This window comes from Rhipicephalus microplus, chromosome 6 (assembly GCF_043290135.1).
Source record: "Rhipicephalus microplus isolate Deutch F79 chromosome 6, USDA_Rmic, whole genome shotgun sequence".
NCBI classification, from domain to species: domain Eukaryota; kingdom Metazoa; phylum Arthropoda; class Arachnida; order Ixodida; family Ixodidae; genus Rhipicephalus; species Rhipicephalus microplus.
This window is the reverse complement of record NC_134705.1, coordinates 145,987,206-146,099,025: the sequence shown is the minus strand read 5'-3', so window position 1 is coordinate 146,099,025 and position 111,820 is coordinate 145,987,206. Positions and strand designations below refer to the sequence as shown.

General features: G+C 46.3%; 2 protein-coding genes across 2 annotated transcripts; both read left to right on the top strand.

Moving 5' to 3' along the window:
* Positions 1–26,682: 26,682 nt before the first annotated feature.
* LOC119168401 (transient receptor potential cation channel subfamily M member-like 2) lies at positions 26,683–77,350 on the top strand. The gene is made up of 27 exons (XM_075867864.1): positions 26,683–26,748; positions 29,600–29,692; positions 32,147–32,326; positions 33,708–33,929; positions 35,385–35,559; positions 36,069–36,225; positions 37,116–37,272; positions 38,809–38,905; positions 38,975–39,096; positions 39,856–40,047; positions 41,342–41,470; positions 42,535–42,737; positions 47,003–47,275; positions 50,372–50,501; positions 51,856–51,999; positions 53,369–53,599; positions 55,599–55,773; positions 59,205–59,267; positions 66,648–66,756; positions 68,481–68,664; positions 69,467–69,615; positions 71,728–71,870; positions 72,783–73,002; positions 74,099–74,254; positions 75,451–75,537; positions 76,691–76,784; positions 77,225–77,350. Exons 1-27 carry the CDS (start codon positions 26,683–26,685, stop codon positions 77,348–77,350), a joined length of 4,077 nt encoding a protein of 1,358 aa, XP_075723979.1.
* Positions 77,351–78,129: 779 nt separating this feature from the next.
* Positions 78,130–87,536, top strand: LOC142766045 (uncharacterized). Its single transcript, XM_075867863.1, has 5 exons — positions 78,130–78,138; positions 79,662–79,760; positions 81,646–81,825; positions 82,538–82,661; positions 87,463–87,536. Exons 1-4 carry the CDS (start codon positions 78,130–78,132, stop codon positions 82,646–82,648), a joined length of 399 nt encoding a protein of 132 aa, XP_075723978.1. The 3' UTR covers positions 82,649–82,661; positions 87,463–87,536.
* The last annotated feature ends 24,284 nt before the right edge of the window (positions 87,537–111,820 follow it).

Here is a 111,820-nt window from a genome sequence, read left to right as displayed (position 1 = left end):
TGCGGACAACGTGGACGACCTTCGCATGGTTTTGCCGTTTTGAGCGCTCTTGTCCGTCAGGGATTACTTCATAAGTTAGGTCACTTAGCTGGCGAAGGACCTTGTATGAACCAAAGTACCGTTGAAGGAGCTTTTCTGACAAGCCGCGGCGTCGTATTGGTGTCCAGATCCATACTCGATCACCTGGCTGGTACTTGACTCCCCTGCGGCGCAGGTTGTAGTAGTCCGCATCCTTGAACTGTTGTTGAGGTATTCGGTGCCTTGCCAACTGGCGTGCTTCTTCAGCTTTCTGCAGAAATTCGTCAATGTCTGATGGCTCGTAGTGGTCATTGTCGACTGGGAGCATGGCGCCGAGAGTTGAATTGACTATGCGACCATAGACAAGCTGAAATGGGGTGACGCGGGTGGTCTCTTGGAGGGTCGTATTATAGGCGAACGTTGCGTAAGGCAGGATTTCATCCCACGTTTTATGCTCCAAGTCCACGTACACCGACAGCATGTCAGCGATCGTGCGATTTAGGCGTTCCGTTAGCCCATTCGTTTGGAGATTGTACGCAGTGCTTTTCCTATGGCTGGTGTTCGTCATTATCATCAAACATTGCATCAACTCTCACGTGAAAGCTGCCCCTTGGTCGGTGATTACTACCTTTGGGGCGCCATGTCGAAGAACTATGCTGTGCGCGAAAAACTTGGCTACTTCAGCTGCCGTTCCTCGCTCAAGGCAGCCGGTTTCAGCATACCGCGTTAAATAGTCGGTGGCGACTACGATCCACCTCTTGCCCGATGATGACATTGGGAAGAGTCCAAGAAGATCCATTCCAACTTGTTCAAATGGTGTAGCAGGCGGTTCTATGGGATGGAGCAGGACGGCCATCTTCAGTGGTGGTCTTTTGCGCCTTTTACATTCGCGACATGTCTTCACATATTGCTTCACGGACGCCAGCAGCTGGGGCCAATAATACTTCTGACGAATTCCGGCAAATGTCCGGCTGACGCCCAAGTGACCAGACGATGGTTCATCGTGACAAGCTCCTAGGATTTTGGGTCTCATTGCTAACGGAACGACGAGTAAGAACTTCTCTTTGTTATGCCTTAAATTCCTTTTGTATAGCACATTTTCACGGAGACAGAATGAAGATAATGTTCTCTTAAATACACGTGGGACCTGGCCGGAACGCCCTTCGAGGTGTTCGATCAACGGGAGCAGTTCTGCGTCAGCTCGTTGATGCTCCGCAATAACTGAGGCTTCCATCACACAGAGAAGTGTCGAGCCGTCTTCTTTGGAAGGAGTAGAGTCAAGTGGCGAGCGTGAATAGGAATCGGCATCATTGTGTTTTCGCCCAAACCAGTATACAACATTAATGTCGTATTCTTGCAGTCGGAGGCTCCATCTGGCAAGACGTCCCGACGGGTCTTTTAAGTTCGCCAGCCAGAAAAGTGAGTGGTGGTCGCTGACGGCACGGAATGGCCTTCCGTAGAGGTATGGTCTGAACTTGCTGATAGCCCATACCACTGCCAAACACTCTTTTTCTGTCACGGAATAGTTTTTTTCGGCTTTTGAGAGGGTTCGGCTGGCGTAAGCTATCACTTTTTCTTCTCCATTTTGCCATTTAACGAGTACTGCGCCGAGACCAATATTGCTTGCGTCTGTATGGAGTTCCGTGTCAGCGGTCTCGTCGAAGTGGGCAAGGACCGGCGGGCTTCGCAAACGTTGCTTTAATTCGTTGAAAGCTGTTTCTTGTTCTGCACCCCAAGCGAATGATTCTTCGTCTTTTGTGAGTTTGTTTAGAGGTTCGGCGATTCTCGAGAATTTTTCTACAAATCGTCTGTAGTAAGCGCATAAGCCCAAAAATCGACGCACCTCTTTCTTGTCTCTGGGCTTTCGGAATCCTGCGACCGCCGCAGTCTTGTCAGGATCAGGGCCAACACCTTCCGCGCTGATTACGTGTCCCATAAAACGAAGCTTGTCGCCGAACTGGCACTTTTCTGGTTTGATTGTCAAGCCGGCCGACTGGATAGCCTGAAGCACTGACCGCAGTCTCTCTACGTGTCGGTCAAACGTCGCAGAAAACACCACAACATCGTCTAAGTAGTCTAGGCATGACTGCCACTTCAGCCCCGTGAGGACACTGTCCATCATGCGCTGGCTAACTATTAGCCGTTACGCAGACAGCAATGAGAGGTCTCCCACGGCTACCGTCGCCCTAGCGTCTGAAAGACGGGCACCAAATGTCGCTGGCGCACAACAGAGGCTGAAAGGTAGTGCTTTAAACTCGTACAAGCCATCCGGGGTTACGAAAGCGGTCTTTTCACGGTGTCGTTTGTTAGGTTCGTCACATGGCAAGGCGTGGGACGCGAGGAAGATGGAGACAGCGAGGGAAACGAACGGGAGTTATATTGGACGAACAAAAAAAAACGATTGCACATACAGTACTATACGTCGTACACACGCGCGGTTCACACACAAAAGAAAAGAATAACCAGTCTCACAGTCTGTGCCGTAGCCCGGTGCCTCAAAGTGGGACCCGTTGCGTGCTCGGATGCAGTCGTCGCTTGGGTGCTAGGTCAGCATACCACTGTAAAGGGCATCACCAGGTCTAGGCGTAGCCGCACACTGTCAGCGACGTCGGCTCGGTAGACGTGGTCAGCAGCTCCGGTCTTTCGAGGGCGCTCGCCGTACCGGAGATGTCCACAGGACCACTCACCGAGAACTCGTGCTTGGCCACGCCGACACGCCGTGCCCCGAGGACGTCAATGGCTCGAGGACTGGAACCCGGACTTTCGAACCTCGCGCGTAATTGCGGGTTCACCCTAGGCTCCCTTGCGTCGTCTTACCGGCGTCCGAACGGCTTCGTTCTCCGCGAGCGTCTCCTCTTCTTTTTTCAATGGGCGCGCTGCAGTGCCTCTTCATTCTTCTCATCTTCCAAGTGATGTGGCGCTGTCGTCTGCTATGCTCGCATTTTTTAAGCTACTACATCATATCACCCCCCACTTGAGAAAGTTCTTCCGGTAGAAGAACTTGAGGGCACTGGGGACACGTTGGTTCGCTGTCGGAAACACACACGTAAGCACCACTGCACACTATAGCAGTTCCGATCCCCGCACACTCGGCACATTCGGTCACAGAAGTACACACCAGAAAAAAAAGTAGAAACAAGTCACAGAACTAAAGCGTCATGGTACTTGTATCGCGCTGTAAGGTTTACATCTTAAGCAATTAATACCACTGAGCATCGATTCTTTATGCAGACGTTGCTCACAGAGTTGGCAAACGGCCCATGTAATCTACGCACTTCCATAAAGATGAGGCTCCACCGTAACACGTAGCTGTTCACATGCTTGGCTGACGTGATGTACACAAGCGGTTTGTGGTCACTCTGTAGAATGAATGTGCGTCCGAATAAGACGATATGAAGTTTCCGGACCGACCACGTAAAAGGCAGGGCCGCTCGCTCCACTGTAGAGTAAGCAGCTTCGCATGGTTGCAGTATACGGCTTGCGTATGACAATGGGTGCAGTAGTCCTTTCGTTGGAATGGAACGCATGGTAGATCGTCGCTTTCGGTGTCATCCGCCCGGCAAACAGCTGATGCTTCATGCGGTGGTGCAGGCAGCGGTTCCTCATACTTTTTCAATAGGTTGATATGGAATAGCGTGCTTCTGGTACCGAGGTCAATTAAATAGTCGACATCGTTTCTCTTCTCAATGACATTAAAGGGTCCCTTCCACGTCAGAACCAATTTGTTGGTATCCGATGGAAGCAGAAGCAGAACCTTGTCTCCAGGGGATAATTGACGTGGTCTGGCCTTTTGGTCATAATGCTTCTTTTGTACTATCTTCGCTTTCTGAAGCTCCTCCTTTGCTAGACGGCAGGTGTCTTCAAGACGATTCCGCAGTTCGACTACGTACCCGTAGGATGTTTTTACATCATCATCAAGATGATCGGCGGCCCATATTTCTTTCAATATTGCCAGGGGACCTCTGACGTAACGGCCGTAGAGCAAGTCGAACGGGGAGAAGCCTAAGCTCGACTGGGGAACTTCGCGATAAGCGAACAGTAAGGGCGCCAGGTACCGGTCCCATTTCTTCGGACACTCCTGACACATTCTTCTTATCATTTGTTTCAGGGTACCGTTGAACCTCTCTACAAGGCCATTAGCCATGGGATGATATGGGGTTGTTGGCTATTGTTTGAAGGAGAGAAGTCGGCTTAGCTCCTTCATTAGGCGTGACGAGAATGACGTGCCTCTGTCACTGATTATCTCCCGTGGGACGCCTACACGAGAGAACATCTCCAGAAGTGCCTCAGCGACTTTCTCCGTCTCGATGATCGGCAGTGCTGCAGCATCGGGATAACGCGTTGCCATGTCCACCACTGACAGTACGTACTTGTTTCCGCCCTCTGACATCGGTGATAATGGACCCACTATATCGATGGCTACTCTCTTGAAAGGGGTGTCAAGTATAGGAGTGTTGCCGAGAGGTACAAGACCCACCAAGTGCTTGGGAATAGTTCTTTGACATATATCACACGATTTAACAAATCGTGTGATGTCTGACTGAACCCCTGGCCAGTAGAACTCTTCGAGTACCCGGTCTGTAGTTCGTTTAATTCCCTGATGGCCCGAAAGGATGCCTTCGTGGGCCATTTTCATAACAAATTGTCGGAGGCACCTTGGTACCACAAGCTGATTCACCTGCCTCTTAGAGTGAAGGGTGAACTTGCGATAGAGGATTCCGTCCTTCGTGAAGAACAATATTTTAGCAAACCTTGTCTTGACCTCTTTGTTAACGGCTTCGAAGCATTTCCGCAGGCTGCTGTCTTCCTCCTGTTTGGCTTTAAAGTCCTGTGGGCTGATGTCTAAGAGGTTAATAACTGGAGCCGGAAGTAGATGTGGATTTCCTGCCTGTCGGTTTACTGCAGCAACTTTTGTCTTGACACGTGTTTTCCTTGCAGCCGATGTTGAAGTCTTTGCATACAAGGGTCCGTGTGCAGCACCGGATTTTTCTGCGCCAGAATACTCTTCTGCAGTGTTCTGGGTGCAAAGACGGCTCTTCCAATCGTTATCAGGATTTTGAGCATCTCGAACGCCTTCCACATTTCCCAAGACAACATCATATAAAGGAGTATCCATACAAAGGGCTCGAGTTTTGCCAGTGAAGAAAGGTGAAAAAATTTCCACGTGTGCTTCAGGCAGCTTCAACAACCGTCCATCCTAGAGGTAAATTGAGGACTTTCCAGTCAGCTTGCTATCCGCCACAAGAGACCTTTTGACAATGATTGAATCGCATCCGGTATCTCGCAGTACTGTTGCGAGATATCCTTCGAGTACACCTTCGTCCGTGGGTATCAATTTTTCCTTCAGCTTGGCTGGGTGCGTTTCTGTGCACTCCGGACTATCAGGAACACAAAACGAAGCCTGCGACTCTAAATTAATTATCTTGGCTCCATCTCTTTGTTAAAAAGAGCATAAGGCCTTCTCAACGCTGTTGGCCCTTTTGGAGCAGTCACCTGCTTTATGCCCAGTGCGGCGGCATTTTCCACAAAAGGGTGGCTTTGTACCTGGACCCTTTGTGTTGGTCCAGCAATCAGCAGCTCTGTGACCCTTTTTGTTGCAAAGGAAACACTGCGGTCTCTCTTTGTCATCTTGCCGCTCAGACGTTCGAGTTTGACCTGGAGGCTTGCTCAGGATATCACCTTTACATTTGCCAAGGTTAATCAACCCCTGGGCCTCCAAGTAGTGGTCTGTAGCCTCCGCAAGTTTTTCAAGGCTTTCACAGTTTCTTTCGTAAAGAAACACAGCGAGTTTCTCATGGCATTGTGCGAGAAACTGCTCCGAGACAATTTTGTCTCGCAGACCATCGTAGGTCCGGTCTGTCTTGGCCATTTCTTGCCAATGGTCAAAATAACCTAATAGACGCCCGGCAAACTGCGTGCCCGTTTCAAAATTATCTGGTTTTGCTGATCGAAATTTTGTCCGATAGCCTTCTTCTGTGAACCTAAAGTGTTGTAGTAGCGTTTTCTTCAACGTTACGTAGTCTGTGGCATGTTCTGGTGCCATCCTACGAACTACACTCAAGGCCTCTCCGGTCAAGCAAAGGCTTAGTGATAGGGCCCATTTGTCTTGCGGCCAGTCTTGACTAGTAGCGACACGCTCAAATCGCTGTATATATGCGTCCAGCTCATCGCGTTCCTCGTTAAAGGCTGAGATGAGTTTATGTGGACTTTGGTAGCTCTGCGTGGTGCCTACGGGCGCACCCTCGGTAAGCTGCCCAGTAGTTGTGCTACCTGCTGTCGCACCTAACTGATGCAACTTTAACTTGAGCTCAAGAACTTCTTTCTCTGCTTGTAATCTAGCGACTGCCTCTGCCTCGGCTTCTTTCGCGGCATTTCGTTCAGCCAGACGAGCGTCACGTGCCTCTTTTTCGCGTGCGCGTTCTTGGTCTATCCATTCTTTTAGTGCTGAGCCGCTTAACCCCAATTCCTTTCCGATCGCCGTCAGCTTACCTGCCTCCATCATCGACCGTCACACACACATATACGATGTGATGCTCTTCTTAGATGTAACAAGAGTAGTCCTGTCTCGCGGACGCCAGATATGTCATGTGTTAGGTTCGTCACATAGCAAGGCGTGTGACGCGAGGAAGATGGAGACAGTGAGGAAAACAAACGGGAGTTATATTGGACGAACAAAAAAAACTATTGCACATACGGTACTATACGTCGTACACACGCGCGGTTCACACACAAAAGAAAAGAGTAACCAGTCTCACAGTCTGTGCCGTAGCCCGGTGCCTCGAAGTGGGACCCGTTGTGTGCTCGGATGCAGTCGTCGCTTGGGTGTTTGGTCAGCATACCACTGTAAAGGGCATCACCAGGTCTAGGCGTAGCCGCACACTGTTAGCGACGTCGGCTCGGTAGACGTGGTCAGCAGCTCCGGTCTTTCGAGGGCGCTCGCCGTACCGGAGATGTCTACAGGACCACTCAGCGAGAACTCGTGCTTGGCCACGCCGACACGCCGTGCCCCGAGGACGTCAATGGCTCGAGGACTGGAATCCGGCCTTTCGAACCTCGCGCGTAGTTGCGGGTTCGCCCTAAGCTCCCTTGCGTCGTCTTACCGGCGTCCGAACGGCTTCGTTCTCCGCGAGCGTCTCCTCTTCTTTTTTCAATGGGCGCGCTGCAATGCCTCTTCATTCTTCTCATCTTCCAAGTGATGTGGCGCTGTCGTCTGCTATGCTCGCATTTTTTAAGCTACTACATCACACACGGTCTCTTTCATCCACTTCGATTTGCCAATATCCGCTTTTTAAGTCGAGCGAAGAGAAATATCTGGCGTGCCGTAGCCGATCCAATGTGTCATCAATACGCGGTAAGGGGTATACATACCGCTTGGCAATATTTGTTGGTTAATGCTGCTTGATTCTCGCTTTAAACCTAGGGCTAAACTTAAAAAACACGCTTGATTGTAGGACTATCGTAGAAGTTAGACTTAACAGAGATTCCACGCTCTGGGTGTTTCTATTTACATCCTGGTGTTTAAATGATAGATATGTGGCTCATTCAACATGATTCGCTTCTACATTAGACCAGGAAGTGCAACCCTCGAGGCGCTTTGGGAAACAAATGTGCTCTGCAAAACATAAGATTCGACGCAATATTCTGCAGCGAATGAACATACCCTTTATTCTATTTTCAAGTATGTCTTTTCAATTTTACGCTTGTGTTTGTATACGGTCTGAAATATGTTTGAATAATATGGCCTTGATTGCCCACATTAAAATGGTCAATAAACTGAAGTGGCCTTTCCCACAGCGCAGCCGTCATTACCTGCCTGACCTTAGTCTTGCAAAAATGTAACACATTACCTGTCTCGCAATTGACAAACGTAGTAGTCTCTCTACATCCACCTCTTATGTAACAACCCCTTGAAGGGTATTTAACGTAATAGAAATGAAATGGAATTGAAATGTTTAGTGAAAGGTTAATGTTACATCCATTAACTTTTGGAAAAGTTATACCGTGCTTCAGTGCTATAGTAAGGTCCTAATATGCTACTAGCAAAAAAGTTTAACATTGCTTCACATGGGTACACACCCACGTTTTTCAGTACACCTAGTTGAGATCTGGTTAACACATTGAGGAATCTTTATATAATATAATTTCGCTGTTTTATCTACCATCAATGACTCTAGCCAACGAATTAAATGCCACTTTAATAAAAGGCCTTCATATTAGATTCACTGTACTTATGTGTTTCATAGATATGTTCCAGCACAACATTTGGTTCCGGTTAAAGATCTCAAATTACTTGTACTGACGCCTTTAGGTGCCCTCGCGCCAATACAATTTTGTGTCACAAAAAGAATAATGTGGAGCTCAGCTAGTTGGTACGTATTCGTTCTAAATATATACGTTTCGCGCAAACATGTACTGAAGAAAGTCGGGACACCACGAACTCCTACTCGCTACTCAGGATGCGCACAGTGAGAAGAAGATAGGAAAGCCTATCTGCGCGTGCCGGTTCATTACGTGAACTCAAATGTCTGGCAAACGGTGAGGTTTACGTGAAAGATAAATCCTAAAGTATTTCATCTTTATGCAACCTACCACTATTAACGGTATGCCATGCCGTAATCATCAGACGCGGTTCTGCATACCTCTACCGGTACAAATTGTACGCGTTCGTCGAACATTGGCGTGCTGCTTTCTCCTCGGCAATGCAAAAAAAAAAGAGACTAGAAGGTGAGCCTTCCAGTTAACGATCTCTTGTGTTCCAATAATCTCTGGTTAATGCGACGCTCCGTCTGTCCAAGAAAGAAGCTGCCGCAGCTGATAGGGTTAAGTTACTCTAAAATCTATAATACTTTATAAGACCACTCAATTATTGGCCGATCCCCCACAGTGAGTACGAGCCACAAGTGAATGTTAACAAGAACAAGAACAAGGGTTCGTTGGTGTGTCTTACGATACCAATATCGGACCGCTGCTTGTCCTTTGCTCGCTCAATTTAAATTCGAAGCAATTTTTCTTGCATACTGCAGACAATTTTTCGCTCCTATCTACGTATCTATCTAGGTGTTATCGGATAGCTGCTCTCGTGAAAACCCCATTAACGTGTGGTAAAACAAAATTGGTGTGGAAGGATATGATGGTGGGACGAATATACTGGCGGCTTATGACATGAATAATGTGACATTTCTGTTGCAACAGGTCGTCAAACTCTTTCTGCCAGACACGTGTAACAACCGTAAACCACGGGCGAGTATGTGCCACAGGTATGTGTGTGTGCGCCACAGAAGTTTGACGGTTTATAACTTCCAAGGAATGCCGAGAACATACATTGGTAATTTGAATAGGGAGCCGACGAGAACGTTGTGATGGCGTGCTGTGTACTTTACAAATATCTCTGCGACAACGCCATTAACAGGTCGAAGTGCCATGACCACTGTACAAGAGGTTGACAATCGTGACTTCAAGTGAATGACATGATGGCGCTTGCAGCCCCCTGTAGGACACCAGTAGTCAAGATCTGCAGCAGACTTGCGAGATTTTTAGTGTGACAATACTGTTAGCCGGCAGGTTGTTATTCCCTAGCAGCAAAAGTGTACCGGCGAGCGAACAAAGAAAATTATTGCTTGTCCAAAAACATACTCATTTTCGTAGTTCACGAAAGAGTGGCTAAGTTTTGAGAACCCACCATTCCCATGCATGCTTAAAACTAACCTATCACTTGACTGTTGACGAGGTATTCGCGCTGCTGTCATAGCTATGTAGTTTCACTTCCACGATTACTAGTCGTTCCTCCTCACTGTGCATGTCAAGTCACTCAGAGGATTTTATTACCAGTGGGTCTTACTCGCTCTAAGGTGTGGAATTTTGTGCTCCTCGATGGAAGCGCAAAATTGCGTGGCTGTATATGTACAGCTACGTAAGGTTATCATGGAATATACGAACAGCGCAACCTAAAATTAGTTACACTGTAACTACTTTGCAGTTTCGCTCTTCGTATAATCAGTAATGTCCCACCAACTTGCCCAAGTTTCCACGCTTCACAAGGATATCACAGTGGACAACCTCTAGACACCATTGTAAAACACTGACCATTGTAACTCGTTTATCAGTTTTCATGGCGTTTTTTGGTCAAACGTGGCTATTGTGCCATTAATACCAACATATCGGTATCACCAGTCACAGCTGAAGCTCCTAAAATGGTTCAGGTGGAATGCTAATAAGCCTTATCAAATACGGAAACGAACCGCTGGCGCGCGTCAAAACGAGCGATACAAAAATAATCATTCTTTGAGAACGTCCGCATGATGCCATACATAGCGATAACTTGTGACGGCATCAGGACGCCATTATAACGCTATGTGACTTAACATCGAGGTGCCATCATGTGATATTATCACATGTCCAAATGCGGGCCCCTCGCGGACGCAACGCAAAGCCAGGGTAGGTGCAGAAATCTTGCAGTACATCAGTCTGGAGGCTGTACAGAACCAAGTTGGCTGCCAAACGCTTTAGTTGGTGCCAGAGCAGGACCAGTTAATCCTATAAAAAGACAATTATAACCTTCTAGTCGTTTAGCCCTACGCATAAGGGACCTTGTGAACTTCGCGGGTTCCAATTTGCTGTTGATTAAAATTAAATGACCGCAACCTTAGCTGCGTGTCTGATTTTGGCACGACTACGCGGTCGCATTTCCATGAAGGCTAAATACTACTGGTCTGTGTTCTGTGCTTTGTCAGTGCATTTAAAGGGGCCCTTCAACACTCTTTGAGCGTGGCCAGCAGACACTGGCTCTTAGTAGTACAGGCTCCCAAGAATAGCCGAGCGAAATATTGTAGCTCAGTACGTGGCCTGGAATTCACAATGAGTTATCAAAATCATCAAAACATTGCTTTCTTACCTCTCGACAAATGACGGAGGACCCTCAAAAATTGATTTGATTGATATGTGGGGTTTAACGTCCCAAAACCACCATTTGATTATGAGAGACGCCGTAGTGAAGGGCTCCGGAAATTTTGACCACCTGGGGTTCTTTAACGTGCACCCAAATCTGAGTACACGGGCCTACAACATTCCCGCCTCCATCGGAAATGCAGCCGCCACAGCCGGGATACCCTCAAAAATTACACGTAGAAGGTCTTTTATCAATCATTGGCTGATTTGAACTTGGACCGCTCGGTCGTTACAGGCATCGCCGCGGGAGGCCGTGGCTTCTCGACGCATGCGCACGCAATCACACTGGAAAAGCCGCGTATTCTAAGAAAGAAAAAGCGATAAAAAGGTTCTCAACGTCACGAGGCGCGCTTCACGCATTTTCTTTGCCCGTGCCATCCCACCCTGCTCAGCCTTCGGCACTTTCGTCAAGCCGAGAGAAGAAAGAATGCGATTGCAGCGCGCGACAATCTTAGGAACTCCGCCTGTACTAGACGTATTTTTGAATCTTTTGCGGTGTTTAATTCACGAGGCGATAAGCTCTTTTAGTCAATTCATTCCATGCTTACTTGAAAAAGTCTTTCAGGGCGCCTTTAAAAAAGAAACAGTTGGTTGAAATTACCGGAGCGTCCATTTCAAGGCACCGGGTAATTATATAGTGGTTTTGGCACGTGAAACCACAAAGATCAATACAGACAATCTCTAGGCGGCCCATTAACTGAGTATTTTAAGTTGATGAGTATGTAACAGCTATCTTTTGGGGAAAATTGGCAGTTTATTTTGATGTTACGGCAACAATAATAAAGATTAACAGAATAGCCCCACATAAAACTTCGATCGCAGTATCGCACAATTGAATATTTGCCCTGAGAAGGAAAATATCGTTGGGGCGAAATCTTCGTGGTTTTTCTTTGACATATGCTTACAGAAGGCTGACCTGGTCATATCAGCCCTCTGTACTTTCTGCGAATAAAGAAAAAATCGAACACTAATGTTTGTTATCCTGTCACTATTTGTTACCGTTAGAAAAAGACGTACTGTTGTTCAGCTTACCTAGACCAGTACAAGCTAAACAGCAGAAATTGTGCCAAACACCGATGCTTCCGTTTGCGTATAAATGCGAGCCCTTGTAGTAGCTGGTAATTTACTGAAGCTATTGATTGTACACTATTTTAATCTCTCCTTCACCAAATATTCGTAACTTCAAAGATTTTTTTAGCATCCAACAGCTAGTTGTTTGATTGGTTGAACCCTATTAAGCTGGCGAGCCCACCAGGGGGATTGGCAATCAAACAGGTGGTGTCTTGGTATATGAATGAATTTGTTTATGATCCTGAATCATTTAGCAATCTTTTTTGAAATAACAGGTCTTCGCTCTAATTCTAAACAGCTTAAGACAGCTGTCTCTTCTACGTACGCAACCCCACAGTGAGTGAAGTATTTAATAACATACTATATTCGTGTTTTAATTAATATGTATTCAAGGTATTGTCTGAATGTTACGATGAATTCTCGGCGGATCCGCCAGGGTGGGTATGTGCCAATGTTGAGGAACCATACCGAGCTACCATCATACACTTGTACAAGAAGAGAGCATCATCATTGCGAAATAATTTGAAACAGTTGTGAGGATGAAGAATAAGAAGAAAAATTGTGTCATGTGGCCGACTTTCACTGGAGGCTCTGGGCTACAGTCACAGAATTGTTTACAACGCCATAGAGGAATTTATCAGTCAGACTAAAAGAATATCGAGCTAAATTCTTCATCCTTTTAAACATTTAAATATTAATACTCTGTAAATATTTGTTGTGTTACCTATCCCTAGCATATGCAAGTAGTAATGCGAAGAAACACAAAAAAATCACCTAACACTCGGTCAATCCCCTGCATTGGGTAAGAAGAGCCTTGAGAGGAGAAGAAGAAGAAGAAGAAGGAGACCCACGTCGCCATGTCGTTGAAGAGCTCGGCGTCCAGTCCTCCGTCATGGACGTCATCACGGGAAAGTACTGTAAGTCATTAGCCATTGGTTTATAAGATTCACTCATTGCGCCACAGCTAACAGCCCTTTTAACAGGCTCGCGTCAACGGACAAAATGCTTAGTACGTCAATGTGATACTTGATTTTCGAGGGGCTACTTAGCACCCACATTTATTACGAAAGTATGCGAATAAGCAGGTAGCAATGCAGCACTCGCGGCATCGCTGTTATGTCCTGCCTAAGCGCATGTGGATCGTTTACCAAGCACGTCTGCGCCTGGGAGTAATATCAGTGTATGCGCGCTGCTTTCATTGTAGCCTGCGGTTCTTACACATGTTGAAAGAGTACATTTGCAAATGTTCGTTTTCTTAGAGTCATTTCACCACCGAGGCACAGCATGGGCCGCCTTTTGTCACTACCACGCTATTTATGCGGCTGCTACAAGGTTTGAATGCCGCCTAGGATAGTGTTTATTCCTTGTCTGATATTTGGTAGAGGCCGGAAAACGACAACTAGTGCACGCTGTCAGAAAGCGCATCACGGAGACAGGCATGATATTGTTAGCTTTCCTAGAGGTAGTAGATATAGGCGGTGCGAAGTGCTTTCTTCATTAGGAAAGGGAGTAGATGGACACGTATCGCCACGTCCCTTGCACCGCCATTGGTGAGTACACCCTCCCCCCCCCCCTAAAAAAAAGAAAGCGAGATTGACGATGGATGCAAAAGTGACACTTCCTGAACTTTCATTCTGGCCAACTATCCCAGACAAAAGCTGCTAAGGTGGGGTTTCTTTGAACAGCACGTCGAGGTTTCTGAGCCACCATTCAATGTCAGAATGGTGCATCGTTAGGACTCTGCAAAATGACAAAACAGGTCTAACTATGAAAGTGCATGAACATCTTTCAGGCAATCAGCACCTCTCAGCCCCCCCTCCTCCCTGTGCACTCGCTTACGGGTGTAAAAATGGCTATTTTAAGGACATCTTATTGTAACTGTAGGGGGGAATTCGCAAGGCAATGATAGTGGGACCATCGCTGAGTGCGAAGCGCGAGCACGAGCTGTAGACACTGGACTGCCCGAGCATTTCTTTCTGTACCGGCTGTCTGCCTATTATCTGGCGTCGCTAATAAACCCCCTTGCAAAGTGGTGGAAGTGTGCTGGGTACGCAAACCTGGAACTTCGAAGCCGGAAGCTGCCCACTACATCTGCAATGCCTGATCAGACGACCGAGCAAGGCACCACCCAGCAAAGCACGGCCCAATCTCAACTGGTCATCGTGCCTACCACCCTGCGCCAACGAGATCCGCCCTTCTTCAGTGGCACCGAGGACCAAGATGTGGAGGACTGGTTGCAGCTGTTCGAGAAGGTGAGCGCCGCCAACAAGTGGGACGACCCCTCGAAATTAGAGTATGTCCCATTTTATCTCAAAGACGTCGCCAGCCTGTGGTTCACAAACCACCGCCCTGAATTTATCACTTGGGCCGGTTTCAAGACCACCCTCGCAGCTGTGTTCGATCGCCCCACAGTGCGCAAGCTGCGTGCTGAGCAGCGCCTACGCGGACGTGCACAAAGGCAGGGCGAAAACTTCACAAGCTATATTGAAGATGAAATCGATTTATGCCGGCGCTTCAACCCTGAGATGACCGAACATGACAAGATCAGGCATATCTTGAAAGGCATAGACGATGATGCCTATCAAATGTTGCTGGCAAAGAGCCCAAGTACCGTATCCGAACTTGTGACCTTGTGCCAGAGCTTGGAAGAGATTCGGAAACAACGTGCAGCAGTTCGGAGGTCGACGACTGCAGACGACTCTCTCGCTGCCCTGGCCGTCGGTGGTGACAGCTCCCTGCTGGAGCAGATAAAAGAATATGTACGCGAAGAGGTCGCACGACAACTTTCATGTCTCTCGTATCTGCCGACCACCGAAGCACCAACGAACCGCCTAACGCCGACAATAAGACAGGCTATTCAGGAGCAGGTCTCCGAGGCGTTGCCATTACCTACGCCTGCCTCTCAACCAACGCCTGTTGCCGCGCCACTGACTTATGCGGCCGTCGCGGCAATGCCTCCTGCATCTCGTCTGCCAATGTATACGCCACAACCTGTGCGACCGTCCACCGCGCCGTTTCCACAGCAGCACGCCGGAAATCCTTGGCGCACCGCTGACAACCGGCCTATATGTTACTTTTGCGGAATTCCAGGTCACGTTGCACGTCTATGTCGTCGGCGCTTCACAGTTAACGCACCAAGATATCCTGACTATTCGTTTCGACCTCCATACCACGCGCCTCACGTACCACCTGAAGTTCACGAACGCGATGCGCAAACTGCTTCCGGCGCCCGAACATTCGCTTCTAGACGTTCTACTTCCCGCTCGCCTTCACCTTCACCAAGTCGTCGTTCCGTGTCGCCTATGCGTCGACGACCCACCTCCATTGAGACGGAAAACTAACTGCCGCAGCTCCGGAGGCACGAGCTGCGTCATCGTCTAATCGTTCAAGTCCTCGCCTGTCTCCCGCCAATCTTATCGATGTAATCGTCGAAGGTGTACGAACACTCGCACTCATCGATACCGGTGCCGCGATATCTGTGATTAGTGAGAGACTCTGCCGCTCTCTTCGTAAAGTGACGATGCTTTCTCCCGTGGTTTCTCTTAGTACTGCGAGCGCCCAACAAATTGAGCCCGTCGCGTCATGTACAGCAAAAGTTGTGATTCGAGACGTGTTGTACACCATTGAATTTCACGTGTTGGCTTCATGTTCCCACGATGTCATCCTAGGATGGGATTTTTTATCACGTCATCACGCCGTCGTGGACTGCGCTCGGGCCGAAGTGGAGCTGTTACCGTTTGGTGATGCGCCTTCTGTTGATGCGGCCGTATCTAGTGTGGCTAACCTTGTCGTCGCAACGGACATAGACCTTCCTCCTTTCAGCGCCCAGTTTGTCCCTGCCTGCTGTGCTTCACTTTTTGACGCTACCGTCCTATTCACGCCATCTGACATCTTCGGTAGCCGCCACCACACATCGCTGCCATTCGCCTTCCTTGAGCTTTGTCAAGACACTACCGGGATATTTATTTCCAATCCCAACTCGTGCCCCCTCAGTTTGCGCCGCAACGAGACGCTCGGCCACATTCAGCTCATCGATGAAGGTACTATCGTGCCTGCCAATTTTTTCGACACCAAGCCGAATATGGAGCTGAACGCGTTGGTTCCTCACTTTGCCTTGAACAGCGTGTCTACCGATGCATTTCACCATTCTATTGACAGCCATCTCGCCCCGGCTCAACGAGAGCAGCTTGTTACCCTGCTGCACGAATTCAAGCGTTCGTTTGACTTTCCCCAAGCGGTGCTAGGAAGAACGAACACCGTTGTGCACACAATTGACACAGGAAAGAGTACTCCTTTGCGCCAGCGCCCTTATCGTGTGTCACCAGCGGAGCGTCGGGTAATTGCAGGACAAGTAGACGACATGCTACAGCGCGGAGTCATCAAGCCTTCTTGTAGTCCTTGGTCTTCCCCAGTTGTACTCGTCAAAAAAAAGGATGGTTCAGTCCGGTTCTGCGTAGACTACAGGCGCCTAAACAACATTACGAGGAAAGATGTTTACCCTCTTCCCCGCATAGACGACGCTCTCGATTGTCTCCAAGGTGCAGAATTCTTTTCCTCGCTTGACCTTCGCTCGGGTTATTGGCAGGTCCCAATGGCTGAGTCTGATCGTCCAAAAACGGCGTTTGTCACACCGGATGGCCTCTATGAATTTACCGTGATGCCATTCGGACTCTGCAATGCGCCTGCCACATTCGAGCGAATGATGGACAGCATTTTACGTGGTCTCAAATGGAACATTTGCTTGTGCTATCTTGATGACGTTGTGGTTTTTTCCCCCGATTTCACTTCGCATCTCACTCGTCTGCGCAAGATTCTACAGTGCCTTACAAACGCCAGGCTTCAGCTTAACCTGAAGAAGTGTCACTTCGGGGCTAAACAACTCACCATACTTGGTCATGTCGTCTCGAAAGCCGGCATTCTTCCCGACCCTGACAAGCTTCGTGCTGTTGCCGAATTTCCTAAGCCGACTACTGTTAAAGAACTACGGAGCTTTGTGGGCCTGTGCTCCTATTTTCGTCGCTTTGTCCGGAACTTTGCCTCCATCATCGCTCCACTCACCAAACTCCTTGCTGGCCCTGCAGATCTTTCGAATTGGACAGCAGCCTGTGACGAATCCTTCGCAACACTGCGCCGACTCCTTATCTCACCACCCGTACTGCGCCATTACGACCCTACTGCGCCAACCGAAGTACACACGGATGCAAGTGGCGTTGGCCTTGGTGCAGTACTCGCGCAACGCAAGCCAGGTTTTACGGAGTATGTGGTCGCCTATGCCAGCCGCGCCCTCACTAAGGCAGAAGCCAACTATTCTGTTACGGAAAAAGAGTGCCTCGCGATTGTGTGGGCGTTAAACAAGTTTCGCCCCTATTTGTACGGCCAAACTTTTGATGTGGTAACTGACCATCACGCACTCTGTTGGTTGGCTTCGCTAAAAGATCCTTCCGGCCGCCTCGGACGTTGGGCACTACGCCTCCAGGAATTCGATATACGCGTCGTCTACCGATCGGGGCGAAAGCACTCTGACGCAGATGCGCTTTCACCATCACCCGTGAAATCCGATGATACGGATATATCAGCCCTGGACCTTCCCCTCTCTGCCGTCAGCGTCACAGACATGCCATCCGAACAGCGCAAGGACCCTTGGATCGCCTCGCTATTGAATATGCTTTCTGACGCGTCAACTTCCGGTTACCCACGTGCTCTTCGCCGCCAAGCAACGCATTTCGCCATACGGGATGGCCTGTTATACCGTCGCAACTATCAAGTGACGGGTCGTAAATGGCTGCTAGTCATACCCAGCCATATGCGGTCTGATATCTGCAAATATTTTCATGCTGAACCGCAACACGCACACGCCGGTGCGCTAAAGACGTATGAGCGGATCCGCCAACGTTACTACTGGCGGGGTATGTACACGTTTGTACGCAAACACATTCGCTCATGTTCCCAGTGTCAGCAGCGCAAGACATTCCCTCATTCACCCGGTCAACTGCAGCCTTTGCCATGTCCTGCACGCCCATTCGACCGTGTTGGGATTGACCTATACGGCCCGCTACCGTGCTCTGTTGGTGGCAATCGATGGGTGATTGTGGCTGCCGACCATCTGACAAGGTACGCCGAAACGGCAGCGCTGCCTTCGGCTGGTGCTCGTGACGTTGCAACCTTCATCTTGCACCGGTTTGTTCTTCGTCATGGTGCACCACGGGAGCTCCTGAGTGACAGAGGACGCGTATTTTTGTCCGACGTTCTGCAGCAGCTCCTACATTCATGCCGTACGGTACACCGCACATCAACAGCCTATCACCCTCAGACAAACGGCCTAACGGAACGTTTCAACAGAACCCTCGGAGACATGCTCGCTATGTATATTGATTCCGACCACTCCAACTGGGACGTTGTTCTTCCTTTCGTGACGTACGCCTACAATACGGCGATTCAATCAACAACAGGCTTTTCTCCATTTTTTCTTTTATATGGTCGTGACCCATGCAACACACTCGACACAATTTTGCCATACAATCCTGATGCCTCAGAGTTCAGCCCAGTTTCTGAAATGGCTGAACATGCCGAAGAGTGTCGTCAACTTGCACGGTCCTTCACAGCCGATAACCAAGCCCTCCAAAAAGATCGCCACGACCATGATCTTGTTCAGAATACCTTCCCCGTCGGTTCTCTCGTGTGGCTTCGACTGCCTTTCCACTCTCCTGGACTGACTCCCAAGTTTGCACCGAAGTATACGGGCCCTTACCGCGTCATACAACACCCTTCTTCTGTCACCTATGTGATTGAACCACTCAAGCCGTCCACGGACAAGCGCCGCCTTGGTCGTGAGACGGTCCACGTCAGTCGCCTCAAGCCCTGTTACGACCCTCCTGTTCTCTCGTCACCTTGAGTCGCCAGGATGGCTCGTCTTCGTCGCCGGGGCATTGTAGGGGGGAATTCGCAAGGCAATGATAGTGGGACCATCGCTGAGTGCGAAGCGCGAGCACGAGCTGTAGACACTGGACTGCCCGAGCATTTCTTTCTGTACCGGCTGTCTGCCTATTATCTGGCGTCGCTAATAAACCCCCTTGCATAACATGTACCGAGTTTGTTCGCGCTTGTGAAACCATGTGCCAACTATTATTAATCTGTGCAGGACACAACCGCCGAAGTACCGGCGACAGTGATTAGTCCGTCGTGCGCCTGGAACACCACTTACGCCACGTGCTTCCTCATGGTCACCGTGAGTGGCTCGTGTGCAGCCTATTACTTTGGTGTGGACGTCTTCAAGTGGCTGTCTCCGACGCGGGTCTGCGTGTCACCCGGTTGCGTGCAGCTGACTGACCAACTAGCCGCGTCCATCGACGCTGCAGTGAACCCCTGCGACGACTTCTACCGCTTTGCGTGCGGCGGCATAGCCGGCACGTTGGCCAATTCCACTTTGTCGGCGTCACAATCGGCGCCCACTCCCACCGGCGTTCATACGGATGCGGTCCTCTCCAGGGTTCGCACTATCCTTGCCAACTGGGCTGTCGAAGACAAGATCCAGACTCCACTGCAGACGTCCGCGTCTTTGTATCAAGGATGCAATGCCGTGGTCGGTCGAAGAAATAAGGGTGTGAGGCGACTTGTGAGCTTTCTGCAGAAGTGCCGCCTTAACTTCGCCAAGGACGAGGATCTAGACACCGACCCATTGGACTCTGCGCTGAGCCTCGACGTGCGCTACAATGTCAAGACGCTGTTTGATGTTGCGGCCGAAGGTGTGCGGCTCCTCGTACGGCCCAGGCGTGCCCTGGAAACTTGGTCGTCGCAGCGCCAGGCGTACATTAGGAAGCATACCTATAGTGATTACCTCGAGAACACGTTCACGCTTCTTGGCTTTCCGACACGCATGAGGGTCACGTTCATGGCTGCGTCTGTGTGGGAGACCGAGGACACGGTGCTCCGTCTTTTTTCCAGGGTCAAGCCGGACGACAAGACACTTGTGAAGTTTGACTACGTAGAGCCTGGCACCGTCATGGAGCACCCCAATTGGAAGCGCCACTTTGGCCGCTTCTGGGATCGCGCTGCTGTAAAGGGCACCTCTATGGCGTTCTTCTTGAAGCATGTTTTCGCTGAACAGACGCCGCTGGCTGTGACGCGGTATATCTTTTGGGAAGTGGTCCGACAACTGGGACCCTTGGCTGACTACCGCCTATCGGCTCCGGACGAGAACACCCAGCTGGCCGCAGATCGCTGCTTCCGTATCGTGTACGATGTTGCTGGTCTTGCGCCCTTGGCATTCGTATTGGCGCAGGAGGTCAGCACCGAGACGGTCTTTTTGGCCACGTCCTTTATTTCGGGGCTGCTCCGAAACGTGGGTGCTGCCAACGTAAGCATGCGCGTGGTCGACCCAAGACAGCTGCTACAGGACAGGGCCTTTTCTGCGCCTTCGCACGGTCGTCGTGGGGGTGACGCCATAGCACCCAAAGATTCCTTAGCGAACGCTCGTGAGAATGACGAGAGCGGCACGTTCTTCGACTCCTTTCTGCGCGTCATGTTGGCAATGCGGGAGCGAGAGCTCAATTCTCTCGATGCTGTCGTGCCGATGCCAACCGCGGAAGACCTGCTCGCATCTCATGTCACCGTCGAAGCAAGAAAGAACCGCGTCACGGTGCCGACTTTGATGCTTGTCTACCCGTGGTTCTCTCCAGACGTTCCGCGCAGTTTCAACTACGCCGGCCTAGGGTTCGCGGTCGTGAGAGAACTGATGCGCGCAGGCATTCGCCTGAAGGCACACTTTCCTACAAAGTCCGCCATGGCAGGCAGCACCTGCAACCACACAACCCGCGGTACCGATGAACGTGCCTTGGAGATGGTGCTGCGAGTCCTGGATCGATCAGTTCACGAAAGGAACAAGCTCAGGCTCCCAGGCTTGTTGGATTCGATGAGCGAGGAGCAACTCTTCTTCCTCGCCTACTGCACCGGCGGTTGCCGCAGCATCGCAAGCGCGTATACAGCCGGCAGCGAGTGTAACAATGTGCTTCGCAGCATGGCGCGCTTCGGCAGTTCGTTCCAGTGCATTCGCGGAATGCCCATGAATCCGACGAACGTCGACCGATGCAGCACTGTGCAGCCTTCAGTGAAAAGCCGCTTGAGGTTAATGTTTAACCGCCTTTTCTGGAACAACGTGACGCGGAAAGTCGCGAATATGTGGCCACATAACTGGACTATTCGCAACAGACGGCCTTAATTATGTTTTGTTGGCTTCCTTTGTCTTTCTCTATTCTTTGTTAGTATGGTTGGACGTTTTTTGTGTTTTACATTCGCGTCGTTCAGATAGTAAATGTTACGTCGCCACACGAGTATGTTTATATTCGATATAATTTACTTCATCACAGTGCCATCATATGCCATGTGATTTGAAAACCATGTGAACACGAAGCAAGCTTAGTTCTGTGTTTTATTTCAAGACATCAGTTTTGGAGGTTCAAACTCTACGCCTCTCGTGAAGTGGCGTAGATAATAATATTCGTATTACTTTCCCTACTATTGTTCTTAATAAAGTTTTGTTTGGGCAAGCTTAAAAAATGGGTCTCAAGGATGCTTTTTTGTAAGGCACCCCGTGGTCTCTAGAAGTTGAAACATCGCCGTAAACAGGAAAACTGTTCTTCTGAGTCTGCTTCCAGATTGTAGTCACCATGGAGGGCAGTGTCCATATGTTCTTGGAAACCGGGCATCAAATCCCCGTCATAAATTACTATTGTGCAAGACATCGAAGGTATTCTCTTTCAAATGACAGCGTCAGAGGACATCTTGTACAATTACTTCCAAACATAGACACCAATCCACTTCGTACCGCATAGTTACAAGCAAGAAGTCCACTATAGGCTGTTTTCATGGCCCAGCAATCATTTTTCGCAATGTGCAGTGCCTGCCGTAATTACTGTTCCTATCTTGCGGCAACCCGTAAGTACATACAACATGCACTGCAAACAGTGGGAGGCAATCGTGACGACGGTTGTTGACACGCTTCGGTTTGCAGGGCATGCGCGCACTCGGATGTCGATGTACGACAGAGGGCTGGAAAGACAACGCCGTTTCCCCGCGTCAACTCCAGTTTTAACCTCGTAAGCAGCACAGAATGGAGCAGGTATGGATAATAATCTACATGCTCAAATTTTTATAAACCGATAATAATGTAGCAAGGAAGAGAAAGACGACTACAATTATAATAAAAAACATTTCGACATTATGAACGAACTCTTTCATAAAGCAAAGCACGTCTTGTTTCAATGATGATGCTACGTGGCTGGTTGCTCTTCGTTAAAAGCATCAGTCAATCAATCAATCAGTCATTCAATCAATCAGTCAATATACTGCGATTCTCGGCACTAATTAGGTATGCATAAAATTTGGTGCGCTTAGCTCACGAAGAAAGTCATGGTGCATCAGCTACGTGCAGGAAACGAATCTTATAACTTGTAAGTGCGATTCAAAATATAGTAAAACTGCAATCACGGAAATTAGGCTTGAATGTGTGGAAACAATTTCTGCCATTTTTACTTTCCTTGGTTGGATCTCATTGTACGTTCTGGCCATGCGCCACATTCTCTATTACAAGTGCCCCAAACTTTACCGTATATATCGGAGACTTCCTTTAGCAACATCATGCAGGTCTCTTTGATGTTCATGGAGGCCACAGTGATACGCACTAATGGTCATTGCAACCGCAATGCATACTCGTGATAAGTAGGACTATGATAGGGCCCATGTTTTCAGTATTTAGATTAGTACTCTATTACTATGGACAAAGAAAGGCAAGTGGGCTATGCTTAATGACTACGCTGATCAGTACCTCTTGTAGTAGCGATGTAGCGATTTTATAACAAAAATACTTGTGTACATAAAAATACAGGTTGCTTAGAACTTCGAAATTGAAAACCAATGAGCATACGCATCTTAATATTGAACCTTATACCATAGTCGTTGCGGTCTGAAAAGAAAAATTTGCGGAACCCTTTGGCTTCACCTTTAAGAGTGGAACTTGACAGCGATATCCTGTTCCTGGTGTGTACTTCAAGCACTTACTTCATGAAATCTTTTCGAACTTGCTATGCACCCCACTATGTGGCCTTAAGGGAATAGGCGCAGTAAAGTGTGTGCGTTTTGTAGTGAGGTACCTGATTTAAACAATGAATGGCAATCGCATGTTCTGACGCCCTATGGCAATGTACGCGTGTACCACGCACTCCCGCGATAGCTTTAAAGAGCTTATTTTGCAGAAATTGCGGTGTCGGCTTCGTTGGTTGTGAGCGCGAAATCTTGCGCGTGACTGAAAATTGATAAAGATAGAATTTATATAAAAAAATTGATGGCAGATCCACGAGGTGAATGATGATGAGATCGGGCGAAGCTCCTAGAAGTAATACCGTGAAATTTTCTTCCGTTAATTCACCCGATAAAGAACACCTGGCGTCTTTCATTAAGCAGCTGGCGTCTTCTTTTTGTTTTGCTTTAGAAACATCTGGCGTCTTTTCGTTTTGCGTTTAGAAAACATCTGGCATCTTTGGTTAGTTTATTTCAACAATCAACGGCGTTTTGAACAAAAAATTTTTTTATTGTTTAATCACGAACAGGAGATATCTCACCAGGCACTACCTTGGAGGTGAACAATCGCTGCTACTGGAAATGAGAGAAAGCAGATGTTGGCTTTTAACAATTCTACTTCTACTAACGTTTCCTACTGGAACATGCCAATGGCTGCTGATGGGGAATGAGAGACAGGAGCGTTGGGCTTTTAGTTAATGCGCACGCCGCGAACTTTTTATTGTTCAACAAAGCACAGGAGAAATCTCCCACCGGCACCACTTTGCAGGTCAAAATGTAACACTTGTTACACACTACGACTACGACTACGAGGGACGAACGGTTGTCGCTTTAAGGAGCTTCGCCCCTAACAATGAAAACGTTCTGGATCTGAGTGAGGGTCGAATCTGGGTCGTCTGCATGGTAAGCGGGTGTTGTACGTCTAAGCCACGCGTCTGCTTTGAAATGCAGTAAAAGTAACTCTCATGCCTCACAAACACACGCGTCCTCCATACATTCTTCACAATGCAACCCGTAATATCGCAGTAATGCTGCGTGGTACAAGCGTACATTTCGATCGGGCGTCAGAACCAAGAAGGTTGTATAGACATGGCATAGAACCTCCTTGGTCACAACAAGGGATTATTGTGACTTCATGGCTTAAAGCGCGCCACCCGCTACGAAAGGCACACACGTTACTGCACCTTTCTCACTTTAGGCAACGTAGTAGGCGCATCGTAAGCTCGAAAAAAATTCACGCGCACTACACTGCCTACACTGCAACGCGCACGATTCCCCGTGGTTACAAGCGTGCTACCTATTACACAGAATGCAGCCGTATGCGAAAGCTCTACTGACACAAGCCATTTTTAATTCGGTATGCATTAGGGACAGGGTATCGCTATCGCGTTCAGCTCTTAAAGGTGAAGCTTAAGAGTCACGTTCGATGGAGGTCAAAATGCTGTAAGGCCATGTGCTACGATTTAGGTGCATGTTAAGGAAACCTAGGGGGTCACGATTTCCGCAGCCCTCCAATACAGCGTCTGTCATAATCATATGGTGGTTTTGGGACGTTAAACCCCACATATCAATCAATGAAGCTTAAGACTCCTCCAAATTTTACTACAATATTTGATGCTGTACTGTGACGCATGCATACATGTCGTGTGTATTTGTATAAAGAATGAAAGTTACTTTCACTGCATTGCCAATCATATGAAGTTATTTTCCCTTTGTTTACAAGCAGGCGCGTGACTGTCTGATAGAACACTCACTTGCCACGCAAACACAGATTTTTTTTTTAGTCATGCGCAATTTTTTAGTCACGCATAAGATGATAATTTTTTGCTCAGAACCAACAACGCTGACGCCGGAATTTCTGCCATACGAGTCATTTAACCCTATCACCTTAAAACTGAAGAGATACAGAGTAAAAAAAGGAAGAAATAAAGGATACAAAAAATAGCAAAGCTCACCCGCACTAATTCGAAGATTAGCATGACCCCATTGCCCCACTGTCAGCAGTGTACCTAAATTATTCCAAATTATGCGGTGTTCGTTGTAATCACTTAGGGTGATTGTTTGATTGATAGCTGGGGTTTAACAGCCCAAACCGCCATATGATTATGAGAGACCCTGTTGTTGAGGGTGCGGAAATTTCGACCACCTGGGTTTCTTCAACGTGCGCCTTAAATTTGAGCACACGGGCCTACAGCATTTTCGCCTTCATCGAAAATGCAGCCGCCGCCGCAGGGATTCGATCCCGCGATATATGGGTCAGAAGCTAAGTACCTCAGCCACTAATCCGCCGTGGTGGGGCAATCACTCAAAGTGCAACAATCTTCAGAAGTCAATGAAACGGAACACACTTTTTTAAAGCTGTCTGTTTTGATAAAAACACCTTTGTGTTTAGTGTCTACGAAAACCTTTTTTTTGTCTTACTATACCGCTTGCCGAACTCTGATTATACAGGAGTAAACACCCCAGTCAGGCCCATGCTCAGTCCTTTAGCCCGGACCACTTCAATCACGCTTTCAAATGGACAGATGGAGGATGTATGAACTTTATAATATAAGGTCCTCCAGAATGTGCTTTAGCACAACCCGGGCAGCTCCCACGTCGGAACAAAAAAATCAAGTCTCTTTGCTGCGTCGCGGACTCGTTGGACTGTCCATAACTGTGGTTCGCGTCCAGAGGTGGTAATAGCACCCTCTCATATGGACGGCGTGATGGCTTCACCAAAGCGTAACGCGGGGCACCGCCACAGCATGTGTTTTAAATTATCTATGTCATTAGGGAATGCGTATTAGTTTGCTATAAAATCTGTGAATGAAAGCGGATGAAGGTTCACCGCGTGACAGACATCTTTAAAGGCTTGCCTATGGCACAAGAGTGCACCCCAAGTATTTACAATGCCCTCACTTTCATTATTAGGCTTCCTTCCTTCCACGTACAAGTAATCATACTATCAAAAATGCTGCAAGACGCGAATACAGTATCGCAGAGTATAATTAAATAATTATTTAATTATATAAATAATTGGTTTATTGGTTGATTGATTGATTTATTGACTGATTGATTGATTGATTGATTGATATGTGAGGTTAAACGTCCCGAAACCGTCATGTGGTTAAGAGAGACGCCATAATGCAGGGCTCCGGAAATTTTGACCACCTGGGGTTCTTTAATGTGCACCCAAATCTGACCACACGGGCCTACAGAGTTTGCGCCTCCATTGAAAATGCAGCCGCCGCAGCCGCGATTCGATCCCACGACTTGCGGGTCAGCAGCTGAGTACCATAGACCACCGCGGCGGGGAAATCACAGAGATAGGTTTAAATGTTTCCGTTACGTGAATTTTTTTACTGTGTTGGTGAACTGTAGGCTTCTCGAACAGTGCACACGTATACAGAAACAGCACAGAGCAGGGCGGCGCTAGTGACTATATAATTTAAAGCTGAAGCAAAATTCACGAGTCCAGGAAGGCATGCGCTTCATAACGGAGAAGAGAATGAAGAAACGTGGCGTAGAGAAGCGTGCGCACGTGGGGGGACTGCGTCAGAAGAAGCGGAGAAGCACGGTCGAGCAGTTGTCGCTATGATGGCTGCCAAGTCCGAGTCTTCGTCCACGGTGCCCAACCACAAAGGCTCTGTCGCCGAGCACACGGTGAGCACTTAGACCAACACCTACCCTCAATGGTGCATGTGGCGAGCTCGATAGTATCGACTCTGCAGCTGCAGAATAGAACATGGTGCTTACGTGAGAGTTTAGGTAGTCTTTGTATTGCCGGCAGGCGGTAGAGTATGTCTACCAACCGGGGACTGGCAGTTTTTTTTTATGGGAGGGTTTCAAGCGACGTTCTCTAGAGAGTGTCTCGAGGCTGGTCTGGTGCTACCGAACGGCGAGGAGCTGCCAAGGCTAGAGAAATATTGCGACCTAGGCGCGATATTGACCACCTCAGAGATGCTCTTCGCACGACAGTAAGCACACTTGAAACATACGGCACTGCGAGGTAGCTGCATACTGCCTGGACAATGCCTGTTGGGCGCGTTAGGTTAGGTTACGTTAAGTTAGCTTAAGTTAGGGAAGCTCAGGTCTTTTACTATACTTGACAATATTGATCAGTGTTGCGAAATGTCGGAGAGAAAAAAAACAGCTAAATGATGACTGAAAGCTAAAAATACAGCAAGCCGGCAAGACAGGCTCACCAGAAATGTGCCGGCAGATAAGTTACATGGTTCTGGGCTGCCAATAAGGGAAAACTGCCGGCAACTCAATTTCCGGGATAATATGACAGTCTTCAAGAGAAAAAAGTTGAAGAAACCGTAAAACGTCTTTTCAACTTTCGCTAGCGCTCCGGCACTACGCTGTGTAGGCATTCAGATTACTCCGCGCCAGGCTTCACGCCGGGAAATGTTTCACGTATACTGGAATTCCCATAGCGGGCAACGACGAACCGAGCGAAACAACGTATCTGAGGCGTCCCCTGCAGAATGCGTCCGGAATTTCTTTAGCTATCACCCGGGTTCGCTATTAATCAACGCTGATCGTTTTCATAACGTAACTACATGGAAGTAGCCTGCTTTATTTCGAATACGGTACTGCAGGACTGGTTGAGGCTGTCGCCAGTACTGCTTCCTTATACTTTTTTATATCTGCTGCGTCACTTGAACGTTCAGCCGCGAGAGTTGTTCTTCTCGCTAGAGCTGGAATCGAGCTGTGCCCAGTGGAGAAGCGCACGTCGTTAGCACCAGAATCGCAGCTGGAAATGCATATTTCTGCAGTACCAACCGCCATAGAGTCTAAAATTAACTAGAGGGCACTCTGGCGCTGCGATCGTTCAGCGACCGTGGGAATGATGGGTAGCACACACATTTGCCTAGTCTTCGTACTTGCGGGTGGCAAATCGTACTTGCGGCTTCGTTTATTGCTGTGTTTCGGTTTTCTTTTGAAAGAAAGATTGAACCCTTTTGAACTTCGTGAGCCGATTTGGAAAGTAAGTCTAAAACAATAAAATGGTGAAGCGCAACCACTGAACATTTGCTAATACTTGTTTCATAAGAAAACAGCTCCAAGCCACACGAATACACACGGAGCCAAAAGCAGGCCAAAAGTACGAATATTAGACAAATGAGTGTACTACCCATCATTCCCATGCTCGCTGAAGTGCCGCGCGTTGCAGCTCCCATAGACACTAGCGCCAGAGTTCCCTCTAGTGTATATTGGGAAACTCTATGCCCACCTACACAGACTGGTTATCATAAGTGCAACAAATAGCCATGCAGCAGAATGTAACATGCCTTTGTTAATAATAAATTATATACCTGACATCGCTGCAGTGAATCGGCTTGTGTGTCTGAGGAATTCGTATAGTTTACATCGTGTTCAAATAACGTGGAGGTGAAGTCTGGCAAGAATAATTGCGCAGCTTCGGCCGCAATTCTTTCCATTCCCATAGACTAATAAGTTCTATGCGGCACAATGCACTCGTGATTGTTTCACTGACACAAGAATACCTATCAACTTACGTAACGGTTCCTATAGCAGGGCCTATTATATGCTGTCGTTTCCGCTTTATTCAAAGGCCACTTCAGGGTGAAAGGAACGCTCTCAGCGATAATTCCACACTGCCTTTGGGGCAATGAGTGGAACAAAACAGCGAGCTTTCTTCACGAGACATCATCTCTCAGCAGGTGGCAGGGCAGAAGATAATTCTCTACTCGGTGAAGATTTGCTAAATGCTTGCCTAGAGTTGAATTACTTATTAGAGAGGCAGCAAATAACAAAAAAACTGTTTTTATTTTATTTAGTAAATTGCGCTTTCACAGTACCCAAAACCCTGCAGGTGCTTCGTAAGCGACAAAGCGTGCAAAAAGATATTCTGGGTGGTGACGCTATTTTTAGGTTCCCGCAACATGCCCCGTGATGCCACCTACTGAAGGCGGCTACTGAGGCCAACGTAGTTACCAATATGCAAAAACAAAGTCCTCCGAAAGAGCAAGTTAGAGGAAATTCTGTGGAGCAAATCATGCCAAAATAAGGTATATATATTGTGTAACCCATGACATCCCGCGTGAAAGTTTCAGCGCCAAATTTATGAATGGGACTTTGAACTTTCGTTTATGCTCTATTACTAAAGCTATAACAATGAAATTAACTGCGATAGAGTTATCAGAGGATGATTTATAAACCTAAACCAATTCACGCCTTCTCCTTATTTTCCCTTCAAGCCCCGAGAAAATTGTGAGCCACAAGGATATCGTGAGCCCCAAGCATATTGGCTCCGACAACATTGTTGGTTTAGTTACAGCTGTGAGATGGCGCCTATTGTTCTCAGTTAAAAGCACCAGTGACTACTATGGAGTTCCCGTATTCTGCCACAATGCACGCATACCTTGCACGAGTTCTGTCAGGTGAATGTGGAGGCATGCCATAACAATATCTTGATTATTTTAAGGATGCTATCGCAGCACGAAATTCATGCCTACAATGGCGTTTCTTCTCTTTGCACTCGCAGATACAGTCAGCCACTATCGACGAACCTTCGTCGCGGTACTTCTGCGGCAAAGGGGAGATCCACTTCTGGAAGAACTTCATGTTCGAGCCAGATGTGAGTGCATCAGTCGGATGGGAACAAACTGCGTTCAGCGTGCCAATATTGTGTGTTTCCGCGTGCGCTTTGGAATTAGGCCAGTTATTCTGAAAACGAATCTGTGAAGTCAAAGGTAGACGTGTACGAGTCGATTTTTCTAGTTCACAAATGTGCTTGCCTAAAATGTCCTTACTCCCAATGGTAGCTTTCATGATTAAAACGAGGACAATGCGGTAACTTCACATGCTGTTCACATGCTGGTGTTCTACTGGAAGTACTTGCTTCTTCTAGGAGTACTGCCAGTCGAGCACTCGCTTCTGGTTTTTTTTTGGAATATTAGGAGACAGTCTAGTAAAAGATGACTGTTACGAAACACAGGTTTCTTGTTTAGGTTAGTGCTATAATGTGTTACGTATATCAGACTTTAACGTTATCTAAAATAAGGGCAAATTAGTTAATAAAAAATGAATGAGGCCGTTGAAAGCGGAGAGTTTCCTTATAATCAGCAACGATTCTCTGGAGACGAGGCGGAGCAGATCTCGATCCCACGCTTATTTCTGCGTGGACTTCGAGATACGCTTCAGCAGTTCATAAAGCCCCGGGAACACCGACGTACGTATGCCACTTTATGTATTCGGGTCGCCTCAAATTTTTGGTTGCGTAATGTCAAGGGGGCGAAGTCTTCTTATGCTACGTCCACAGATATGGTGGTTTTGGGACGTTAAACCCCACATATCAACAGACTTGAGCAGGGCCTTCCTTCAGAGGAGGGGGGGGGGGAGGGGCAAAGGTTTGTCATGGCGCCACCTCTCTAATATGTAAATGTATATGATTGACATTGGTGGCCCCTGTGCTCCTCCCACTCCTCCAATGCACATGCCTATGGCTACGTCATAACGCACTTAAACTGCGCATCACCAGCAAAAGCCAGCTTTAAAATTTTTTTTGTAGATGAGAAATATTCCTGCGCGCATGAAGATAATCAACCTTAATATAGAAATTAAAAAATGTTCCCTCTCAATTCTGTGTGTCTAGCTTTAGATCGTTATACTCAAGGCCGTGCTTTGACCCTTATAGATTAGAAAAGCTAAGCCTCCATTTTTTCACGCCATTTGAACATTGAAGGTGCAGCCCCGCCAGGGTGGCCCAATGGCTAAGTTACTCGGCTGCTGACCGGCAGGTCGCGGGATCGTATCCCGGCTGCGGCGGATGCATTTCCGATGGAGGCGGAAATGTTGTAGGCCCGTGTGCTCAGATTTGGGTGCACGTTAAAGAACCCCAGGTGGTCAAAATTTCCGGAGCCTTCCACTAAGGCGTTTCTCCTAATGATACGGTAGTTTTGGGACGTTAAATCCCACATGTCAATCATCATTACATTGAAGGTGCAGACTCAGCTGCGGTGAGAAAAACGTGGGAGATAACGAGGCCAGTCTCGCTACGGTGGCCTAGCGCCTAAAACACACGGATGCCAACCCGCAAAAGCGGGATCGAATGCCTGCGACGGTGGCTGCATTTTCAATGGAGTTATTTTACAGCCTAGAGCATTTTCGCCTCCATGGGAAATACTGTAGGCCCGTGTACTCAGATTTGGGTGCACCTTACTGAAAACCCAGGTAGTCGAAATTTCCGGAGTTTACCACAGCGGCGTGTCTCATATTCATATGGTGGTTTTGGGACGTCAAACCCCCTATATCAATCAATCAGATAAAGAGGTCCAGCGCGTGAAGCGTGTGCAATGCCTTCTTTATTAGATCAGTGGTATAAAATGTCCAGCAGAAGTGGCTTCTGCATTATTGCTGTCCATGGACTCGTAGCTATCCTCTGCGCAGTAAACTCATCAAGCGATGTGTCTATTATATACAAAGGTCCCGACTAGGGTGGGCTTTGTAACAATATTGTAGTTAGAACGTTGTCGCTGCTAATACGTTTGATTGCTAAATAAGTTAGGTTGGTGATTCATGCTGACAACGAACAGGGCGCAATAGCACAGCTACGAAAGCACAAGTAGGAAACGAGAGCTGACTCCAAAATGGTTATTTATATTGAAAAGAATCTACTACGTTCATGTGTGCGTGCGCAGTCGGAGTAACGCAGAACCATTTTCACTAATATACATAGCTACAGATTGAGTTTAAGAATTATAGTGACTGTGACATAAACTTACACGCCTTGAGTAACATGGTTGCTCTATTGGATAGGGTGACCGACGGTTTTCTGTAGCAGTTGCATTCATCTGCAATCGAATTTAATCTAGTGTGGATGTCCTACGCTTTCAACGTGCCGAGGTAACTTTTAAGGCCAAATACATGGAAGCATACGTAATCAGTGACAAAGGCCAGATGGCTTGGAGTAGATGCGGCCACGTGAGTAGACCTTTGGTTGCTGAACGAATCTGCAAGGTTTATTCGAGGTAAGATGGAGAAAGTTGAAACCTGGGAGAGCGAGACAGCGTTCTGTTTTCTGTCATCGCAGGGTCGCCCATATATCCGGGTGACCCACGACATCAGCATCGACGAGGTGCTGACCATCCTCACCCGCGACTGGAAGTTCACACTGCCTCGCATCGTTCTCGTAGTCGTCTCGAGTCTGGCCACTTGGCAGGAGTGGAGCGCCCCGAGGCAGCTGGAGAACTTCAAGGAGGGCCTCATTAAGGTGTGTTGAACTTCCCTGGCGGGTACTTCTATCGGCTGCGAAGAGTTACTGGACTTCGTCTTTTCGGAGCTTTCTCGTAGATAAATTATCGAAACTTGCTGAACTGAACCGTTGAAAAGGACCCTACTCCTAGTGGTGATAGTTGCCTACATGGCAGGAGTGGAGCGCCACGAGGCAGCTTGAGAACTTCAAGGAGAGCCTCATTAAGGTTAGTTGGGCTTCGCCGGCGGGTAGTTCTATCGGCAGCGAAGAGTTACTGGACTTCGTCTTTTCGGAGCTTCCTTGTAGATAAATTATTGAAACTTGTTGAACTGAACCATTGAAGAGGACCTTATACTCCTAGTGGTAATAGATGCCTACCATTTTATATCACCTCCAGCTAACTCTAGAAATAATTGGCTGACTACTCGAAACTCTAATTAGGTTACGTTCACAGGCGGAGATGACTTCTTATGGATTCCACATAGCCGACCAGTGACTTGGCATAAGCGATCACTAATGTTGAAGATGTGACAGCCTCACAATTTAGGGCCGTTCAGAGAAGAGAAATGCCAAGACAGCTAATTACAGCGCGTGTTCGTTTTCAATTCATTCCTAATCACCCACAAATAAAAAAAAGGTGTTGTGGCACAGCTTCCCATGCAGCGTTCTTCCTTTTGATGGAGTCAAAACGCTAGAGAACCAAGAACCAATATTTATGTGGATGTTTATTAACACAAGTGGTCAAACTTCAAGAGGAATTCACTATGGCTTCTATGATAATGATATTGTGGTGTTCGGGCGTCAAACATCAACATTTGTTATCGCCCTGTATCATTTTTGAGTATTCTATCTGGCAGTGGTGCAATACGTTACGCGCAGAGCTGCCGAACGATGCCTGCGAGACCGTCGTGATAACGTTGGCTGTCATATTTCCACTGGATATCAGCTGTAGGGCAAGAGAAACCTCCTGAGCAGCGGTACCACTGCTTTGGTATTCAAGCGATGCTTCACAATAGCCGTGACAACATCGCTGAGTGATGCGGCAGCAACCTAACGAAACGTGTCCTCTCCGGCAGTTGAATGTGAATCTGCACGTCTACCCGTCCGTTCGTGCGTGCGTCCGTACATGTTGCCTTGTTTTATGCTAGTCGGCGACTTACATATGGACCTTGAAACCTAGCTTCGGCCACTTCTCATCATAGACTTCGTGAAATGCCCAAGTTTTTTTTGTGTCGCTTTTTGCATTTACTCGGCAATGTGTCTACATGAACAGTACGTGGCTCGCGCACCGCCCTTCACAACTCTATCTCTCTTTCTCGCTGTACTCATTCTGAGCGTTCTTGCGATGCCTCGCAGCCAGGTTTTCCTCGCACGAGACAGCTTTTGCACTTTGTTGTAGGCAGCCAACACGACTGCCATGTGGATCCTGACGAACGGCGTCAATACGGGCATTGCCAAGGAGATCGGCTCATGGGTGAACGAGGAGTTGGTGCAGCGACTCATCCTGCGCTGTCACCCCCACCCGCACACGACGGATTTCGAGAAGCGGCCACCCCTGTGCCTGGTGGGCGTCGTACGCGAGGACCTCCTTACGTGCGCCGACAAGTTTGAGACAACGAAGGTGCGCACTGTCTACGACATAACAGTGCTTAGCGCCCCTCGTGAATTCCCCATGGAATGCCTTCAAAAGTTACGAGGTGTTGCGCATCTTTTCTGCGATCCACGTAATCTTGAAGACCATGGTTAATCCTACCATCGTTTGTAAGACATGGTGAACGTTAAGCTAGCTCTTAAAATAGGGGTCTCGAACACGTGGCATATGGTTGCACGTGGCCCGCAGACCTTCTATAGCGGTCAAGCCCGGACATTTTTGTTTTCTTCCCGTTGGTTTTTTTTTACTAGTTTATTAGTAATTTTAATCTTGCCATGTGGTGAGCTTCTCCAGGATCTCGGCGCTGTGGGCCAAAATGTGCAAACTTAGTAACGGGCGTCCAGATTTCAGTCACGTGAGAAATCACTATGAATATGTTTCTCTGATCGAGAGGTCCAATTACCTTCAAAAGCGATCCGTACATGAAATATAGGAAATGCCTTTCAGATCGCAACTTCAGCCGACCTTCCGTTGAAGTCCCCCCCCCCCCCCCTCATCCAGCTCCCGTTGATTCGTCCTCGGTGTTTCGGCCATTGTGGTATAAATTACCGCAACTTTAGTCAACCAGCTGAGGCGAGTTTGAGAGCAATGTCGTAAAACATTGTTCAGTTTATATGGACCTGTACGAATGGTACCGCGACGTGGTCGTCAAATGCCCTTAGTTTTCTTGAGTCTCCTTGTTCACTCTAACGGGGCTTCCTTGTATGACCTTGGTTGAATTCCGCCGGGGCAATCTTAACAGTCTTAGACAATGTGCCCGTTCGACCCCGTGAAAGTGGCACATTGCACAAATTTGCGGAGCCCTTCACTTTAGCGTCTATCATAATCACATGGTGGTTTTGAGACATTCAACCCCACATATCAAATAGTTTAAAAAGTATTTCCCAGTATTTCCCAAAGAAGATTACCACTTCACCCATCGATGCTCGTAGGCTGGGAACCGCTTTTTAACAATGAATCATTGTTTGCTTTTCATTTCATACACCCCGGCTATCCGCAGCACGACCGCTAAAAAGACGTTGTTGTTGCGGTAAATAGTTTAGAGAAAGAACCTTTATCCTTGCTTTTAGGCCTCAAATGCCTTGAGTAGGCACTTAAGTGCTGTTCCACCCCTCACTTGTACATATCATGGTCACTTGTAGTTAATTACACACCCATATTTCACATAGCCTATCGATGGTGTAATTTTATAGCTTATGCACACGCTTTCCGTGATTTAAGGCCCATTTACAGCCATATTACACCGTGTCATCGTAAACATTGGTCATAGCCACCACCATATATAGGACATGGAGCTTCTTGGCCACTCATGGTTCTTGAGTCACAAAACCCTACTAATCAAAGTCATTCAGACTTCCCCCTTTAATTCAAACGTGAAGTTTCATATATGAGCAATGTAGCATCCTTTTTGTTTGGTGTCTGCAGGACGGGACCGTATACATCGAAAACGCAGGAAGCCGGCCCGAAGACAACAGGTTCGACCTGAATCCGGACCACACGCACTTCATAATTGTCAGAGACGATACAGTGAACAAGAGTGGCCTGAATTATTTCATTCTCAAGCTGGAACAGCACTTGTCAATGACTCCAGATGAAGACAGTGGTGAGGGTTGCGTTTAGTTTTACAAAACAATGACTTCTTCATCGTCCTTCTGGAGCATGCTAAACAAGCGTTCTTTTAATCTGTCGAAGGATGCTGCCTCTGGTATTTAAAAGCGGAATACTTTGGAAATACCACATTTCGAAAGACGAAGCTGCACGTAGATCCAGAAAAGTTTTAACTGTGGACATACAAGGACGCAGTGAAATAGATTATACAGGATTATACGTACTGTTTATTATGGTATATTGACTGTTCATCTTCACGACCGGTCAACTTGTCCCTTCGTTAACATCATGTAGCTGCATTTACACGAGTATTTTTTTATAATATCGCATTAACGAATGATGGCGCGCTAAATCTGAGAATGGGGTAACGGCAAATAATGTATGTTATATGCCTCGTGCGTCTCAAGTTTTCTTCAGCGTGCAGAAATTGCGCCTGTTTTCATGTTACAACTTCAGTGATTCCTCCAACCATGGGTCCTCCCCCGTCAACGCTGTACTCAGCCGAGATCCCCGTCGTAGCGCTCGTGTGCCAGGGAGGAACCGGTTGCAACAAGATGGTCCTCGAGCACCTCAAGAAACAACTGCCCGTCTTGGTCATACAGGGAAGCGGAGGCGTGGCCGATTTGCTGTCGCTTGCCTTCAATGAGATCGACAGGCGGTGAGAATGAAAGGGTTAAACCCTTGCACAATGACCGTGGCTTTCTGAATCGGGAGTGGGACGCATGTCTGAAATGACGTGATGGACTTGAAGGCGAATAAGCTCAACTCTTATCGAGGCATATTCCTTCGGGACAAGAAATTCCCACTGAACCCAATTGACGTTCGGCCTCGGAACATAACATATTGTTTTGGGGAAACATAGCCGAAGTCTTGTACTCGTAATGTTGTTCATTATAGTGGAATGATCGGCCATTAAAGGACGGAACCTCATATCTCCTATATAATGTGTATTCTAGTCACCTTTGTCGTTGCTAGTACGCAAAAGTTGTTGGCTGTATCGGAGTGTTTTCTGAGAGGGGGGGTTGGTGACTCGTTTGTTCCAAATAAAGCTCTAAGGAATGTTTGCCCAAAATAAATTCTCCTTAGTCATTCTAAGACACCACAACAGCTGAGACCACTGGAAAGCTATATCACTGTTAATACTGCCAACAAAATACCGTGAAATTTACTCCAATATTGTCCAGGTTTTGAACCTTATGAATACCAAGGAATGAATTATTTTCAACATTTTGCTTTCTTCACCGCGATTCATGTTTATTGTTGTTGTCAGGGCGTCGTAATATGTTTAGTAAGCAAAAAATTAGGTATAGGATGGCCTCACGAATACCAGTAGCTGTTTTGGGGCAAGTGTTTCACATGTTGATCATTAAAGGAAATTAAGAAAGAAACACTGGTATGTCTAAAGAAATCGTACATGGTGTACAGCAGAGAATCGCAGTTAACACAAGTTTACCTTGAAATCGTACATGGTGTACAGCAGAGAATTGCAGTTAACACAAGTTTACCTTGCTGGTGCAAGATGAAGCTTCTATTTTGCTGTCTTCGCAGTGGTGCTACCCTTTGGGATCCAGAGTTTGTCGAGAGCGTATTGAAACCCGAAATTAGCACGCAGATTTGCCAGATGTTCCCCAAGTTCAGAGACAACGCATTGTCTAGGAACGTCTTCAAGGACAGGATCATCGAGTGTCTTCGACTAGCATGCCAGGTAATTCAACGAGGCTCTCAGACTATTTTCTTCATGCCTAAGAGAGAAGGTCTACAGATGTTTAGTTATACTTTCCGTCAAAATTCACACCATCTTCACAAGGGGAACCCTGATGCGATGCGAAGCAGCAGCGTTGCACATGGGTGGCACCACGGTTTCAACGGCGCTAACGCGGGTGCTGCGGGGAGTACTGGAAGATTCGTTTAAAGCGATGTCTTGTCGTTTCTTCAGAGTGGACATGGGTGCAGGACCCGAGCTGGCACACGTTCCGCCTTGACCACCACGGTCTTGTGATCGGTGAAGCGTACGCGGAGAGGTTCCTGCACACACTCGACGTCGAAGTTGGCAAAGACCAGCTTAATGCACGTTCCCCTTATCGTGGTGGGCAGTTTCCGTTCCGCCAACACGCACTTCATCGAGTGCACGTTACGCATGTAATCATGTAATCGACGAGCCATTCTGCTCCTCCTGTGCTGATGTCAACGCTAAAGTTCCTACGACTGTAAGAGGTGCGCGTCGACACGCCTCGCCACAATCAGTCAGCGTCTCCTCCAGACAGCGCCGAACCTGTTCCTTCGGCAGGTCGGGGGCGAAGTAAAGCGCGAGGATTGTAACGCCGCCTACACACACGGTAGCGCTCTCGAAGCAGGAACACGAGGTTCCGAATCGTTCTTTTAGTACCAACGAGTCGGCGGTGTATATATATAGCGAGTGGTGATCGTGGTAGCGGAGCGAGCGGCAGTTGTTGCGGGCGAAGAACGAGGCGGCAGGTGTGGGCGCTGCGGCGAGCGCGTGGCAGGCGGGGAACAGAGTGACGTCAGCGCGCACTGCGAGGCGAGCCTCACGTCAACGCGCACCTGCGACGTGACCTAGTTGGCACGGCTCCAACACCTGCGGCGAGAAGAGCACGTTATGGCGCATTTGTACGAACGCACGAAGAGACAGTGTTACAAGGCTAGTCAAGGAGCTGTCTGGCATCTAAAATTCAAGCGTTCAAGCTGTTTTGACGAAAAGGAAAATAAAATTCAACCTGAATTAGGTGGGTATAGTACGTTTGAAAGCGTCAGCCTTGTGTTTCATGGATTGTTTACTGGTCATCCATCTTCGCAAAATATGATATCTCCTCAGCGTTTAATTCAGCTAATAAGTGCCACTATTTGTTAAAATTTCCTAAGTAATGGAGGCAGTTGATGTTTACAAGGCGTTTTACAACGTATGCACATGGTGTGTTACGTTGCGCGTATGTGGCGCCGTCAAAGAGCTTTTATGAACGAATAGGTCAGTGCATCTTAAAGGCTTTAGAAAATTAGTATAGAAGCAACGTGGGGATTAACAATAGCAGGTAAGTGTAATGTGGCTTTACAGGACCCTTGATCCATGTGCCCAAGAACTGCGTTACACGAGCGTACAGCATTATTACAAAAATCACACTAGCCACCGGCCTATTCTTCAGTAAATGCGCCGTTGAAGCCCTCGGCACACGCGGGATGTTTGTCGCTACTCACATGCTCTCTCTCTCTCTCTTTTTCTTTACAGACCCAGGAACAAATGTACTTCACGGTGATCAATATACACCACCACCGCAACAACCTAAAGCACCTCGATGACATTCTGCTCAAAGTGGTGTTCAAGTGTAAGTTACACCAGAACCGCGTGGCGTGCGGTGACAAAGTGAAGTAACGTTTTGCGTGTCGGTGTGCAGCCCAAGTACGACACCATCACGCTCACCAAATGAAGAAAGACCTGCTTCTGACGTTGGACTGGAATTGCCCGCACGTTGCCATGTCTAAGGTCTTCTCGAAAGACTTCGCTCAGCAGTATCAGGTGACTTATCGAGCATGTCAGTTTAGCATGATTGTAGGCGATGCTCGTGGTCACAGGATTCCAACTCTAGCACAAGTGCCAGTATCTGTAGTAAAAATAAATTCTGCTGATAGTATTCAAGTGATGCCTAGTGACACAATGTCATTCGAAGTTTTCACTGGGCTGCGGGACACACAGAAATAAAGCTCAGCTCATCACTGCAGTCGCTGTGCAACAAAAGTATAAGGTCGATGATGTCACAGTTAACAAACCCTTTATAACAGATGAAGAAAATTTATTAGACCGTGAACAAACAGTTCAAACACTCGAGGTGGTGTGTGTACTGCCGCATTTTTTTTTGTGGGGCTTCATTTCTGCGGCTTCTTGTACACGATCTACGCCACAGAAAAAAACTGTGGAATAAGAAATAATTTGGCCACTTCTGTTGGAAATAACACGAACTTCATTGTTGTTAATATATCAATATATAATTTAATAACATCAACGTCGGTTGGTTATCACAATAATATAAGGCAGTGCAGTTACACGAAAGCAAGCGGTTTGAAATGTTTTCTCATCGGTGATAAACACAACAAATTAAGCTTCATTACTGCCATAGTACACTAGAAAGTACTATAGTTAAGCTATTGATAAGGGTAGCTTTAGCGATGACGTAGAACCCAAACCATTACTGCTGTATACATATAAATTACTGCACTACTTCAGAGGTGTAGTATCACTAAAATAAAATGTCGTCACGCCGATGCCTTCTTCATTTAGATCGACAGGGAAGAATTCGAGTACGCTCTGCTGCGACCCAAGCGAGAGGAATTTCTGCACATCTTCCTAAACCGCGGTTTCCAAGTCCACAAGTACCTGTCGCCCAAGAGGCTCCGGCAGCTCTTCTCGAAAATTCAACACGAAGAGTTCTTTCGTTCTGTCTGCTGGGAAGGGGCCCTTGGACATAGCATGGTACGGCTTTTAGGTACAAACGCGTCTGCACAAAGAGGACTTCTGTGAATTAAGATAGTGCGACAACCTGTGCGCACGCATGTATATCGTATAAATGCTCACGTGCTTACTTCAAGTTGCTGTGGATAGAGTGAACTGGTAAACGACGTTTAGCCTAGCATAAAAGACAGTCAAGCTGTTAAACGCACAAGTAATCCTTCGGTCATAATAATGCACGCTTCGTCATGAACACACACCTAGTTCTTTATGTTGCACAATCTTATGACCCAGGCATGCCTGTTCCTTGTGTGTTCTACCGTGCAGCAATATTATTGCTGTGATAATTCACACACTCTGGCTGCTAATTTAACGAGACCCAAAAAGAGAAAAAACAGCGTACTATTTTATCCGAGAAAAATAGTGGTACTTATATGTTGTGTACCTTATATTCCACCTTTGACTACAGCACCGTTACATGTCCTTGAAGTTAATCATCCGGATAAGTGTGATAGTGGGCGTAATCTGATTATATTCAGATAATCACTTCGTTGCTCGTGATGTGGTTGCTACGGAAGTGAAAACTCTCATATGCGCTGCAGTGGCCAGTCTTAAAATAGCGTGAACTACTTGTAGGGTCACGTAGCCTACGCTGAACTGGAGTGTAATTCGAGTTTTATTGCGTAACAATTCCGTGTCTTCTACACGCACCTCTCTCCGTCGGAAACGCACATACTAGCGCCTTGCAATAAGTGCGCCGATCTTCTAGGTAATGCAGAGCGACGAGCGATGGCTGGTGTGCTGGCCTACCGTTCTTACGCGTTCATCGCTCATCAACGCAAAAAGGTCTCAGTATCAGGCTATACGTGCACAGCCTTTCAACACAGTGCTTATGAAGTAGCACATAAAAATTAGCATAGCAGCTGCTACAAGAAGCAAATAACGATGACGAATAATATAAAGGCCTGCCCAGAGTGATAAATGATGTTGTCGAGGAAATCAAACTTTTCACCAGTCCCACTTCTGTTGGACCTTGTTGGTACATAGCATTGGTACACAGCATTTAGGAATAGAAGAGAGAAACACTGGCGCGGGAGCACCAACGCTTGTCTCTTCTATTTTTTGAGGTCCGTCCTTGTTTTTGCTGGAATTTTCCCAAGAGATGTTTGATCAGTGCAGAGATGTAAGCTGTTGATGAGCACTACTCTTACACTTGTCTGTTTCTTCAGAAAAGCGCCGAGACCGATGCTACAGTGCTAAACAGATACTCTAAAAGACGACAAATCAACAGGTAATAATGATTTGCGCGTGTTCGCAGCTGTACAAGATTAGCAAGAACTTCATCGAGGGTGACCTCAACTGGTTGATAGAGACGACAAGTGGCATGCGCAACTTCATTGACCCGGATGAGCTGTTGATGAACACAGCGCAGGGAATTTACATTCAGGTAAATATGCATGGTGCGTGGTTAGGGCTTAGCTGTAGTGTCACTGTGTCTTCGCAAGAGGCATGAAGTTTCATAACAATCCTCGAGCGTAACGAAATAACTGTCTCTATGCGACTGTATTGGCTTAATCATGTTTTTTAACGCACCTTTTGATGCCTAAGCAATAGGTGGCTCATAAGCGAAACGCGCGAGGAAAATTGTGCTCGGGATATCACGAAAACGCAGTATAAATGAAATAACTATCAACGAGCGAGCAACAGTAACCGACTATACGTGTGGAAATCTGGAGGAACCCGCTTTCAACAGTATTGAGCACACGACCAGAAACACTGAAGACGGTTAATGCAAACATTTGGCAAGTACACGTGCACACATGGAATGAGTACGCTGAAGAATTTTACTCGCATAAGGCATACGTAACCACCGCTTAAAACGAAGCAGGTATAAGATTTGCGCAGCTTGCTACAGTGGTAGGTATTATTGTGTGACATATAGGGCGGTATTCATTTGATTTCTGGGCAGCTTCACTTCTTCTGTGATGAAATCTCGCTGGACACCATGCATACTGCTTTCACGAGCGAGTTTCGAATAGTGATTATTTTGGTATAGCCCTCGCGCGTGTGTACATTTACGAAGCTTCAAACAATGAATTTCAGGATTATCCTGGAGGTTATTCGGGCACTTTCCTGAAATGCTTAGCGGTATGCTTACAGGTCGCGGTGGCGGGTTACTCTTTCAAATGCTTCGGCCACTTTCCGCAAACACTGAGTGGTCTAGGTGGTGGGCTATTCCTCAGAAGATTAGGTCACGTTCAGCAATTATTGAATGGTTTAGGTGGCCAGTTATCCCCCAAGTGATTTGGCCACTTTTCACCAATACCGAATGAAGTGGTCGAGCTAGTGGTGTTTCTGGATATAGCGAATGGTCCAAGTAGCTGTTCAACCCTCTAGATTGTGAACTATTGACCGTTTGTTGAAGGCTGACTAGACGGGAATGACATTTTATCAATTGTCGCGGGGTAATAGACCTACTCGCTTTGCGCACGCGCTGTTTTCTCCGTGCAGGACGCTGCCTCTGCGGAGCGCAAGGCCCTGGTCATCCTCTCTCTCTGGGCAGTCTTCTCCAACCGACGCAAGACGGCCGAGGTTCTGTGGAAAAACTGCGACCAGCCCATCCACCTGGCCCTGCTCGTGTCCATGACGTACGAGAAGCTGACCATGTACGTTAACGAGGGCACCATCAAGCACGAGCTCCTTGACACCAGCAAGTGAGTGGGCGTTTCTTACATGTTGCTTATAGAACTTGACGGAGTACTCGTACACTTTTGAAGGGCCTATGTTATTTATCGGTAGAATAGACTAAAGGTGGGCGATAATTTCGTTATGAGGCTAAGCACCAATAGCAATAGATTTATTTTTTTGTTGCAAAAATAGGTCGTTACATCGCCGTCGACCACACCAACGCGTAGGGGCACTTGTCAGAACTATTGGGGGCGAAAATGACGGCTAAGAGCACATGCCATTGATTGGATAAGTCTAACGCTAGGCGTGACCACAGGATTGAAATAAAACCCATTCTATGACTTTTTTATGCGTGGCATTTACTTCCAAATGAACGCCGTCGCAATGAAGACTACAGCCAAAGGTGCGATAGAGGCGCTAGATGCTATTTTTCTTATGGCTTTGTGCTTTCTAAGGTCGGATTGCCAGACGGACGAATGGTTTCTTGCGGTTCTCTGTTCTTGCTCGTTTGTGTCTGCGAGCTACCTTTTTTGCACGTGTGGTACACCCTTCACTGTTGTTGAAGCTGTGCGAGTGGCCACCTTCAAGTTCCAGGAGTGTGTTTTGTACGTTCCTGTCTGGATGCTATTGCCAACACTGAGAGTTTTATGAACAAAAAAGAAAAAATAACGTGGCATATATCTCTATCATGGGATTCAGTATAAGACCAAAGCGAAACTGTCTTGTCTTGTCATGAAGGTAGCTGAACGTTTATTGGGCATTGTTATAGCAACAGCAGCAAATTGCAAGGTCACGTTGAGAATGGCAAGCAGCTGAAAACTTGCAGCGCACACGTAAAGCAGTAAGCACGCACGAAATCACATACATAGGACGAGCGTGGACTAACAACTGTCACAACTCGACACTCAAGTGCGCTGTTCAAACAGAAATACGCAATAAACGAGCGCCCAAGGACAAGCGCGAGCTGTCAGAGTTTTCACTTCTTCGTGGTTCAGCAGCGCGCTCCTTTCGTAAACGTGGCCGCACAAGCAAGATAAATGACATTCCCCAATGGTACAAAAGAGCTCGGCGCAACGCTGGCCCAAGGTCGTTGGCCAACCTGGCCGACGCTGAGCATAGGTCGGCTGCTGAGGTCTGCCCACGTTTGGGGATTGACACTGGCATCACGTTGGCCGATGTGATGGTAACCGACGTAGGGCCGACTACACTGGCCGACCTGGTTGAGCACCAGCCTCCGTATGGCCACGTTCGGCCCGGGCAAAATTAGCCCATGGCCAGCTGATGACCACTAGGGCGTAGCCTGGGAAGGCGGGGGTTAACTTCTTGATTTTCTTTAATTTACTACGTGTACTGTATTGTATACATATGCATGCAAGCCTACAAACACACGCACAAACATACATAAAGTATGATTGCACCCCACCAGCGTCCACAAATAAAATTTCAGGTCACGCCAGTAGCAGCCACTGTAGTTCAAAGATACTATGAACTATAGGAGCCTCAATGAAGCTCACGTCACTGGTACATGGGCCTAAATATTGTTTACACAAGTTATTCACGCGAACACTTATGGTGAATTGTGGATACTCTCTCCATGACTCCTGCACGATCGGTCACCTTCCTTGTCCTGGGTTTCGACCAACCATTCTTGACAATATTGCAGACGTCGTGTATTGATGCACCAACATTATTTACCATCAGAGGACCCACAAATACAAGAAAATCAATAAATACAAGACCCGATGACATCAGCCAAGAAGGCTTTAAAGCACCACTCCAAGCATTCATGGAAAAAAACTTGACATGCTTCTAAGATACAGGTATGACAGAAGGTGAATAATAATTTGGGGGCTCATTTCTGTCCTTAAACCACTTAAACCAACAGACAATCCAACCAAGTAAATTAGCGAAACCATTTACTTTATTTTAAACAGTAGTGTACACTATGACCTATGCTAAAAGGAGCTAAATTGGTTGAAAAAAAAATGAGCGCTTTCCGTCAGTGTGCTCTACAAGCTGTAAGCAACGAAACTCTCAATTCAGTGACACAGCACAGCAATATCTTCAACCTAAAATGATGAAAGCAGTTTTCTAGCATGCAAAAAAGGCAAAGAGATCACTCATCAAAAGGTAGTGTTCAAATTCAGCTTCGCGTGCAGTTGTGAAAGTTTGGCAAACCATGGCATGTTATTGCTATAGCTGGAATAGTGTAGCATTGTACTGAGATACTGCGACACAAATACTGTGCTTCTCTTTAGAGCACCCTATGAGGTTGGTGTCAGGGTGTAGGTAATCAAACTGCGGATCAATCAAATGTGGTTTTGTATTCGGTCAGAGCGTTATAGGTCCAAACTTGCACCTCACATTAACAGCAGAAAAATTCAAAACATGGCCGGCATATTTTAATAAGATGGAAAAGTGGGCTCGTTGGTAATTCATGGCGGTTCAGCGAACTGGGAGCGCGGGGGTAAACACAGACACAAAGCAAAGAAGAGGCACACAGCATGCTGTGTGCCTCTTCTTTGCGTTGTGTCTGTGTTTACCCCCGCGCTCCCAGTTCGTTGTGCCTCTTCTTTGCGTTGTGTCTGTGTTTACCCCCGCGCTCCCAGTTCGTTGAACCAGCATATTGTACCCTTTCTTGTTAACAAAGGTTTTGCTACATTCTACTCTTTAGGCCTTACACTAAGCCCCACACAATTGCTGCACGGGAGGCGAGAGGGCTTCCTTAGGGTAGTCGTGGATGTATACTACCGTTCAAAGGACACGACATTGCACTTTCTCTGTCATCATAAGGCTGATTTCACGAAGAATTGGGGCGTATATACTCACTGAACTTGGAACCACGCTGTTCGCACGTTGACAGTTGTCTCCTGTCAAATGAGCTGTCCAAGTGGTTGCAGCCGCCATTACTATTCCTCAGATGCGTATCTTCATCTAGGCCGTAGTAGCGTATGTTAAAATGTGAAAAAAATTGAATTTATTGTTGTGGAACAATTATGTTACCTTTTCTTGGTACACTTCCTTGAAACTTATGTGTAAGAATGCATATTTCAGGTAGAAAATTGCGCCATAGACGGCCTTATTGTGACACGTACACTGCAAATATGCCAAAATTAAAGTACTGTCAGTGCCCATAGTTAAAAAAAAGAAAACGCATTGCAGAGGCATATTTCTCCTTACACGATGGGAAAACTGTCAAGCGTGATCACCCGCGCTTGCATTTGTCACCGATCTAAAAAAAGAGGCCGGCACAAGGTAAACCTGCGACGTCGGGCCAAGCGCAATGGCCGACCTACTGCCAACCTGAACAAATGGCGTTGGCTGATGGTAAATAAACGACGTTGGGCCAAGCCCGGTGGCCGGCTTACTCCCGACCTGGCCAAGTGACGTTGGAAAATGGTAAACTTACGACGTCGGGTCAAGCACATTGGCCGACCTACTGCCGACCAGGTCAATGGCCACTCAGGAGCCAACCAATTTTTTTGGTTTTCTTGCCGATAAAACTGGCCACCGAATAGTTGTCGAATCTTAACCGATTATCGGCCACTGGCCTTGTCCCCTTGGGTGCCCTCTCCCGAATTACGAGTCTCATAATCGCGCGCGCAGGAGAGACCACGCTCCGTGGAAGCGAGGATCTTTAGAGCATGCCCGACGCGAGCTAGTCGTGCCATGTGGCTGCTCATAACGAAAACGCGCTTAAGTTTTGACACCCTGAGGACCGCCAAATGGTGTATGGTGTATACAAATGGCTTGCAATTAGCACACTCGACAACGTACGCGTTGTGGCGGCGTAGTGGTTGGCACCACGTGCTGCGAGTTGCTGCTTGGACGGCACGCAAAGGAACGTTTTCTTTGCGTTTTTTTTTTTTGCAATCTGTTACTATAGATTCACTACGTCATATCCATGACGTAAATACGTCACGGAGCCGCAGTGGACCCGGGCATGAAATATTTTTGTCTTAAAAATGTGTGACGTAAGAACACGGCGGGAGAACGTCTGCTTGTAAACTTGTCTCCCGGCCGCGGCTGTACAAACTCAACAATTGTGGATTGCATCACGCCTCGAGAGTCATAATTTTACTGGTTGAACCTGACTGAGCATAGGAAACCACGTTGAAAGTACGCACTGCCTTTACCGTGAGCTTATAAATATTATAGCTATGACTATTTCAAACAAAGCATTTAAGCCGGGGCGAGATAGAAACGCAGACATGGCACTCACTTCGAGATATGCACCAAACAGAGCCCGTCGAATACGTAGCTCTATTGTACCGGTGATGCATTCTCGCAGGTACTTCGCGGGGTTGGCAACCGGCGTGCTCGACATGTGTTACCTGGACTCCACGTGTCGCGCCTACGACATACTGAGCGTACAGAGCATGGACTGGAAGTACAAGACGGCCGTCGACATCGCAGCAGAGGCCAAGAACCGCAAGTTCCTGGCTCACCCATGCTGCCAGAAGTGGCTGACCAACCAGTTTCTGGGTCGTATTAGCATCCGCGACATCACCTGGGGATTCTTCAGCGTTCCTCTGTGGCTGAAGGTGACACTTGGGCGGATTAGGCTTGTCCTACTTACCTAAACGCGCGAAGGAAGGAGATGCACAGCTACCACTGATCTTTCCCAAGTGGAAAGTGCTTAAAAGAAACGAAGCCTGAGTAGTGAAAGGAAGCCGGCGACAAAAAGAAAACAAGTTCTTTAGCCCTGTCATGAAATGGCGACGCGCTAACCTTGCTATACCTGTGCCATGCGTAATACATTTTTTGTATCGCATTACGCTATGTCTTTCCCGGTTCCTTTCGTGCGGGTGACATAACCTTCTTGCATGTGTTTAGCAGTGCAACACCACATTTTCTACAAGCAAGAAGGATGGCGACGTGTCCATATTTTGGCAACAATGAATTTCGGCAACGTCAAATGTCAGGTCACCCAAATATGAATGCAGATTGCCGTTTCACAAAGAGCAAATTCTTTACAGGTCCCTCACCAGCACGTACAAAAACAGAGTATACAGATTCACGTTTGTAAGGTGCACCTCCGAAGGGCCTATTTTTGATTGATTGATTGATTGATATGTGGGGTTTAACGTCCCAAAACCACTATATGATTATGAGAGACGCCGTAGTGGAGGGCTCCGGAAATTTAGACCACCTGGGGTTCTTTAACGTGCACCCAAATCTGAGCACACGGCCCTACAACATTTCCGCCTCCATCGGAAATGCAGCCGCCGCAGCCGGGATTCGTACCGCGCCCTGCGGGTCAGCAGCCGAGTACCTTAGCCACTAGACCACCGCGGCGGGGCGAAGGGCCTATTTTTGCACACCAACATTGCTGCACCGTCGCAGACACTGTTGTTTTCGGACATATGACACAATTTTGGAGGCATAAAAAATTTCCTGTAAAGAATGAAACATACTGTAATTCACACATCTATGGTCCCGTCATTGCCGATCCATGCAATTCATTTGTTACTTATCCACGAAATGGGATACACACATTCCTAACCACTTTCATTTTACCAGGCATACAATGTTTCACACTCGCAGTCATGGCTACTAGGGGCGCTGATCAACACTCCCAGTTTTGAGTACACATATCTGCCCCATAAAGTGGTCGCAGGGATGACTACTGCTTTAGAGCAGTTGTAAGAGCATCGGACGCATCAGTATGTCGCACGCTCCGACAAAGCCGGCGGGCAGTAATCTTTTCGTCCACTATCATTTCTTTACATTTATATAACAATTACTCTACTGGTAGTATTCTTAATAGTTTTTTGGCGTCATTGTCTCTTCTCAGTAACATTGCGTCTAACGAAGAAAAAAACATTTATATTTCAACTTCCTTTCTTCACTGCAATGTTTGTAACTTCTAATTGTTTTAAAAAGCTCCTATATTCCGGCTGCATCAGCAGATAAGACGTTTATATAAGTTTGGTTTGTTGAAAAATAATAATGGTACGATTACCAGAATAGCTAGGTTAGAGGAACGTTTTCCTGTTTATACAGCACGTCAACCTTAAGCGTGGTACATGTCAAAACGTAGAGCGCAATTGTTTCAAAGAGCTCCATCATTCCTGCTGCGTCAGTATAGAACACGTTTGTATAAGTTCGGTTTGTTGAAAAATAATGGTGCGATTGTACTATTAGCTAGTTTAGAAGAACGTTTTTCTGCTTATACTGTACCTCAACCGTAAGTGTGGTACATGTCAAAACGTAGAACGCAATGCGGAAGTCAAGTCTTAGTAGCTTTAACTGCCTACACTTCAAAACCGCCTTGGGTGCACATCTGTGCTACGCTGCGTAATATGAGTCAGAGCAACTCAATCTATTCTCACAGCTTTACCTGTCGTCCTCGTCACGTGTTCTTGTAGCGTATAAAAGTTCTATTAAAATTTCTCTCGTGATGCGTTTTCAGTGCATTTCAGCACTTAGTATGTGTGTGCCTTTGTCATTATTGTAGCCATATTTAAAACTATGTCTAGAGTATCAGCAAGCAAGCCTAATTTCCTGTTAAAGTAACGCTAAAATGTCGAAAGAGCCTGTGTCTCAAAATTCTGGTGTCGGCCGAAAAACATTTCGAAGAAAAAGACCACTGCAAATGTACCAACTCCACAGGTTTCGCAAAGGCTATGTGCAAGATGTGCAATGTTTATCTCTGCTTCTCTCCGAGAAAATATTGGCTGCATAAGTGTCGAAGTGGCCCGTAGGAGTCATGCGTCAAAACTAATTTAGAACTCATGCCTACTGTTGCTCATGGCAAAGAAGTGTGTATCTCAGCAACCACATGTACGAATTTCCCTTTTTAACAAAGCGTACTTTGTAAGGCTACAATAAATACAAGTTTATCTGAAATGAACGTTTTTAAACTCTGATACTGTCTCCTCATTATAGTTTAATTACACACGGCTGCCCTGAGAGTTCAATCCGCAAAGCCGCTTTCCATACTGATAATCATTGTTTAAGTGAAAGGAACGTTTAAAAAGCTATACTTTTTGTTTTTTGTTGTTTTTATTCCAGGTAATTCTGTGTGCATTCACGGTTTTGCCAATGTACATATGGGTGCGCATAAAGAGTGACCCACATCAGATGGACTATGGCGAGGGTAACAGTTTATCCTACTTTCAACAAGCGGCCATCAAAAATCTGCCTATGTATTGTATTAATTGTATTGTATTTCTTCTTTCTGGTTGTAGAGGACGAGTGCGATAAAGACTTCAGCTCCAAGAATATTACGGAAGCTGTGTAAGTTCAAGGTGTTTTAGAAATGAGCATATTTAAATTTAAAACTAGTAAATGGTTTAATATTGTCACGTTGCATTCAATCATGTTTGTGAAAAACATTTGGACGCTAATACGTTGGCTTCGTACGTCTTGGCATTATATTTTTGCGGTTCACACCCACCGCAAAAGTGAGGTAACGTGTTCGCTGATCAGCTCCAGGATGCGGTTTCTATGCTTTGGGGCCCGCGCATTTCGTCGATGAAAGCCTCATTGTCTGCGAAAGCGCAAATTGGTGCTTTTGTTATCGTAAAGTGGTATTTTATACATAGAATTATCAATTTTTTTATTGCGTGCCTAAACGTTGGCCGATAGTGTATACTACCGTTAGTACATCAAATTCAAATGAAAGATATCGACTTCTGTCTTGAAACACCTGCAGGAAATATGATCGGTGCGACACGGGTGGCACGGTGGGCCAGGAGGGAATACTGATACGCCAAAACCCTCCAATCTACCGAATGGTTTACGTCATGTGGAATGCCCCCATCACGAAATTTTGGGTTTATCAGGTAGCGTAAAGCAAGCTTTTCGCTTAAATGTTTGCTGACGTAGCTGCTTATGCATGCCCCGTATCACTTTATATGCTTTGTCTTTGCGTTGTCTCTTCAATCTGTGTTTATAGAAAGTTATGCTGCTGAATCACGAGCTATGTTTCACATCCTGGCTCACTGAACGTATTCATCACTAAAGAAGCTACGTTTGTCGCAAATGAACATTTCTTTGAGTGGAATTTTCTCGACATTCATATCGATGCATGAAACATGGCTTCACATGTTTTTTTTTTTGTTTTATGTGGTACCTACTGCACATGTAAGAAGGCTGTTTTGAGCGTTAAAGGTTTTGTTGCAATTTGGTTTGCAGATTGCTGTTCAAAGACAAAGTGGAAACACCGAAAGCTTCCTAATCGAATTAATTGTCATAAATGCATCTCGTGTGTTCATCTCATCAATTGGTGATATAAAATTCAGCACTTGAATACATGGGCACAGTTTTATGACTTTCCTGGCGTGATGATAACCTCGACAACCCGACCCGAGTAGTACAGAACAGAGGTGAATGGGGCAAAACCGACATCACAATTTATGAGGAAGGCACCAAAATGACCTACGCATTTTTCATCAAAGTTTGTAAATCTACTTCAGCAAGGGGCTAGATGTCTATACCATAATGAGTGGGCATAAGAAGTGAAGATGAGCAGCGATGTGATGAGGACATAAATGGTGGACAGCTGAGGAAGCGTGAGCGGGAGTAATGTGAGGGCGAGTAGGAACTTGTTAAACTCAAGTTGGAAGCGCAGCAGATATAGCAAGAGAAGTGAGGCGTAGGATTGAAATGAGGGTATGAAGGTGAGAAAGTATGTGGAGAGAATAAAGCATGTTATATAGCTTTTTGCCCTTATCCTTGCGTTTTCTTTCTGCAACTCTGTGTGAAGAAAATGCTCAATAAAACTGAAAACTGAAAAATATCAATGTTATAGTGCTGTATATACAGAAATGAGTTGGTAGAGAAGGGAGAACAATGGAAAGGTGAAGAGCAGGTTGACGATGAAGGAGGTGGTTAAAACGTAACATAGCCATGTAGAGTATTGTACAGCAATCTTTTAGAAAAAGGAAGTGAGAGTGAAAACGAGTGATGGAGGGGAGAAAGGGTGAAGCAGCCTTGTATGTTCTAGTATAGCAGATGGTGGGAAGAGCTGCGGAGGACGGAAAGCTGGAAGAAAAAGCCACTAGCACCATGGTCTCCTCACCTCAGCCTTTGCACCGCGAATGTGAAGCTGTGAAATTTTCCTCGCCCCAACCCCGTACCTGATGCAAAACATGGGCGAGAATCTTACCCACGGTACGAATATTTTGTATTTTGCAGATATTTTACATTCTTTTTCTCGGGACATTGAGCGTCGCTGTTCTGTGGCCTTCATGTGGGGACCCTACGCTGGACACCGTCTGCGTGGTGTGGACATTCCTCATCGCTGTGGAGACGATTGACCGAACTTATCGCCTGCATCTCGTGAGTGTGGTTAATTTCACGCAGTCATGGAAGTTTAACGCGGCAGACACTTCAGGAGGTTTGCATGTACGAGGCTAATTCATACATCGAAAACGGTTAAAATGCACATGTAATTCCTTACATCCTGGAGGTGCTTTACAGGCCTAGACCTTCAAACACATAAGACCTTCAAACGCGGAGGAGAGGGAGGGAGGTCGTATAAATATGATGACGATATGGGGGGTTTAACGTCCCAAAACCACCGTATGATTATGAGAGACGCCGTAGTGGAGGGCTTCGGAAATTTCGACCACCTGGGGTTCTTTAACGAGCACCCAAATCTGAGCACACGGGCGTACAACATTTTCGCCTCCACCGAAAATGCAGCCGCCACAGCCGGGATTCGATATGGGTCAACAGCCGAGTACCTTAGCCACTAGACCACCGCGTCTGGGCGAGGTCGTATGAATAGCCCCACCTCTAAATCTTTGCTGCTGTTCAGTTTGACATACTTCTCTGCATAATTGAAGAACTGGAAAATAATATATTTAGAGCAACAAACAAAAGTCATTCAAGGAACTCGTTGTTTTGTTAAACACGAACATATTAATCTAACACATAATTAAGCCAATGAGAGCAATGGGGACAATAATTGCTGTCTTTAACTAAAGTGCAGGGTAATTTAAGTTTTGATACATGACCCCACCAGTGAAAAGTGATATTTCGTCTCCTCCACTTCACTTCGTTCGCGTAAATACTACACTAAGTCTGGGAAACTCATTCGGCCTTGGTGCACCTTGTCCAAGCTAAATAAACCTGAGGTAAATGAGAATATGAAAACATTATATCTCATGCGTTTTTGGAGTTGGCGTCATGAAATTCAGTTTGTTCATCAGGTTGATTCTGTGACATGGTTATTGATATTGTCGACATCCTGTGGCCGCGCACGCAATCAATGCGTTCTTCAGAAAGATATGGCACAAATCGAGTGCACTTCGTGTTCACTTATACCACTAGACGTTACGTCAGAATTTACGTTGGGTCGTGATGTGAAGGATGCGCGTGAATAAATTTTTCGTATATCCTGCCCGAGTATTGTAGCACTGAAATAGCCGCTTCTAGAGGTTTTTTTTTTTTTGTCATATAGGCATCGCCAAGTTCTACCATGTTTTCGCCACGGCGAACATTCCATAAGAGCGAAGCATTAATTTGATAGCCAAAAGTGGAATTTTACATAAAGTAAGGCTAGCCGCTGACTACAGAGCATCAGATCACGCGTAACTCTAATAGCACTAACGGAAGAAAATACAGCTAAAAGTAGCGAAGCAGTTTTTGTATTATATTTTATTTATTTTGGTCTTTGTATTTCTTTTTGTTTTATTTGATTTAGACAAATGCCAACGTCCCCTTGCTGTCGAAGTGCATCGAGGTTTTCCTCATCATGTTTTTCTGCGTCACGTACCTGTGCTCGAGGCTATTGAGGATCGGGCTTTTTGAAGACCCCTACAACGGGAAAGTGCTCACCTGCGTGGGACTCCTATACTTCTACTACCGGCAGACGCTCATATACTTGCCCATATCACCGCAACTTGGTCCGCTCCTACACATCGTGAAACTCATGGTAAGGTGTTTTTTCCAACGCGCGATTGCGCTGACAGCACAAACGCTTTGCCCGAACAGTAAGAGATCGCGAGGAATGTGTCCCTTGCTTGTGATGAAGATGGTGGGCGTCCCAACGCAGACACAAGATAATAAACGTGGAGACGACACAGTCAGGACCTCAATGTTTTCGTACCTATCGTCTTTTATTGGGATTTCTGTACTATCTAGCTCGGCTGTCTATCAGTATAGTCTGATCACTACCAACTGGTGGATGCACCAGATCATGTCTGTGTTGTACATACTTCCTTCTGTCGCAATGCTAATAATTGTGAGGTAATGGACGTGACAAAAGCATGATATATATAAGAGGCATGCTGCAGTGTAGTGATCTGGGAACTTGGACCATACGGCGTTCGTTAACACCCACTTGCATCTAACAGTACATAGGCTTCTACCATATCGCCTTCATGGACATGCGTGATCAGCATTGAAAACAGGTGTAAACACGTGTAAACAGGTAATCTGACGCGAAACCTAAATCCTAGGAAAGGAGCAGGGGGACAACCGAGAGCGACGTTCAATCTTTTACCCCAAGAAAGAACACTCTATAATCTCCCTATTTTGTAACGGTATCACGCGAGCGCAGACTATACAGCCGGTTTCAAGCGGCGCTCTGCGACGGAGTCAGCAGGAGTACGCGCCTGCGCTCAAAGTTCTTGTTGTAGCGCAAGTTTTATGTTGTTGGCTCTTTGTGTTGGCCTCACGCCACAGTTCAAGTTTAACATAGTGTAAGGCTTCTTCGCTAATCGTGGCTATAGCAAGGACGCGTATGTCGTAAGCCTTTAAAACACTATGTACACAATTGTGTACAGCACTTGTTTTGGCTATTTGTATTGACAAGAAGCTGAGAAAAAGCAATATAAATTCAGCTGTCGATCTATCGAAGCCCAATGCCGACTGCACGGTTTGCCTCTGCACCAAATGCAGCGAGAAGCTCAATTGAAAAAGATGTGGTAATCTACACAAAAGGTGCACCTGACCGCTTCAGTGACGTATTTGTGTACACCGCTTGTTTTGGGTTCTTCAGCGAGTTCTATAATAAAAGAAGTGGTTAAGGCTTATTCTCTTTTCCCAAAAAAAGTACAAAAAAGTATACTGTGGTAACTGCGGTTAGGGAGTGCCCTAGCTATAAGACGAAAAATATGACAAACTGAGGGCGAGTAGCACGTGGCCTAATATAGTGAAATCTGTGACAGAGCAGATTATGTAATCTTGGGGGTGCTTTCTTGGTTTTCAAAATATTCGTGGTAAAATACCGGCATTTTGGAAGTTCCTCTTATTCAACTAAGCATCATGCACAGGGAAACGACGTAACGATGTTGCGGAGTTACGAAGGCGAAGTACGTAGAACGCAAGATGGTACGGATGAAAACTTTATATAGGGCTAAATTATACCAACTGAAACACAAGTTAAACTTGCTGTACAATGACAGCGATTAGCACGAACACCACACATAGGCTAATATAATCGTTGACGGACGTTTCGTTTGTTATGCATGAATTATACAAATTTCAACCGTCATTACTCAGGCTCTCACTTCAGAATAAAGTCTACTTCTCATCGTGCGCACACTCATGTCAGTTTCCAGCATAGCCAAGCGTCCTTTACGAATCAGTGGTAACAGTTTGCATGCGGGAAGAAGCCTAATTGTGTAATAAAAAACAAATAAACGCGTGCGGAAAAACTGGCCACTAATCTATGCAACAGTAGACGATAGAAAAATTGTGGACCAATAAAAGTTCGCATTGGCGTTCTTTTCTTTTTTTTTTTTTGGCGATGAAGGTGAAAATTCAAGGTGAAAATGGGCCTTTAATATAAGTGCTATAGACATAACTAGCCCATTTGTTTTTGTATTGCCATTTCATAACGCAATCACAACTGTATCTCTTTACTCTTAGCCAGTATTATGTACGTGCATTTCACTCGTTATGCGTAACACGATCGTTCGGAATTACAGGTGTGTCGAGATTTCGCAAACTTCATGCGCATGGCGCTTCTGGTGATCATATGCGGAGGCATTGTAGTTCACGTCATGCTGTACCCGGACTACCCGATCACGGTGGAGCTCTTCCGCAGGATATTCCACATGGCCTGGTTCTCCCTCTGGCTAACGCCGATCGATGACCTCGAAGGTGGGTGTGCTCTGTGTGACCTCACCATTACAGAGTTCGCTTTGCAACCATAGACTTCACTCTTAAAAAAAAATCGAGAATCGGAGGGTTGTTTCTGCTACACAACAATAATCGTCATCTGACTTGCTCACGTTTTCTTTCTTGAAAACGTGGCGCTGGTCACTTTCCTCTCGAGAATGCACTGTTACCCTGATAATGCGCACGCTGTTTGCGACCGTGAGCTACGGGAACCATGGTGATAACGCGAGCTAAGAAGTTGGAGTACACGACGACTATTGTTTTACAGCGAAAACACTTCTCAAATACTCGATTATTTTTACATTCAATCGTGCACTGGAGGGGATGACTGCCCTTTTTCTTAGTTATCTAAGGCTGAATCCTAGCCCACCGCGCATATTTTCTCAATCGGACTTGACCTGTCGTCATTTACAAAGACACAAAAGAACAACAATATGTTTACAGTAGTACAATACTGTCGCGTCTCGCGATATCAAAGCACCATGCTTGCTGCTTGAAGAATCTTTGTAAGCGAAAAAACAAAAAAAAAAGGAAATGAAAGCGCTTAAAGAAAATGCGTATGGCGACGCCACCTTAAAACTCGCAGTGACTTCATCGATTTTCCGCAGGTCGCGGGATTGAATCCCGGCTGCGGCGGCTGCATTTTCGATGGAGGCGGAAATGTTGTAGGCCCGTGTGCTCAGATTTGTGTGCGCGTTACAGAACCTCAGGTGGTCAAAATTTCTGGAAGCCTCCGCTATGGTGTCTCATCATCATGAAACTTAGTTTCCTCAATTAGGTGAGCCGACTAGAGGTTGCTGGGTTCCCTCGATCGGTCATTACGGCCGTTGCTGAATCACTTCTGCAGAAATTCAAACGTGGAACACGGGAAGCGATGACTGCTACCCAGCCCTGAAGGATTAGGCCACTAGTTGTGCCATATATCCATAAGGTATCGCACAACCTCAGGAAAGTCGCGGCCAGGCACAGCGTACCGATGGTGTTTTCCGCACCAGAAAAAATTGGAAGACTGTGCCAATGTGTGTGTGATAGGAAGAAGTGCGGCTGCCAGAAGAAACATGAGAGGGCCTTTGTTAAGTGTTCATGGTTGTGTACTCCATACCCTTATCCTGTCAAAAAAACGAACATTGGCCAAACCGAACGATGTATTAATGACCAATTAAGGGAACACGCCCAAAAATTAACAAAAAGATATGACAAGTATGAGCACCTGGTTGCGCATGTCATCTCGTGTGGTTGGGACGCACGATTTTCTGAGACGAAGATTCTAGGCAGAAGCGCAAGTAAAACTTCACGTGAAGTGTTAGAGGCCTTTTTCATTGAAAAAATAAAGATCAATGTGTAAGCGCCCTTTCAATTTTGTTGTTACCAAGCGAACTCCAGTTTATCGCTCTGAGGCCATGACATTGATTAACTGTACGTTTCATAATGTATATATATATGCTGTTGGCCTTCTATGGTGTGTGTGCGCACAATGTGTCCTGTATATATTCAAGCCTTCGAGCTATGAATAAATCAGTTGGATGTGGGCGCTGTGTGTGTTTGATGCATGGGTGTGTGCGTGTGTGAGTGATCGTGTCAAGTTTTCGCGCTTGAATTAACTTTTCGAAGTACATTCTTCTCTTGAAATGCCGTACACTTATCACATGAAGTTTCAGGAAGTTTACCTGAGATTGTGTGGGTGGTGGTGAAAATACGGGCACTGAAAATTTCTTTGCAGAAAATCAGTCTAAATTAGTTCGTCTTACTGCTGAGTACCGTCGACTATTTGGGGATTTCGCCACGCGGGTCTTTGGAATAATGGTGGCCGATGACCGCTGACGTTGCATCCCAAACAGCTCGTTGCTTCCCAAATAAACGCTCGTAAATACAGGGAACAAAGACTTGCCGCTGTGCGAAATATGTCATATAATTTCTTTTTCTTTCTTGTATGCACAGCGAAGTTTGTTTCCTTTGAATCCCATAGAACCGTGTGCTCAGATTTGGGTGCACGTTAAAGAACCCCAGGTGGTCGAAATTTCCGGAGCCCTCCACTACGGCGTCTCTCATAATCATATAGTGGTTTTGGGACCTTAAACCCCACATATCAATTGAATCCCATAGAAGGGGGGAGGAGGTTGGTATCAATGTGATAAAACTTGACCCACCCAACCCCCTGAGGAGAATTGTAGAGCTAGGGCGTAATTGTAAATTCACCTCGTGGCTTCCTTGTCAGTTTTGATCGACATGGTGGCAAGAGAGCGTGCTATTTCAACTGTGATGTCATGGTTGCAGGAAGAAACTGCATCAAATAGAAACTAGTCTCCAACGGTTTTCACAACTATATCAATAGCGGAAATCATTATTGGTTTCAAAAATGGTTCTTGGTGGTTTCTATGTATCGTACGCAAGAAAAAATGGTACGTAACTTCCGATGGCTGACAAAAACGTTTGTACGCAACCTCCGATTACTTCTGAATGGCGTTAGCGATTGAGTTGGGCAGTAGTATTGCGTACTGAATCTACGTGTATGGGCAAGCCCAGGGGTTCTACATTAGGAGGGGGGATGGCGGAGGGGGCAAGCTTTATTGTAGCACATATCCCCTCCTCCCTCCGTCCAGAAGCACAGCTTCGTACTTTAATAAAAAAAAAAGCAATGTGGAGCAATTACGTGCTTCACAAAACCAGGTCTCTTAGGTCTCCAGTTTTTTCGAGGCCGAATGCTAGGAGTAAATCTGAAAAGTGTGCGAGAGGGAGTGAATTTGTGCAGTCAGTACTTTACTTGCATTTAACCGTTCACCTAATTAAATTTATGTTGCATCAATACCTAGCTTACATGTTTACTGTTACTTGGACACATTGCAGCATTCTTGGAAAGCCGACCATAAGTGTTGCTGGAGCAGCTAGCCTGCCAGCATTACTGCAGAAGTGTAGTGTATTCCCGGAATATAGTCAAACGCGTAGACTGGACAAATTTTCTTACGTCTATCCAACTATAATGCACCGTTCCAAATTTTCACAACGTGTAAGTTTCTAGGCCTTGATAGGTTGCGTCACTGCGTTTCTTATAATTACAATTGTGCAAAGAGAAGTTTTCCCTAAGAATTTTTAAAAAAATGTTAAGGGGCTACATATGCTAACTTCAAATGAATTTATGTTTGGAAGAACACTGTCAGTTAGCCTTCCTCTTCGTGGTGGTGACGAATGTTGAACAAATTTAACGGATTACTAAACGGTACGGTGATTGTCACCATACTGCCAGCAAGTGATACATCCTGATAATCATAATTCCCTGTGGCCTGCCTATCTTCTCGCTTTTTCTTTCCAGATTCTGTGTGAATTTTAAACCATTCGCTCAGGCTTGAACGCGTTGTTCGACTATTTACACAGCGAATCTAGAAATGCAACAAAACACGGCCATACTGTTTTTGCAGGAGAGACCAGGTGTGCCCAGGTACCTCCGCCAGACCAAAACAAGGGATGTTTCGTCAGCCAATGTAAGTACGACCGCAGCATTTCTGTATGGGGTGAGCGTACTTCAGCTGGCAAGCGCACAGAACTTACTGACTATGACGACCGCATATTACGTGAGTGAAGAAACTGGGGCGGTGTTCGCAAACTCAGAGTTCCGCACTACCAAAAACTAATGGTGATTACGAAACAATTTCTTCAGCAAAGTATTTTAACAGGTAAGAATGAAACTGTTCAGAAATAAACCGCACTGCACTCCAAAGAAGTATTAGGAAGATTGATAGGTAATATCGGTGATGATAGAATGGTTTAAGGATAACCCTTGAAAGGATTCATAGAAATGGGGGGGGGGGGGGGGGATGGCGGCAAAAGCGCATTTTCTCCGTGATTGAAATTTTCGAGTAAAACATATACTGTGCGCTATTTCCATTGTATATTCGAAATACTTTCACCAACCAATGTAAAATTTGAAGTACATGACACTTTAATGGCCTTACCAATTATACGGACACTCCGGGCTGAATTTCGCCGCCAGCGTAAATGTCCACTGTAATTCACCGTATATATATATATATATATATATATATATATATATATATATATATATATATATATATATATATATATATATATATATATATATATATATATGAGATCTGTACATGATGATACGTGTATGAAACTGTCACGCCGACACAGCTGAATTGGCACCCAAATGAAGAAGACGACAACGTGGTTGTAGTGGGTTGGACTCTCGAGCTTCTCCCGTTGGCCTGCATGACTGTGCGCTCTTTTAGCCGTTCAGCGAACTGGGAGCGCAGAGAAAAACACAAAGGACGAAGCGAGGAACCACACAACACGAGCGCTCAGCGATCCTTTTGCAATGATCCTCTTTTAGCCGTTAGCAAGACCAGCTCTCGGTGAATAAATCTTCCCCGTAACATCTTTTGGTGGAAGGTGCGGGTTCTTCACACAACCCGGCTCTAGAACTCCGCAGTGGACGCCAGCTTTCTCCAGCCGCGATGCCTGAAACTGGTACTCAGGCCTCCCCATCCGCGCCGGCTCCATCACCTGTGATTCCCCCCCATCTTCTCGACCCTGGCACGTTTTCCGGCACGGACAGCACGGACGTCGAAGAATGGCTCGCATTATTCGAGCGCGTCAGCAAGCACTACAGGTGGGACGAAACGCTTATGCTGGCAAATATTCTGTTCTACCTAAGGGGTACAGCACGCGCCTGGTATGAGACGCATGAAGAAGAATTAACCAGCTGGGACACATGCAAGCAAAAGCTTCGCGATTTGTTCGGTCGGTCAGTTGCTCGTCAGATGGCAGCCAGGCAGGACCTCGCGTCGCGTGTTCAATCATCGACGGAGTCGTACGTCACGTACATCCAAGACGTACTGGCACTGTGCCGGAAGACGGACAAAAACATGTCCGAGGCGGACAAGATCAGCAACGTGTTGAAAGGCATTGCTGATGATGCTTTCAACATACTAATGTGCAAGAACTGCACCACTGTCGACTCCATCATATCCGAATGCCGACGATTTGAACAAGCAAAAAGCAGGCGAATCACCCACCACATCGCGAGACTACCGAACACTGCTGCGACTTCATCTTGCGAGGATTCTGCAGCGCCCCGTTCACTTGCGCCTCCTGCCAATATCGCAAGGATTGTTCGCCAGGAGCTGGAAGCCATGGCACCCGCTTCCCATCAGCCCCCTGCGCAAGACCACTGGGCAACAGTCTCGCTCATTCAAGCCGTCGTACGCCAGGAGTTTGCTAACCTGGGCGTTCAGGTTCCCCAGCCGCAGCCCATGAGCACTCCTGTCCACAACGCTGACCACCACTCTGCCCCACTTGTCGCTGCGGCAGCTTCGACTCCTCGGTTTCCACCACGCTACCGAAATCCATCTGAGTGGCGTACTCACGATGATAGACCCATCTGTTTTTCTTGCTCTCGAGTTGGGCACATCTCCCGCCATTGTCGCAACAGGGGATATTTCCGGCCAAGCTTTCGTAATGTCGACCGCCGTCAGGACCGTGGACACTATTCGCAACCCGGTTTTTCGGATGACCATATTCAGGACTCTTCAGCTCGCCGTTCATCTCCACGCTCCGAACCGTCCTACGCTGACGTCGTCGCCCAAAGAAACTGGTCAAGCCGCTCGCCGTCACCTCAGGGTCGGCCGTCACGCTCCCCTCAACGCCGCCGCTCTCCGTCACCGGCTTATTCTGGCCAATCCCCGGGAAACTGACGAGTGCAGCTCCTGGAGGTGGCGCTGCGTTGACGACTCGGAACGAAAACCCTCAACCGGCTACAATTTCAAGACGCAATTTACTTCGGGTGTTCGTTGATGGCCACGCCGTTACTGCTCTAATTGACACTGGTGCCCAAGTATCTGTTATGAGTTCTACACTTCGATCTCGCCTGAAAAAAGTTCTCACACCAGCTATGTTCTCTACTGTTCGAGTTGCTAACGGAAGTCGAACATCGGTACTTGGTATGTGCACTGCCCGCGTTACTGTTGCTGGTCACAACACTTCCGTTCTCTTCGCAGTCCTCGATGCTTGCCCACACGACGTCATCCTTGGAATTGACTTTTTAACCACCCACTCCGCCCTCATCGATTGTTCTACCGGTATCTTACGGCTCGAATTGCCTTTGCGCTCCGATTTCACTCCTCCAAGTCGCACTCGGCTACGATCCGTGGAGTCTCTACGGCTACCGCCCCAGGCTGCTATGTACGTTCCTCTGTCGCCCTTCCCGTCCGTTCCTGATGGAGACTATCTGGTAGCTCCCCTCATTGATTTGACCCTTACGCACCACATCGCACTACCACATACTATAGTGATTGTTGCTAACAACACGGTGCTACTTCCAGTTCTGAACTTCTCTACGTCGACCCAAGTTCTTCCCCAAGGCATCACTTTAGCCGATCTTTCTACCCTTGATGAATGTTCGATTTGTTCTTTTACACCTGACACTAAGACCATGGCGAAACCTGTCATCACGTCGCAAAATAAGGCGTTCTTCGACAAAATGATATCCAGCGACCTCTTACCTTCCCAAATTGCGGCGCTCCGGGGTGTTCTGTTTTCTTACCTGGATATCTTTGACGTCGACGAGCGTCTCCTGGGCCGCACAAGTGCCGTAACCCACCGCATCGACACCGGCGACGCCAGTCCACTCCACAAACGCCCTTATCGCGTGTCACATGCTGAGCGCCAAGTTATACAGACGGAGGTCGAGAAAATGTTGAGTAAAGACGTCATTGAGCCTTCATCGAGTCCTTGGGCCTCCCCTGTGGTCTTAGTTAAAAAGAAGGACAACACCTGGCGCTTTTGCGTCGACTATCGCCACCTGAATCGGGTCACCAAGAAGGACGTTTATCCTTTACCCCGAATCGATGATGCGCTCGACTGCCTCCACGGCGCCAACTATTTCTCGACCCTTGACCTTCGATCCGGATACTGGCAAATTTCGGTCGACGACCGCGACCGCGAGAAGACAGCATTCATCACACCCGACGGCCTTTACCAATTCAAGGTCATGCCTTTTGGGTTGTGCAATGCCCCGGCTACGTTTGAACGTATGATGGACTCTCTTCTTCGCGGTTTCAAATGGTCGACCTGCCTTTGCTATCTGGATGATGTAATAGTTTTCTCGCCCTCCTTCGAAAGCCACCTGTCTCGTCTCTCGGCAATTCTTGACGTTTTTCGTTGCGCTGGTCTCCAACTGAATTCGTCGAAATGTTCATTTGGACGTCGGCAGATTAAACTACTCGGCCACCTTGTTGACGCCACTGGTGTTCAACCCGACCCTGACAAAGTCCGTGCAGTCCGAGAATTCCCGGTTCCGCGTTCCACACAAGAAGTTCGCAGTTTTATTGGGCTCTGCTCATACTTCCGCCGCTTTGTCTTCAACTTCGCGAATATGGCTAGGCCCCTCACGGATCTCCTCAAAAAGAATGTGGCCTTCTCTTGGGGAAGGGACCAAGAACATTCCTTCGCGTCGCTAATTACCGCCCTCACCTCACCACCTGTGTTGGCTCATTTTGATCCAACGGCTCGAACAGAGCTTCGCACCGATGCAAGCGGCCATGGCATTGGTGCTATACTCGCTCAGATACAGAATGGCACCAACCGTGTGATAGCCTACGCTAGCCGCCTTTTGTCGCAAGCGGAACAAAATTATTCTATAACTGAGTGGGAATGCTTAGCCCTCGTTTGGGCTATCGCGAAATTCCGTCCGTACTTATACGGACGTCCTTTCGCAGTCATCACGGACCATCATGCGCTTTGCTGGCTGTCGACGCTTAAGGACCCTACAGGAAGACTCGGCCGATGGGCTCTTCGATTACAGGAGTACACGTTCTCGGTTGTTTATAAATCTGGAAAGCTGCACAGCGATGCTGACTGCTTATCCCGGCACCCCGTTGATCCACCTAGCTCCACTGATTTGGAATCCGATGCCTGCGTTTTAGCCATCACTGACTTTTTGAACGTGGCTGACGAACAGCGCCGAGATCCATCGTTGCTCACCATCATTGACCGCCTTCAATCGCGTTATGCTGACCCTTCTCTTAGCAGATACCTGCTTCAAGACAACATTTTGTACCGCCGCAACTTACACCCCGACGGCGCGGAACTTTTACTCGTCGTACCCCATCACCTGCGAAAGGATGTTCTGCGACAATTCCATGACGCTCCAACTTCTGGACATCTAGGAGTCTCCAGAACTTACGACCGCATTCGACGACGAGTATTCTGGAAGGGTCTGTACCGCTCTGTTCGCCGTTACGTCACATCTTGTGACCTCTGCCAGCGCCGAAAGAAGCCTACGACTCCCCCTGCCGGTCTTCTTCAACCTATTGAAGTTCCAGCCGAGCCATTTTATCGAGTGGGGTTGGACTTGCTAGGTCCCTTTCCTACTTCTACAACTGGAAATAAATGGATTGCAGTGGCCACAGACTATGCCACTCGGTATGCAATCACTCGAGCGCTACCAACTAGCTGCGCAACTGACGTTGCCGACTTCCTACTGTACGACATTATTCTCCAGCATGGCGCTCCGACTCACCTGCTCACAGACCGTGGTCGCTACTTTCTATCTCGTGTGGTTGATGACCTACTCCGATCTTGTGCTACCCGTCACAACTTCACCACATCTTACCACCCTCAGACTAACGGCCTTACGGAGCGCCTAAACCGCACATTGACGGACATGCTTTCCATGTACGTATCTACCGACCATACTGATTGGGACATAGCCCTTCCGTTCGTAACCTTCGCCTATAACTCGTCGCGTCATGAAACAGCGGGCTACTCCCCTTTTTATCTACTCTTCGGACGTCATCCCTTACTGCCCTTCGACACACTGCTTTCATCAGACCACCCATCCTCCACTTCGTACGCTCAGGATGCGATCACCCGGGCCCTCACGGCACGCGCGGTAGCGCGCGCTCGGTTATCGTCGTCGCAGACAGCACAGAAGTCCCTTTACGACCGTCGACATAGAGATGCCGTTTTTTCTGCAGGATCTCTTGTTCTCTTGTGGCTCCCATCTCGACGTGTTGGCCTCTGCGAGAAATTACTATCGCGATATGCCGGGCCCTACCGAGTCATTCGTCAGGTCACACCTGTGACCTACGAGATTTCCGCTACCACAAACTCATCAGCTGCTGCTCCCAGAACGGAAGTGGTCCACGTTTCTCGTCTCAAGCCCTACAACGCCGACTCGCTCATTTAACAGGCACCGAGACGGTGCCTTACGGGCCGGGGTGATGATACGTGTATGAAACTGTCACGCCGACACAGCTGAATTGGCACCCAAATGAAGAAGACGACAACGTGGTTGTAGTGGGTTGGACTCTCGAGCTTCTCCCGTTGGCCTGCATGACTGTGCGCTCTTTTAGCCGTTAGCAAGACCAGCTCTCGGTGAATAAATCTTCCCCGTAACAATATATATAATGAAAAGAAGTGTATACCTAAGGGCTCGTTTTTCCGTGTTTTGACACAATATTAATGAGATCTAACTGACAGTAATGCCAAGGAGCGTACAGGGGAAGTTATTAGAAGCAATGGAATGTTCGTGCTCATGGCTGGTTATTTTTTCATCCTCTTTTCTTTCTTCTTATTTTACATTCCATCGGTTCTAATAACTTCCCGTATATATATATATATATATATATATATATATATATATATATATATATATATATATATATATATATATATAAACACGAGAGAGAAAAAACTAATCCAGGAAAAGATTATGGCGCGCGCTGCCAAATGTCCGACTTTTCGTGCGTGAGCGCGTGGCGTTATCCACTGAGCCGCGAAAGAGCACCTCCTTCAATGTCGAAACGGCAAGCTTTTTATATCTACCACTTCGCGCTGGCGGCACCTATCTCGGGGGAAATAGCCAGTTTTCAGCATTACTAGTGAGATGGCGCGACATATGCGCTCAGCTTGAAGCTCGGTACCTAGCAGGCCCTACGCGTGCTTTGCTCCATGGAGGGAAGGCGCGTTATCAGCGCACTTATCCTGTGGTGGGGAAGAACCACGCCCCTTCGGCGCCCACCGGACCGATTGCGTTCACTTGCTGGGCGCACACAGATCACTTCGCTCACTGGACAGGCCCCGTTTGCAAAGAAAACGCTCTTTTCGAACGCAGCTAACAGCTGGGACACTTGTTAGTTGGCACTCAGATCTGTACCTCTGATTACGTTTCGTGCATCGTTTTTGTTTAAACGGCTCGTCAAGTGTCGATCTGTAAATGTTGTTGGCTAGCTCTTGTCCTGTGCCTGTCATTCTCGTGCATCATTTGTGAATGAGCAGCACGCTGCACGTTTCGTTCTGCTCATCGTTCTCAGCGTCACATTCCAAGCTGTTGCTATCTCATTCATTGCCTCGCCCTTGCGGCGAAACTTGACTTTTTTCTCGTTACGGCAGTAGGACGCGATGCTCATGTATGCCTAATATAAATCCTGAAACGTCCCCGAAATTGCATACTTTTTGTCTGTCTTATTTTGCAGTCATTTGGAATTGCCCCACCGCAAAAGAAAAATTGTCTTTGCTTTATAGTTTGGAAAGTGCTACTTCGATGGTTGCGTTATAGTACAAACATCATTATTGATTAGAAAATTGTAGTTTTGGCTCGCTTCAAATTTATAACATGAACGCATAATGTGTCACAGATGGGATCAACCTGATAATTTTCATCTTTCAAACGTCCACTAGTAGAGGCCAGTTTTCGGCAATTCCTAGTTAGGAATGTTCCTTGTTAAAGACTGGGTGCGTTTTTTTGCACGTTTCAACGTTATATACAGAAGTTCAATATTTGTCTTTCGTGGTTGTTAACGAAAAAATAAGTCCATGCATCTATTTCATGACTGCAGATTCGGACGAGAGTTGCCCGAATGCGGGACTGTGGCCCTACGTGTTCGCGGTGATCTACTTCGCGCACCTGAAGCTCATCCTTCTCACCGTCCTCGTGGCCCTGTTCTAGTATGGGAACAAGTATTTATTGCTTATTTGTTGAATTTAGGGACAACAGCTGCAATTACTGTGGCAATGAGTCAACCGCCTGAAAGTTTCGAGGCTTACAATAACAAAAATCTCAGCTAGTTGGTGAGTTTTCATTGTATATGATAGGGCATACTAAAAAGGATTACGCAGTGTGAGTCAAGACACGACAAACGCAGACTTACAACTGAAAAGGGTGCACAGCAGCGGAAAATAATGCAGGTCCGAAGACCTGCGGATGCCCTGGCAAGAGGCGATGACCGTCGATCCGACACTCATGGTGGTCGGCATGGACGATAACTTGTCAAGAATTTGATTTTTTCTTCAAGCAAGCTAGGAGGCTGATACGCGTGTGTCCACCGTTAGGTATATGCCAGGTCTGAGCCAGAAGACCGGTCGCGCGTCACAATTATTTTCGAAGGGTCGCGCGTAAGATTAACAGTTCGACTTAAGAAGCATACCGCTTGACTTACCTGCACTTTGACAGCTTTGGAAGACCTAAGCTTTAGCGATTCTTAGCAGACTGCTAAAGAAGCTTAACAGATTTAGACATTTAAAGCGTACTTTCTGTATTGCGCACATAAAATTAACAGTATTGTGATGAATGTTTCAGCAATCTGCTGGGACGATCAAAGGACAGGTGGCGACGTCGCCTTCCAGTTACGCTGCCGTATTATTACGGAGTCAGAAATTCCGAAACAGTATGCATACATTGAGAATTAAACCTGCCAAATTAAAAGATGCTCAAACATTTCAGTCTAAGCATGATAATCGAGGTGCTTTCTTGCATTTTTGCACTGTTCGTCTAAATAAAAATATACATAATGTTGATTTACGCGTCTTACTTTTGCAGCAATGTTTAATTAGACTGCGGTTTAACAGCCATTTAATACATTGTTCTCATTTATTTCTAAAGAGCTCATCGTTATTTTCAAGTGATAAACTTCCTAAAGAAAATAAAACGTAACAATAATTATTGCTGGGCGAGGTGGTTCTCGATATTCAAGGGATGGAAATACGAAGCTACTATAGAGAAGAAGCGGACACCACACACAAGCGTAATCCGGAAGCTAGCAATATTTTTCGTTGCACATCAGTATAGACGTACCACTGAACGAGGGCAAGAAATAATCGTATTGTCGACGGACCAATTTACTCCACAGCCCGTTCGAAAAATTCGATATGAGCAACAAATGTGCCATTCTCGCGAGCAATCCTTCGTACAGAAATAGGAACACCGTCCATGAGCTCTCAAGCAATTCTATCTTTGCTTCTCCGAATGATGTTAATATTCTGAAAATCAGAAGGTGACGAAGTGGGCTCTGATTTTTCGAGAGATCCAAGTCTTGGGTGGAAGGAAGAGGTCGTGTTTGTTGAAATGTGTGTGCCTAGTTGGTCCTCCCTTCTTGAGGATGGCAGTTGGTCATTGAGAAAGTGACGTATTCGAATGTTATGTCCGCCGGTATCCGTCAGTAAAAACAGCGAAATTACTTTTAATCTTTAGTGAATGGAATTTCTTTTTTTGCATAGACAGTGACACATACATACAACTGCTCTCCTAAAATACTTTCACTTATCTTTTTTTTTTGAAAATCTTGCACTTCATTCTGCAAAAAATTAGTCTGCATGCTCTTTACAGATTCCCTGTTGTTCCAACACCCGTAATTCCCAGTAACGACGAAAGACCAATCATTCTTTCCCCGCAGCAACACGGTGGCCGAAGTGACACCACAAGCCGACGCCGTGTGGAAGTTCCAGCGGTACGAGCTCGTCATGGACTTCGCCATGCGGCGCTGCTTACCACCTCCCCTCAATGCCATTGCTTACGTCTGGTGCGTCTTGTTCGCCGTCTTCAAGGTGTGCAGGCGAGCCATCAGGAGGAAGAAGCGAGTACGCTCACATTTAATTGATACCACTGCGATAACTATTGCTCGAAAGCACGCCAATTTTCTACAGCAGCATCTGACTCTCTGCATTCTTGAAAATCACTCCTGCGAAATCACGCAAGGCGTTGGAAATGCAAACGAAGTAAAAATATCTTTATGGTTTTTTTTGTAGCATCGTAGTAAGAAAGGATTGTTTGTCTATATCACTTTCTAAATATATGTACTGTTTACACAGATATCTGTACAGACGTGTCTGGAAATTGAGGATAACAAAAATGTGAGGCATCATTTTTTTCTGACACTTTTTTTCTTATGCAGGTAGCTTTTTTTTATACCGACATACCGATGTTAACATTTTCTCGAATGTCTCTTAATAAAATTTACTAAAGTTCTGCAATCGGTTACTGATTTCAACAAAAAGTTACCCTGACCAGAAAACAAGAAAGTTCACTTAGCTGATTTGATTCTCATAATTCCTCGACATCACAGAAGTTTATGCCAAAACAGTGGTTGATAGCGTCAACTATTTCGAGAGCACAGTGAAACTTCGGAACACGACCCATTTCAAATGCCACGCGGATCAATAAAAAATCGCGTCTCAGGAAGTTTTAGTTCCTGTAAAGTTAGAGAAGTTTCAGCGTGCTGCTCCAGTAAAAGAGATGTCTGTGACGAAACTTGGTACAGTTTTTGTCCATTTCGCCAAAGTTGTTCATTTCGTGAGACCCTTGATGATGATCGGTAGTGATTCAATGGACTTGAATCTCTGTTATGAATACAGACCACTCTTGTAATCCTTTCTGACCCAGCACCTGCCAGTGTACCCGTTGGCGAAAGACGTGAGCAAAGGGCAAAAGTTGTCAGAGTTGGACTACCACTACTGGAAACAAAAAGCACTGGAGTACAGCAATATCCTTGCCTCTGCCGACCAGAACAAAGGCCAGATGATGGGTGACAAGTACGTCGCTTTTGAAGTACTCTTCCCGGTGCATGGTTGAAGAGTCATATGCATGACATGCCAGACAGAGCTCACAAAAAAAAAAATCAAATCAGACTTTTTTTTTAGTGTGTGCGCAAAGCCTACGCGCGGTATCGCCTAGCCATACATGCAACCTAGATTATTGTGAAATGCAGCATTGACGGGAGTGCTCATTAATAAAATTGAGACACACCACTAGGGCTGTGGAGCCGTAGACTGGAAATCTGGCTTATACCGACCATCCGGTACTTACCTACAGAGCAGAAACGTGGAGGCTTACAAAGGGCGTTCAGCTTAAATTGAGGACGACGCAGGGAGCGATGAAAGGTGAAATGATGGGTGTAACTTTAAGAGAAAAGAAGAGAGCAGAGTGGATCAGGGAACAAACCAGGATTGAGGATAATATAGTTGAAATCAAGAAGAGTAAATGGACATAGGCCGGGCATATGGCACGTAGTCAGGATCATCGCTGGTGATTAAGGATAACTGACTAGGTTCCCAGAGAATGCAAGTGGGTTAGGGGCAGGCAGAAAGTTAGGTGGGCAGATGAGATGAGCAAGTTTGCGGGTATAAAATGGCAGCGACAAGCACAGGATCGAGTTGACTAACGGATCATGTGTCAGGCCCTTTTCCTGCAGTGGACGTAGTCAGGCTGATGATGATGATGATGACCATGTGGAGTCAGTTATTCCACATGGTCATCATCATCATGAGCCTGACTACGGCCACTGCAGGACAAAGGCCTGACACATGATCCGTCAGTCAAATCGATCCTGTGCTTGTTGCTGCCATTTTATACCCGCAAACTTCTTGATCATGATTGTAGCGCATAACAACCTTAGCCACATAGCAACCATAACAACCTTAGCCGCTAGACGGTGCTTTAGGTAAAACATGAACCTTTACACGAACCAAAAGTCTAATTGAGAAAGCAAAACAACTTTACACCTCCTTTTTTTTTTTTGCAAACTCACACCAAGTAAAAGGCTGTTTTTCTTGCTTGGAAATGCTCTAGGGTTCAAAGGGTTCAAAGTGGTTTGCAGAGTCATTGATTTAAGTTACGTGTTTACTCACTGAATCCTTAGAATTCCCCCACAGGTATCTCAATACCAGCAGCAGTATAGAGTCAGTGGCCTTCGATTTTTATTACCGGGTGAAATTTATCAGGAATTTTTACGTGACATCTCTGGTAGCAAAATCAGCAGTCCACTTGTGCGTGCTCATGCAAGTTGAAAATCTGCCACACAACAATTGCGGTGAATGCAGAGCTAACACCTTTTTCACTATATTCCTTCGCTCTCTTGCTACTTCAAGGTTACCGTAAACTATATTACAATGGCAGTCAATGCCGTGAGAAATGTGACTACAGCATTCCAGGTCGAATATTTATATGGGAAATGAGACATTAACATAATAAGACATGTTGCGAATGAGCGGAACACGGAGATAATCAGCCATCTCACGAAGTTGAGTTCATTGCGAAGTAGAAAGGCAATGTTCATGCAAGTCTTGACGAATAATAAAGCAAGAGCAGTGGTCCCATATACACCGTAGTAGTGTCGCCGCACCTCGCTGAAAAACTTCTTGCTATGAGATTGCCTGCGTTATAACCATAACAAGTCAAAATGCACAACGACGCTGATTTAGCTCGTAACGCTTCGCACGGCATAGACTCCCGGACTGGCTAGTGTCTGCCCAATTTTTTTTTTCAGTCTCGGCTACTACGACTGCGATATGTTGGAGACAAAGCACAGGCACAAGCCTGTACCTAAATTTTCTGCGAAGTTCAAAAGAACCGCAGGTCTGTCGAGATCAGCTGGGGGAGGTACAATGGCATACCCTGTAGCGATGTGGTGTTTGAATGCAAAGCGACATAAATTATTGCATTATATTGAGCTCATAAGTTCCACCGAAAATTGTTTATAACTAAATCATCTCAGAGCATCTTCGTGAACTATATCCAGTTGGTGACGTATCCCTGTTCTGGGCAGACAGATCCGTTGGCACGTGTGCGCTCTATTGCGTGTGTCCCATATCGGGAACGAAAATCGCCCGTGCCGGTGATGTACATGAGGACATTTGCTTCCGCAGCTTGACATTGATGTTGGAGGATGTGGACTACCAGCGCACTAAGCTGGACCAACTCAAAGGGCAAGTGGAGGAGGTCCAGCGGAAGATGTCTCTGTCACTCATCTACCTGGAGACCCTCAAGCAGTCTTGTTCTTCGAAGGGAGGTGAGGCTTTAGCTTTACGTTGGTTACCGCTCATTTGTGTCATTCGCGATCAAACGTTGTCTCTCATCGGAGGAAGTGTACAAAGTATGAGTAACAATTCGCAGCGAGCTGATGGCTAAGACACCTTCTGGCAGGACATAAATTCGCACGGCTGTTCGTTTCCCCAGCATCAGCGGCGCTGATTACTTTACGCGAATGTGCTCGAAACTTTAGTTCAGAAGTAGTTCAATGTTACGAAGGAAAGTAAAAATGAGGCTGAACGCATCTATATGGTGCCCCTTCTAAGCCTCTGTGAAAGTTTGAGACGTTACTTCACCGCTGCCTTCGGAAGAATAGCTACACGCCTAAACACAAAAATATGGCTGTGATGTTTGTTTAAAAATGCAATGAGAAACAATTTCTTGACGCTAAGCAATGCTTAAAGAAAGGTGACTAGCTGTCATAGGCGAAAGCCTGTGGTTTTGATACGGGGTTTAAAGTTCTATGGCCTCTTCATATAAAGGAGGGGAAGGGGTGGCGAACATCTTGGCTTTTTTGTAAGAATATCGCCATTCAGGAATATGAATGGCAGGGCCAGGTTGTATGAGTCAGTGTACACGAGCAAACACTGCTGCGAAACGCTATAGCTTTAACGTTAAAGAAGAGTCTAGTGAGTAGTTCACGTCAGCTGCTTCATGTGCTTGCTTAGCAGCTAAGTTTTTGTGCTGCCAAGCTCAAGGAGGCCGCTGTGATTCTCTGCACTGATATCCTATGTGTCATTCCAAGAATTTAGGGTGCTTCCATACGGTGTTCACGTTTTCTTCATACGTTTTCCGCTGGCCAAAAGCTGTCGTATGCCTGTTTTTTGGCGCCTAAAACCCGGTTTTTATTGCCTATAAATATGGCCTCTGAAGATGACAACGCTTCTCGCAGATCCCGTGTCCGTGGTAGCGACCATCCAGCAGCAGACGACGCTGCATTACATATCTCGCCAGTCTCCATATCCGGGCACGAAGATACAGCGGTTCCCGGTGCCCGACAAGTTCGTGCCCTGGGAGGTGATGTGGCTGGACTATGACCCGGTGGCTTACACCAGGCCCCGGGCACAGTTTCCGGCGCCGCTGCAGGTCTACGTGGACGAGGACATCGTCGTGTGAGCGCAGAATACGACGTGTGGCAAGCACATCTGCTGTATAGTTCACAAGCCATGATTGATAGCAAAAGCGTACGACGCTGCTGCAGCCCAAGGGCGTTCCGCTCAACACTTTGTCGTCGTCATTCTAAGATATTTCCTCAGCGGGCGATAACACCACATGGTGACGTCACCGTATGACATAACATAACGGTGCATCACATGATGGTGTCGCCTCGCGACATCGTCGCTTGATGTCGAAGGTAGGTCAGTCCTCAAGGACTGGCCGACTACGCGTGGGGCAGAAAAATACCAGTGTCTCTGATCCCGGAGTTAATGCAAAGCCACGTAAGGTGCAGATGGTGTTTGGTGGAAGTGGGGAAAAAATGCAATCGGCCAAGAGCATGAAGATGGCTTTATCCTCTCAATCACCTTTTTAAGTACATCAGGAAAAGATGCGGGACATTATTTAGTTGTTTATTACACAAAGTATAGAGGTAGCTCCATTCTTGCCGAGCGCAAGGCAATAAATGCGGACATCAATATTTACACAATGGTTGTTCGCATTTGTAATATAAAATATAGCAATGCTGTGATTGGGAGAAGTAGTTTATTTTCTCATTTTGCAATCACATTTGCGAAAAAGCTTCGACCAAAGGCGAAAAAGTATTTTTTTTTTCATCTCCCGTGTTGCTCCTGCGACTTTTCCCCAAAGGCGAATGCATATTAATAAGTCTAAATGTTGAATATTGCAATAAGCATTGGTCCCAGATGATGGAGGCGACACCTTGAATGTTTGATCTTAATGAGACTACGTGCGAAACTGGCTTAGAACAATTCATCCCTCATTATAGTGTTCAAGTAAGACGTTAAGCGGCAAATCTATACAGGGGCTCACCATGTTCGTCGAAGTTGCATAGTTCTCACGCAGAGCGCACAGGTGGAAACAACCCCGCACAAGTTCCCCGCTAGATGACGGGGCCTCCCGCCATGGTGAAAGTGAGACACGGCAGAAAGAGTAAAGGGGTGCGTCCAGGCGGGAATCGCGAGAAAGAAGCTCGCTCGAAGGTGCAGAAGGTGAGGAGTTTCAACCTCGGCACCCTTTTTTCCAATGCAGCGTCCCCAAAACCGACAATGCTCAAAGCCTGCCGCCGCTGCAGTGGAACTGTCTGTCGACGACTCCCGGCGGCGTCAACATAGACCGACGCTCGTGGATCGAGGACGCTGACAGCACGAACATTATCTACATTCTCGAAAACGAGGGAGTTCCGAGGTGAGCAGCCACATTGTTTTTTATAAAATATAAAGGCTTAGATGGTTGATCAACCGCCAAAAGTTCGAGTCTCTGTCATCACGGGTGGTGCGAAAATTCATGTTACAACGTCACCGTGTGACATGCGTCTGCAAGTCGTCGAACTGAGAAAGGTCGTCATGACGTCACTGCGGCGTCGCGGTATATATGCGAGATCATCACGCCATCACCTGGCATTGTCATCTGGTGAAAGGTGGGCAGCTGCCGGAGGCACCGCCAAGCCGCGTGAAATACAAGAATCTTTTAATGTTTGTGGTTACAGAGGTAGTGCTCAACCGCGTTGAATGCGGAGTTTACGAGTGGTGAGCGACAAAAGATGGACCACTAGGATCGACAGAGGTGAAGACGAAGATCGGTTACAACTCCGAGTCGTCCGATACAAACGCAGCAGGGACTTTAGCACTATTACTCTATACGTAAACCACTGTAAACAGCAAATTTAATCTAATAGAATGCTTAAACCGTCTAGAATACAAAAAAGTGTAGAGGCACGTTTTGTATTGCATTTCATCAAACTTTAATTTACACCTAAGCACGTGTTCATTGCTCATAAAAACGTGCAGTGACCACTGTGTTTGTGCTCGCGTAGTGTGGAAAATAATTGATCACAAAGCATTTTGCTTAAATTTTCAAGTGGACGAGAACTGGTATTTGTCCTAAGCGGGAAAAGAAAAACTGAAAGCCGAAGCTTTCTTTACTCCTCTTCCAATTCCCAAGTTGGGAGGGAGTATGCAAAGCCTGCAGTCGTCAGCAAGCTTAACATGAACCGTCCTACGCATGACCTGGACTATTTTTACTGATGCCAGCCGTGGAGTAGTGAGGGTTGTTGCAAAAATTATACGTCGGTGTGCTTGAATAGTATGTAAGTATGCATAGCTAACGTCTCGGCAACAGAACCCAAAGCTACGCTGAGCTAGCGTAAATCAAACTGCTGGATGACACGCTGCGCAGCGTTCGCGCTAACCTTTCTGACGATTGTACATTCCATGGTAGCTGCAAAGGAAGGCGGTCGGCATCCTCAAGTCCACTTAGGAAGGGGCTAGTTGCTCTTGATTTCCATTTATAGTGGATAGACATAATGGCGTTCTCGCGTGTTTGCAGTTCTGTATACGTGAACGCAAAATTGATCTGTTTTTTCTTTCTGTTTTTTTTTTCAGGAATCCGGCTGGGAGAACTGGTCTAAAAGGAAGGGGCGCGCTTCCGCGGTGGGGACCGAACCATTACGTCCTATTCATTATCAGCAGGTAATGACTCATTTATGTTTATATTACTGAGTTCAGTTCGCAGTCAGCTTAATGCATTGCGCAAATCAGTAAGCCATTATATCATTGCCAACTCGCAGTGGTGGCTTATTACTTGAAGCGCCACCCGGCTGTGCTCTAGGGCAGGGGTTCCAGCCCCGGCCGCGACGGCCACATTTCGGTGTTGGCGAAATGGAAAGAACATCCGATTGCTTAGGTTTCGGCACAATTGAACCCCCGTTGATTAAAATTCATCCGCCGTCCGCATTTACAGAGTGCCTTCTAATCATATTACGACTTTATCGCGAGAAGTCTTTGGTATAATTAATATTACGTCGGAGATATTGTAGATAAAAATTATCATCATGAACCAGCAAGTGCTCTATCAGCACTCAAACATTCTGAACACATGCTTAACAAAATGGGCTGTAACTTGAGGCCCGTAATTGGTGTTTACAAACTGCAAGGCACTAATGATAATACATTGTTTATTATATGACACACTAAGCCGTGATATTTAGATTGTGCCACCATTACCTATTTCCAGTGCTAATCTAGAAGTGAATCTACACGTAATTTTTCTATTGCAGACAGATGGATGCCATTTTTCTTCTTGGTAACCCAAACTCCAGCTTGAGGGATTCGTAACCATACCTTCACCTTGCGGGCAGAAATGATCTGCTACATTCACTTTCAACGTGCTTTGAGTTTCAGATTACGTGACACCTACGCCATCTATTACAAGCCTTGGTAGATGCACTGACACAGGATTGCGGTGGTTCATTGTTCGATTACCTGGACCATTACAATTTTTTTTCGTTTCCCGTTTTCCTTTCGGGGGAGCTCGTCTGGATTTCCTCGTCGTTTCCTGCTGCAAACGTGTGGATTGACTTTCGTCCCTTTAGAAGCACTGTTCGCATCCGTCATGGCAAAATACAGAGCTTCGTCACATTTCCTTGCCAATCTCTAGAGCAGTAATTCAGATTTTGTTCTAACTAATAGTGACAATTGCGCGTACCGATATTACAAAGCATCAACGGGCGCTGACTGAACGCTGTTGCTTGCAATTTAAAACATTTGTGAAAAGTAGTAAGTCACGATGCTTCGAATTGAAATTTCGCTCAAGAATTCTGTATATCACCCATTTTATTTGCAGGTACCAGAAGTCACGTTCAGCCCTATCAACAGGAAGAGGGCTGGAAATCGCGCTCATGAGGATATTTAGGACCGACCAGTTTGTGCTGCCAGGGGCAAGTATAAATGTGCATCCCGATGCCTTCAGGCGTGGACGCATTGTTTGTGCCCTCAAGTGTCATGATATGGGTCTTTTAGCTAGTCTTGGTAAGATTTCAGCTCGTCTTGGCGTATCCACGAAGTGAATGATGGGGAGTTGGCGGAGCTCCGGGGAATTATTAACCCCGTACATTGGCCGCTCAATCATGGAAAGACGTGACTACACGTGTGTATAGTATGTGCAAAGGCTCTTCATCAATCGCAATGCGGATATGGTGTCGAGATGTGGGCGGCGTTTTCCTTTCATTATGACCGCCTTATGATCGGTGAAGTTTAAAGCTAAGGGCTCTTGGGTGGGATCCTACCTGAAATCTGAGAAGACGACGTTCCCATGTCGCTTCCGCTTTGCAAGCCCTCAGCTTCGGTACGGCTTGCCGACTCTGCCATTTCACTGCAGCTTCGCGAGCCCATCAAGTCTGATCTGCTTGTCTGCACTGCCGTGCTGCAGCCACTCTGCGAGTCCAAAGCTCTGGACTGCTTTGCCTTGCAGCCGCGCTGCGAGTCGTTGTGTTTTCATTCATAACCAAGTGCACTCCATGACCCTTCGAGAGAGAGACAGCCGGGAGCGAGCGCGTTTTATAGCTGTTGTGGCGCCGCAATGAAAGAAAAAGCATGCCACGAGCGCACCCGCGATAACTGTTCTCCTCTTCTACCTATGATCGGCGCGCTCGCGGCCAGCGCTCTCAGTGCGTGGAAGCCAGGACAAGAGACATCGGAGGGAGAAGGCTTCACTACAAGGTTATTCGCGCCTAAAAAAAATATGGCGAGGCCGTTTAGAATAAATCGTCGTAGCTGTTTCGATATTGTCTTCGAATTGTCGCATGTTTTCGGGGGGGGGGGGGGGGGTCTTTTTGAGTGGTTATAAGACAGGCTCAAAGACAGCATTGTCAAGCAGTACAAAGTTCTAATTAGACGGTCAGTGTGTTGATGTTTTAACGTGTCTACGTTTGCACGTAATTATCAAGACTTAACTTCTGCTTATGATTCAATGTCCCCCTTATTTACCTACTCAATACTAGCAAAACTTCCATACTTTTGATTATTGATGCCTGCATATTGTCAATTTGGTGTCTCTCTTAATGATATTGCGGTTTTGGGACGTTAAACCCCACAAATCAATAATGCATATTGTAAATTTGTTTATCCCTTTGTGTTGTGTCGTAGATTATGTTTTATGGCAACTGCATTTGCGTCGATAGTTGCGAACTGCACAACAACTCTGATGATTGTGTTATTCTCACATAGGCACGGCGAACAAAGGTTATCAGAGTTCGATTGAGATTTAGTGCTTCTGTGGTGAACATGCCGTTGGTACTTTTTGGATTTTGCGAGTGATAATGTGGCAATGAAGTAGTGGAGGTTGTTCACAACTACATCCGAATATGGCAACTCTAATTTGGCGCCATCCCTGGAAGATACAATCTCAGTGAAAATTTGGAAAAAAAAAAGTGACATGGCCGTTATGCCACCTTGTCCATTTCAGCGCCAGTATATTTATCCGGGAGCAGCAGGATGTTCAGCAGCAGCTAACTAGATATAAAAACGTTGTGGGCATGCAAGAAACGTTTATCGACTCTCTCTCTCTCTCTCTCTCTCTCACACACACACACGCACGCGCACATACACGCACACACACACACGCACACACACACACACACACACACACACACACACACACACACACACGCACGCACGCACACGCACACACACACACAATTAGCTACAATTCGGCTCCTTATCTTCTATAGTATTGCCTTAAAATATGCTCGCTTGAAGTAAATTTATAACATTTCATGTTAGAGCCCCATGTGCTCCTCAATAACAAGTAGCGTCCTCCAATAACTAGTATCAGTGCGGTTGTGCACTGATACGGTGGTATGCATCTTAGACACAATCAAGCGAATCCAGCACACGTTTTGAAGAACAGTAATTAATTATTTTATAATACTTACGACTGCACTTATCGATTACAATGATTCGTTTGGTGGAAAGTCTATCCTTGCTGGCAGAAAATAAATTCGATCATAAAATGCACTGGGCTTAAATATTTGTTATTTAAGGCTTTGGGTAGTTTTGGGACCGACATCCGCTATTTACGCGATCGTGCAACACATTCAATTTTGCCTTGGTGGACTTTTACGCAGCTTTCTTTTCACAAAATTACTGATGTGAGATTAAGAATTCTGAAAGTAAGAGCCGGATGACCTGTGTAAGAACGCCGCCACAGCTTTTTTTTTCTGGAAACAGCTTTGTATTTTGGCTGTGTCTACTAAAATTAATAAGCAGCATCGCAATACTCAAAAGCTCAAACCGTGCAGACAGGGGCGGCGCCAGGATGTTTTTACTGGGGGGGCAACCACGAAAAGTGAGTTCCTCCGGGGGGGGGGGGGGGCAAGCAAGCTCTGCTCCTACTAGGTTTTCAATATATGCTTCCGGGCACTTGGGTGGGCATAGGGGGGGGGGGGGGGGGCAGGCGAGAATTTTGGGGAGGCTCCAGCCCACCCTTGCCCCCCCCCCCCCCCTGGCGCCGCCCCTGCGTGAAGGGCAAGTGACGCCCGCTGACAAATTATTTCCACGATTCTGGTTCGCGCTATCCCACAAGTCGAGAGGAAATTGCGCTTGCTATCCAAAACATGCACGCCCACTGTCTGCCCACCAAGCGAAAATTTATGAGTGAGAGCTGTGCGAAAACAGTTGAAATAAACATCATTAAACCTGCTCACATGAGTTTCGGTCGTAATGCAAACGGTGATTTCCTAGTCTGTGCATGTGCACATTTTGTCAAGACGCGCGAACTTCGACAAGTGTCGCTGAATATGTGCACTCTCTCTTAGGACTTTGTTCCCGGTGAGCTGAAGTACGACGGAGTCATGCGGGTGTGCTTCAAGGTTCCCGAGGGCACGCCAATGTCGACTGCGGAACACGTGAAAGACGTGAGTGATCGAATGTCTGAACCACTGGGTCCGTTGTGTTGAAGCAGGATCGTTCAATTAGTGGGAGATTATTTCAGTCCTCACGCAATTTTGATGCACACTACAAAAATTACACACTTCCTTCGTTCACTGCGTCTGTGTATCCTTAGCAACACGATAACGCTGTGACACTCGCCAAACACTTCCGGTGAAGCACTTTCAGTTTACGAAATATTATTCATAAAAAAGGATATTCCTAAAGAAGAAAGTTGAAGTTACAGGAGCACTGGAAGGAACTTTAGTACCTTCGGTTGGTCGCTCTACATCAAAATACGACTGTTGGTAACTCTAAAAAGTGTCGTATTGTTTGGTACTACATTAAATATATTTGTATTACCCTTATACTAGAAGAGGAAATTTCTGTTTTGGAATTGCGGGGCAGGACGGGCAGTAACGTGTCGAAACAAGTCTTTCAAGTCAAAGTAAAGGCTTTCTACAGGTATAGTGACATTTCGCCTTTCCGTGGTGTGCGTTATCAACACGCTCCACACACGGAAGCCTGAAAACACGCATAAAGTATTTCACTTACACTAAGGTTTTGGTCGCCCAGTATCTGCAAGCCAGCTCCCTTCCCCCTCACCCCCCGATTTCTCTGCGATGGGTGCTTTCACGATAAAAGTCAGACGCACTTGTCTGGGTTTGTGCATCAAACTCCTCGCGCTGTGTGAAATCGTGAAGCAAAAATTGTGTTAGTACTCCTTGACATACAATTGATACGCGTTATATCGGGCAGCAACAATACTTCGCCTCAAATAAAGTCGAATGAATTGGCAGAGTATTTAAAAGTTGATTAAATGTGTTCAGTATAGTATGAGAAGTTATGATAGTAGCGGCACCTGGTGGAGCAGATCTAAATCACACACTTCATTCGACCTGGCCTCTGCGTACTGCTTCGTCAGTACCCGAAAGTTAGATGTGTGCGCCGCTGCCGGGCGCTGCAGATATATCTGAGTCCTGTATTGAAAATACCGTTGCTAACGTTTTAAAGACAATTCGAATTACTTGAACCAGTCATAGGAAAGAAATGTCCCAATAAATTTCCACCCCTAAGGCAGCTGTTTCTTTCGGCACTTATCTATACAGAAAGGGTGATTTGTATATGTTTGAAAATAGCGTACTCCCGTAGTGCGCACCCAGCTTAATCTGAACTTAATAGGTCAGGTGGAAGCAAGGCCAGCTATAGCATCCACGTGATCCTTGTAGCACGTATTTGCCTGACATCAGGTTTGACACAACGAAACACATGGTCGCTGTGTTAGCAGGCCACTAAGGCACATATTTAGGATATGAAAGATGTACGCTTGTTATATACAGAGTTTACCCATAAAATAACGCGTATTTAAATAAAGGATTATTTTAATGTACAGGATGAACTTTTGGCGTTATACCACACTCGCCAGCAGCCACACACCAAAAAGAAAGCTTCACTCATTTATATCAATTTAGTCTCGAACAACGCGTGTCTACACATGAGTAAAATGTCGTCGAAAGCGCAGCCCAGGTGGTTTTAAGCTGAAGTGTGTGCAGAGCACTCTAGGGACCTCGCCATATAACGTTCAAAAAACATTAGGAAGCATAGACTTCCTGTAAAACGCGCACCCATGCGTTTTAGTGCGCACACCCATGTATTTCATATTTAGGCGTGCACGAGTTACATGTACGATGGCACAGAAATAGTGAGCGTAAGGTGATATTGGAATATGCGATTACTTGCAACTACTGTGTTACCCAGCCGCGATACGGTAACAGTATAACCTAAGTTCGATTTCTCTATATGTAGAGCATGGTTCCTTGCATTAAAAAAGTGTGCCGTCGTTGCTCACAGAAGCTTATTACTACGTTCCAGTTCTTCTCGGGGTGCCTCGAAGAGCAACCCGACGCCACTGACCCCAGCCAGGTGGTGGACTGCTCGATGGCTCGCCGGGGTTACATGGACGATCCGATGAACACCGACAACTGCTGGCGAGAAGTCGAGCTTTGGAAGGTTCACTACGGCGGAAAGGAGACGCTGGGAGAAAAGTTTCAGGTACACATGCGATCCTCTCAGGAAACGCATCTGGTTGCTTTGTGACAGTGCCGTAATGGCTGCTTGTTATACTGGGTGTTTCTCGTAGCTACCTGTGGAAGCAAATGTTTAAATTCTGCTCGATTTCCAACTAATTTAACCCACTGCATATGGCTTGCGGTTGTTAGTCACTCAATTAAAATCGATTAAGATTTTTCTGTAATTGAATTGACGTTATAGCCAAGTGCGCTTCGTAACGTTGTAGCATGCATCTCAAAACGACCATTTCTTTTTCTTACGTCGACGTACATCCTGCCTGTCAACTTTATCTGGCCCCAAGCAATATAAAATAAAATCACGGTACACTACTACCATGCATGCGCTGCTCTACTGCAGCGCTCTCAAAGTTTCTCTCACTGAAACAGCTATATATAGCTCGCCGACAATGGTGAAATGAGCAGCCACAGCTTTGCGAACGCCGGCTTCCAAATGCGTCACTGTTCTCAACGCAATACGCTTATGGTTCACGTGCCAGTTGTACTTATGCCGATGTTGGTTCTTTTTGTATTTGCTGATTTGCAAAATTTGTGTGCCGTATTTCGACCTTCCCGACTACGCAGAATACTGTGAGACTACAACAAAGCAGCGCGACGGGCCATAGACGTGGCACATTTTGAGCGGCTGATAAAAGACGGAAACCGCCTAATAAAGCCTTCATTTCTTTACCTTGCAGCCCAATGTGGTGTGGAGGCTAGTTACTGACGACCTGTTTCTCAAGTTGCCTTCTGGACACAGCAACCTGTTCAATGAAGTGTGGAACTTTCAAGGCACGCTGACGTTGTAACGTCGTTTCACATGTAAGGCAACCTTCGATAAATGCATTTCTGTGCTCGACAAAAATTCCCAAGAGGTTGCATGATGTATAGTCTTGCACGCATGCTTTGCACAGCCTTAGCTGTGGGTGTCAGCTTGACGGCTTGTCACAAGTGCTCGCCGAGCTCTGACGCGCAATACTTGTAGGCTTGCAGCTTTCTACAGCTTCATCCGGTGCAAATGCGATCCCTTCAGAGTGCTATAGAGACGCGTCAAGTCCACCGCATTCTGCATAGATATGAAAGTTTAGGAAAATGTGTCAATCAATTTTTTTTCTTTCTCGGACACCTTGAATGCCTGGTTGTAAACTGATTCTGGCGCTCTCTCGTTTGCTGTGCTAGTGTTTGTGTCATTTTAGAGTGACTTGTTTGTCATCATAGACAGTTTTAGTCTTGTGATAGTGTATGATGTAATAACGGTAAGTTAAGGCGTGCGCGTTCCCTTACGAAAACATTACATGAAAACACTCTCGTATAAAGGCTCCTGCAAAACTTTTTTGTGAGAACAAAATAGCGATATTTAGTTGAGTATCAAAGCTCTGGAAGCAGCCAGTAATTCGTAACTACGTTTAAATAACAACTATAAATCCCCCGCCAATCTTTCGCATGAAATCATACAGCGGATGATTGATCGGATCGTCGCAAGAAAATGCCCAAGGTCACGACGCTCCTCGTGTAGCCCCTTTGCCACTCTTTTCGTAGCTTTCAGAGCGATTGCCGGAACGAAAGATTGAGGGTTCTTGAAGTGTGCCATGATACCCTTTAGCTCTAGAAGGACTTGACAGACACTGCACGTTTTATAGACCAGAACACGGCGAGCTCAGTGCCTCCTGCCATATTGAAAATCGCGTCGCGCCATCTGTTGCAACCGTGGTGAAGCAACGCCCTGCACTGCCACGCGAACAGACGCTCTACAAATCAAACGCGAAACTGCACAGCCCGAGTCGGCTGTAAGCATGTTTCGCGCTCTTCCCCGCCTGCAATTTTGTGCTCATTTCATGTGAAATGCCGAGGAGACCTGGCTCGATAGTTCGGAATGTATACAGCACGTGCATTGCAGACTGCGGAAGCAACTTTACCATGTACATACTATTGCAAATGAAAGAAACGCGAAGAGCGGAAGGTATTGCTATCGACTCGGTCGCACTGCGGCGTGCCTTGGCTGTGGCAAGGCAGAATTTGTGCTGTAAGTCGGCGTCAACGTAGCACTAGAATCTCGCTCCAACTTGCGCTCATCCACTGCATGTGTTTATCGTTTGCCACATATGCCGGGCACTGCCAAACAGAACAAGATTTTAAAATGCCACGGTGACGCCGACCGAAAGCGCAGATTCACTTAGTGAGTCAACACATGCCTCAGTTTGGCTGAGTCGAAAGCTATGCTCTTCTTTCCGTTCACGTCTCTTCGCATCGCTATAGTACACCATTACAATTGTATACGAGAGCGGTGCTTGCATTCAAGCGTGAGTTGTAATATATCCTATTACTGACATGCAGCCTGCGTAAAATTACGGCAAAGATTTGGTGCCGCATATACACCGATACTGCACGCAAAACGCTGTTGTAAAGCGGAAAAGCTGGCATCGTGCTTGAGTAAACGCAATAATTATATTTACTCGTACACCTTTACTGGAGTCGTAGTTTTTCCTGCCGATTGCGATTGTATCCACTGGCGGGAGAGCTCGGCGTTTTTTTTTTTTTTTTTGCGGATGGAAATCCGTGCAATCAAGATACACCACACCGGCACAATTGCCCCATCGTGTTGGGATCTTCACAGACACTGCTCAATAATATCTTAATCTTGCTCTGGTTGTTTTTCCATCCGAAGACGGCACAGTGGTACCTTAGATGACTTCTTATAGGCTAGCGCAGCGTGAACAGGCGCTTTTTTTTACATTTTAAAGTCCCAGAGCCACTGCTTGCCATGCTAGCGTGGCACGCCTTGGTAGTTCCAAACAAATTATGCCGTCTCTGGGAGTGAGATGTACGCGTGCTCTCGTCTATAGAGGCGAGACTCTGCGCGGGTGGCGCTGCAAAAAACGACATCACCAGCTCTCTCATCGACGCGCTGGCAGTAACTGGGCAGCGCAGAGAGAGCCGTCTGCAAGTGAATGTGCATAGGCCCTTCTCTTTTGTCGGTGTCGAGGTGCGGTTTTTTGAAAATGAACGACCTGGCAAACTTCTAACATCAATCCAAACTCGCTTCACCAAAGTAGGAAGCTCATTAAAGTGAACCACGGGTACAATGCAAAATATGTTTCATTTATTTCGGCAATCTGCAACTCGCAATTTAAGTGCACGCGAGCATCGCGTGCCATCGAGTTCGAGGCAACCAATCCCACGTGCATTCTGCGACATTTAAATGCGTTAAATTTTGGCGTACAAATTATGCGCAAGCGATGAAGTACACGTGCGAGCAACGTATATCACGATCAGTGGTGCGAAACTCGCTCTATCAGATGGCGCCGGCAATTTTCGCCTTTGCAGTTGCATTATCTATCCATCTCTCACTTCCTGTGCGTTGAACAGACGCAGTATTTCCTAGTTAAGCCATGTATAACCCCCGTTTTCTAGAGCGTCCCTTCACTCAACGCTTCACCTTCACTTGGGAAAACTGATGGGAGCGTCGTCTCCAGGCAGGGCAAGTCACTGCATATCAGGGATAATCTGCTGCAATTCTTGAGTAGCGCAACGTCATTTTGAGCCGAGCTGTGGCGCAGTGCTCAACTCTGTCAAGTGTAAGGTGAAAGTCGAGTCGAGGAGCGTTTGTGAATACGGTGGTTAGAATCTTCAATGCCTACGTGCGCGATGCTGTGTGGTAGAGACCACTTCAGATTATTGGTGGTCGCGGCGGGTGCGATGTTCAACGTGCACGTCAGCAGTCAGAATTTAACACAGTGCGCACCCTGGCCGGGAACTCTGTTGAGCTTTATAATCAAAGTTAATATGGTTCTCTATCAAGACTACTCAAAACCCAATAAAAGGAGACCTACATCATTGTTCATGTGAGCGGCTGTGAAAAACGTGAGTAATCCGCTTACCCAACATGTTCGCAACGACTCCTATCCAGAGCTCTTGCCATCCTGCTTCGGGACAGCTGTGGGAATCGATAAATAAAATTGAACTCCTTTAGGTCCGTGGCAATTCACAACGCAACTGTAGTGTCGACTGAGGTCTTTCTTCGTAGAGCGCGGAGCTTTTGCGTCTCCTCTCGTTTTCGCCCTCGTTCTGTCGAGTGAACCAGCAAGCACCTCATCGCGGTTTGGTGACGCGTCCGACCAGCGAAGAGAAAGAAGTTTGCACCTCATTTTCACAGTGTTCATTGCGCATACACGCGTATACTTAGGTGAGTCTTTGTTTCACAAGCACGATAGTTGCGTCTGGTTGCACAGCAAACTGTGCAAGGGAGTCGGGCTTTGCACTACCCAAAACTGCGCGGACATGTGGCGCTACGTGTGTGCTAATCTCCAGAGTTTGACGTCTTTGGAGCAATCGATTTGTCATCATCATTTACCGAACCCTTAAAGGCCCCTTGCGGAGTATTACATAAGGGGAGGCAAAAACACAATTCAACAGATGCATGATTGTCAATGGTACAAAGCATAATCGAAAGTGAACTACATGATAAAAAAACAATGTTGTGAACAGAAGAAAATTATATATATATATATATATATATATATATATATATATATATATATATATATATATATATATATATATATATATATATATATATATATATATATATATATATATATATATATACGTGGAAGAAAACGGCAACAGTTGTAAATTAACTAACATATCAAGTGATTTGTTATTAGCTGTTTAAATTTTAAGGGGTTTTGTTCGTGCACTATGGATTCAGGCAGGTTATTCCAGTCTTCAATGGCAGTAGGCAAAAATGATTTATTGAAAGCGTTAGTTGAACCATGTAAGCGCTGTAAACATAGGGAGTTAAAGAGGCGACGCCATGAACGGGTGGAAGGTAGAAGAACGGTATTGCGTTGCGATGGGAAATTATGGTACAGTTTGTGCAGAAGGCAGAGCCGAGTGATTTTGCGGCGAATTTTTAGAGGAGGGAGGTTGAGGGATAGTTTGATACTGGTAATACTTAAGCGAGAACTGTATTGTGAGGTGATGAATCTGGCAGCGCGATTTTGAATTGCTTCTAATGCGTCGATTAGGTATTTTTGGTGAGGATTCCAAATAGCAGAAGCATATTCAAGTTTAGTACGCATGAAGGTTTCGTAAGCTAATTTTCGGATTTACGGTGGGCAGGACGTAAGCGATCTTGTAATGTAGCCAAGTGATTTTGCTGAAGCGGTGACTAGTTGTTCTATGTGCTCGGACCATGTTAGTTTACTTGTTATTATTACGCCAAGATAACGATAGGAGTCGATCTGGGCTAAGGGTTGGAAGTTCACAGAATACTGGAAGGAAAATTTAGTGCTCTTGCGCGAAACTTGCATGAATTTACATTTTTGTGTATTAAGCTGCATTATCTACCGCGAACACCAATTATGTATGTTAGACAAGTCATTCTGGAGTGTAATTTGGTCCGTGCAAGTTGTGAAGAGATTTGTGAACACCAGTAGCGAAGCGATTCAACGATTACACGTAAAAGGGCTGTGGGTCTCATTCAAAAATGAAACTCCCCTGTTGCGTCAAAAGCGCGCAGTGCTAAGCGAAGTTTCGTACTTCGTTCAAACGACCTGTGTTGCACCTTTTTTTCTAGGCCAATATAGTTAGTTATTTAGTGTGTCTTTATATTTTATTGCAGATGCCGTGACGACTGCGATAATTGTTCCAAAAACGCGAGTGTTATCCGAAATAAATAACTTGTAACAAAGCTGACCACCATGCGTCTCTATTCTTTTAAAGCAGCTCTCACGAAACTTTGCGTATTCATGTCTATCATATCGCACTCAAGAGCAAAGCCTCCTAGTCACGACTCTTGACACAAAATGTAACGGAGTGGCGTGACATTATTTGAAACGATTGATACGTAATATTCATCAGTATGAAGCATCGAGCGTGAATAAAATCATGTAGCGCCATATCGAGGGCACCTCCAGCCGACACCCAAGCTGATAACTGAACACGAACAAATGCGACTTGGCTGTCAATATTCTGCCAGGTTGACTTGCTACCACTTTGTAGTCAACGCGTGCAGCCAAGTAGTTGCCACTATCGTCGATGTCACCGCTGATGTCTAAATGCGGTGAAAAAACTACAATAGAACTGGGAATCTTAGGAGTAGTACTATATGCTAGTTCCTTCCCGCTCAAATCTCCAATCGGGTTGGCGGTATATAATAAAAAATACAGAAATGTCACTTCGCATTTCACGAGCGTTTCTTTATTGGCCACAACATCAGTCCGTAGAGAGTTTATTCAGATTCAGAGAAGACAGGGGTAGTGGCGAAATTCCCCAAGCCTAAAGATAGACGTTGTTAGGCGAATTTCACGGCTATGTGCCTAGAAGAGACGAGTCGCTAAAAGAAAAGTTTCTCCCATCGCTGAACCTCTAATGACCCTCTAAAAAAGACGCCCTTTTCATCTGGCTTAGTGAACTGGAAAATGCGTTCAATGAACAATCGAAGAGTCTTCATGGCCACCCAATTCTTGCTAATTTTGACGAGGAAGCGGAAACTTATCTCCACAACTGATGCTAGCAATTTAGGTCTCGGAGCCGCACCCAATCAGTGGCATGACTACAGAGAGTAATTGCAAACGCTAGTTGCGCTCTTTTGATAGCTAAGGAAAACTACTCAGAGAGAGAAGAATTTCTCGCAGTTATATGGCCAATGAGCAAGTTTCAGCCGTACGGTAGAGCTTTTCGAGCCTCGAGTGACCATCATTCATTAAGCTGGCTCGCTCGACAGTTTCAGAGTTTCTTGAAACACAGATATAAGAACTGGGACAGCCGTTAGTGTCCTTATCAGTGCTTTAGCGGTCCGCTGCAAGTTTTTAGCTATTTGTCGTTCGTATTGGCACCACCCTCTTTCTAAGACATTCACTGCTTCGCTCTTGCGGCAGAACTGTGACTCCTTTAGTATCGAAGCGTTTCTTAGCCGACGTCTTCATGCCCGGCATTGTGATAGCACTGATCACGTGTCCTCGCATTGTGGCGAGAGTCAGCTTCCGTAGGAAGGGGGGCATGGCGTGCGCTGCAAGACGTGAGGACGCAGGATGTCGAGCGGTCCACCTTCGAGAAATCTGCCAAATGGGGGTGACGGCGAGGCACCATGCAATGTAAAATTGCGTTATCAGTGTCACTTTTCAGGAGTCGGCGGTTTCGAAATGCCGAGCACTTCTGAATTTCACGATGAAGGCGGCGCCCAACGTTCAACTTTTCTGCGCCCGACGTGAGCCTCCGCGAGAAAACAATTTCTCGAATCGCCAAAAGAAAGAAATCACCTACAAACCAACATTGCAACTCTCATCAGCGAGGGTTGAGGTGAGGACAGGCGTGTGGTAGCCGAGCCAACTGCGATGTTCCCGCAGTGGAGGCCGAAACTAAGAGCCAAAGAACGGAAGATTTGAAAAATATAATACATGTAGGATGTAGTTTCATCGACGGGCGTCAGCTTCGCTGTTTCGAGATTGTTCACGAAGTGGAGCTCCCTGCCTTTTTTTTTCCTCCATGTGGAATATGACAACTACGGCGTGTTTGTAAAGATCAAAGTACCTTCTACTTTACTAGGAGAGACAGTCACAGAAAAAACAGCTGTTAGAGGAAAAGAGGTAAGTTCTGTTGTTCATCGTAACTTGTACATAAACAAACAAAACGAAGAAAACTAAAATACATATGCACCTAACAAATGAACGCTAAAACATCAATTCATCTCTGTGTATCCGTAGGTTACCAATTAGAGAAACAATAAAATGGAGCTATTCGGCCCTATATCAGACAACGTCACGCATTCATGAGTACTAGATTGGGCAGTTCGTTAGTACGGAACAACTGGAAATTCCAGCTGTCCCTTCTTTACTCTGAAGAAACGTGTTTGCTATCGCTGAAAGAAAGCCTCTTCGCCGTGTCTTTCCAGCTGCACGTGGAATTGTAGGTGCCTTTATATGGTTGGCAGCGTTGCAACTAAACAGCGTCGCCGCTACAGTACATACAGGGTCACTGTATAAGACTACAGAACAGCCTACCCATTACGGAACATTCTTTGTGCCTTCACCATCGCCGGATAAACAACTTTTATGCCTTCATCATAACCATTCCCTTTTTAATCAATGCTCGCGTTAAGCACACAGAAGCATAGGACAACAGTGAACTTGGTAGAAAGTAACATGTTTTAAATATTATGATCTGCTGCGCTCGGAAATGCAGTCGTGTGCACTTTTTTGCAGGCCTAAAAATGGAGCATGTGCACGAAATACCATAGTGACAGGTGAAACCTTGTTGCTCAAATGAGGATACGGCTTTTTATTCATTCAACACTTAGTACAGAAGGACGAATTGCACAGAATATCATACCACACACACTGCAATGTCAAATAAGGACATCATTTGTTTTCGAATTGTTGCTGTTGCTTTGATTGTTATCTACAGACAGCTGGATATTATATAACACATCGTATTAAAACAGGGTGATTGGTATGACGGCGCTACTTCATATAAGTATTTTCAACTAAACTCTACCAATTCATGAACACTAACCTACACAATAGTGAAACAAAAGTGTGCGGTAAATTTAGAACAACAAAGGTTAATAAAGGGCACATTGACAAAAGCAAAGGAACTTGTGTGACTGTGCATTTTAAAGCTGATGCTCACACACACACGCGCGCGCGCTCGAGCAAATTTCATACTCTTGCAGGCAAGCATAGCATTCGCAATCGTGTAAGTGCAGGTCAAATTAATTAAATTGTGGGTGACGAGGAAGTCCTGTAGCGCAGTCGAAGCGCTTTCACATTCAACTGGAGGTGACAAACGAAGTAAGCTTGATTCCTTGATATTCACTGTGCAGAAAGTCCGCTGTCTTCTCTGAGCGAAATTCTTCAAGTGTAGGTTGATAGGCAATTAGAAGCAGCCTTGAAAGATATCCACTGAGCAGCAAGAATTTGCGTGATCCGAAAAGCAGAAATTATTTATAATCGTCACAGTCGTACGATGGCGCTTTAGGTTTTCGCAGTACATGTGGGAGCCGTACTTGTTTCTGAGCCAAGGAAGGGCGTATGTGGCGCTAAGTGAAAAACCTTCTCTGCATGTAGTTTTGTCCAAGGCACGAATGTTGAATTCAGAATTCATGAATACTACATGCTGAGCAGCTGAGAGAATAAATTAGGCCGCGCTTGTCACTATATGCTCGACACTAGCCGACATAAGCCGTTCCTTATGCCTCGCTAGCAATCATTACAATATTTACCGTGCAAATTATTTTTGTGCAATACCACAAGGTGGCGGGAGAGTTGATAGATAAGTGGGGCTTAACGTCTCAAAGCCACTGCATGATTATGAGAGATGCCATACTAGAGGGCTCCAGAAATTTCGACCACCTGGGGTTCTTTACCGCGCGCCCGCGTACAACCAACAATATCAACCACGTGTTGAGCTTACGTTGTCACTAGTCTACAAGACCCACCCATTGTCATCGACAGCCACCATTTGACAAGGTAAGTGTGTCGGCTGCAGACCCGCAGGTCGCGGGATCGAATCCCGGCTGGGGCGGCTGCATTTTCGATGGAGGCGGAAATGTTGTAGGCCCGTGCGCTCAGATTTGGGTGCACGTTAAAGAACCCCAGGTGGTCGAAATTTCCGGAGCCCTCCACTACGGCGTCTCTCATAATCATATCGTGGTTTTGGGACGTTAAACCCCACATATAAATCAATCAAAACAATTTAAGTGTGTGCTTATTGTATAGTGTGAAAGAAGTAATGTGTGATAGTGCGCAAGTAAATACGATAGGCAGGGGGGTTGTCACTCTCCGTTCACATTTCACAAATCGCGAAGGCACGTTAGATACCCATTCGCGTATAGAAATTATACGCCTGGAAGTGTCCTTACAAAAAAGCACGTAGCACGTTCTTCCAACGAGTACAATCTTTGAAAGCGGCTACGCCCGCTTGCGGTGTTACCTGAACGAACACGCTCCCGTCACTTAAGTTGAGCCTAACAACCTTCGCTGCATCTTTCGGGGTGAGCTCTTTTAATACTTTCTCAAGTTCCTTCGCTTGTATCTTAGTCCGGGCTGCATTATGAGAAATGAGGAGGAATAAAATTTGTACACCTAACGTTCGAAGTACAGCCGTTGAGAACCTCTTGATAATGCCCGCCGGATGCAATCCACGTCAGTCTTTATTTCGTAAATTTACTTAACGCAATCGTACCCTAAGTACCCACGGTTATCCTGTAGGCACACGATGGGGCGTACTTTTCGGATATTCCGGACATCCATGAAATGTCTACGAATGTACACTGTACGTCCGATGGACGAACATCACATGTACAAAGGTAACAAATTTGTACGTTTGCTCAACATCCCTTAAGGACAGCCAACATGAACTCCATTTTTTTAGAAGTATTTGCGGCAGAAAAGCTGCCGCGGAAAAAAGACTGGCCTCCGACTAGTCTGTGTGGGTACGTTGTTCATCACATGAAAGGTGTATATATATATATATATATATATATATATATATATATATATATATATATATATATATATATATATATATATATATATATATATATATATATATATATGGGCATCGCGCGCTGTGCGACTACGTACACACTTTCACAATCACAGCTGCGAACTCTTAGATTGATTGATTTGTGGGGTTTAACGTCCCAAAACCACTATAAGATTATGAGAGACGCCGTAGTGGAGGGCTCCGGAAATTTTGACCACCTGGGGTTCTTTAACGTGCGCCCAAATCTGAGCACACGGGCCTACAACATTTCCGCCTCCATTGGAAATGCAGCCGCCGCAGCCGGGAATCGAACCCGCGACCTGCAGGTCAGCAGCCGAGTACCTTAGCCACTAGACCACCGCGGCGGGGCGACGCGAACTCTTAGTTATTTGCTTCTTAGCCTTGATATATGTTGATAAAAAAGGTTCGATTGTTCTTGAAAGCCCACTCGGACTCCAATTTTTTAAGACAATTATATATATATATATATATATATATATATATATATATATATATATATATATATATATATATATATATATATATATATATATATATATATACGCCGTGGAAAGTCGCGGTGGTGCACCATCAGCGTTTCATGCAGACGCAAACACCGCTAAGCGTTTGAGGTCACGTAAAAAGGCGCGACTTTCTTACGCGTGTTCAGAAACGCGAAGTCACAACAAATAAATAAAGAAAATACGAATATATTACTTATGTGAGCAGCGTCCTGTCTCAAATAGCTTCATGTAAAACATAAACACTTTTATATCTCACGTTAAAATTACGGATGCTATGGTTGAACTAAACAAGCTTGCGGTACATTCTTAGTCAAATTCTGGTTAGACTATACACGCCTGCAGGCACGAAATCAAGTCAAATGCCGTAGCCGTGTGCCAAAGATGCCGGCCCGATTTGAAGTGGCCTTCAGAATAGCCGGTACAAAGATTAGCTGGGATTTTGGTCCAGTTTTACCTGGCAAGATACGGCCAGTGGTTAGGCGTGACATTTCCGTAAGTGGCCCTGCTCTGATGCGGTGGCCAAAAAAAAGCATTATTTTTTACGCTTTTGAGAACGGTCTTGAGAATAACCACCGATAATGCGGTGGTTATTAGGACTACAGGTAATTAGAAAACCATTAGTATCACAATCACCTAAATCTGTGAGGTTAACATGCAAAGCACACGTAGCCCTGGAATCGAACTCGCGACCGCATGCACGTGAAGCAGATGTCTTAGCCGCTGCACCACAGTTCTTTTTTTTTCTTTATTTCTGGTTAAACTTCACACACGGGGTGCTAAGATAAAGATAGTACAGTACACAACGAATAATACAAACAAGTTAAAAATAACGCAGGCCGTCAAGCATTACTATAACTTATCACGTCCTAGAATTTCTTCATGGTCAGTAGGGCTTCTACCCTTTCTACCCATAAAGGTACACATTCGTCTGTTCTTACTACCACGAGATATCTTGAGATACTTTCTTTGAAATACTCTCTTGCTGGTCTCCTGTCAGGATCACAGTTAAATCTAGCCATGCAAGAGCGCCATATAATGTGCAAAGCAGTCATCATAATAACATTGAAAGGTAATCCATCCTCATTCTCTATTGCCCAATACCTGAACCCATGAGGGTCTAAAGCGAACTCTTTTTTTTAATTGTCCTTTGTAATACGTCACAAAAGTAAACTCTTACCAACAGTGCAGGAAAACATGGTCAATAGTTTCCGGTTTCTTACAGATCACACAGTGAGATCCACAAGGCATATAAAACCCTCGCTCCTCTAGGAAAGTTCTTACAGGAAGAGTTCCGGTGTGTTATTTAAAAAAGAACGTTTTGCACTTGGAGCTGTCGGCATTTCTTTGACTCCTTTAAGTACATTCTGACCCTTGCTTGCTGTATATTGCGCTCAGTACAGTGGGATGGCGAGCATAGTGTCACATAAATCTTTGTACACATTTTTTTTCCAACAGACCACAGGTAGTCAGCTGAAAAATGAACACACAAAAACCGCACGCTGGCCACAACTTCCTTCGTGTAATCTTGCACAGCCCCTGTGGTACCATGAGTGCTCACAACAAACTCAGGCAATAGACTACTTAGTCTAGCTTGACACACTGTTAGTAGGAAAGTATCTGTTGTCTCGCCGAAAAAGAAAAACCTATTTACCAACTGCTTGATAAACAGACGTCCTAGCCCAAGGCCTCCACACTTCACCAGTCTAAACAAATTCATGTGACTGCACCTTTCCCAGTTAGACCCCCCACACAAATATTGCAAACACCCGAGGCAATTTTTGTACATTGACCCGGGAACAGTACAGCACTTGCATCACATTTATAGGGTGCATGGGATTTAGCTCTGTAGCCTTAGCTTCAATGCCAAGAAATGTTGTCGCCCAGTGTAGCTGAAGGTATGCGGGGAAGGATGGCAAGGGACAAAGAAGCTACGTCAGGTGCACGTTATGACCTCGAGCGTGCATCATGAAATGCGGACGCTCTGGGTCACTTTTATTGCGGTGCACGCTACAGTTGTCATTGTGTAGTCTCAGCACACTACAGAGCTCGACGCAAAGTGTTTGGTGGCACCCCGCCGCAAGAAGAGTATCTGATTTAGGTGCCGCTCAAGGTTTACCTCACGGGTCGGTCGACAGCCTATTCTGTGATCAAAAACCTGTTCTATGACGGCTCTCTGAATACTGTGCACGGACCTCTGTGTGAAAGTTGGGACCTCCCGGATCCTTTGTGCACTCGCAGCATCTGTTTTGCGTGTGCGTGCGTGTGTGTGTGTGTGTGTGTGTGTGTGTGTGTGTGTGTGTGTGCGTGTGTGTGTGTGTGTGTGTGTGTGTGTGTGCGTGTGTGTGTGCGTGCGTGTGTGTGTGTGTGCGTGCGTGCGTGCGTGCGTGCGCGTGCGGTTTTTCACCAAACACGTGCAATACTTCAGCGCTCTTTTAACGCAGCTTACTCGGTTCTTCTGTCTTGTGGTTGCATCACGACACACGGACGCAGCACCACTGTAAATGCAAAGGCATTTCGCTCATGTATAAATGCTAAAGGCAACAAAGGCGGATACATGCTTGGGTGCGTATATTGCGAGGCATCTGGAGAGCCTGAAGTAGAAGTAAAGCATGTTAGGTGAAGGGCAAGTTTACGCAGAAAAGGGTCGAGCAGTGGTAGTCTTCGTCCAAGGCAGGCGCAGTCGCCAACGCCCTGCTACAGACTGACGGCTAGTGTTTACCCGCTTGTGCCAACGGAATTCAGACATGAGAGCCATTGCAGAAACGAGCACGCCGATCGTGTACACAAAGCAGAACAAAACAACCACGTCGTCCGATGGTTCCCCTGTCTTTACATTCTTTCGAAGGGACCAATGTTTCTTGAAAGGCACGGCCAATCCGGCTTCGGCGACGGCAAGAAGCATTCGTCTGTGCTGGTACCTGCACAAAACCAAAGCGTAAATACAACATGCTCTATAAAAAATGTCACCGCGAACAGCATCAATATTTATGATATTATGGCTGTGAATCTGCAAATTTTGGAGTATAAATTTACGTCAAACCAATGAGGATGAAGTGATAAAGGCCGACAAAATATTTGCGAGGTGAATGCCTGCCGGTGTAACAGTGAAAAACATGCCAACCATATGAAACTATTTACGTGATTGTAAGCGACAGTAAGCACACATTTTCCATCTCTGATGGGCCGTGTGTTTGCGGTGAACATGTATGCGCAAATAACTGTGGTCACCCATGCATGTGTAGGGAATTCATCATCCGCAGACGTCGCAAAGGACTAATTCTTCCTTAACGGCGTACTCAAAAGAACCATCGGCACGGCAGCTTTAGAGCGCCTGCTTCTGAAAACGCCGCAGTGCTACAGGAAGCTGTGAGCTTCTTGAAAAAAACATCTCGTAAATGCTAAATCTTCCTGAAGCGTTTCAGAACCACTGCGAGAATGGCTCAATACATAAAATAAGAAAAATAGGATGACATATTTTACCGTGACCACATCTTAGGTGATTTAATAATGAATCCTGTGAGTTTTATTTTTAGCGCAGTACAGAATTTTTACAAAATTTGATTGATAGTAAGGAAACAGTGATCTTCGCTCGCGAACTCTACGTCAAGGCGAAAGTATTTTGCCGCACGTGCAGTTGTACTGAAAACATTAGGGACGAACAAGTGTTCAGAACACGATTTGTATACTCCTCGAACAGTAAGGCTTTTATTGTATCGGCTGAAAATACCCTGCTTTTTTCTCACTAAATCAGAATTTATACTTGCCTTTTTTACTGTACTTAACAAAAATGACTGTTTTATGTCGCGCTATTATTCGTTCGATATGCAACGTCACATATGCAAGATTGATCTTGAGTTTGTGCTCTATTACCAGACCGTGAACTCATTATGACGATTAATGTTAACGAGACAAGATGTCTCAGAGTAGAATATATCAATGTAAAACAACTCATTGTTTATCTTTAGTGTCTCTTTAAGTTGACGAACGTTTAAGTACGCAAAAAATGACTAAGGACAAGTTCTCGGCGAAATAATAACAGAAATAAACACACGCGCAAAAAACAATGTCGTTGAATATGCTGGTTTTGTACGCACCGCAGTGGATGCTCTATTCTCATCGGCGATGCTCGCATAGTCATTCCAGAGTACTCTTCAGGGACAAGGCCCCACTCTGCAGCTGACAGCTCCTCGTACTCTCCACACACTTCCACGCTTACGCGATCACCTTCACTGAACCTACTGAAGCAAGCGTCTTCATTAAACAGCATGGAGCAGCTACGTCCGCAAAAATGCACAATCATAATAGGACGAACGTGAATGGAAGGATGATATTTCTGAAATGTTGCACTACAAAACCCTTTCAAGTTTTGTTCGATTCTTGGAGTCAGTTTTTTCACGTTTACAAGACCGATGACTGCTGTCTGGATGTAGTTTCCGAGAAAGAACATCCCTATCATCCACAGTACAAGCAACACGCTACCGACCTTTGCAACTTTCCCACCAGAATCGTGGGGACTCCGACTCCAAAGAATGCAGACGAGCACCATCACAATGTTAGCCAAAGGAAACGGGTGGCCGGGAAGGAGAATGCGATTGCGAAACCAACTGAATAGCGTTATGAGGAATGCGAGTGAGAGGAGTATAACGTGAAACCAAACTATTGATCCACAGGGGATGTCTAAGGATGCGGTGACGTTTCCCGACTTACTAAATACACAAGTGTTTCTTGGTGAATATTGAGCGTCGATGTAATAACGATCCATAAAGTAGTACCGACATTCATGCATGACAAAAAAGTCCTCGCTAGAATATGTGCAAGCGTCTTTCCTAACCAGAGTGTTGTTTCTGGCACGGTACGCATCCAGCACTGCCTCCGTTTCGGCAAAGCGTGGGTGTTTTAGATCAACATAAGAAGCGCAGATTGTGTATCGATTCCCAGCGGGCAGATCCTTCTCATTTTTGTCTTCTGTAAAAAGGTCACTAACTGTCACGCTCAGTCGCGAATTGCAGTCATTAAAGCTATTTAGAGGCACACTGAAACCCTCCCTTGTGATGCTTGTCACTCGGCAAATACTCTCTTCAAACGCGCTAAGCGTCTCTTCGTGCGAGTTACCTAGTACTACTAAGTGATCACGTCCGCATACTGTAGGCGATGAAATGGGCTCACGCGCATTCACGGTGAAGTTCATCTGCCACTGTATGAAATAGAAACGTGTTTTTAGCATTTCCCCAAATGATTCGTCTTTTCTATAATATATCCTCCGAACCTTGCGTTCGGCATCACGTGAATCAACGCCTATGAATCTCATCGGGAACGGAAAGTGTCGTACACGAGAGTACGCCAAAGCTGTCGCGGTAGATGGGTAAACGAGTGCCCTCCATGCGTCACGTGGTTTGGATGCCGCCATGGCCGAAATCATTTGCTCTTGCAGATCGGCCGACCTAGCGACGCAGAAGGCAGTTGAGACGAACATTGCCAAGAAGGTTACGAGATTCATTGATGCGGGTGCCCTCGGCCAGTTTCTGTCGGAGGCGACTGTGACGCTCGACGACGCCTCGCTGGCCCGGGGAATCTGCAAGAGCAAACACGACGACATTAGGGTACTTTAGCAAGTAGCGGAAGTACAGTACGCAAACACGGTAGCACTCCTCCTTTCCAATGGCAGTGCGTCCCCGGCCGGACGTCTCATCGTTAATATTGCGTAGGTTGAAAGAAAGAACACAGGCCATAGCGAGGCATGACAATCCCACAGAAATTTTTGAAATAGATTTTGCGTTGCTGGATTGCCTTCACTGGTAAAAGGCCAACAACCAGAAAATATAATACGCAAATATGGTACAGTATACTACACCGTATTAGCGTCCCATTTTTTCGTAACAATCTAAGAGACCCTATTATTTGATATTACAACTTTGCCTCTTCTGGTGGGAAAAGACCATAATTCAGAGGTCGTGTATGCAGTCTGCAACTATAGTACAGTTTTATGCATTTTTAGCTGCATAGCAAGTGTCGATCGTAAAGTAGTTCTACGCCTTGCGGCGACAATAATCTGCTATGTAAATCACGCGCAGCGTCAGACATCCGGGAAAGAACCGGCGTGGGCTTTTCTGGAATAGCACAATATCACTTAATAGAGTAAAATATCACACCCAAAGCCCTCTGTAGGGGCGGTATATTGTAACGAATGTAGCAGCCTCACAACAACGAAGTTCTATTTACACGGTTTATTAAGGGCGAACTTGTGCCTAAAGTGAACGACGCACAGCATTCAAGAAGATTTAAGGGCGGTAGTCCTCGTGAGCCTCTGCCTCGAGCACCCTCGTTCTCTTCTTCACGCGCGTTGGCTGTTCGGTGGAGTCCCGGGCGCATGCAGGGCCGGCTCGTGCATTGTGGCTGGCTTCGTCGCTCGTAGTCGTGCCGTTAGCGTTTCTCTGGTTCCCAACTTTCGCGTTGCGCGGAGCAATGGTAATTTCCTGTGGCATTATCCCCCTCTCAAGAGGCATCGCCCCGATGCTTTCGATGAATATGTATGCAGCGTTTTCGTCTCGAAAGGTTTGTAAGAGGAAAATGGTTGTGCAGCAAGCAAGTGGGGTGGCTAGTCTTCGTACCGGTCGTAGTACGGTTTCATGCGCACAATGTGTACACGCTCGGTGGGATTGCGTCGTTTAAAATGCACATATCCTGTAGGCTTGACTTCGTAAACGAGGTCGCTGAGTCGCTGTACTACCTCGAAAGGACCGAAATATTGACAAATGAGTTTTTCAGACAGGCCTCGTCGTCGTACTGGGGTCCATATCCACACTTTGTCACCAACTTCATACCGTCTTTCACGTCTTCCTCAGTTGTAGCGGTCAGCCTTGATTCGTCGTTGGTGACATATTCGGTACCTTGCTAATTGGTGGGCCTCCTCTGCTCTCTCTATATAGTCATCGAGATCAGAAGGGTAGTCATCTCGATCTATAGGTAACATAGCGTCCAGTGTTGTGGTAACTACACGACGGTAAACTAGTTGAAACGGGGAAATCTTGGTAGTCTCTTGTACGGTGGTGTTGTAGGCGAAGGTGACGTATGGTAAAATTTCGTCCCACTTTTTGTGTTCGACGCCCACATACATAGATATCATGTCAGCTAGAGTTCTGTTAAGGCGTTCAGTCATGCCGTTGCTTTGAGTGTGATATGCGGTAGTTTTTCTGTGAACAGTGTGGGTCATGTTCAGCAAGCATTCCATGAGTTCCGCCGTGCAAGCCGGTCCGCGATCGGTGATTACAACAGTTGGAGCGCCATGCCGTAGCACTATGCTTTGTACAAAAGATTTGGCGACCTCAGCTGTCGTTCCTCAATGCAAGGAGTCTGTTTCCGCGTATCTCGTTAAATAATCAGTCGCTACAACGATCCACTTGTTGCCAAGTAAAGATGTCGGGAATGGTCCAAGGAGGTCCATTCCAACTTGTTGGAAGGGTGCTTTCGGTGGGTCTATCGGGTGCAGAAGGCCCGCTAGCTTAGCACGAGGTGCTTTCCGTCTTTGGCACTCGGTGCAGCATGTTCTGACATAGCGCTGTACTGAAGACAATAGCTTGGGCCAACAATAGTGCTGACTGATTCGTGCAAGCGTTTGAGTGACCCCCAAATGTCCAGACGTAGGTTCATCGTGGCACGCTTGTAATATTTCTTGCCGCATAGTTGCGGGAACGACAAGCAGAAACTTTCCTCTACAAGAGAAAAGTTTCTCTTGTAGAGGACATTTCGTCGGAGGCAGAACTATGCGAGGCTTCGAGAAAATATACGAGGTACTTGTACGTCAGCTCTTTTCAGGTGTTTGGTGAGCGGGAGCGATTCTTCGTCCGCATGTTGAATTTCAGCTATCTGAGAAGTCTCGACAACAGCCACGAATGGAAAGTCCTCTTCATCTAATAGTGCTGTGTCTGCAGGTGCCTGTGACAAACAGTCGGCGTCGGTATGCTTCCTGCCAGATCAGTATACCACAGTTATGTCAAATTCTTGCAGTCTAAGGCTCCGCCCCGCCGCGGTGGTCTAGTGGCTAAGGTACTCGGCTGCTGACCCGCAGGTCGCGGGTTCGATTCCCGGCTGCGGCGGCTGCATTTCCGATGGAGGCGGAAATGTTGTAGGCCCGTGTGCTCAGATTTGGGCGCACGTTAAAGAACACCAGGTGGTCGAAATTTCCGGAGCCCTCCACTACGGCGTCTCTCATAATCATATGGTGGTTTTGGGACGTTAAACCCCACAAATCAATCAATCAATCAATCAAGCAGTCTAAGGCTCCACCTTCCTTGTCGTCCGGACGGGTCCTTGAGGTTGGCGAGCCAGCAAAGGGCATGGTGATCGCTGACTGCCTTCAATGGTCTACCATACAAGTAAGGCCAAAACTTACTGATGGCCCAGATGACAGCAAGGCATTCTTTCTCTGTGGCCGCATAATTGGTCTCCGCCTTTGTTAGAGTCCGGCTGGTGTATGCTATCACCTTTTCTTTGCCATTCTGCCACTGTATTAGGATGCATCCTAGGCCGATGTTGCTGGCGTCTGTGTGTATTTCCGTGTCAGCTGTTTCATTGAAATAAGAAAGGATTGGGGGCTCTTGCAACCGTTTTCTTAATTCGTTGAAGGCGCTTTGTTGCTCTGTTTCCCACTGGAAAGGTACATCTTCTCTCGTAAGTTTCGTCAAGGGTTCTGCAATCTGCCAGATATTTCCAACAAATCGTCGGTAGTAAGCACAGAGACCTAGAAATCTCCGTACTGACTTTTTGTCTGCTGGAACCGGGAACCTTGCAACGGCAGCTGTCTTTTCGGGATCAGGGCGCACACCGTGGGTGCTGACAACGTGCCCAAGGAATCGAAGCTCTTAGAAACCGAATGGGCATTTCTCTGGCTTGATGGTTAAATCTGCCGAACGGATTGCTTCTAACACTGTTCGCAGGCGCTTGATATGCTCCTCGAACGTAGCGGCGAGGATGACAATGTCGTCAAGGTACACTAAGCAACACTGCCACTTCAATCTGGAAAGTACAGTGTCCATCATGCGTTGGAACGTTGCCGGCGCACAACACAGACCAAAACGGAGAGCCTTGACTTAATAGAGCCCGTCCGGGGTAACAAAAGCAGTCTTCTCGCGATCACGTTCATCGACTTCGATCTGTCAGTATCCACTTTTCAGATCTTGTGATGAAAAGAACTTGGCACACCGAAGTCTGTCTAATGTGTCGTCAATACGCGGGAGGGGATACACATCCCGTTTAGTCACAGCATTTAATTTCCGGTAGTCGACGCAAAACCTTAGCGTGTTATCCTTCTTCTTGACAAGTACTACAGGAGATGCCCACGGACTGCTAGAAGGTTGAATGACATCATCTTCAAGCATCTCCTGTACTTGATTCTTGATAACTTCCCTTTCTTTTGGTGAAACGCGGTATGGGTGCTGGCGTACCGGCCTGGTTGTCTCGCCTGTTACGATCCTGTGTTTTGCAGTGGTTGTGCGTCGTACCTTTGAACTATTGGAGAAACAGCGACCAAATTCCCGTACAAGGTCGTATAGCTGTTGACGTTGGATCACTGAAAGATTGGGATTTATGGATATTACGTCGCAGACATCAGATGTTGGTTTCATATCCGTTGACGTTGTTTCAAGGCTGCATATTTCTGTGGCGTCACAAACCTCATGAAGAAAGGCTATGGCTGTCCCCTTTGCGATGTGCTGGAATTCGTTCCCAAAATTTGTCAGGAGGACGTCTTCGTACCCGTTTCGTAGCTGGATAATCCCTCGTGCCACACAAACACCTCTTTTAAGGAAGACATTCATGTTGCTGTCTGCCACACCTTCGTAGTCACCAAACGTATCATTTCTGACTACAACCATTATACTGCTCTGCGGTGGTACAGTCACATCATCATCGACGATGCGCAGTGGAGTGGTGTATTGCTCGTCTGCTCGAGCTACCTTTATAGCTTGTTCCGTCGAAAATGATACGCTGTACCTCTGCAAATTAATAATGGCACCATTTGCTTGCAGAAAATTCCTTCCGAGTATAACTTCTCTCGAACATACCGGCAGGACAACAAAGTCACCAACGTAAGTGAAACCTCGTACCTCAACTCTTGCGGCGCATCTGCCGAGAGGCGTAATAAGGTGACCGCCTGCCGTATGTACTTGAGGTCCACTCCATTCGGTCAGAACTTTCCCGAGGCACTTCGCTAAATCGTAGCTTATCAAAGAGTAATCCGCACCGGTATCGATTAAAGCCATGAGCTCTAGGCCGTCAATTACCAACGGCAAGGCTGAAGTTATCTTCTCATTACTGCACTTCTTTACCTCGAGACAGTCGTCGTCCTCATCACGCTGGTGCCGCAGTGGAGGATCTTCGTATTTCGAATCACCAGTGGCCTCGCCTCCACAGGTCGCCCACTTCAGTTTCCCGGGTTTAGACTAGGCGAACGGTGCCTAGATGCGTTTGGAAAGGAACGTGGGCTTGGCGAGCGCTGACGTAGAGGGGATGGTGACCGCGGTTGGTGACGACGATGCAGGTCGAAGCTCTGACGTGAGCACAGGTATTCCTCGATGTCGGACGGCCTTTCGCCGTTTCGCGGACACGGTGCGTTGACCGCAAATCCTCGAAGATCAGCTTGACGATATCGGCAAAACCGGTAAAGATGGCCAGTCTCTCCACAGTGGAAGCACAGGGGCCTACGTTCCGCATCTCGCCATACATCGCTTTTCCAAGGTTTTGTCTCTGTCGGAAGAGGTGCGCTGCGAGTTGCCTCTACGATATGGCGTGGGCTACGTGTTGTCGGTGCGTAAGTACCAGGTGTCTCGATAGGCGCACAGTGGACAGCAGGCCACCTGAGCACCTCACAATAAGTTACCGCGCGTCGTGTCGGTGGTGCATCCCTTTGTGGCTCCCGTATGACCTGCCGAATTTCTTCTCGCACAACATCCGCAATAGACCGTTCCGGTGAAGCGGGTGGCTGCAGCTTGCGTAGTTCTTCCCTGGCAACTGACCGGACGAGCTCCCACAGAGTGTCAAAATTATTGACAACGTTTGCCGAGAAGACCCCTGCTGATGTACAAGCTTTGTCACGATTGTATTTCTGGGCTCTCTGCTGCAGCGTCGTTTGTATTGTTGTTGCTTCCGACCGAAACTCAGCAACAGTGCGCGGCGGATTGCGAACGAGTCCCGTGAACAGCTCTTGTTTTACCCCATGCATGAGAAGACGCACCTTCTCCTCTTCAGTCATGTTGGGATCAGCTCGCTTGAACAGGCGGGACATGTCTTCTATGTACATAGCGACAGTCTCATTTGTGCGTTGATTCCGTGCACGAAGAGCTGCTTCTGCCTTTTCCCGGCGATCATTTTTGCTAAGCGTACACAGTAGCTGCCGCCGGAACTCTTCCCAGGACGTCAAAGATGCGTCGTGGTTTTCGTACCACACTCGCGCTGCGTCTTCCAAAGAGACGTATACGTTGCGCAACTTGCCTGCTTCGTTCCGTTGGTTTATGTTCGCCACCGTCTCGAAATGATCCAGCCAGCCTTCGGCGCCCTCGAACGGGTCACCATGGAACACCTTCGGCATGACGGGTTGGCTGACAATGAGCTGTGATGGTGCAACTTGGTTGGTCATGGTGGTGGCGTTTCTTGTTTCGGTCGCTGATGCCCTTGACACAGGGGAAGTGGTCCAAATTCTGGTGAATCCCCTCGAATACGGCGACTGATCCGTTGGTGCACCGGCGTAAGCTCCACGGCTTGCGGATGGTCAGGGCTTGGACTTCGCTCTCTCGTGGGGGCTGGAATCATCTACCCAGCGCCTCCACCAGAAAATGTAACAAATGTAGCAGCCTCACAACAACGAAGTTCTATTTACACGGTTTATTAAGGGCGAACTTGTGCCCAAAGTAAACGACGCACAGCAATCAAGAAGATCCAAGGGCGGTAGTCCTCGTGAGCCTCTGCCTCGAGCACCCTCGTTCTCTTCTTCTTCACGAGCATTGGCTGTTCGGCGGAGTACCGGGCGCATGCAGGGCCGGCTCGTGCATTGCGGCTGGCTTCGTCGCTCGTAGTCGTGCCGTTAGCGTTTCTCTGGTTCCCAACGTCCGCGTTGCGCGGAGCAATGGTAATTTCCTGTGGCAATATTAGCGAAGCTCAAACGTAAAATTAAATTTAAAAATTAAAAGACAAAAATTATCCGTCGAAGTCAACACAAGCGCTGCAAAAAATCATTTCATCTAATCAGAGGTCACCGTGATGTCACCGCAAGTCGTGAATGGCAAAACTTTGTGAATTCACAGTTATGTCCCATAACGTGAAGTCACATTGTACTCGCTCGGACTTACACTCACCAAATTTTCCTCGAGAGGACTCAAATGAGCATAAGTCTGTCAGATTCACTCGAGCCCAGACTCACTCGCGCTCAGGGCTCAATCTGAACGAGTCTGAGTGAGTCTACTCATGAGAGAGTTTAACGATCTGTGGACACGAGACGACATCACCACTCGGTCAAAGCTCGGCTGATCCTGAAGGCCGTGCTATACCGATTTAGCTACATCAAGCTGTCTGATAGGGGAGGGGTAGGATCAATGAACGGGTCCCGCAAAAGAGGACGTGGATTCCAGCCATCGCGGGTGAATGCATACGAGACCCTTGTCAGTTTATAGTTGCGAGCGCCCACAAATCTTAAATAACGCTTGCCGCCTATGCGTTCCATTTCTAATTTTCTTGGAAGACCAGTTGGGAGCACTTGAGTTTGCCCGATAGCACATCCGCGCTGACAGTTCATGCGTAAAACCGCACCCCCAAAAGGTTGTGGCGCTCAAAATTTCCAAAAAAGCTATATTCCCAGCGTTGTCTGAAAACATCACCTCCAAATAGACGTTCCAGCTGTATCTTACGAACAATGCTGCTACGGGACAGGTGTGAAGCGCAGTGCACTAACAAAGCATAAATTCGCATTTGCCGCGAAGCCCACGTTCCCTAAACTTTTGGGTGCAGTTGTACATAGAAGGAAAGAAGTTTTGTTGTATCTAACCACATATTGGATGTAAAACGTGTCCGTCGTTGCACCTTGGTACGTGTGTAAGGAACGGGCTCGGAATTATTCATCTATGTTTCGTTACTATTGTCACGCTCTCTGAAAGTTTCGGTCCACTGCTTTTAAAGGCGAAACCTATTATTAAGTACAGACAATCAATCACTTTTTTTATTTTTGCATACTATGGACACATCGCTAAGAATATACAGAAGAGGGTACCAAAGCTGGGAAACCTCACCGGAACCCTATAAGGTCACGAGGATAAAGGAAAAACGCCGTATATATTGTGCTAGCAACATACTTTTTCCCAGCAACTTCAGCCGGCAACATAGGGATGATGATCATCATTATCCGTGTAGTGCATGGCACACATGTAAACCTACTCGCATTGGATATCACGCTCAACAACAAAACAAGGCTGATTAAAACGCCATTCTATCAGGCATAACCGATAAAGGCTCTTAACACGACCACGCCGCCCAACTGTATATCTTCTCACCTGCAGTATGGACAGTCAAGGAACGCTAAACGCAATGCCGTTCTGTCGTAAAGCAACTCGCACAATAAGAGTGCTGTTCTCTTCTGTGGCAGAATAAACGACTGCGCGATACCTCATCTTCACGCGATCAGTTCACGTCGCAGAAATCAATTTGACAACGATATCAATCTCGACAATTTTTCCATTCGGGCAGAGCCGCCTACTCGCGTATTTGCAGCACACATGTTTGCAGTTCCCTAATATTAAATTGTGACGTGCATGTTGCCCGAATCAAAAATTTCAATCCGGACGTACTTGTGTCGTTTGAGTAATATAACAAGTAAATTTGGAAATACCATCAACAATGGCTCTGAAACACCGCAGTATATTTACTCCTTTGTGGTTTCACTGCCAACAAAGACGCCGCAAAGGATACGGGAAGGACCGTGCTGACGTGCATGAATACGTCGTTGCATATTGCGAGACATAACTGATGCTCCAATTGATCGCAGCGTTTCTCTGTAGCTTTGGCTTACTTCGCCTGTCGGGGATGGGTGTTGTCGGATTAAAAAAAAAAGATTATTCATCGAACTTTATTATGTTCAGTATTGAATAGCCGCTGCTCTTTTCATCAAAAATATGCTGTCATTTACGGTTACTCACGCGATACCGTGCAGTAAGGTGAAAAGGTATAGCACACTGGAATGCATCCACGCAAGAGCAGGACTCCGTGACATTACAGCCGACAAGGGTACAAATCAGGGTTCTTTATTGCCTTCGGTGACAGGACTTGCGCACGCCTTCTTCAATTCAATTTTCAAGCCATGTCACGAAGTAGCCCTCCAACAATTTATTTCGACTCATAACGTTCGCAATATCTATCTAGCAGCGTCGTTTGTTTGCGTAGAGTCCCAGCTTTTCAGTATACATTTTAATGCCACGTTTCCACGCAAGGCATTGACATTCAGTACATGTATTTTTTTTATGTCGCGTTACAAAGTTTTCAGAAACGAATGAATGCACTGAAAATGCTCCGTTATTCATTTTCGTTGAATGCGTATAGAGGATAACTTTTCAGAATTGTTGTCCCCTTGTAGAGAAAATGCGAAACAGTCCTGGCGAATGCTTTATGACCACGGAATTTCATTGTAATCTTGCAAGTTAGTATGGGGACCTTGGTCTAGAAAGCGCTTTTGTATAATGAAACTGCAATTGTGAAAATTTGTAAAACCGCAAGTTGAGTGCACATGAAGCTGTCTGTTCAAGTATAGTAATTTGGGTAGCTTCAAAACTAGGTGTCGGGTGTGAAAATTAAGGCGCCTATGGAATGAATGAACGGAGGTTAGCCTTGTTTTCTTCTGCTTTCTGCAAACTCCTTCTTAGCCTTTCTTTGTTTGTCCGTTTCATAAGCTTGGATGGTGACTGAACATGGTAAAAATACGTGTACTGCAAATATCTTTAGTGTTGAACGATACTGAACCAAGAACATCGTCATCTAAAAACTAATTTGTAGCTTCAAAGTGTGGACATTCTGGCGAATATGTTTTCTCACAATGTGTTAGCGATGACGGTGATCGGCACGAACACACCGTTATTGCTTGAACGACAACTGACGATGCAAACCAGCAAATAAGAAGATTGCATTGGACACAACAATCGCTTCCTGGTATTTAAAGTGTATCTGGTATTTATAGTGTTTCTTGGTAACGTATTTTAATCATCGCTTTTGATTGAAAACACCAACGACTCGATCTTACTTACAAACACGTGCGTGTGTCATAAATATGGCATTTCTAGTCGAACAGCACTGCCCTGCGCGCCTTACGGGATCAAAAAGATGTTTGACACATAAGCTTCGCTTTAAGGAGTGTTTTTTTTTTTTAATTTCTAGGCACCTTACAGGCCCCATAGGGGATTGAGTAAGGGAGGCAACAAACAAAATAGATGCACATATACATGTCAAATTGAAAACAAAATGCAAAAGAAAAGAACCAATTGCAAAATAAAAGGTTAAATAGAAAACATTACAGTTCAATGTGTTCAGTGTAAAAATATGCACGCGTGAGAACAGTAAACGAAAGGGTCCGTTTTATGAGCACAGATTATTATTATTTGTTATTTTTATTTGATTAGCATACACAGATACACAAGGACACAGGGGAAAGAGGTAGAGAGCAAGCTGGCAACTGCCACCTGGAGGGGCACAGTGATTGCTCACTCTTTCGGGGGGAGGGAAAAAACAGAGGAAACAAAGATTAGGAGGAAGAAAGAGGAAAGAATATGAATGAAAAAAAATGACGAAGACTTCGACGAGTTTGAGTAAAAAACATAAATACAAAATATTAAACGTCTATAAACGAGTGGCCAAGTCCGTTTAGTTCATAAGTGTGAGGAGAGCTCGGTGGGCCTGGTCACGTCGGGCAACACAACCGCTCGGAAAGAATTAGTTGTCTAGGCTCGCCCACTTTAGTCCTAAGAAATTGTATTTTTTATTCAGCAAAGACCGCTGCGTAGCAAATGTGGGGCCGTTCACTACGGCATGCTCGATCGTTTCGCAGGAGCCACAAGCTGCGCACAACCAACTGTCCACATGCCCTTGACGGTGTAATCGTTAACGCACCAGCTTAGAGCCCACTCTTAGTTTGTAGAACAGTGCTCTGGAACGACGAGGCAAGCCAAGGCCGCAAACACGGGGAAGAAACGGTCCATTCGCCACACGCTGGTCTGGGTGCTGCTTTAGGAGGTGTCGGCGTATAAGCAGACGAGCGTTGTCCATCGTACATAGAATTCCCGGACAGTCCCAGCCATCATGGTTGCATGACGAAGCAAGGCAATCCGCTTTTTCATTGCCCGGAATACCCACGTGCGAAGGTGCCCACTGTGCAGCTAGGCATACCCCACGTGACAGAATATTGTTAATGAATTCCACGATGCTGCTCAGAATAGGGCTGTTGGTCTCCTTGCTGGTGAGTCTGCTAAGGCCACCACGAGAGTCGGTGAGGATGACAACCTTCGATGCTGGTAACCCTTCTTGAACGTACTTAAGGATGACGACAATCGCTGCTAGCTCGGCCGTCACCGACGATAAGGGGTGCGGTATTTTAAGCACAGAAAGAAAACCATTACAAGGCATAATCTTCACGTACCTATCAGTGACAATCGTAAAGACGAGTTTATATTTTAAGAAATGAAGAAAATGAAAAGTAATACCACACCAGATAAAAAAGTAATGATACATTTCTGGTACTATAGCGGGGGGGGGGGGGGCATTTCCTGCGTGAAAAAAAAAGACAAGCGGTATAACTGCAAGTCAGAACGAGCTTCTCTGGCCTGTCATATCTGAGGTATTCCGTTATGATTGTGTAGGGTGAAAAGTTGCCAAAATTGATCTTTGCGCTATGATGAGACATCTAGTCGATGAAGTTTGTGAAGTGGCTCGAGAGCGTATGACGGAATGTATCATGGTTTGCCACGGCAGCAATGTGGCCAGGCAAACTATTCCAGAGAAGATTAGCACGTGGTTGGGCGGGCTAATTGAACGTGTTTCTTGAGCCACGTATTCTAAGTCAAAGAAGATGGTTCTGTAGTCTACGTGAGGTGAGATATGGTTTTTGCAGACCATTAACGGTGATTCGGGACGAGTGGGAAATTTTATCAACGAATGACAACGAAGCAATGTCGCGACGAATGTTCCTGCTTCATATGCGATATACCGGAGTGTGAACTGTAGTTATTGGCCATTAACAGCTTGTTCTATTCCGGATTCTTTCCAATGTATTAATTAGGTATATGTGATGGGGAGACCGTATGGAACACGCATATTTTAGTTGAGGGAGAAGCATTCTCAAGTAAGACAATTTGCGAATGTCTGAAGGTGCAGCTTTCAAGTCTAGTCTCTGGAAATCCAGTGATGCGGAAGCGTTGACAGATATTGCTCTAATGTGTTCGAACCACGATAGATTAGGAGTTAGTATAGCATCCATGTACCGATATTGCGTTGCAGTCGATAGAATAGACTGATTAATGCCCTATAAAAATGATATCTCCTATTTTTACGTTTAAACGTCGTTACTTTGCATTTTGAGACATTTATAATCATTAGCCATGTGCTACACCAACGATTAATTACGTGTTGGTCATTTTGGAACGACGGGTGATCTTCACTGCCTATGAATGGACGGTACATGATGCAGTCGTCATTGAATACTCTCATTCATGAAAAGACATGTAGCGGCATATCATAGATCAATATGAGAAAAAATAGTGGTACGAGTACGCTGCCTTGACGTACAACTGAAAACACGTCAGTTAGGGAAGAAGGGCAATTGTAGACTTGCGGAGCCATGTTAGTGTAAGAAAGTCTAATTTCAAGGCGTAAAGTTTCTATATCAGGTGAAACTGTGCGACCCCTTCAAAAGCCTTCGAGTAGTCCAGGAACAAGCAGTCAGTCTGATACTAATTGTTCATATTTGCATGAAAATTTGTGGGTTTTTTAAACAACCGAATCTCACATAAAAATCCCTTTATGAAGCTGTGTTGACTTTTGAAAAAGAAATCGTTGGAGAACAGATGTCTGTAAATATGCGAAGCGATGATGCGTTCTAGCATTTTACAACAAATGCATGCAAGTGAAATGAGACACTAATTTTCGCACGAGGGTTTATTTGTAATTTCGAATATTGGTATTATTTTCGCCAGCTTCCACTCAGGTGGTATCATGCCAGTTTGGAGAGACTGCCGGAATACATTATTAGTATTTTGCTTGAGACCATTACTGTATTTTTAGCACCTATGAATTGATTCCAACTACACCACATGAAGAAGATAACTTAAGATTCTTCGTGGCTATATTTGTGACCTCTGGCTGAATGTCTGTTGTTTACATCAATTGTTAATAAGGCTCAGCTACATAGCGTATGTTGGTGCTGTTCTCTTTCGGGAACAAAGAAGTGAGAAAGGGAATTAAATGCTATTGGACACTGGCTAGCTGGGAAAAGGACGTTGTTACAATCATGTAATGAGATGCCTTGGTGTTAGCTGGTGAGATTTATGACTTTCCAAAATTCAGTTTGGTTGTTTTTCAGTTGTGTATACATATCAACGGAAACTTCTCCTTAGCCTTACCTAAGGCTGCGGCATATGTTTCTATGCATGTTTTATAATCAAACCAAGAACAAGAACTGTCCAAGCACTTGTCATTAATGTATAACCACTTTTTTTTCCATTTTCTATAGTTTTTCTGAACCCTGAATTTGATTTACCACTGCTAATTTTAACCTGTAAAACATACTCGTCAACTAATGTGCACAAAATTTGCTTGAAAAGCGGCCAGTTCTCTTTGACGGGTCTATGAGAAAATATGGCAGGAGAGTATTTTCTAAAAACAACGCTCTTAGACAAATTATTTCCTGATAATTGCCATCATTATATTTCAGAATTTGTTTTATATGTACAACGG

Excerpts from the sequence above, each read along its gene's own strand:
- LOC119168401 (XM_075867864.1), top strand. The coding sequence starts at position 26,683 with ATGGCTGCCAAGTCCGAGTCTTCGTCCACGGTGCCCAACCACAAAGGC. Across the intron at positions 47,276-50,371 it reads GTGACACTTGGGCGGATTAG|GAAATATGATCGGTGCGACA; the intron begins GCTTGTCCTACT and ends AAACACCTGCAG. Across the intron at positions 59,268-66,647 it reads GGGATGTTTCGTCAGCCAAT|ATTCGGACGAGAGTTGCCCG; the intron begins GTAAGTACGACC and ends TCATGACTGCAG.
- LOC142766045 (XM_075867863.1), top strand. Across the intron at positions 79,761-81,645 it reads CTGCGGAACACGTGAAAGAC|TTCTTCTCGGGGTGCCTCGA; the intron begins GTGAGTGATCGA and ends ACTACGTTCCAG. Across the intron at positions 81,826-82,537 it reads CGCTGGGAGAAAAGTTTCAG|CCCAATGTGGTGTGGAGGCT; the intron begins GTACACATGCGA and ends TTTACCTTGCAG.